We start from the raw sequence: 144,179 nt of genomic DNA, 5'->3' as shown, positions 1-144,179 counted from the left end.
GAGGATATTATTTTTTTCAAAAATTAAAAAAAACGATGGGCTATAACCCATCGTTTTTTTTCTTCATTTTTTCATTTTTTTCAAATCCTCAAAAATTATGAAAAACGGCGTGCTATATTATGCCGTACGATATGGGCTATAGCCCATGGTCCAAAATGATGAAATACGAGGATACTTTATTTTTTTCAAAATTCAAAAAACGATGGGCTATAACCCATCGTTTTTTTTCTTCATTTTTTCATTTTTTTCAAATCCTCAAAAATGATGAAAAACGGCGTGCTATAGTATGCCGTACGATATGGGCTATAGCCCATGGTCCAAAATGATGAAAAACGAGGATATTATTTTTTTCAAAAATTAAAAAAAACAATGGGTTATAACCCATCGTTTTTTTAATTTTTTAATTTTTTCCAAATCCTCAAAAATGATGAAAAACGGCGTGCTATAGTATGCCGTACGATATGGGCTATAGCCCATGGTCCAAAATGATGAAAAACGAGGATATTATTTTTTTCAAAAATTTAAAAAAACAATGGGTTATAACCCATCGTTTTTTTTTATTTTTTTATTTTTTCCAAATCCTCAAAAATGATGAAAAACGGCGTGCTACCGTATAGTATGCCGTACGATATGGGCTATAGCCCATATCCTCGCGGTGTATAGCGGTGTATGAGAATGGGTGTTGCGGAGGATGAGAGCATTCCTCTCATCCTCCGCAACACAATGCATTCTCTATGGCAATAGCACAAACTTTGGCATGCTACTAGTCCTACATACTTACACCTAGCAACCCCATTCTAGCCTACTTAGGTTCATCTTACGGTGGACATGTTTGCCTGAAAAGGAATCTTTGAAATGTTTCATAGTTTTAGAAATATAGTGCTTTCAAATTTGAGACATTTAACATGGGGCTCAATGGCAGCTCTATAGGCACGTCAAAAGTCACTTTCACCTAGAAACTCCATTCACACTTTTTATTATTCAGCTTACTGTGGAGACACATGCTGGAACTTTTTTTTATTTTTATGTTTTGTAGTTTATGAGTTATTCAACTTAAACGCCCAATGCATTCTCTATGGCAATAGCACAAAATTTGGCATGCTACTATTCCTACATACTTACACCTAGCAACCCCATTCTAGCCTACTTAGGTTCATCTTACGGTGGACATGTTTGCCTGAAAAGGAATCTTTGAAATGTTTCATAGTTTTAGAAATATAGTGCTTTCAAATTTGAGACATTTAACATGGGGCTCAATGGCAGCTCTATAGGCACGTCAAAAGTCACTTTCACCTAGAAACTCCATTCACACTTTTTATTATTCAGCTTACTGTGGAGACACATGCTGGAACTTATTTTTATTTTTATGTTTTGTAGTTTATGAGTTATTTAACTTAAACGCCCAATGCATTCTCTATGGCAATAGCACAAAATTTGGCATGCTACTATTCCTACATACTTACCCCTAGCAACCCCATTCTAGCCTACTTAGGTTCATCTTACGGTGGACATGTTTGCCTGAAAAGGAATCTTTGAAATGTTTCATAGTTTTAGAAATATAGAAAAACGAGGATTAAAAAAAAATTCAAAAATTCAAAAAACGATGGGCTATAACCCATTGTTTTTTTATTTTTTTTCAAATCCTCAAAAATGATGAAAAACGGCGTGCTATAGTATGCCGTACGATATGGGCTATAGCCCATGGTCCAAAATGATGAAAAACGAGGATAATTTTTTTTTTTCAAAATTCAAAAAACGATGGGCTATAACCCATCGTTTTTTTTCTTCATTTTTTCATTTTTTTCAAATCCTCAAAAATGATGAAAAACGGCGTGCTATAGTATGCCGTACGATATGGGCTATAGCCCATGGTCCAAAATGATGAAAAACGAGGATAATTTATTTTTTTCAAAATTCAAAAAACGATGGGCTATAACCCATCGTTTTTTTTCTTCATTTTTTTCATTTTTTTCAAATCCTCAAAAATGATGAAAAACGGCGTGCTATAGTATGCCGTACGATATGGGCTATAGCCCATGGTCCAAAATGATGAAAAACGAGGATATTATTTTTTTCAAAAATAAAAAAAAACGATGGGCTATAACCCATCGTTTTTTTTCTTCATTTTTTCATTTTTTCTAAATCCTCAAAAATGATGAAAAACGGCGTGCTATAGTATGCCGTACGATATGGGCTATAGCCCATGGTCCAAAATGATGAAAAACGAGGATATTATTTTTTTCAAAAATTAAAAAAAACAATGGGTTATAACCCATCGTTTTTTTAATTTTTTAATTTTTTCCAAATCCTCAAAAATGATGAAAAACGGCGTGCTATAGTATGCCGTACGATATGGGCTATAGCCCATGGTCCAAAATGATGAAAAACGAGGATATTATTTTTTTCAAAAATTTAAAAAAACAATGGGTTATAACCCATCGTTTTTTTAATTTTTTAATTTTTTCCAAATCCTCAAAAATGATGAAAAACGGCGTGCTACAGTATAGTATGCCGTACGATATGGGCTATAGCCCATATCCTCGCGGTGTATAGCGGTGTATGAGAATGGGTGTTGCGGAGGATGAGAGCATTCCTCTCATCCTCCGCAACACAATGCATTCTCTATGGCAATAGCACAAACTTTGGCATGCTACTAGTCCTACATACTTACACCTAGCAACCCCATTCTAGCCTACTTAGGTTCATCTTACGGTGGACATGTTTGCCTGAAAAGGAATCTTTGAAATGTTTCATAGTTTTAGAAATATAGTGCTTTCAAATTTGAGACATTTAACATGGGGCTCAATGGCAGCTCTATAGGCACGTCAAAAGTCACTTTCACCTAGAAACTCCATTCACACTTTTTATTATTCAGCTTACTGTGGAGACACATGCTGGAACTTTTTTTTATTTTTATGTTTTGTAGTTTATGAGTTATTTAACTTAAACGCCCAATGCATTCTCTATGGCAATAGCACAAAATTTGGCATGCTACTATTCCTGCATACTTACACCTAGCAACCCCATTCTAGCCTACTTAGGTTCATCTTACGGTGGACATGTTTGCCTGAAAAGGAATCTTTGAAATGTTTCATAGTTTTAGAAATATAGTGCTTTCAAATTTGAGACATTTAACATGGGGCTCAATGGCAGCTCTATAGGCACGTCAAAAGTCACTTTCACCTAGAAACTCCATTCACACTTTTTATTATTCAGCTTACTGTGGAGACACATGCTGGAACTTTTTTTTATTTTTATGTTTTGTAGTTTATGAGTTATTTAACTTAAACGCCCAATGCATTCTCTATGGCAATAGCACAAAATTTGGCATGCTATTATTCCTACATACTTACACCTAGCAACCCCATTCTAGCCTACTTAGGTTCATCTTACGGTGGACATGTTTGCCTGAAAAGGAATCTTTGAAATGTTTCATAGTTTTAGAAATATAGTGCTTTCAAATTTGAGACATTTAACATGGGGCTCAATGGCAGCTCTATAGGCACGTCAAAAGTCACTTTCACCTAGAAACTCCATTCACACTTTTTATTATTCAGCTTACTGTGGAGACACATGCTGGAACTTTTTTTTATTTTTATGTTTTGTAGTTTATGAGTTATTCAACTTAAACGCCCAATGCATTCTCTATGGCAATAGCACAAAATTTGGCATGCTACTATTCCTACATACTTACACCTAGCAACCCCATTCTAGCCTACTTAGGTTCATCTTACGGTGGACATGTTTGCCTGAAAAGGAATCTTTGAAATGTTTCATAGTTTTAGAAATATAGTGCTTTCAAATTTGAGACATTTAACATGGGGCTCAATGGCAGCTCTATAGGCACGTCAAAAGTCACTTTCACCTAGAAACTCCATTCACACTTTTTATTATTCAGCTTACTGTGGAGACACATGCTGGAACTTTTTTTTATTTTTATGTTTTGTAGTTTATGAGTTATTTAACTTAAACGCCCAATGCATTCTCTATGGCAATAGCACAAAATTTGGCATGCTACTAGTCCTACATACTAACACCTAGCAACCCCATTCTAGCCTACTTAGGTTAATCTTACGGTGGACATGTTTGCCTGAAAAGGAATCTTTGAAATGTTTCATAGTTTTAGAAATATAGAAAAACGAGGATAAAAACGAGGATTAAAAAAGAAATCAAAAATTCAAAAAACTATGGGATATAACCCATTGTTTTTTTAATTTTTTTCAAATCCTCAAAAATGATGAAAAACGGCGTGCTATAGTATGCCGTACGATATGGGCTATAGCCCATGGTCCAAAATGATGAAAAACGAGGATTATCTTTTTTTTTCAAAATTCAAAAAACGATGGGCTATAACCCATCGTTTTTTTTCTTCATTTTTTAATTTTTTTCAAATCCTCAAAAATGATGAAAAACGGCGTGCTATATTATGCCGTACGATATGGGCTATAGCCCATGGTCCAAAATGATGAAATACGAGGATAATTTATTTTTTTCAAAATTCAAAAAACGATGGGCTATAACCCATCGTTTTTTTTCTTCATTTTTTCATTTTTTTCAAATCCTCAAAAATGATGAAAAACGGCGTGCTATAGTATGCCGTACGATATGGGCTATAGCCCATGGTCCAAAATGATGAAAAACGAGGATATTATTTTTTTCAAAAATTCAAAAAACGATGGGCTATAACCCATCGTTTTTTTTTCTTCATTTTTTCATTTTTTTCAAATCCTCAAAAATGATGAAAAACGGCGTGCTATAGTATGCCGTACGATATGGGCTATAGCCCATGGTCCAAAATGATGAAAAACGAGGATAATTTTTTTTTTTTCAAAATTCAAAAAACGATGGGCTATAACCCATCGTTTTTTTTCTTCATTTTTTCATTTTTTTCAAATCCTCAAAAATGATGAAAAACGGCGTGCTATAGTATGCCCTACGATATGGGCTATAGCCCATGGTCCAAAATGATGAAAAACGAGGATAATTAATTTTTTTTCTGATGTCATTTTTTTCATTTTTTTCAAATCCTCAAAAATGATGAAAAACGGCGTGCTATAGTATGCCGTACGATATGGGCTATAGCCCATGGTCCAAAATGATGAAAAACGAGGATATTATTTTTTTCAAAAATTAAAAAAAACGATGGGCTATAACCCATCGTTTTTTTTCTTCATTTTTTCATTTTTTCTAAATCCTCAAAAATGATGAAAAACGGCGTGCTATAGTATGCCGTACGATATGGGCTATAGCCCATGGTCCAAAATGATGAAAAACGAGGATATTATTTTTTTCAAAAATTAAAAAAAACAATGGGTTATAACCCATCGTTTTTTTAATTTTTTAATTTTTTCCAAATCCTCAAAAATGATGAAAAACGGCGTGCTATAGTATGCCGTACGATATGGGCTATAGCCCATGGTCCAAAATGATGAAAAACGAGGATATTATTTTTTTCAAAAATTTAAAAAAACAATGGGTTATAACCCATCGTTTTTTTAATTTTTTAATTTTTTCCAAATCCTCAAAAATGATGAAAAACGGCGTGCTACAGTATAGTATGCCGTACGATATGGGCTATAGCCCATATCCTCGCGGTGTATAGCGGTGTATGAGAATGGGTGTTGCGGAGGATGAGAGCATTCCTCTCATCCTCCGCAACACAATGCATTCTCTATGGCAATAGCACAAACTTTGGCATGCTACTAGTCCTACATACTTACACCTAGCAACCCCATTCTAGCCTACTTAGGTTCATCTTACGGTGGACATGTTTGCCTGAAAAGGAATCTTTGAAATGTTTCATAGTTTTAGAAATATAGTGCTTTCAAATTTGAGACATTTAACATGGGGCTCAATGGCAGCTCTATAGGCACGTCAAAAGTCACTTTCACCTAGAAACTCCATTCACACTTTTTATTATTCAGCTTACTGTGGAGACACATGCTGGAACTTTTTTTTATTTTTATGTTTTGTAGTTTATGAGTTATTTAACTTAAACGCCCAATGCATTCTCTATGGCAATAGCACAAAATTTGGCATGCTACTAGTCCTACATACTTACACCTAGCAACCCCATTCTAGCCTACTTAGGTTCATCTTACGGTGGACATGTTTGCCTGAAAAGGAATCTTTGAAATGTTTCATAGTTTTAGAAATATAGAAAAACGAGGATTAAAAAAAAATTCAAAAATTCAAAAAACGATGGGCTATAACCCATTGTTTTTTTATTTTTTTTCAAATCCTCAAAAATGATGAAAAACGGCGTGCTATAGTATGCCGTACGATATGGGCTATAGCCCATGGTCCAAAATGATGAAAAACGAGGATAATTGTTTTTTTTTCAAAATTCAAAAAACGATGGGCTATAACCCATCGTTTTTTTTCTTCATTTTTTCATTTTTTTCAAATCCTCAAAAATGATGAAAAACGGCGTGCTATAGTATGCCGTACGATATGGGCTATAGCCCATGGTCCAAAATGATGAAAAACGAGGATAATTTATTTTTTTCAAAATTCAAAAAACGATGGGCTATAACCCATCGTTTTTTTTCTTCATTTTTTTCATTTTTTTCAAATCCTCAAAAATGATGAAAAACGGCGTGCTATAGTATGCCGTACGATATGGGCTATAGCCCATGGTCCAAAATGATGAAAAACGAGGATATTATTTTTTTCAAAAATTAAAAAAAACGATGGGCTATAACCCATCGTTTTTTTTCTTCATTTTTTCATTTTTTCTAAATCCTCAAAAATGATGAAAAACGGCGTGCTATAGTATGCCGTACGATATGGGCTATAGCCCATGGTCCAAAATGATGAAAAACGAGGATATTATTTTTTTCAAAAATTAAAAAAAACAATGGGTTATAACCCATCGTTTTTTTAATTTTTTAATTTTTTCCAAATCCTCAAAAATGATGAAAAACGGCGTGCTATAGTATGCCGTACGATATGGGCTATAGCCCATGGTCCAAAATGATGAAAAACGAGGATATTATTTTTTTCAAAAATTTAAAAAAACAATGGGTTATAACCCATCGTTTTTTTAATTTTTAATTTTTTTCCAAATCCTCAAAAATGATGAAAAACGGCGTGCTATAGTATGCCGTACGATATGGGCTATAGCCCATGGTCCAAAATGATGAAAAACGAGGATATTATTTTTTTTCAAAAATTTAAAAAAACAATGGGTTATAACCCATCGTTTTTTAAAATTTTAAATTTTTTCCAAATCCTCAAAAATGATGAAAAACGGCGTGCTACAGTATAGTATGCCGTACGATATGGGCTATAGCCCATATCCTCGCGGTGTATAGCGGTGTATGAGAATGGGTGTTGCGGAGGATGAGAGCATTCCTCTCATCCTCCGCAACACAATGCATTCTCTATGGCAATAGCACAAACTTTGGCATGCTACTAGTCCTACATACTTACACCTAGCAACCCCATTCTAGCCTACTTAGGTTCATCTTACGGTGGACATGTTTGCCTGAAAAGGAATCTTTGAAATGTTTCATAGTTTTAGAAATATAGTGCTTTCAAATTTGAGACATTTAACATGGGGCTCAATGGCAGCTCTATAGGCACGTCAAAAGTCACTTTCACCTAGAAACTCCATTCACACTTTTTATTATTCAGCTTACTGTGGAGACACATGCTGGAACTTTTTTTTATTTTTATGTTTTGTAGTTTATGAGTTATTTAACTTAAACGCCCAATGCATTCTCTATGGCAATAGCACAAAATTTGGCATGCTACTATTCCTACATACTTACACCTAGCAACCCCATTCTAGCCTACTTAGGTTCATCTTACGGTCGACATGTTTGCCTGAAAAGGAATCTTTGAAATGTTTCATAGTTTTAGAAATATAGTGCTTTCAAATTTGAGACATTTAACATGGGGCTCAATGGCAGCTCTATAGGCACGTCAAAAGTCACTTTCACCTAGAAACTCCATTCACACTTTTTATTATTCAGCTTACTGTGGAGACACATGCTGGAACTTTTTTTTATTTTTATGTTTTGTAGTTTATGAGTTATTTAACTTAAACGCCCAATGCATTCTCTATGGCAATAGCACAAAATTTGGCATGCTACTATTCCTGCATACTTACACCTAGCAACCCCATTCTAGCCTACTTAGGTTCATCTTACGGTGGACATGTTTGCCTGAAAAGGAATCTTTGAAATGTTTCATAGTTTTAGAAATATAGTGCTTTCAAATTTGAGACATTTAACATGGGGCTCAATGGCAGCTCTATAGGCACGTCAAAAGTCACTTTCACCTAGAAACTCCATTCACACTTTTTATTATTCAGCTTACTGTGGAGACACATGCTGGAACTTTTTTTTATTTTTATGTTTTGTAGTTTATGAGTTATTTAACTTAAACGCCCAATGCATTCTCTATGGCAATAGCACAAAATTTGGCATGCTATTATTCCTACATACTTACACCTAGCAACCCCATTCTAGCCTACTTAGGTTCATCTTACGGTGGACATGTTTGCCTGAAAAGGAATCTTTGAAATGTTTCATAGTTTTAGAAATATAGTGCTTTCAAATTTGAGACATTTAACATGGGGCTCAATGGCAGCTCTATAGGCACGTCAAAAGTCACTTTCACCTAGAAACTCCATTCACACTTTTTATTATTCAGCTTACTGTGGAGACACATGCTGGAACTTTTTTTTATTTTTATGTTTTGTAGTTTATGAGTTATTCAACTTAAACGCCCAATGCATTCTCTATGGCAATAGCACAAAATTTGGCATGCTACTATTCCTACATACTTACACCTAGCAACCCCATTCTAGCCTACTTAGGTTCATCTTACGGTGGACATGTTTGCCTGAAAAGGAATCTTTGAAATGTTTCATAGTTTTAGAAATATAGTGCTTTCAAATTTGAGACATTTAACATGGGGCTCAATGGCAGCTCTATAGGCACGTCAAAAGTCACTTTCACCTAGAAACTCCATTCACACTTTTTATTATTCAGCTTACTGTGGAGACACATGCTGGAACTTTTTTTTATTTTTATGTTTTGTAGTTTATGAGTTATTTAACTTAAACGCCCAATGCATTCTCTATGGCAATAGCACAAAATTTGGCATGCTACTAGTCCTACATACTTACACCTAGCAACCCCATTCTAGCCTACTTAGGTTAATCTTACGGTGGACATGTTTGCCTGAAAAGGAATCTTTGAAATGTTTCATAGTTTTAGAAATATAGAAAAACGAGGATAAAAACGAGGATTAAAAAAGAAATCAAAAATTCAAAAAACGATGGGATATAACCCATTGTTTTTTTAATTTTTTTCAAATCCTCAAAAATGATGAAAAACGGCGTGCTATAGTATGCCGTACGATATGGGCTATAGCCCATGGTCCAAAATGATGAAAAACGAGGATTATCTTTTTTTTTCAAAATTCAAAAAACGATGGGCTATAACCCATCGTTTTTTTTCTTCATTTTTTCATTTTTTTCAAATCCTCAAAAATGATGAAAAACGGCGTGCTATATTATGCCGTACGATATGGGCTATAGCCCATGGTCCAAAATGATGAAATACGAGGATAATTTATTTTTTTCAAAATTCAAAAAACGATGGGCTATAACCCATCGTTTTTTTTCTTCATTTTTTCATTTTTTTCAAATCCTCAAAAATGATGAAAAACGGCGTGCTATAGTATGCCGTACGATATGGGCTATAGCCCATGGTCCAAAATGATGAAAAACGAGGATATTATTTTTTTCAAAAATTAAAAAAAACGATGGGCTATAACCCATCGTTTTTTTTCTTCATTTTTTCATTTTTTTCAAATCCTCAAAAATTATGAAAAACGGCGTGCTATATTATGCCGTACGATATGGGCTATAGCCCATGGTCCAAAATGATGAAATACGAGGATACTTTATTTTTTTCAAAATTCAAAAAACGATGGGCTATAACCCATCGTTTTTTTTCTTCATTTTTTCATTTTTTTCAAATCCTCAAAAATGATGAAAAACGGCGTGCTATAGTATGCCGTACGATATGGGCTATAGCCCATGGTCCAAAATGATGAAAAACGAGGATATTATTTTTTTCAAAAATTAAAAAAAACGATGGGCTATAACCCATCGTTTTTTTTCTTCATTTTTTCATTTTTTTCAAATCCTCAAAAATTATGAAAAACGGCGTGCTATATTATGCCGTACGATATGGGCTATAGCCCATGGTCCAAAATGATGAAATACGAGGATACTTAATTTTTTTCAAAATTCAAAAAACGATGGGCTATAACCCATCGTTTTTTTTCTTCATTTTTTCATTTTTTTCAAATCCTCAAAAATGATGAAAAACGGCGTGCTATAGTATGCCGTACGATATGGGCTATAGCCCATGGTCCAAAATGATGAAAAACGAGGATATTATTTTTTTCAAAAATTAAAAAAAACAATGGGTTATAACCCATCGTTTTTTTAATTTTTTATTTTTTTCCAAATCCTCAAAAATGATGAAAAACGGCGTGCTATAGTATGCCGTACGATATGGGCTATAGCCCATGGTCCAAAATGATGAAAAACGAGGATATTATTTTTTTCAAAAATTTAAAAAAACAATGGGTTATAACCCATCGTTTTTTTTTATTTTTTTATTTTTTCCAAATCCTCAAAAATGATGAAAAACGGCGTGCTACCGTATAGTATGCCGTACGATATGGGCTATAGCCCATATCCTCGCGGTGTATAGCGGTGTATGAGAATGGGTGTTGCGGAGGATGAGAGCATTCCTCTCATCCTCCGCAACACAATGCATTCTCTATGGCAATAGCACAAACTTTGGCATGCTACTAGTCCTACATACTTACACCTAGCAACCCCATTCTAGCCTACTTAGGTTCATCTTACGGTGGACATGTTTGCCTGAAAAGGAATCTTTGAAATGTTTCATAGTTTTAGAAATATAGTGCTTTCAAATTTGAGACATTTAACATGGGGCTCAATGGCAGCTCTATAGGCACGTCAAAAGTCACTTTCACCTAGAAACTCCATTCACACTTTTTATTATTCAGCTTACTGTGGAGACACATGCTGGAACTTTTTTTTATTTTTATGTTTTGTAGTTTATGAGTTATTCAACTTAAACGCCCAATGCATTCTCTATGGCAATAGCACAAAATTTGGCATGCTACTATTCCTACATACTTACACCTAGCAACCCCATTCTAGCCTACTTAGGTTCATCTTACGGTGGACATGTTTGCCTGAAAAGGAATCTTTGAAATGTTTCATAGTTTTAGAAATATAGTGCTTTCAAATTTGAGACATTTAACATGGGGCTCAATGGCAGCTCTATAGGCACGTCAAAAGTCACTTTCACCTAGAAACTCCATTCACACTTTTTATTATTCAGCTTACTGTGGAGACACATGCTGGAACTTTTTTTTATTTTTATGTTTTGTAGTTTATGAGTTATTTAACTTAAACGCCCAATGCATTCTCTATGGCAATAGCACAAAATTTGGCATGCTACTATTCCTACATACTTACCCCTAGCAACCCCATTCTAGCCTACTTAGGTTCATCTTACGGTGGACATGTTTGCCTGAAAAGGAATCTTTGAAATGTTTCATAGTTTTAGAAATATAGAAAAACGAGGATTAAAAAAAATTTAAAAAATTCAAAAAACGATGGGCTATAACCCATTGTTTTTTTATTTTTTTTCAAATCCTCAAAAATGATGAAAAACGGCGTGCTATAGTATGCCGTACGATATGGGCTATAGCCCATGGTCCAAAATGATGAAAAACGAGGATAATTTTTTTTTTTTCAAAATTCAAAAAACGATGGGCTATAACCCATCGTTTTTTTTCTTCATTTTTTCATTTTTTTCAAATCCTCAAAAATGATGAAAAACGGCGTGCTATAGTATGCCCTACGATATGGGCTATAGCCCATGGTCCAAAATGATGAAAAACGAGGATAATTTATTTTTTTCAAAATTCAAAAAACGATGGGCTATAACCCATCGTTTTTTTTCTTCATTTTTTTCATTTTTTTCAAATCCTCAAAAATGATGAAAAACGGCGTGCTATAGTATGCCGTACGATATGGGCTATAGCCCATGGTCCAAAATGATGAAAAACGAGGATATTATTTTTTTCAAAAATTAAAAAAAACGATGGGCTATAACCCATCGTTTTTTTTCTTCATTTTTTCATTTTTTCTAAATCCTCAAAAATGATGAAAAACGGCGTGCTATAGTATGCCGTACGATATGGGCTATAGCCCATGGTCCAAAATGATGAAAAACGAGGATATTATTTTTTTCAAAAATTAAAAAAAACAATGGGTTATAACCCATCGTTTTTTTAATTTTTTAATTTTTTCCAAATCCTCAAAAATGATGAAAAACGGCGTGCTATAGTATGCCGTACGATATGGGCTATAGCCCATGGTCCAAAATGATGAAAAACGAGGATATTATTTTTTTCAAAAATTTAAAAAAACAATGGGTTATAACCCATCGTTTTTTTAATTTTTTAATTTTTTCCAAATCCTCAAAAATGATGAAAAACGGCGTGCTACAGTATAGTATGCCGTACGATATGGGCTATAGCCCATATCCTCGCGGTGTATAGCGGTGTATGAGAATGGGTGTTGCGGAGGATGAGAGCATTCCTCTCATCCTCCGCAACACAATGCATTCTCTATGGCAATAGCACAAACTTTGGCATGCTACTAGTCCTACATACTTACACCTAGCAACCCCATTCTAGCCTACTTAGGTTCATCTTACGGTGGACATGTTTGCCTGAAAAGGAATCTTTGAAATGTTTCATAGTTTTAGAAATATAGTGCTTTCAAATTTGAGACATTTAACATGGGGCTCAATGGCAGCTCTATAGGCACGTCAAAAGTCACTTTCACCTAGAAACTCCATTCACACTTTTTATTATTCAGCTTACTGTGGAGACACATGCTGGAACTTTTTTTTATTTTTATGTTTTGTAGTTTATGAGTTATTTAACTTAAACGCCCAATGCATTCTCTATGGCAATAGCACAAAATTTGGCATGCTACTAGTCCTACATACTTACACCTAGCAACCCCATTCTAGCCTACTTAGGTTCATCTTACGGTGGACATGTTTGCCTGAAAAGGAATCTTTGAAATGTTTCATAGTTTTAGAAATATAGAAAAACGAGGATAAAAACGAGGATTAAAAAAGAAATCAAAAATTCAAAAAACGATGGGATATAACCCATTGTTTTTTTAATTTTTTTCAAATCCTCAAAAATGATGAAAAACGGCGTGCTATAGTATGCCGTACGATATGGGCTATAGCCCATGGTCCAAAATGATGAAAAACGAGGATTATCTTTTTTTTTCAAAATTCAAAAAACGATGGGCTATAACCCATCGTTTTTTTTCTTCATTTTTTCATTTTTTTCAAATCCTCAAAAATGATGAAAAACGGCGTGCTATATTATGCCGTACGATATGGGCTATAGCCCATGGTCCAAAATGATGAAATACGAGGATAATTTATTTTTTTCAAAATTCAAAAAACGATGGGCTATAACCCATCGTTTTTTTTCTTCATTTTTTCATTTTTTTCAAATCCTCAAAAATGATGAAAAACGGCGTGCTATAGTATGCCGTACGATATGGGCTATAGCCCATGGTCCAAAATGATGAAAAACGAGGATATTATTTTTTTCAAAAATTAAAAAAAACGATGGGCTATAACCCATCGTTTTTTTTCTTCATTTTTTCATTTTTTTCAAATCCTCAAAAATTATGAAAAACGGCGTGCTATATTATGCCGTACGATATGGGCTATAGCCCATGGTCCAAAATGATGAAATACGAGGATACTTTATTTTTTTCAAAATTCAAAAAACGATGGGCTATAACCCATCGTTTTTTTCTTCATTTTTTCATTTTTTTCAAATCCTCAAAAATGATGAAAAACGGCGTGCTATAGTATGCCGTACGATATGGGCTATAGCCCATGGTCCAAAATGATGAAAAACGAGGATATTATTTTTTTCAAAAATTAAAAAAAACGATGGGCTATAACCCATCGTTTTTTTTCTTCATTTTTTCATTTTTTTCAAATCCTCAAAAATTATGAAAAACGGCGTGCTATATTATGCCGTACGATATGGGCTATAGCCCATGGTCCAAAATGATGAAATACGAGGATACTTTATTTTTTTCAAAATTCAAAAAACGATGGGCTATAACCCATCGTTTTTTTTCTTCATTTTTTCATTTTTTTCAAATCCTCAAAAATGATGAAAAACGGCGTGCTATAGTATGCCGTACGATATGGGCTATAGCCCATGGTCCAAAATGATGAAAAACGAGGATATTATTTTTTTCAAAAATTAAAAAAAACAATGGGTTATAACCCATCGTTTTTTTAATTTTTTAATTTTTTCCAAATCCTCAAAAATGATGAAAAACGGCGTGCTATAGTATGCCGTACGATATGGGCTATAGCCCATGGTCCAAAATGATGAAAAACGAGGATATTATTTTTTTCAAAAATTTAAAAAAACAATGGGTTATAACCCATCGTTTTTTTGTTTGTTTTTTTTTTTTCCAAATCCTCAAAAATGATGAAAAACGGCGTGCTACCGTATAGTATGCCGTACGATATGGGCTATAGCCCATATCCTCGCGGTGTATAGCGGTGTATGAGAATGGGTGTTGCGGAGGATGAGAGCATTCCTCTCATCCTCCGCAACACAATGCATTCTCTATGGCAATAGCACAAACTTTGGCATGCTACTAGTCCTACATACTTACACCTAGCAACCCCATTCTAGCCTACTTAGGTTCATCTTACGGTGGACATGTTTGCCTGAAAAGGAATCTTTGAAATGTTTCATAGTTTTAGAAATATAGTGCTTTCAAATTTGAGACATTTAACATGGGGCTCAATGGCAGCTCTATAGGCACGTCAAAAGTCACTTTCACCTAGAAACTCCATTCACACTTTTTATTATTCAGCTTACTGTGGAGACACATGCTGGAACTTTTTTTTATTTTTATGTTTTGTAGTTTATGAGTTATTCAACTTAAACGCCCAATGCATTCTCTATGGCAATAGCACAAAATTTGGCATGCTACTATTCCTACATACTTACACCTAGCAACCCCATTCTAGCCTACTTAGGTTCATCTTACGGTGGACATGTTTGCCTGAAAAGGAATCTTTGAAATGTTTCATAGTTTTAGAAATATAGTGCTTTCAAATTTGAGACATTTAACATGGGGCTCAATGGCAGCTCTATAGGCACGTCAAAAGTCACTTTCACCTAGAAACTCCATTCACACTTTTTATTATTCAGCTTACTGTGGAGACACATGCTGGAACTTTTTTTTATTTTTATGTTTTGTAGTTTATGAGTTATTTAACTTAAACGCCCAATGCATTCTCTATGGCAATAGCACAAAATTTGGCATGCTACTATTCCTACATACTTACCCCTAGCAACCCCATTCTAGCCTACTTAGGTTCATCTTACGGTGGACATGTTTGCCTGAAAAGGAATCTTTGAAATGTTTCATAGTTTTAGAAATATAGAAAAACGAGGATTAAAAAAAAATTCAAAAATTCAAAAAACGATGGGCTATAACCCATTGTTTTTTTATTTTTTTTCAAATCCTCAAAAATGATGAAAAACGGCGTGCTATAGTATGCCGTACGATATGGGCTATAGCCCATGGTCCAAAATGATGAAAAACGAGGATAATTTTTTTTTTTCAAAATTCAAAAAACGATGGGCTATAACCCATCGTTTTTTTTCTTCATTTTTTCATTTTTTTCAAATCCTCAAAAATGATGAAAAACGGCGTGCTATAGTATGCCCTACGATATGGGCTATAGCCCATGGTCCAAAATGATGAAAAACGAGGATAATTTATTTTTTTCAAAATTCAAAAAACGATGGGCTATAACCTATCGTTTTTTTTCTTCATTTTTTTCATTTTTTTCAAATCCTCAAAAATGATGAAAAACGGCGTGCTATAGTATGCCGTACGATATGGGCTATAGCCCATGGTCCAAAATGATGAAAAACGAGGATATTATTTTTTTCAAAAATTAAAAAAAACGATGGGCTATAACCCATCGTTTTTTTTCTTCATTTTTTCATTTTTTCTAAATCCTCAAAAATGATGAAAAACGGCGTGCTATAGTATGCCGTACGATATGGGCTATAGCCCATGGTCCAAAATGATGAAAAACGAGGATATTATTTTTTTCAAAAATTAAAAAAAACAATGGGTTATAACCCATCGTTTTTTTAATTTTTTAATTTTTTCCAAATCCTCAAAAATGATGAAAAACGGCGTGCTATAGTATGCCGTACGATATGGGCTATAGCCCATGGTCCAAAATGATGAAAAACGAGGATATTATTTTTTTCAAAAATTTAAAAAAACAATGGGTTATAACCCATCGTTTTTTTAATTTTTTAATTTTTTCCAAATCCTCAAAAATGATGAAAAACGGCGTGCTACAGTATAGTATGCCGTACGATATGGGCTATAGCCCATATCCTCGCGGTGTATAGCGGTGTATGAGAATGGGTGTTGCGGAGGATGAGAGCATTCCTCTCATCCTCCGCAACACAATGCATTCTCTATGGCAATAGCACAAACTTTGGCATGCTACTAGTCCTACATACTTACACCTAGCAACCCCATTCTAGCCTACTTAGGTTCATCTTACGGTGGACATGTTTGCCTGAAAAGGAATCTTTGAAATGTTTCATAGTTTTAGAAATATAGTGCTTTCAAATTTGAGACATTTAACATGGGGCTCAATGGCAGCTCTATAGGCACGTCAAAAGTCACTTTCACCTAGAAACTCCATTCACACTTTTTATTATTCAGCTTACTGTGGAGACACATGCTGGAACTTTTTTTTATTTTTATGTTTTGTAGTTTATGAGTTATTTAACTTAAACGCCCAATGCATTCTCTATGGCAATAGCACAAAATTTGGCATGCTACTAGTCCTACATACTTACACCTAGCAACCCCATTCTAGCCTACTTAGGTTCATCTTACGGTGGACATGTTTGCCTGAAAAGGAATCTTTGAAATGTTTCATAGTTTTAGAAATATAGAAAAACGAGGATTAAAAAAAAATTCAAAAATTCAAAAAACGATGGGCTATAACCCATTGTTTTTTTATTTTTTTTCAAATCCTCAAAAATGATGAAAAACGGCGTGCTATAGTATGCCGTACGATATGGGCTATAGCCCATGGTCCAAAATGATGAAAAACGAGGATAATTGTTTTTTTTTCAAAATTCAAAAAACGATGTGCTATAACCCATCGTTTTTTTTCTTCATTTTTTCATTTTTTTCAAATCCTCAAAAATGATGAAAAACGGCGTGCTATAGTATGCCGTACGATATGGGCTATAGCCCATGGTCCAAAATGATGAAAAACGAGGATAATTTATTTTTTTCAAAATTCAAAAAACGATGGGCTATAACCCATCGTTTTTTTTCTTCATTTTTTTCATTTTTTTCAAATCCTCAAAAATGATGAAAAACGGCGTGCTATAGTATGCCGTACGATATGGGCTATAGCCCATGGTCCAAAATGATGAAAAACGAGGATATTATTTTTTTCAAAAATTAAAAAAAACGATGGGCTATAACCCATCGTTTTTTTTCTTCATTTTTTCATTTTTTCTAAATCCTCAAAAATGATGAAAAACGGCGTGCTATAGTATGCCGTACGATATGGGCTATAGCCCATGGTCCAAAATGATGAAAAACGAGGATATTATTTTTTTCAAAAATTAAAAAAAACAATGGGTTATAACCCATCGTTTTTTTAATTTTTTAATTTTTTCCAAATCCTCAAAAATGATGAAAAACGGCGTGCTATAGTATGCCGTACGATATGGGCTATAGCCCATGGTCCAAAATGATGAAAAACGAGGATATTATTTTTTTCAAAAATTTAAAAAAACAATGGGTTATAACCCATCGTTTTTTTAATTTTTTAATTTTTTCCAAATCCTCAAAAATGATGAAAAACGGCGTGCTACAGTATAGTATGCCGTACGATATGGGCTATAGCCCATATCCTCGCGGTGTATAGCGGTGTATGAGAATGGGTGTTGCGGAGGATGAGAGCATTCCTCTCATCCTCCGCAACACAATGCATTCTCTATGGCAATAGCACAAACTTTGGCATGCTACTAGTCCTACATACTTACACCTAGCAACCCCATTCTAGCCTACTTAGGTTCATCTTACGGTGGACATGTTTGCCTGAAAAGGAATCTTTGAAATGTTTCATAGTTTTAGAAATATAGTGCTTTCAAATTTGAGACATTTAACATGGGGCTCAATGGCAGCTCTATAGGCACGTCAAAAGTCACTTTCACCTAGAAACTCCATTCACACTTTTTATTATTCAGCTTACTGTGGAGACACATGCTGGAACTTTTTTTTATTTTTATGTTTTGTAGTTTATGAGTTATTTAACTTAAACGCCCAATGCATTCTCTATGGCAATAGCACAAAATTTGGCATGCTACTATTCCTACATACTTACACCTAGCAACCCCATTCTAGCCTACTTAGGTTCATCTTACGGTGGACATGTTTGCCTGAAAAGGAATCTTTGAAATGTTTCATAGTTTTAGAAATATAGTGCTTTCAAATTTGAGACATTTAACATGGGGCTCAATGGCAGCTCTATAGGCACGTCAAAAGTCACTTTCACCTAGAAACTCCATTCACACTTTTTATTATTCAGCTTACTGTGGAGACACATGCTGGAACTTTTTTTTATTTTTATGTTTTGTAGTTTATGAGTTATTTAACTTAAACGCCCAATGCATTCTCTATGGCAATAGCACAAAATTTGGCATGCTACTATTCCTGCATACTTACACCTAGCAACCCCATTCTAGCCTACTTAGGTTCATCTTACGGTGGACATGTTTGCCTGAAAAGGAATCTTTGAAATGTTTCATAGTTTTAGAAATATAGTGCTTTCAAATTTGAGACATTTAACATGGGGCTCAATGGCAGCTCTATAGGCACGTCAAAAGTCACTTTCACCTAGAAACTCCATTCACACTTTTTATTATTCAGCTTACTGTGGAGACACATGCTGGAACTTTTTTTTATTTTTATGTTTTGTAGTTTATGAGTTATTTAACTTAAACGCCCAATGCATTCTCTATGGCAATAGCACAAAATTTGGCATGCTATTATTCCTACATACTTACACCTAGCAACCCCATTCTAGCCTACTTAGGTTCATCTTACGGTGGACATGTTTGCCTGAAAAGGAATCTTTGAAATGTTTCATAGTTTTAGAAATATAGTGCTTTCAAATTTGAGACATTTAACATGGGGCTCAATGGCAGCTTTATAGGCACGTCAAAAGTCACTTTCACCTAGAAACTCCATTCACACTTTTTATTATTCAGCTTACTGTGGAGACACATGCTGGAACTTTTTTTTATTTTTATGTTTTGCAGTTTATGAGTTATTTAACTTAAACGCCCAATGCATTCTCTATGGCAATAGCACAAAATTTGGCATGCTACTAGTCCTACATACTTACACCTAGCAACCCCATTCTAGCCTACTTAGGTTCATCTTACGGTGGACATGTTTGCCTGAAAAGGAATCTTTGAAATGTTTCATAGTTTTAGAAATATAGAAAAACGAGGATAAAAACGAGGATTAAAAAAAAAATCAAAAATTAAAAAAACGATGGGCTATAACCCATTGTTTTTTTAAATTTTTTCAAATCCTCAAAAATGATGAAAAACGGCGTGCTATAGTATGCCGTACGATATGGGCTATAGCCCATGGTCCAAAATGATGAAAAACGAGGATAATTTTTTTTTTTCAAAATTCAAAAAACGATGGGCTATAACTCATCGTTTTTTTTCTTCATTTTTTCATTTTTTTCAAATCCTCAAAAATGATGAAGAACGGCGTGCTATAGTATGCCGTACGATATGGGCTATAGCCCATGGTCCAAAATGATGAAAAACGAGGATATTATTTTTTTCAAAAATAAAAAAAAACAATGGGTTATAACCCATCGTTTTTTTAATTTTTAATTTTTTTCCAAATCCTCAAAAATGATGAAAAACGGCGTGCTATAGTATGCCGTACGATATGGGCTATAGCCCATGGTCCAAAATGATGAAAAACGAGGATATTATTTTTTTTCAAAAATTTAAAAAAACAATGGGTTATAACCCATCGTTTTTTAAAATTTTAAATTTTTTCCAAATCCTCAAAAATGATGAAAAACGGCGTGCTACAGTATAGTATGCCGTACGATATGGGCTATAGCCCATATCCTCGCGGTGTATAGCGGTGTATGAGAATGGGTGTTGCGGAGGATGAGAGCATTCCTCTCATCCTCCGCAACACAATGCATTCTCTATGGCAATAGCACAAACTTTGGCATGCTACTAGTCCTACATACTTACACCTAGCAACCCCATTCTAGCCTACTTAGGTTCATCTTACGGTGGACATGTTTGCCTGAAAAGGAATCTTTGAAATGTTTCATAGTTTTAGAAATATAGTGCTTTCAAATTTGAGACATTTAACATGGGGCTCAATGGCAGCTCTATAGGCACGTCAAAAGTCACTTTCACCTAGAAACTCCATTCACACTTTTTATTATTCAGCTTACTGTGGAGACACATGCTGGAACTTTTTTTTATTTTTATGTTTTGTAGTTTATGAGTTATTTAACTTAAACGCCCAATGCATTCTCTATGGCAATAGCACAAAATTTGGCATGCTATTATTCCTACATACTTACACCTAGCAACCCCATTCTAGCCTACTTAGGTTCATCTTACGGTGGACATGTTTGCCTGAAAAGGAATCTTTGAAATGTTTCATAGTTTTAGAAATATAGTGCTTTCAAATTTGAGACATTTAACATGGGGCTCAATGGCAGCTTTATAGGCACGTCAAAAGTCACTTTCACCTAGAAACTCCATTCACACTTTTTATTATTCAGCTTACTGTGGAGACACATGCTGGAACTTTTTTTTATTTTTATGTTTTGCAGTTTATGAGTTATTTAACTTAAACGCCCAATGCATTCTCTATGGCAATATCACAAAATTTGGCATGCTACTAGTCCTACATACTTACACCTAGCAACCCCATTCTAGCCTACTTAGGTTCATCTTACGGTGGACATGTTTGCCTGAAAAGGAATCTTTGAAATGTTTCATAGTTTTAGAAATATAGAAAAACGAGGATAAAAACGAGGATTAAAAAAAAAATCAAAAATTAAAAAAACGATGGGCTATAACCCATTGTTTTTTTAATTTTTTTCAAATCCTCAAAAATGATGAAAAACGGCGTGCTATAGTATGCCGTACGATATGGGCTATAGCCCATGGTCCAAAATGATGAAAAACGAGGATAATTTTTTTTTTTCAAAATTCAAAAAACGATGGGCTATAACTCATCGTTTTTTTTCTTCATTTTTTCATTTTTTTCAAATCCTCAAAAATGATGAAGAACGGCGTGCTATAGTATGCCGTACGATATGGGCTATAGCCCATGGTCCAAAATGATGAAAAACGAGGATATTATTTTTTTCAAAAATAAAAAAAAACAATGGGTTATAACCCATCGTTTTTTTAATTTTTAATTTTTTTCCAAATCCTCAAAAATGATGAAAAACGGCGTGCTATAGTATGCCGTACGATATGGGCTATAGCCCATGGTCCAAAATGATGAAAAACGAGGATATTATTTTTTTTCAAAAATTTAAAAAAACAATGGGTTATAACCCATCGTTTTTTAAAATTTTAAATTTTTTCCAAATCCTCAAAAATGATGAAAAACGGCGTGCTACAGTATAGTATGCCGTACGATATGGGCTATAGCCCATATCCTCGCGGTGTATAGCGGTGTATGAGAATGGGTGTTGCGGAGGATGAGAGCATTCCTCTCATCCTCCGCAACACAATGCATTCTCTATGGCAATAGCACAAACTTTGGCATGCTACTAGTCCTACATACTTACACCTAGCAACCCCATTCTAGCCTACTTAGGTTCATCTTACGGTGGACATGTTTGCCTGAAAAGGAATCTTTGAAATGTTTCATAGTTTTAGAAATATAGTGCTTTCAAATTTGAGACATTTAACATGGGGCTCAATGGCAGCTCTATAGGCACGTCAAAAGTCACTTTCACCTAGAAACTCCATTCACACTTTTTATTATTCAGCTTACTGTGGAGACACATGCTGGAACTTTTTTTTATTTTTATGTTTTGTAGTTTATGAGTTATTTAACTTAAACGCCCAATGCATTCTCTATGGCAATAGCACAAAATTTGGCATGCTACTTGTCCTACATACTTACACCTAGCAACCCCATTCTAGCCTACTTAGGTTCATCTTACGGTGGACATGTTTGCCTGAAAAGGAATCTTTGAAATGTTTCATAGTTTTAGAAATATAGTGCTTTCAAATTTGAGACATTTAACATGGGGCTCAATGGCAGCTTTATAGGCACGTCAAAAGTCACTTTCACCTAGAAACTCCATTCACACTTTTTATTATTCAGCTTACTGTGGAGACACATGCTGGAACTTTTTTTTATTTTTATGTTTTGTAGTTTATGAGTTATTTAACTTAAACGCCCAATGCATTCTCTATGGCAATAGCACAAAATTTGGCATGCTACTTGTCCTACATACTTACACCTAGCAACCCCATTCTAGCCTACTTAGGTTCATCTTACGGTGGACATGTTTGCCTGAAAAGGAATCTTTGAAATGTTTCATAGTTTTAGAAATATAGAAAAACGAGGATAAAAACGAGGATTAAAAAAAAAATCAAAAATTCAAAAAACGATGGGCTATAACCCATTGTTTTTTTTAATTTTTTTCAAATCCTCAAAAATGATGAAAAACGGCGTGCTATAGTATGCCGTACGATATGGGCTATAGCCCATGGTCCAAAATGATGAAAAACGAGGATATTTTTTTTTTTTCAAAATTCTAAAAACGATGGGCTATAACCCATCGTTTTTTTTCTTCATTTTTTCATTTTTTTTAAAATCCTCAAAAATGATGAAAAACGGCGTGCTATAGTATGCCGTACGATATGGGCTATAGCCCATGGTCCAAAATGATGAAAAACGAGGATATTATTTTTTTCAAAAATTAAAAAAAACGATGGGCTATAACCCATCGTTTTTTTTCTTCATTTTTTCCAAATCCTCAAAAATGATGAAAAACGGCGTGCTATAGTATGCCGTACGATATGGGCTATAGCCCATGGTCCAAAATGATGAAAAACGAGGATATTATTTTTTTCAAAAATTAAAAAAAACAATGGGTTATAACCCATCGTTTTTTTAATTTTTTAATTTTTTCCAAATCCTCAAAAATGATGAAAAACGGCGTGCTATAGTATGCCGTACGATATGGGCTATAGCCCATGGTCCAAAATGATGAAAAACGAGGATATTATTTTTTTCAAAAATTAAAAAAAACAATGGGTTATAACCCATCGTTTTTTTTAATTTTTTAATTTTTTCCAAATCCTCAAAAATGATGAAAAACGGCGTGCTACCGTATAGTATGCCGTACGATATGGGCTATAGCCCATATCCTCGCGGTGTATAGCGGTGTATGAGAATGGGTGTTGCGGAGGATGAGAGCATTCCTCTCATCCTCCGCAACACAATGCATTCTCTATGGCAATAGCACAAACTTTGGCATGCTACTAGTCCTACATACTTACACCTAGCAACCCCATTCTAGCCTACTTAGGTTCATCTTACGGTGGACATGTTTGCCTGAAAAGGAATCTTTGAAATGTTTCATAGTTTTAGAAATATAGTGCTTTCAAATTTGAGACATTTAACATGGGGCTCAATGGCAGCTCTATAGGCACGTCAAAAGTCACTTTCACCTAGAAACTCCATTCACACTTTTTATTATTCAGCTTACTGTGGAGACACATGCTGGAACTTTTTTTTATTTTTATGTTTTGTAGTTTATGAGTTATTCAACTTAAACGCCCAATGCATTCTCTATGGCAATAGCACAAAATTTGGCATGCTACTATTCCTACATACTTACACCTAGCAACCCCATTCTAGCCTACTTAGGTTCATCTTACGGTGGACATGTTTGCCTGAAAAGGAATCTTTGAAATGTTTCATAGTTTTAGAAATATAGTGCTTTCAAATTTGAGACATTTAACATGGGGCTCAATGGCAGCTCTATAGGCACGTCAAAAGTCACTTTCACCTAGAAACTCCATTCACACTTTTTATTATTCAGCTTACTGTGGAGACACATGCTGGAACTTTTTTTAATTTTTATGTTTTGTAGTTTATGAGTTATTTAACTTAAACGCCCAATGCATTCTCTATGGCAATAGCACAAAATTTGGCATGCTACTAGTCCTACATACTTACACCTAGCAACCCCATTCTAGCCTACTTAGGTTCATCTTACGGTGGACATGTTTGCCTGAAAAGGAATCTTTGAAATGTTTCATAGTTTTAGAAATATAGAAAAACGAGGATTAAAAATTCAAAAATTCAAAAAACGATGGGCTATAACCCATTGTTTTTTTTTTTTTTTTCAAATCCTCAAAAATGATGAAAAACGGCGTGCTATAGTATGCCGTACGATATGGGCTATAGCCCATGGTCCAAAATGATGAAAAACGAGGATAATTTTTTTTTTTCAAAATTCAAAAAACGATGGGCTATAACCCATCGTTTTTTTTCTTCATTTTTTCATTTTTTTCAAATCCTCAAAAATTATGAAAAACGGCGTGCTATAGTATGCCGTACGATATGGGCTATAGCCCATGGTCCAAAATGATGAAAAACGAGGATAATTTATTTTTTTCAAAATTCAAAAAACGATGGGCTATAACCCATCGTTTTTTTTCTTCATTTTTTTCATTTTTTTCAAATCCTCAAAAATGATGAAAAACGGCGTGCTATAGTATGCCGTACGATATGGGCTATAGCCCATGGTCCAAAATGATGAAAAACGAGGATATTATTTTTTTCAAAAATTAAAAAAAAACGATGGGCTATAACCCATCGTTTTTTTTCTTCATTTTTTCATTTTTTCTAAATCCTCAAAAATGATGAAAAACGGCGTGCTATAGTATGCCGTACGATATGGGCTATAGCCCATGGTCCAAAATGATGAAAAACGAGGATATTATTTTTTTCAAAAATTAAAAAAAACAATGGGTTATAACCCATCGTTTTTTTAATTTTTTAATTTTTTCCAAATCCTCAAAAATGATGAAAAACGGCGTGCTATAGTATGCCGTACGATATGGGCTATAGCCCATGGTCCAAAATGATGAAAAACGAGGATATTATTTTTTTCAAAAATTTAAAAAAACAATGGGTTATAACCCATCGTTTTTTCCTCTCATCCTCCGCAACACAATGCATTCTCTATGGCAATAGCACAAACTTTGGCATGCTACTAGTCCTACATACTTACACCTAGCAACCCCATTCTAGCCTACTTAGGTTCATCTTACGGTGGACATGTTTGCCTGAAAAGGAATCTTTGAAATGTTTCATAGTTTTAGAAATATAGTGCTTTCAAATTTGAGACATTTAACATGGGGCTCAATGGCAGCTCTATAGGCACGTCAAAAGTCACTTTCACCTAGAAACTCCATTCACACTTTTTATTATTCAGCTTACTGTGGAGACACATGCTGGATTTTATTTTTATTTTTATGTTTTGTAGTTTATGAGTTATTTGACTTAAACGCCCAATGCATTCTCTATGGCAATAGCACAAAATTTGGCATGCTACTATTCCTACATACTTACACCTAGCAACCCCATTCTAGCCTACTTAGGTTCATCTTACGGTGGACATGTTTGCCTGAAAAGGAATCTTTGAAATGTTTCATAGTTTTAGAAATATAGTGCTTTCAAATTTGAGACATTTAACATGGGGCTCAATGGCAGCTCTATAGGCACGTCAAAAGTCACTTTCACCTAGAAACTCCATTCACACTTTTTATTATTCAGCTTACTGTGGAGACACATGCTGGAACTTTTTTTTATTTTTATGTTTTGTAGTTTATGAGTTATTTAACTTAAACGCCCAATGCATTCTCTATGGCAATAGCACAAAATTTGGCATGCTACTATTCCTGCATACTTACACCTAGCAACCCCATTCTAGCCTACTTAGGTTCATCTTACGGTGGACATGTTTGCCTGAAAAGGAATCTTTGAAATGTTTCATAGTTTTAGAAATATAGTGCTTTCAAATTTGAGACATTTAACATGGGGCTCAATGGCAGCTCTATAGGCACGTCAAAAGTCACTTTCACCTAGAAACTCCATTCACACTTTTTATTATTCAGCTTACTGTGGAGACACATGCTGGAACTTTTTTTTATTTTTATGTTTTGTAGTTTATGAGTTATTTAACTTAAACGCCCAATGCATTCTCTATGGCAATAGCACAAAATTTGGCATGCTACTTGTCCTACATACTTACACCTAGCAACCCCATTCTAGCCTACTTAGGTTCATCTTACGGTGGACATGTTTGCCTGAAAAGGAATCTTTGAAATGTTTCATAGTTTTAGAAATATAGTGCTTTCAAATTTGAGACATTTAACATGGGGCTCAATGGCAGCTTTATAGGCACGTCAAAAGTCACTTTCACCTAGAAACTCCATTCACACTTTTTATTATTCAGCTTACTGTGGAGACACATGCTGGAACTTTTTTTTATTTTTATGTTTTGTAGTTTATGAGTTATTTAACTTAAACGCCCAATGCATTCTCTATGGCAATAGCACAAAATTTGGCATGCTACTATTCCTGCATACTTACACCTAGCAACCCCATTCTAGCCTACTTAGGTTCATCTTACGGTGGACATGTTTGCCTGAAAAGGAATCTTTGAAATGTTTCATAGTTTTAGAAATATAGTGCTTTCAAATTTGAGACATTTAACATGGGGCTCAATGGCAGCTCTATAGGCACGTCAAAAGTCACTTTCACCTAGAAACTCCATTCACACTTTTTATTATTCAGCTTACTGTGGAGACACATGCTGGAACTTTTTTTTATTTTTATGTTTTGTAGTTTATGAGTTATTTAACTTAAACGCCCAATGCATTCTCTATGGCAATAGCACAAAATTTGGCATGCTACTTGTCCTACATACTTACACCTAGCAACCCCATTCTAGCCTACTTAGGTTCATCTTACGGTGGACATGTTTGCCTGAAAAGGAATCTTTGAAATGTTTCATAGTTTTAGAAATATAGTGCTTTCAAATTTGAGACATTTAACATGGGGCTCAATGGCAGCTTTATAGGCACGTCAAAAGTCACTTTCACCTAGAAACTCCATTCACACTTTTTATTATTCAGCTTACTGTGGAGACACATGCTGGAACTTTTTTTTATTTTTATGTTTTGTAGTTTATGAGTTATTTAACTTAAACGCCCAATGCATTCTCTATGGCAATAGCACAAAATTTGGCATGCTACTTGTCCTACATACTTACACCTAGCAACCCCATTCTAGCCTACTTAGGTTCATCTTACGGTGGACATGTTTGCCTGAAAAGGAATCTTTGAAATGTTTCATAGTTTTAGAAATATAGAAAAACGAGGATAAAAACGAGGATTAAAAAAAAAATCAAAAATTCAAAAAACGATGGGCTATAACCCATTGTTTTTTTTAATTTTTTTCAAATCCTCAAAAATGATGAAAAACGGCGTGCTATAGTATGCCGTACGATATGGGCTATAGCCCATGGTCCAAAATGATGAAAAACGAGGATAATTTTTTTTTTTCAAAATTCAAAAAACGATGGGCTATAACCCATCGTTTTTTTTCTTCATTTTTTCATTTTTTTTAAAATCCTCAAAAATGATGAAAAACGGCGTGCTATAGTATGCCGTACGATATGGGCTATAGCCCATGGTCCAAAATGATGAAAAACGAGGATATTATTTTTTTCAAAAATTAAAAAAAACGATGGGCTATAACCCATCGTTTTTTTTCTTCATTTTTTCCAAATCCTCAAAAATGATGAAAAACGGCGTGCTATAGTATGCCGTACGATATGGGCTATAGCCCATGGTCCAAAATGATGAAAAACGAGGATATTATTTTTTTCAAAAATTAAAAAAAACAATGGGTTATAACCCATCGTTTTTTTAATTTTTTAATTTTTTCCAAATCCTCAAAAATGATGAAAAACGGCGTGCTATAGTATGCCGTACGATATGGGCTATAGCCCATGGTCCAAAATGATGAAAAACGAGGATATTATTTTTTTCAAAAATTAAAAAAAACAATGGGTTATAACCCATCGTTTTTTTAATTTTTTAATTTTTTCCAAATCCTCAAAAATGATGAAAAACGGCGTGCTACAGTATAGTATGCCGTACGATATGGGCTATAGCCCATATCCTCGCGGTGTATAGCGGTGTATGAGAATGGGTGTTGCGGAGGATGAGAGCATTCCTCTCATCCTCCGCAACACAATGCATTCTCTATGGCAATAGCACAAACTTTGGCATGCTACTAGTCCTACATACTTACACCTAGCAACCCCATTCTAGCCTACTTAGGTTCATCTTACGGTGGACATGTTTGCCTGAAAAGGAATCTTTGAAATGTTTCATAGTTTTAGAAATATAGTGCTTTCAAATTTGAGACATTTAACATGGGGCTCAATGGCAGCTCTATAGGCACGTCAAAAGTCACTTTCACCTAGAAACTCCATTCACACTTTTTATTATTCAGCTTACTGTGGAGACACATGCTGGAACTTTTTTTTATTTTTATGTTTTGTAGTTTATGAGTTATTTAACTTAAACGCCCAATGCATTCTCTATGGCAATAGCACAAAATTTGGCATGCTACTATTCCTACATACTTACACCTAGCAACCCCATTCTAGCCTACTTAGGTTCATCTTACGGTGGACATGTTTGCCTGAAAAGGAATCTTTGAAATGTTTCATAGTTTTAGAAATATAGTGCTTTCAAATTTGAGACATTTAACATGGGGCTCAATGGCAGCTTTATAGGCACGTCAAAAGTCACTTTCACCTAGAAACTCCATTCACACTTTTTATTATTCAGCTTACTGTGGAGACACATGCTGGAACTTTTTTTTATTTTTATGTTTTGCAGTTTATGAGTTATTTAACTTAAACGCCCAATGCATTCTCTATGGCAATAGCACAAAATTTGGCATGCTACTAGTCCTACATACTTACACCTAGCAACCCCATTCTAGCCTACATAGGTTCATCTTACGGTGGACATGTTTGCCTGAAAAGGAATCTTTGAAATGTTTCATAGTTTTAGAAATATAGAAAAACGAGGATAAAAACGAGGATTAAAAAAAAAATCAAAAATTAAAAAAACGATGGGCTATAACCCATTGTTTTTTTATTTTTTTTCAAATCCTCAAAAATGATGAAAAACGGCGTGCTATAGTATGCCGTACGATATGGGCTATAGCCCATGGTCCAAAATGATGAAAAACGAGGATAATTTTTTTTTTTCAAAATTCAAAAAACGATGGGCTATAACTCATCGTTTTTTTTCTTCATTTTTTCATTTTTTTCAAATCCTCAAAAATGATGAAGAACGGCGTGCTATAGTATGCCGTACGATATGGGCTATAGCCCATGGTCCAAAATGATGAAAAACGAGGATATTATTTTTTTCAAAAATAAAAAAAAACAATGGGTTATAACCCATCGTTTTTTTAATTTTTAATTTTTTTCCAAATCCTCAAAAATGATGAAAAACGGCGTGCTATAGTATGCCGTACGATATGGGCTATAGCCCATGGTCCAAAATGATGAAAAACTAGGATATTATTTTTTTTCAAAAATTTAAAAAAACAATGGGTTATAACCCATCGTTTTTTTAATTTTTTAATTTTTTCCAAATCCTCAAAAATGATGAAAAACGGCGTGCTACAGTATAGTATGCCGTACGATATGGGCTATAGCCCATATCCTCGCGGTGTATAGCGGTGTATGAGAATGGGTGTTGCGGAGGATGAGAGCATTCCTCTCATCCTCCGCAACACAATGCATTCTCTATGGCAATAGCACAAACTTTGGCATGCTACTAGTCCTACATACTTACACCTAGCAACCCCATTCTAGCCTACTTAGGTTCATCTTACGGTGGACATGTTTGCCTGAAAAGGAATCATTGAAATGTTTCATAGTTTTAGAAATATAGTGCTTTCAAATTTGAGACATTTAACATGGGGCTCAATGGCAGCTCTATAGGCACGTCAAAAGTCACTTTCACCTAGAAACTCCATTCACACTTTTTATTATTCAGCTTACTGTGGAGACACATGCTGGAACTTTTTTTTATTTTTATGTTTTGTAGTTTATGAGTTATTTAACTTAAACGCCCAATGCATTCTCTATGGCAATAGCACAAAATTTGGCATGCTACTTGTCCTACATACTTACACCTAGCAACCCCATTCTAGCCTACTTAGGTTCATCTTACGGTGGACATGTTTGCCTGAAAAGGAATCTTTGAAATGTTTCATAGTTTTAGAAATATAGTGCTTTCAAATTTGAGACATTTAACATGGGGCTCAATGGCAGCTTTATAGGCACGTCAAAAGTCACTTTCACCTAGAAACTCCATTCACACTTTTTATTATTCAGCTTACTGTGGAGACACATGCTGGAACTTTTTTTTATTTTTATGTTTTGTAGTTTATGAGTTATTTAACTTAAACGCCCAATGCATTCTCTATGGCAATAGCACAAAATTTGGCATGCTACTTGTCCTACATACTTACACCTAGCAACCCCATTCTAGCCTACTTAGGTTCATCTTACGGTGGACATGTTTGCCTGAAAAGGAATCTTTGAAATGTTTCATAGTTTTAGAAATATAGAAAAACGAGGATAAAAACGAGGATTAAAAAAAAAATCAAAAATTCAAAAAACGATGGGCTATAACCCATTGTTTTTTTTTATTTTTTTCAAATCCTCAAAAATGATGAAAAACGGCGTGCTATAGTATGCCGTACGATATGGGCTATAGCCCATGGTCCAAAATGATGAAAAACGAGGATAATTTTTTTTTTTCAAAATTCAAAAAACGATGGGCTATAACCCATCGTTTTTTTTCTTCATTTTTTCATTTTTTTTAAAATCCTCAAAAATGATGAAAAACGGCGTGCTATAGTATGCCGTACGATATGGGCTATAGCCCATGGTCCAAAATGATGAAAAACGAGGATATTATTTTTTTCAAAAATTAAAAAAAACGATGGGCTATAACCCATCGTTTTTTTTCTTCATTTTTTCCAAATCCTCAAAAATGATGAAAAACGGCGTGCTATAGTATGCCGTACGATATGGGCTATAGCCCATGGTCCAAAATGATGAAAAACGAGGATATTATTTTTTTCAAAAATTAAAAAAAACAATGGGTTATAACCCATCGTTTTTTTAATTTTTTAATTTTTTCCAAATCCTCAAAAATGATGAAAAACGGCGTGCTATAGTATGCCGTACGATATGGGCTATAGCCCATGGTCCAAAATGATGAAAAACGAGGATATTATTTTTTTCAAAAATTTAAAAAAACAATGGGTTATAACCCATCGTTTTTTTAATTTTTTAATTTTTTCCAAATCCTCAAAAATGATGAAAAACGGCGTGCTACAGTATAGTATGCCGTACGATATGGGCTATAGCCCATATCCTCGCGGTGTATAGCGGTGTATGAGAATGGGTGTTGCGGAGGATGAGAGCATTCCTCTCATCCTCCGCAACACAATGCATTCTCTATGGCAATAGCACAAACTTTGGCATGCTACTAGTCCTACATACTTACACCTAGCAACCCCATTCTAGCCTACTTAGGTTCATCTTACGGTGGACATGTTTGCCTGAAAAGGAATCTTTGAAATGTTTCATAGTTTTAGAAATATAGTGCTTTCAAATTTGAGACATTTAACATGGGGCTCAATGGCAGCTCTATAGGCACGTCAAAAGTCACTTTCACCTAGAAACTCCATTCACACTTTTTATTATTCAGCTTACTGTGGAGACACATGCTGGAACTTTTTTTTATTTTTATGTTTTGTAGTTTATGAGTTATTTAACTTAAACGCCCAATGCATTCTCTATGGCAATAGCACAAAATTTGGCATGCTACTATTCCTACATACTTACACCTAGCAACCCCATTCTAGCCTACTTAGGTTCATCTTACGGTGGACATGTTTGCCTGAAAAGGAATCTTTGAAATGTTTCATAGTTTTAGAAATATAGTGCTTTCAAATTTGAGACATTTAACATGGGGCTCAATGGCAGCTCTATAGGCACGTCAAAAGTCACTTTCACCTAGAAACTCCATTCACACTTTTTATTATTCAGCTTACTGTGGAGACACATGCTGGAACTTTATTTTATTTTTATGTTTTGCAGTTTATGAGTTATTTAACTTAAACGCCCAATGCATTCTCTATGGCAATAGCACAAAATTTGGCATGCTACTAGTCCTACATACTTACACCTAGCAACCCCATTCTAGCCTACTTAGGTTCATCTTACGGTGGACATGTTTGCCTGAAAAGGAATCTTTGAAATGTTTCATAGTTTTAGAAATATAGAAAAAAGAGGATAAAAACGAGGATTAAAAAAAAAAATCAAAAATTCAAAAAACGATGGGCTATAACCCATTGTTTTTTTTATTTTTTTTCAAATCCTCAAAAATGATAAAAAACGGCGTGCTATAGTATGCCGTACGATATGGGCTATAGCCCATGGTCCAAAATGATGAAAAACGAGGATATTTTTTTTTTTTGAAAATTCACAAAACGATGGGCTATAACCCATCGTTTTTTTTCTTCATTTTTTCATTTTTTTCAAATCCTCAAAAATGATGAAAAACGGCGTGCTATAGTATGCCGTACGATATGGGCTATAGCCCATGGTCCAAAATGATGAAAAACGAGGATATTATTTTTTTCAAAAATTAAAAAAAACAATGGGTTATAACCCATCGTTTTTTTAATTTTTTAATTTTTTCCAAATCCTCAAAAATGATGAAAAACGGCGTGCTACAGTATAGTATGCCGTACGATATGGGCTATAGCCCATATCCTCGCGGTGTATAGCGGTGTATGAGAATGGGTGTTGCGGAGGATGAGAGCATTCCTCTCATCCTCCGCAACACAATGCATTCTCTATGGCAATAGCACAAACTTTGGCATGCTACTAGTCCTACATACTTACACCTAGCAACCCCATTCTAGCCTACTTAGGTTCATCTTACGGTGGACATGTTTGCCTGAAAAGGAATCTTTGAAATGTTTCATAGTTTTAGAAATATAGTGCTTTCAAATTTGAGACATTTAACATGGGGCTCAATGGCAGCTCTATAGGCACGTCAAAAGTCACTTTCACCTAGAAACTCCATTCACACTTTTTATTATTCAGCTTACTGTGGAGACACATGCTGGAACTTTTTTTTATTTTTATGTTTTGTAGTTTATGAGTTATTTAACTTAAACGCCCAATGCATTCTCTATGGCAATAGCACAAAATTTGGCATGCTACTATTCCTACATACTTACACCTAGCAACCCCATTCTAGCCTACTTAGGTTCATCTTACGGTGGACATGTTTGCCTGAAAAGGAATCTTTGAAATGTTTCATATTTTTAGAAATATAGTGCTTTCAAATTTGAGACATTTAACATGGGGCTCAATGGCAGCTCTATAGGCACGTCAAAAGTCACTTTCACCTAGAAACTCCATTCACACTTTTTATTATTCAGCTTACTGTGGAGACACATGCTGGAACTTTTTTTTATTTTTATGTTTTGTAGTTTATGAGTTATTTAACTTAAACGCCCAATGCATTCTCTATGGCAATAGCACAAAATTTGGCATGCTACTATTCCTACATACTTACACCTAGCAACCCTATTCTAGCCTACTTAGGTTCATCTTACGGTGGACATGTTTGCCTGAAAAGGAATCTTTGAAATGTTTCATAGTTTTAGAAATATAGTGCTTTCAAATTTGAGACATTTAACATGGGGCTCAATGGCAGCTTTATAGGCACGTCAAAAGTCACTTTCACCTAGAAACTCCATTCACACTTTTTATTATTCAGCTTACTGTGGAGACACATGCTGGAACTTTTTTTTATTTTTATGTTTTGCAGTTTATGAGTTATTTAACTTAAACGCCCAATGCATTCTCTATGGCAATAGCACAAAATTTGGCATGCTACTAGTCCTACATACTTACACCTAGCAACCCCATTCTAGCCTACTTAGGTTCATCTTACGGTGGACATGTTTGCCTGAAAAGGAATCTTTGAAATGTTTCATAGTTTTAGAAATATAGAAAAACGAGGATAAAAACGAGGATTAAAAAAAAAATCAAAAATTCAAAAAACGATGGGCTATAACCCATTGTTTTTTTATTTATTTTTCAAATCCTCAAAAATGATGAAAAACGGCGTGCTATAGTATGCCGTACGATATGGGCTATAGCCCATGGTCCAAAATGATGAAAAACGAGGATAATATTTTTTTTGAAAATTCAAAAAACGATGGGCTATAACCCATCGTTTTTTTTCTTCATTTTTTCATTTTTTTCAAATCCTCAAAAATGATGAAAAACGGCGTGCTATAGTATGCCGTACGATATGGGCTATAGCCCATGGTCCAAAATGATGAAAAACGAGGATATTATTTTTTTCAAAAATTAAAAAAAACAATGGGTTATAACCCATCGTTTTTTTAATTTTTAAATTTTTTCCAAATCCTCAAAAATGATGAAAAACGGCGTGCTACAGTATAGTATGCCGTACGATATGGGCTATAGCCCATATCCTCGCGGTGTATAGCGGTGTATGAGAATGGGTGTTGCGGAGGATGAGAGCATTCCTCTCATCCTCCGCAACACAATGCATTCTCTATGGCAATAGCACAAACTTTGGCATGCTACTAGTCCTACATACTTACACCTAGCAACCCCATTCTAGCCTACTTAGGTTCATCTTACGGTGGACATGTTTGCCTGAAAAGGAATCTTTGAAATGTTTCATAGTTTTAGAAATATAGTGCTTTCAAATTTGAGACATTTAACATGGGGCTCAATGGCAGCTCTATAGGCACGTCAAAAGTCACTTTCACCTAGAAACTCCATTCACACTTTTTATTATTCAGCTTACTGTGGAGACACATGCTGGAACTTTTTTTTATTTTTATGTTTTGTAGTTTATGAGTTATTTAACTTAAACGCCCAATGCATTCTCTATGGCAATAGCACAAAATTTGGCATGCTACTATTCCTACATACTTACACCTAGCAACCCCATTCTAGCCTACTTAGGTTCATCTTACGGTGGACATGTTTGCCTGAAAAGGAATCTTTGAAATGTTTCATAGTTTTAGAAATATAGTGCTTTCAAATTTGAGACATTTAACATGGGGCTCAATGGCAGCTCTATAGGCACGTCAAAAGTCACTTTCACCTAGAAACTCCATTCACACTTTTTATTATTCAGCTTACTGTGGAGACACATGCTGGAACTTTATTTTATTTTTATGTTTTGCAGTTTATGAGTTATTTAACTTAAACGCCCAATGCATTCTCTATGGCAATAGCACAAAATTTGGCATGCTACTAGTCCTACATACTTACACCTAGCAACCCCATTCTAGCCTACTTAGGTTCATCTTACGGTGGACATGTTTGCCTGAAAAGGAATCTTTGAAATGTTTCATAGTTTTAGAAATATAGTGCTTTCAAATTTGAGACATTTAACATGGGGCTCAATGGCAGCTCTATAGGCACGTCAAAAGTCACTTTCACCTAGAAACTCCATTCACACTTTTTATGATTCAGCTTACTGTGTAGACACATGCTGGAACTTTTTTTTATTTTTATGTTTTGTAGTTTATGAGTTATTTAACTTAAACGCCCAATGCATTCTCTATGGCAATAGCACAAACTTTGGCATGCTACTAGTCCTACATACTTACACCTAGCAACCCCATTCTAGCCTACTTAGGTTCATCTTACGGTGGACATGTTTGCCTGAAAAGGAATCTTTGAAATGTTTCATAGTTTTAGAAATATAGTTTTTTCAAATTTACAATGGGGCTCAACGGCAGACATTGGCACGTCAAAAATCACTTTCACCTTTTTTTTTTTATTTAACCTTTATTTAACCAGTAAAAACCACATTGAGACTGAAGTCTCTTTTACAAGAAACTCACACTTTTTATTATTCAGCTTACTATGGAGACACATGCTGGAACTTTTAACTTTGAAATGTTTTATAGTTTCTGAGTAATTTAACTTAAACGCCCAATGCAGTCTCTATGGCAATAGCACAAACTTTGGCACGCTACTAGTCCTACATACAAAATTATGAAAAACGAGGATTCTTTTTTTTCAAAAATTCAAAAAACGATGGGCTACAACCCATCGTTTTGTTTCTCATTTTTTCCAAATTTCAAAACAAACTTTGGCATGCTACTAGTCCTACATACTTAAACGTCTATATATAGACGGTCTATATAGACGTCTAATCAACAGCTAATCAACGTCTAATATCCCATTTTTAGACGGCCCTTTAGATATATTTGACAAGTATAAATGACCTTGACCAGTATACAAGACCTTCACCCGACCTTGACCAGTATAAATGACCTTGATGAAGAATGATGAAGAATCACGCACTATAGCGCGCCACTCAATGACCTCTGAGACCATGGACCAATGAACCATGTAAATACCACACATTGAGCAGGGCACTGCAGGGAGTTGAACCCCGTTCCGGTAAACCAGAAGTACGACACCAGTGCCTTAGTTTTTGTGTTGTCCTTTACAGGTCCTTTCTTTGAAATGTAAATTTTACATTTCAACAGTATAGTAATATATAAAGAAGAGAAACACAAAAGCACAAAAATAACATTTTCGAATTACCGGTATTTGCTTTCTCTTGCCGACCTCCCACATTTCATTCGATGATTAACAAAAAACTGTGTTGAATCTGTAAGGATCCATTTGGTTACACGTGCGTGCGTGTGTGTGTGTGCACGGCTGCACGCTTCGATAACCAGTGTTGGACCTGTAAGGGTCCATTTGGTTACATGTGTTACACTCTCAGACATGGACCAAATGGTTACACTAGACCTGTACGTGCCCGTCGGCCACCATATATACTCTCAGAGTCACAGACCTGTAAGGATCCATTTGGTTACATGTGTTACGCTCTCAGAGTTACAGACCTGTAAGTGTCCATTTGGTTACATGTGTTACACTCAGAGTTACAGACATGTAATGGATGGTCAATTTGGTTACATGTGTTACACTCTCAGAGTTACATTTGGTTAGCGTGTGCATGCGCATGTGCGCCTGTGCGTGTGTGTGTGCACGCTTCAATGACCACTGTTGGACCCCATGGGGATCAGGGACCTCAGGGAGCCACCCATAATCAAAACGGTCACAGCAAACTCTGTTGCATCACAACTGGTGCTCAAGCTGGAGCCGATCACGTCACACCAAATTGGTCGACACAGCCCTAAATGACACCTCACACCTGTCGTATCATCACGGGATGTGTCAAGACAACACCTGTCCTGTGCCTTTATGCGCTAGCCGACACCTCCCCCAGGACATCAGACGACTGTGTATCGCTCAAGATGAATGGAGAACACAGGAGATAGACAGTGAAGTTGGGGATGAACGAAGGAAAGTCTGGAATGAAATGATAGAGAACATCTCACACACACATAGTTTCCTTTCGTGGCTGTTTACATTCAAGGGTCGCCGGTCCTCTCGAACGCAACAGTTTAACGTCATGCCCAGTGTCATGAACTGGCTCACATCATGACAAAAAGGGAGACGACACACAGGATTAAACTTAACATTATTTTATTTATAACTAAATAAAGCTTAAAAGGTGCAAAATGTATGAGGTGTGAGTGGTCAGTGACATCAGTAGTGTGAACATGGACTGTATGTGCGAGTGCAGAAAGCAACTGAACTGAAACTAGTTCAAACAAACATAACCAAACAAGCAGTGTGACCTGTGCAAGGGAGAGAGGCAGAATGGCCTCAGCCAGCCTGCTTTTATACCCAAGGGGATAATTGGGACCAGGTGTGTCAATCCCCAAGACACACCTCAGCAGGCTGGCACTCTCCTCCTACACAGGGACAGAGAACCACAATTAGTATCAAACCAAACCAACCCCACAGGATGGGTCATCACACCAGGACGAAAAGATATAGAGAACACCAACATGACAAATAACAGCAGGAAGGCATGGGCCACAATCCATCGTCTTGGAAAAGACTACACCACCCATAATTCACAACGGTCACAGCAAACTCTGTTGCATCACAACTAGTGTTCAACAGTGATAACCAACACCGCCGCCGACCCACAGGAGAATACCATCGCACAGTGGTATCAGACCAACCACAATCAGCCAGCCCTCAAACCAAACCCTTCGACCTAGAACAACTCAAAGCTGCAATGGGAAACCCGGAAAAGCAGCAGGGATTGATGACATACTGGCAGAAATGATACAGCACCTGGGACCTAACGCAAAGACCTGGCTTGTGGGGATGCTGAACACATGCATGGCAGAGAAAACCATCCCTTCTGTCTGGAAAATGGTGGTTGCAATCCCTAAACCTGGCAAAGACCCATTATCCCCAAATAGCTACCGACCCATTTCCCTCCTCTGCATCACCTACTACAAGCTCTATGAGCGGCTGCTACTCCAACGCCTCGTTGCCACTCATAGACACCAAGCTGACTAAAGACCAAGCTGGTTTCCGTCCCGGCCGCTCCTGTGCTGGACATAGCTCAACCTCACCCAACACATTGAGGATGGGTTTGAGGGAAAACAAATAACTGGAGCAGCATTCAGAGATCTCTCTGCTGATTACAACACTGTCCAACACCGCACAATGGTCAGGAAAAGCCTCCTCAACAACAGGCGCTTCTATGTCCAGTTAAATGACCAGAGGAGTAAATGGAAAGCCCAAAAGAACGGCCTCCCAAAAGGTAGTGTGCTCGCCCCCCTCCTTTTCAATATCTACACAAACGACCAGCCACTACCCACAGAATGCCAGCTGCAATGGCTGACTGCAAGGGCTGATGTGCGCTGGCTTGGCAGCCTGACTATCTACACTGGCCGGCTGACTGGCGGAGCTGGCTGGCTGCGTTGGCTGACTGGGCGGGCTTGCTGGCTAGCTGTCTACCTTGATCTCCGTCTTCAGAAAGAAAGACAGAAAAAGAAACGCACAAATTTAGAACGACTTAAACGCTCTATATTTAATAAAACAATTTTGGACAGGAATCCTGTATTGCAGGGGAGCCCAAAAGGGTCACCACCATTGTGAGTCTATAAATGTAAAATGGTGGTCCGTGTTAAAACGTGTGAAGATACTTGTTATAATGTTTATATATGTTAATACTAAAAAAGAAACGCCACTCCACACACCGTGGTCACCCGCAGTCAGAGCCACAGAGACAGACGGTAATAAATATATCTGACTGTATACTCTCCCCTGCTCAGCTAACAGCCTTAAGTAAAGGACTTTCTTTTGTACCTACGAATAAGGTTAATGCATTTAAGCTAAAGGTGGACTGCTACAAGTTTTTTCAGATTTTTGCACCTGAGAAATCACTTCAGAAATGTTGACCAAACTGTACCGACTAATCCTGTGAATAAATGTAAGAAAGCATCTACATTTTGTCCTACCAGAACATTGAATCCGACTTTGGTTACCTTTAGTAAATTGGTTGAGCAGGATATCCAGACTTTGGTTACCTTTAGTAAATTGGTTGAGCAGAATGGAGAGATATCCAGAAACTTGTCACTTCATCAGATAAAGTAACTAAACGCCAAAATATCACAGCATTGGAGCGTAAAGCTCTAGAAGAACTTAATAAAAATGAAAAATCATTATTAAGTCTGCTGATAAGGGCGGGTCCATTGTTGTTCAAAATACCAAAGATTATATTGCTGAAGCTATGCGACAGCTTGGTAACACATCTTTTTATAAACGGCTCCCCCAAAACCCTATCGAACAACTGATGAATGACAGGGATGAGATTCTGGATACTGCCCTCAGGGAGAATAGTATAACACAAAAACAATATGAGTTTCTCAAGGTTAATTTTCCAGTTACGCCTGTGTTTTATCTATTACCCAAAATTCATAACCCGCCAGGTAGACCCATCGTCTCAGGGCCATTAAGCCAATTCATTGATTTCGTCATCAAAGACACGGTCAAAGCACTGCCTTCATATGTAGCGGACACCAGAGATGTAATTAAATCATTAGACATAACTATCCCACATGGGGCCTACCTGGTAACTCTCGATGTTGAAAGCCTATATACGAATATACCCCATGATGACGGCCTGGCGGCAATGTCTTATTTTTTAGGTACACGAGAAGACATTTCTTCTGACTGTTTAATTTAGCAAACTTTGTTTTGAAATTGAATTACTTTATGTTTGATAATAAGTTATTTATACAAACCCAGGGTACTGCTATGGGATCTGCATTTGCTCCCAATTATGCTAATCTGTTTATGGGTCATTGGGAATATCGCTTTATTCACAACAAGGCAGCTTCTCTACTCTTAAATAAAGTCATATATTGGAAAAGGTTTATAGATGACATCCTAATGATATTTACTGGTGAAGAAAATGAGTTATTGGTGTTCAAGGACTATATTAACAGTACACACCCTACTTTAAAATTTACAATGGAACACAGATCGACTTCTTAGACCGGAACAGTATTTTACATGCACATAGCCATCATCCCAGGGGCCTAGTGGAAAACATTCCATATGGACAGTTTTTGCGCCTCAAACAGATTTGATTCTGCTGACTTCAAAATAAAGGCAAATGAAATGCATAACAGGTTCAGAGAGAGGGGTTACAAGACATCGACCATACATACGGCAGAAAATAAAATTAAAGATGTACAAAGAGAAACCCTCCTGCAACCTGTCAACAAAGATAATTCAGACAATAAAGTCACATTTGTTTCGGAATTTAGTACCTCATCGCATGCAATTAAAAATATTATGCACAAACATTGCAACATATTGAGATGCGATCCCAACTTAAAAAACATTTCAACAGTACCACCCAGGTTTTGTTTTAAGAGAGGCAGAAATATAAAGGATTTTGTTGTCACTAGCATGTACAAATCATATACTATATACATAATCAGTAAAATAAACTAGCAAATTGTGCCTGATCTGCTGGGACCAGAGTACTGTACGTGGTGTGTATATGTATGACTAGCTCTAAATGATGACGTAAGAAATATGGTCATTTATGTGATCTGGTCCCAGCAAAGCAGGCATAGATTTGCTGTTTTATTGGCATACGCATAAAATGGCGGGTGGCTGTCGTGGTTTTGGGCGCAAAGTAACCACAGTATACCGCTAATCAACTTACAACTACATACTCTATATAGTATATGTATACGTATGTCTTACGTCATCATTTAGAGCTAGTCATACGTATACTATATACATAATCAGTAAAATAAACTAGCAAATTGTGCCTGATCTGCTGGGACCAGAGTACGTGGTGTGTATATGTATGACTAGCTCTCAATGATGACGTAAGACATATGGTCATTTATGTGATCTGGTCCCAGCAAACCAGGCACAAATCTGCTGTTTTATTGGCATACGCATAAAATGGCGGGTGGCTGTCGCAGTTTTTGGCACAAAGTAACCACAGTATACCGCTAATCAACTTACAACTACATACTAGTAGTAGTATAGTAGTATACTACTACTACATCATTTTTCGACAATGCCACACCAGCATTGTGCATGAAGGACCATTCCCGGTCCTCCATTGCCATCCCCAGTTCTGTTTATTTCACTTTTTTACTTTCAAACAAATCAGAGCTAACAAACTGTGTGTGTGTGTGTGTGTGTGTGTGTGTGTGTGTGTGTGTGTGTGTGTGTGTGTGTGTGTGTGTGTGTGTGTTATAGGGGGAGGGCCTGACAATTGAAGGACTCAAATAGCCCCAGCCTTTCATTAATTAATTTCAATTATTTCATTTTAACACCTACTCAGGCTTATGTGAACACCCCAACCCAGACCTGGCCTTTGACGTGTGTCAGCAATGGAAATACGTCAGCACCTCAGGTTGAAAAAGTGCAGCATCTTGTTGACTTGTTTTGGAAGAGCTGGGTGAGGAGTACCTGTCTCCGCTTGGAGAGCCACTAAAGTGGACTCAGATTATTAAGAAGAACCTGGCAACAGGAGACGTTATGATTAGGACTCAGATTATTAAGAAGAACCTGGCAACAGGAGACGTTATGATTAGGACTCAGATTATTAAGAAGAACCTGGCAACAGGAGACGTTATGATTAGGACTCAGATTATTAAGAAGAACCTGGCAACAGGAGACGTTATGATTAGGACTCAGATTATTAAGAAGAACCTGGCAACAGGAGACGTTATGATTATGGACGAATGAGTCATGCAGATGATACCTGATGCAAAGGGGCTTGTCAGATGTGGTACATCTTCGTGTGATAAAAAAAGAAAAGAAAAAGAAAATGGTCTGCCCGGGAAGGCTCATCCTATCAAAATATGTTACATCTTTTCATGTTTTATGATATAGTACAGCATATAGCATTTCTTCCTGAATTTAACCCCTTTTGGTGTTAGCATTATGTTATGCTTTAGCTATTGAAAAATAGCAGATCTACAAGCTACGAGCTTGTAGGTCTGCTATTGTTTGAAAAATCGAAGAACGACTGACATAGAAACATAGCTTCTTCAGAAAACTGTCAGGATGTAGAAGACATTTTTAGAATCTGATCTCGGGTCAAAATGGGTTAAACATCTGAACATAATGTTTTACATAGACCTCTACCCACACACATCATCGTTAAGGCACCTCATAAGGACACTTCCTCGTACCGATTTAGGCCACTCCCTCCCAGGGCTCTTTGTATAGCCATGGCTAAATAGATACATTACCTATTGAGATGCACTGTGGCTTCAGCCATGCCTGGCCGAGCATGGATTCATGCTAACCTTGTTAGTATTGCATCACAGCAGGCAGAGACCTTTTGTGTCTACGTACGTGTGTGTGTGTGTGTGTGTGTGTGTGTGTGTGTGTGTGTGTGTGTGCGCGCGCGCGCGCACACGCCTGTGCACAGTACTGTATGTATGCATAATGACATGTGTGTGCACATCTATGCACGCATGCATGCGTGTAGATCTTTGCGTGCGTCGTGTGCAGCATTATGCGTCGTGTGCATGTGCATTAAGCAGCTATTTTCTCAAGGATGACAGGACGAGGCTGAATTGTGTTAATGTGGTGACTTGTTAAAACATATATTCCTGTGTGTACTGTATGGGGGGGGGGGGGGGGTCGTCCTCCTGGAGGCTTGTTTCATTAACCTTATTGGTAGGACGGCTCGGTAAATGTAGGTTACTGCTCAGGCAGACGTAATTCCCCAAAGGCAGAGAGAGACATTAGCATCCGGTTATCTCGCTGCGTTCCCCGGAGCTGCAGCGACTTCAGAGAGATGCTCAACCGTCTCGTTTGAATTCTGCTGGACAGACACACGCACAGACGCGCACACACACGCACGTATTATGCAGTACATAATGTCCTCGTGGCGACCTCAAAAGCATTTCTTTGTAAACTCTTACCCGCCTAACCCATTACCTCTAAACCCAACCCCTAACCCGTAATGTGTATCCTAACCCTGACCCCATCCTGAAGCTTTTACTAATTGTAACCTCAGCAGTACAAATGTTTCTTAGCCACGAAAATGACCCTTTCCCCCATGGGGACCTCACAACATGTCCCCATGAGGTCAAGTTTGTCTGCTTTTACAATGCTTTTACAAACGCACACGCACACAGATTACAGTACAGCAGGCTACTTACTTACCACTAGTAGCACTATATTAGTCCTGGGAGAAGCAAGGTGAGAGAGAATCTTACATATATGTTTTACACCATCAAGTGAGCTTGATTTTTGTTTAACTGGAAGTTGGGAAGAAGTAGGATTCTGAATGGGACAGGTCAGTGACCTAACAGATGTAAGTGTTCAGTATACTGTAGCTGTTAGCGACAGTATGGAACTAGAACTGCACTCTGTCGAGTGCATACTTGCTTGTTGCACACTAGTACTAGGCCATAAATGGCCAACTAGTGCGCAAGCAGAGCGGGCAAGTACTTTCGACCGCTGTAAACTGTGAAATTTCAGTATCTCTGTGAAGGAATGTTTGAAATGTCTAATTATTAGGTGTAACTATTTGCTACCTACCTACTTTATGCATGTAAACACCTAGGGCTGTATTTTGCGTGTCTTAAGTACCAGGTCTTATTCCCTAACTTGAGTAAACTAAAGACCTGGAGGCGTGGGCAAAGGCCATTTGGCTATTCTGAGTGGCCAAAGAGCATTGACCACGCCTCCAGGTCTTTAGTTTACTCAAGTTAGGGAATAAGACCTGGTACTTAAGACACGCAAAATACAGCCCCTAGTATTATTAAGTATGGTTCAAGTTTCTATCTATATAAGAAATACAGTTTTATCAATTTAGAAATATTCTGGATCCCTTTTTAGTTTTTCAAAGAAAAGTAAATAATTGATATGTGATGAAAAAAAGGTATATAAACTGAATTAAAATATGTTATACAGTATAATTATTCTATTTATTCTAAATTGTCAATTGTTTTAAATGTATTTCATCTTGGACTATAGTGATATTAATACTAGGTGTTGTATATATCAATCAGTGCCTCCCAACACTAAAACATATCGTCATTACGTCACCATCGAAAACCAATTACATTACACAATACACATTTCTTACGTCATCATTGAGAGCTAGTTATACATATACTATATATATATATATAATTTGTAAGTTGATTAGCGGTATACTGTGGTTACTTTGCGCCAAAAACCGTCCCAGCCAACCCGCCACTTTTGATGCGTATGCAAATAAAACAGCAAATTGTGCCTGATTTGCTGGGACCAGGTTACATACATGACCATATTTCTTACGTCATCATTGAGAGCTAGTCATACATATACTATATATGTAATTTGTAAGTTGATTAGCGGTATACTGTGGTTGCTTTGCGCAAAAAAACGTCCCAGCCAACCCGCCACTTTTGATGCGTATGCAAATAAAACAGCAAATTGTGCCTGATTTGCTGGGACCAGATTACATACATGACCATATTTCTTACGTCATCCTTGAGAGCTAGTCATACATATACTATATATATGTAATTTGTAAGTTGATTAGCGGTATACTGTGGTTACTTTGCGCTAAAAACCGTCCCAGCCAACCCGACACTTTTGATGCGTATGCAAATAAAACAGCAAATTTGTGCCTGATTTGCTGGGACCAGATTACATTCATGACCATATTTCTTACGTCATCCTTGAGAGCTAGTCATACATATACTATATATATAATCTGTAAAATAAAATAGCAAATTGTGCCTGATTTGCTGGGACCAGAGTACATGGTGTGTATATGTATGACTAGCTCTCAATGATGACGTAAGAAATATGGTCATCTGGTCCCAGCAAATCAGGCACAAATTTGCTGTTTTATTTGCATACGCATCAAAAGTGTCGGGTTGGCGCAAAGTAACCACAGTATACCGCTAATCAACTTACAAATGATATATATAGTATATGTATGACTAGCTCTCAATGATGACTTAAGAAATATGGTCATGTATGTAATCTGGTCCCAGCAAATCAGGCACAAATTTGCTGTTTTATTTGCATACGCATCAAAAGTGCCGGGTTGGCTGGGACGGTGCATACGGACCGGGCGAAAATATTACTTGCGCGCTCTGCTTGCGCAAGTAATGAGACTCACAGGTATAGAAGGAGAGTGAGGAGAGGAGAGTCTGTTCCCCTCACTCACTCACAGGACAGGACAGGACAGGACAGGAGAGAGGAAGGGAGCGTAGGGGAGAGGAGAGGAGAGGAGAGAGGAAGGGGGCTAGGGGAGAGGAGAGAGGAAGGGGGCAGTGTAAGGGAGAGGAGATAAGTGGAGCAGATGGCACGAGTCCCTCTGGGCGAACGGCGCCTACCCTGCAGAACACTGGGCGCTCCTGACCATCTGGAGCGCGAGGCAGCGATCCGCATCCCTCAGTGGATTCCCCATCGAGGAGACACGGGGAAACGGGAGGCGGTGTCACTCGGAGCGATGTCACTAACATCCTGCTCGGCATGTCCCATCAGTCCCGTCACCGTGCCCAAGTATATATACTCTGTCCCACATAGGGTTATGTCATCGGATCGCTCCCCGGCGGCGTCGGTCACTCACCCTGTAATGGGAAATGGGAGCTGTAACGGCACGCCAAAGACAATTCATCAACCACGTTTCACCAGCCACTTTACTGTCCTTTCATTATTATTTATGTGTGTACAATTGTAGAGAGCTTTTAGGAGATTTGTGAGGGCCCGGCCTCCAATACAATGGCCTTTGGAGATTATGTCATATGGCAGCCAAGTCTATGGACTTTAATGTTTGTTTAGGGCACTACATGACGACGTAAGACGTCATGTGGCGGCCCCATCTTGTAACTAATTTAGTTTCAAGCCAGGATGGATAAAAGGAAACGACTGTAACTAATGTGGAAAAAAGCTTCACATGAAACATGACCGGAGGATTCATAGAAATGAAGAAAGAAAGGAGCCAGAATGGAAAGCAAAAAAAGGCACCCTTCACTTCACACACAAGTAGTGTGATTGATTCTTTCTTTTTTTAATTAGTTGCTGAACAGCTGGCACAACACTGCCGTACTGCTGCACCACAACTGTCCAAGAGGATTTGTGTTAGACGCTGAAGAGGACATGGATCAAAGCAGGGACTTCAGTACGTCCCAGTCTTTGAGCCACCCCTTCATATGCTGCCAGCACTGATGGTGCACATGCATGAACTACACTTTAACCCATTTTGGTGTTAGCATTATGTTATGCTTTAGCTATTGAAAAATAGCAGATCTACAAGCTCATAGCGCGCCACCGAGTGGCGTGCTACGAGCTTGTAGGTCTGCTATTTTTGAAAGGTCGTGAAAATGTGCCTCAAATACTTGAATATTCTTTCAGAGTTTCAGTTTTTAACTCAAATCTTTGCTTCTGGAGTGGTCCCCTGGAATAACATATTTTCAGATGGGGGGTCGGCGGCATATTACATATAATTTTTGGGGTCCTTGACATGAAATATTGAGAACCACTGATATAGAAACATGAGGTTTTTCAGAAAAATAAATACATTTTTAAAATCTCGACGTCAGGCCTAAAAGGGTTAACATGCTGCCATAGTGATAATGCACTCTATGAGCATCTCTCAGTATGCTGATAATGCACAATATGAGCCTGGCAGTCACTCTATGACCTGTGGATCTTTGCTTACAGCTGGAAGGAAACGCCTCAAATTCACACACAGGCCCGTTAGGTCTTTCAGTGAGGGATGATGCACAAGCTTGTCACTTGTCAGGCTTGTCAGCAGCTCACCGTCCATTTCCCCCGTAACCATAATGACTCACACGTGACTAGTCCAATGCCATCAGCGTTTATCTGAATCCCAAGCAGGGCCTTATAGAGAGAAGGCACGTAGTCGTAGTGATGTACCTGGCTGTGCCTGCTTATCCTCCTGAGGTGTCTCCTTCCCTGCTCCATTTAGAAGCCACAGCCTGGCGCAGATCGATGCCTCTCTCTCTCTCCAGCCACCCGTCATCAATTATTCACCCCATCGGTCCTGCTGCTCATTAGATGACTAATCCAGGACGGTGAGGAGAGACGGGACGCTTTGAAACCCGAGACCGAGAGGCAGAAGGGCAGGGCAGGGACAAAATCAAATCTCAAGACCTGAGAAAGAGAAAGGGAGAGGGGTGGGGGAGGGAGGGAGGGAGGGGGGGGAGAGAGAGAGAGAGAGAGAGAGAGAGAGAGAGAGAGAGAGAGAGGATGATGGAGCGGGAGTCCATAGATGTGGGATTAGCGATTTGTACGTCTAAGCGGGCAGTATTATAAATCTTTGATGGAACATAGAATCACTTTGATGAACGTGCGTAACCTTGCGTGTGCTCGGTGTAGCTTCACGGATATCAGTGAATTGAGATGAATTGGCAAAGGGCACGTATGCATGAACAAGGTTGGAGAAAAAGCAATGCGAGTTTTCTGGCCGGCTGTAGCCAGAGAGAGCAACGGTGTTCACTCAGGTTTCATCCCCGCCAGAACATCTGTGGTCAGTGAAGGTCAGGTTATGACACCCACCTATAACTCTCAGCGAATGTCCGCCTGCTGACGTTTGCCTTTGTTAGTCCAAGACTTCCTGTGTGCCGTTTTAGAGGTCTTATTTCCACCGTGCCAGCTCCCTCATATCAGGCGCGCAACGACAGTCGAGAGGGGACTTACACAAACGTTGCACGCACCGTGCAGGGCTGGACCACAACTCAATGCATGCACACATTAGAGTCAAAACAAAAACAAACAAAAAAAACAAGGTAGACTGACAGACAATAGAGTAACCTATTACACCATCTTAAAACCCTCTAGACTTGGTAAGCTGGACCTGAGTTGGCTCTGTACTTGGACCTATTTTTCCTCCCACGTCTACACCAAACCCCTTGCTAAAAATATATGTCGCAAGCTTGGGAATATTTTTGGCTAATGCTATTTTTTTGGCTAATGCCTCCCCCCATCCCCGGGGCATGTTGGGGTCACCCATGATAGCCATGACTCCTTCCACCCTTTTGACACATATAGAGCACAGAGATCCAAACCCACCTGAGCCCACATTCTGGTACTGAGAGGTGTGTTCAAGGATGATAGAGATGGAGAAAAGACAAGAGTGCACCTACCTACCTACAGCATCTACTGTAGACACACGCTCGCTCGCACGCACGCACCTCCCTCCCAGTTCTACTTCATTCCCGCTGATCATGTACAAGCGAGGGGGGGGTTCTCGGTGGTGGGGCTTTGATCTCCCCCGCCCCCTGAGAGCCACGCCGCCTCGCCTGTAGAGGTGGGGGTGCGGTGTGACGGCTGTGGTACACATTTGCTCTGATTAAAGGGAAATATGCATCAGCGTTATAGAACTTTCCTTTTTATCTGCGTTCGCGATGCACCCAAGATGGCAAGGCTGGATTGGGTCCGATGTTACATTGATGTCGTGCAAGGTTTTACCTGTGTCCCGTGGAGGCTGTGAGCTACGTGAGGAGTCGAGTCATTCTCGCTTGACACCTTTACGAATCCTTTCATGAGGAGGACTGTATAGGTTGAAATAGTTTTGAGTTTTGTGCAGCGCTGGTTGACATTTTGTGCTGAGGACTAGTCGTTCATTCGCTAGGAGATATGTTGACCAAAACACCTGAAATCATACTAGAAGTGCCCTTTGACACATGGGGGCAACCACCTCCAAAAAAAATTAGAGTTGAGATGCTGATTAAAGCCAAATTCCAATACCCAAAATCTCGATTACGGTGAAATTGATGACTTACTGAAATGCCACAATCGTGTAGAGTCTACTGTAGACAATCACATGTCAGTGTCCGAACGTAAATCAGTTTGTTTATTAGTTCAACCTAGACCCCATGTAAATGGTATGAAGTCCACAAGATGGTCACATATTTCGGCAGGTCACCAATCTCACCGTAACACCGCCATGCTGGAGTGACCGAGTGTGAGTGAGCAAGTGGCCGAGAATTTGGGGTATTGGAATTTGGCCTTAGGATGACTATGGTGCCGACAATGGATGACTATTAATTTGCGTCACATCCTCATCGGGCCAGTCCAATGGCGGCTCGGGGGGAGACGAATAATGACAAAGCCCTGAACCGGAAGTTTACGAGTCTATGAGCATTTGTTACTATTTTGAGTTGCATGAACAACATTACCGACGCCGTTTCTGCGTCCTCATTGACGCAACTCTACACAATAGAAGGCTCTGGTACCGAGTGCCATCTTCCCTCCAAATATTCTATCAACAAATTCAAAATTGAATAGACTAGGTGCTATATCTTATTTTTTCTATTTTTAAAAACATTTAAAAATTGTAAAAAACAATTAGCCGATCAGCTCACATCATGTCGATGTAGATCGGCTGGTTGAACTAATTTAAAATGTTTTTCCAATATTGTAAAATATGGCAAAGAAGTTTAGGCATAAAGGGTAAGGCGCACCCAAGATGGGGCCATATACTGTGTAGGCCCTCAAAAAGAATAAAGTATGAAGTAACTCACCGTTTCCTGTTCTGGTTAATTTTCCAATAGCTTAATTTGTTTGGTTCTGCAGCTGATTTGACCGGGAAACACACATGACGGTGTCATGTCATCTAAGAGAGAGAGATATGATCAAATACAATTCAGTGGACAAGACAATAACAAAAACAACATGGCGATATGGAACCTGCTACAACTCAACTAATGAAATGTGTATAATTAGGTCCAACTGCTCTTTATGGAGGGACTTGAAGTTAACACTAGAGCTCTGTTAACTTTGACCTAAAGCAATCAAAGAGGGTTCATTCAAATGCACCAGAACGTGAGGTTAAATCACAAGCCTCATATTTGGAAAATTGCTCAATCAAGGCCACACAATGTCTCGAAGCACTTTGCAGGCAAGTGGAAGAGAAAGGTAGTGGTTGGTGGTGCTATGTGGGGGAGTGGATGTGTGTGATAAATTATATGGTTTTAATAATAATAATAAAACTTTATTTGTATAGCACCTTTCATGAAATGAGAAATGCAGTCCAAAGTGCTTTACAAAGTGCTGTTCAGTTTTATCCATTAACTTCCTATGGCAGTCATACAAATAGTTTCTTATTCTTCACCATGATTCTAATTGTACAAGGTTTTATAATTCCTATAAGAAATACAATTAACTTTTTAATCAATGTAGTGGATGGTAAACACGCATAACCGCCATAATTTCAGGACAGACAGGACTGACTTCATGGGATCACTGTTGAAGACCCAGGTGGCATGATGATGGAAAAGCAAAAAAGGAAGGTAGAGCTTTGTAAAGGTGGACAGAGTGTGGCCAAGCTACAGTAGTAAACAAGGCATTGTGATGCAATTAGAATTCCTTGTCAAGGTTGTGGATACTTCTTCTAAGGCCTCACTCATACCATCGCATCTAGCATGCAACATTGTTGGATGCTAGATGTAAACAAAAGGGTAAGTGTCCCCCCTCCCCCTCATACAACACAAATGTTGTGTCAAACCATGTGACTCCCATTGGAAATGCATTGCGAGCTTGCATCAGTAAACAAGTCTCATGCATCAGCTATACAACAATCTGTTGTGACCGTGTGAGTGAAGCCTAACTAGACAGATGGGTGGGGCGTCAGAGGGGAGGGGTGCAGAGGTAAGACCTAATTATGCAGGTTCATCCTTCAAACTGGGTTAGCCTTCAGCTAACCCAGTTTTGGTGGATCCATATGTACATCACACATGTGCACACACCTTTACACAGTCCAAACCCAATTAATCTCATTCTCCTGATGGGTGGATGGATGGATGGACGCACACACACACACCCACCCATGCACGCACGCGCACGCACACACGCATGTGTATGCCAGTGTCTACTGTATGTGCTAGAATAGATGAACCATTCACATACCTTATGTTTATAAGGATACTCACAGCTAGAAGGTCCCACGTTTGATTCCAGCCGGGGACGCTGATGGATGGGAAAGGAACTGGTTGGAACATGTTCCTTCCACGCGCTACGTCCAACTGCTGCTCACTCCTCATGCATTGAAGGAAGCATGAGCTCAGTTCGGGGCTCTCCCCAGGTTAGCAGAGGGAGAGTAGCGCCCTGGATTACAGTTTAGGCAATTGGCACCGGGTGAAAAATGGGTTACAAAATCGTGGGATAGAGTTTTATTGAATAAATAAGACTAGTATCACTCCAGCTATTCAGAATTGGTAAACTTGCCATAGCGTGCAGTTACAGGGATGAAAATTGGCTATGTATGCCTATTAAAAAACAAAGACGAATCACCAACAAGTCAACCTGTCCATGACAATGCATAATTATCTTTATTCTCAGAAACATTAGGGTTTTCAGGTAGGCTACACAAACGGGTCACAAAGCACAAACACTTTCAGTCTTATTTTCTTTTTACAAAAGCACAGTCACCTTATTTTTGTGTGTGAACCCAACATATCATTGAAGCTAACATGAATTTGTGCTGACAACATTGTGTACTTTTTTCATCTCGCTGAGGATATAAGAGCCGGATCCTTAAATCTGTCACTTCCTGGTTTGTGTCTAAGACTATAAGAGGAGGCGGGGCCAGGCAGGGGTCGTGTACCACTGGGAGAAAAGTTTGCGTTGCTGTGTGCCAGTCAAGTGCTTATATTCACCGCATACATTTAAGTTTGAAGGAGAGTGATTACACACATCACATTAAAGCACCTCATCACTAAAAAGATGAAAAGTAGCCATTAGCATTCATATAGAAACATTTAGATCAAATCGTGAGGCCTATGAAGATTCGCACCTCTCCTGCAGAGGTATGGGCCTTCTCAAATTGCCTTAGATTTTTTTTGTTGATTTTTGCTCAGTATCAATACAAGCGGCCAAAATGAGTTTTCTGCGACGAGTGGCTAGCATCTCCCTTAGAGATAGGGTGAGAAGTTCAGTCACACGGGAGAGACTCTGCTGCTGCTCCTTCGCCTGGAAAGGAGCCAGCTTAGGTGGTTCGGGCATCTGGTTAGGATGCCTCTCGAGCGTCTCCCTAGGGAGGTCCTCTATGCACGTTCCACTGGGAGGAGACCCCGGGGTAGACCAAGGCGCAGATGGAGGGATTACATCAACTCACTGGCCTTGGAACGTCTCGGGATCCCCCAGGAGGAAGTCACTAATGTTGCTCTGGAGAGGGAAGTCTGGAGCTCTCTGGTGGAGCTGTTGCCCCCACGACCTGAGTATGGATAAACGGTTGCATGGTTGGATGGATGGATCATTTTCATGTGTACACACTATACACATTATTATTTCTTGTGCCATTGATATCTACACAGTAGATTGTGAAAAGCAGTCTTCCGTGAGAATGTTTAGGTTCCATCCCAGCTTCCTCTTATAATCCTAGGTTTTTATTTCATTATCTAGGGCTAGGAATCAAGGACATGTCACTGACAATGAGTAAATACTACAGTATATTCAGACATGACGCTCCACTCCACTGATATATGAGTACGGTACTATAATATAATTTTGTAATTGTGTCAGACATACATTGTTTGTAATACATGTCCTTCAATTAGTAGTCCTAGGTTTTGTGTCAGACACATAATAAGGACATCTGTAGTTTCTTTCCTTCACTGTGTGACAGAACAAAGCAGCCTAGTTATTCTATGCAAATATATATATATATATTGTCCCCCCCCCCTCAATATATATCTATAATACTATCTCTATATAAGTATATATATATCCATGTATAATTTGGTAGGGTTTTTCTTTTAAAACATTCAAGGTACATTCACTTGACCCTGTAATCTTTTCCCTCTTCTGTACGAAAGGTAGGCCTATACACAGTCAGACAAAACTACTCCCCACCCAAACCAAAACAACATTAACGACCCATTTCCGCATTAGAAGCAGACCAAAAAAAATGCTGGTTCTTCAAACGACCAACTACAAGCATAATATTTCCTAAAGAAACCATCGTTATTAAGCTAGACCAGTGGTTCCCATCCTTGTTCTCTGCAGAGCCTTTAAAACCTTTTTGTGGAAATCAACGTCCTACTTGATCACGCTACAGCGTCACACAAAAGTAGAAGATTTGCAAGATTGAGCTTGTAGATTTGATACTTTGGCTAGTTTTTCATTTGAATCCTGAAAAGTAAGTTTTGGACGGGGTGCATACTTAGTTTAGACTAGTCATTGGTTAGACATGGGTTAAGGTTAGGTTTAGGTGTGCTGCCCCGTGGGAGGTTAGGTTTAGGGTGAGGGTTTGAGATAGGTTGTAGTTGTAGGACTAATGACTGGTCTAACCAATGACTAGTCTAAACTAAGTACTGCACTCGTTTTGGACATAATTAGGTTTCCACGTGACAAGGTCTAAATGGGGTTTGGTAAATATACTGTATATATATTCACTGTATAGTATATTATAGGGATGTCTCGATACACTTTTTTCGTTTACCGATACAGTATTGGGACATCTCAAATAGTACAGTATACTCTTACTCACCTACATGTTTCAGATGAAAGTACAGCAGAGTACTAGAGGTCACTGCAGAGGAGGAAGGATGAGAACCGATGGTCTGAAGTATAAAATAGCATATTCTTCTGGACAATACAGTTTAACAGTTTAGCTAGCTCTCTTATCACAGAGTTCCACGGGTGTGTGCTGATTAGCTGGCAACAACACGTAGGCAGTTTTGACAGTTTCTTTACCATGTCTTTTGTAAAAAAGAATCCACAGATTGCAATTCTGTCAGTGGTTAAAAGGGCCATTTTGTGAGTTTTTAACCTGAATCATATTGTTCCATTGTGTGGGACAGAATGCCTTGGTGAGGTTCATGTCACATTGTCACGTCATCCTCACAATGGAACTAGGATAGGACTCGGATAATAGAATCTTCAAAATAGCCCTTCAAAAGCTCAGACACAAATTAATTCACGTATACAATCACTAGTGTGAATAGACCCTTGGCATATTAAACACAGAATACACATTTAGGCATTTATTAACAAGTACCTGGCCTAAAAAGGACCATATTGAATATGAGCCAGATGACGCGTGAACACTGAACATGATATTTGCTTTGTTAATTTTTTTTATTTTAGAAGGCCACATGGATGTCATTTGGGTGCTTTATTGGAAAGAAGAGCTTTACTTCCTGGGTCAAAGTTAGGAGATAACCACTTTCAACTTGGCATCCCTATTTTGGGCTTCTCTTTCTAGCTGAAGTTTTCCCCAAAACTAGCCAATGTAAAGGGCTTGTAGATCGGCTAGTTTTTGAAATAATTTTATATATTTTTTAGCTTAAGTGGTTAATACAGCCCTCTACCTAATTCTTGGCAACAATTTCAAGATGTACTGTAACTGAAAAGTTACAGGAATAATGACGCGCAGAAGTGTTGCGTTGTCATTTTTACATGTATAATCAAAGGCCAATAAATTAAATCGTCTGCCATTGTGACAGTCAGTATGCCCTTGGTGTCGGCTTCACTGTGCCTTCTACAGGTTATAAATATTAAACAAAGTTAAAATAACTCATCTCCAACAGGATATGAAACATGGAAATACTCAAAATAAATGCAAAAATAAACTCCAAAACGGAGACAGGGCAGTGCAATCAACATAAGAACATGACAAAAATAACAGTATAGTAACGCCAGGGCTCCACTGGGCGCGTCTGCGTCTCCGTCAACGTCGGGAATGTGCCCTTTTAATCAATGGAGGGTGGCTCCACTGCCCGCGTAGCGTCGCGTCTCCGTCACCATAAAATTGAACCGGTTAGTTTTTTGACGCATGCACGCGTGACGCAACGCGCCCAGTGGAGCCCTGGCGTAAGTCAATGAAGTTGGATTCGCTGATGTGTGCAGAGAGAGGGCACCAAATAAGTCGTAGCACCAATGTCACATTTCAGCACTGATTTGACACACGTTTGGGATCGAATCGGGTCAAAATGTTTCTTTTTCCTTTTCCAGGACCCAATCAGGTCAAAATGCCTCAATGATGAAAGATGAAAGCAGTGCTAAAACCCATGCGAGCAACTCTCCATCCCTGTGCTACTGACTATCATCAGGACTGTGTGTGTGTGTGTGTGTGTGTGTGTGTGTGTGTGTGTGAGAGAGGAACAGCCACCTTTCAGGGCTCAGTGCCCGTCCTATCCACACTTTTCCTGGGCTGTGTGTGCTCCAGTTCCTGTCGATTTGATCCAATGAAAGCCAATGAAACTGGTCAGATGACCAATGATATCAAATCGACAGGAACTGGAGCACACACAGCCCAGGAAAAGTGTGGATAGGCCGACTAGTGTGGGCTGGGCGCGGGCGTGTCCATATCCTCCTCGGCCTCGGCCTCTCCCTGAGGCCCAGAGTAGGAGCTCAGGGCGTCCCAGAGCACGCCGGTCTGCTCACAGTGATGCCGACTCCTCCAGTGCTCCAGCACCCCCTCCCTGCTGTCCAGCACCTGGCTACACAGCACGCAGTTAAAGGCCGAACCCGCAGCCACCAGGACGCCACCGCCCCGCCGCGACGCCGGGGGAGGAGCCACGTCGGTGTCCTCGTCCTCGCCGTACCCGCCGCCGCCTCCGCAGTGCTGGGACAGGATGTGCCTCTTGAGCTTGGAGAACGAGAGGAAGGCCTCGTCGCAGCTGCCGCACTTGACCAGCAGGTGGCGCTGGTTGTCGCCGAGCTGCCGCCAGTAGGCCCCGCCGCTGTCGTCGTCCTCCTCGCCGTCGTACCCTCCTCCACGGTGCTGCGACAGGATATTCCTGGTCTCTCGCTTCTCGTTGAGCTGCCGCCAGTAGTGGGCGGCGTGCTTGACCAGCTCGTCCTCCGCCTCGCGGCCGCCGTCGCGCGGCGTCCTCCCCCCCTGGGCCTCCTCGCCGTGCACGTAGAGGAGGTGGAGCTTCATGTCGGCGAAGGTGGGCGCGATGGCCTGACAGCGGCCGCACTTGATCTGTAGCTCCACGGGGTCCTCGCGCTCCTCCTCCTGGCCCTGCTCGTCGGACGTCTCTGGAGACGTGGCTCTGGAGGAGGAACAACATCACAGACAATGGGTTCTATCGCACAGACAATGGGTTCTATCGCACAGCCAATGGGTTCTATTGCACAGACAATGGGTTCTATTGCACAGACAATGGGATCTATCACACAGACAATGGGATCTATTGCACACAGACAATGGGTTCTATTGCACAGACAATGGGTTCTATCGCACAGACAATGGGTTCTATTGCACAGACAATGGGTTCTATTGCACAGACAATGGGTTCTATTGCAGACAATGGGTTCTATTGCACAGACAATGGGTTCTATTGCACAGACAATGGGTTCTATTGCACAGACAATGGGTTCTATTGCACAGACAATGGGTTCTATTACACAGACAATGGGTTCTATTGCACAGACAATGGGTTCTATTGCACACAGAATAACTCTTCCTACTTCCTTCACAGGTGTTACCGATGATACTAACTAATTAAGGCTCTGTTCTGTTTAGTGTGCAGTGGTTCGCAAACCTATTTGATTTCAAGGACCCCCATAACTCTGGGAGTGTACAAATGGAACGAAATGGACACTTATGGGCACCATTTGGTTCCATTTCTGTGCACTCTCAGAGTTACACACACCCGTACGGGGCAATTTGGAACAGAGTCAAGGACACTTTGAGACCCACTGGTGTAGCAGAGTGTTTCCAGTTATGACTACTATATGCACGATCTACAAGCTCACAATCCATCGCGATGTGACACATTGTGAGCTTGTAGATCTGCTATTTTCAAAAGATTTTGAAAACATGAAATGGGACAGGCTTAACGAGTACCTTCTACTTTTGATACTTTTAAGTACATTTTGATGCCAATACTTTTACACTTTCACTCAAGTACATTTTGAATTTCCAGACTTACGGAGTACTTCTACATTGCAGTATTGGTACTTTTACTTAACCCATTTTGACCTGAGATCAGATTAAAAAAATGTCTTCTACATCCCAACAGTTTTCTGAAAAAGCTATGTTTCTATGTCAATCGTTTTTTCAAAAATAGCAGACCTACAAGCTCGTAGCGCGCCACCACGAGCTTGTAGGTCTGCTATTTTTGCGCTAGTACTACTTTTTCCACCACTGGCTCTCACCCCTCCACGGGTACGTCGTCCTCGTGCTGGCTGATGGAGGGCTCCACGGTCAGCACCACCTTGTGCACCTCCCTGAGGTGCGTGAAGTACACGCCCACGTAGCCGAAGGCCTTCTCGCAGAACTCGCAGCGCAGCGTCCGGCGGGCGCTCCGCCCGTCGGCGTGGTGCAGCTTCATGTGCGTGCTGAGGCTGCCCGAGTGGGCGTAGGCCTTGCGGCACACGGGGCAGACGTACGGCCGGCTGTTGGTGTGGCTGTTCATGTGGCCCTGGAGGTGGTGCTTGAACTGGAAGCAGCGGCCGCACGTGGGGCAGCGGTGGAGCGGGCGGCTGCCCAGGAACGCCCGCAGGTGGGACGACTGGGAGGAGGCGCCTCGCAGGTGGAGGGTGGTCACCCCCGGGGCGGGCTGCTGCTGCTGGCGAGGGCATCGGTCCAGGGCGTCGGTCGCCATGGTGGCGGTGGAGAGCCGGTGGTGCCCCAGGAGGAGCTCCTGTTCCTGGCCGTCCGGAGACATGGCATGAGGCAGACTGATCAGCTGAGGGACCGTCTCCATTACCAGCATGGGTTTGGGTCGGATGCTGCGGTACTTCTTGGAAATGTCCTCGACTTCCTTCTGTCTGGAGCCGGGAGCGATGGCCGGCGGTTTCTCCGGGACTCTCCTGCGGAAGAAAGACAAGGACCTCTTCTTTCGCGCCTCGAAAGCGAGGATGTCTTCCATTGTCTTTCTCTTCCTTCCTCTCTTTTTGCCAGGTGATTTCTGAAGGGCGCCCGGCACAGGCAGCAGTGCGGTCTGGGCCTGAGACTGCAGAAGGGGCTTTGGCACCTGGTCGTGACTCAAGGCCTCAGCGGTCTCCGGGGTCTTGGCTGAGGGATCTGAGGACTTGGTGAGACCGGGCTGCCCAGAGACACCTCTCTTTTCCAGGGACACAGCGGTGATCTTGGCAGCGGGGACGAGGGTGCCTTTCATCTTGGAGTAGGGCAGGATGGGCAGCTTGCCCTTAGGTGGGGAGGGGATAATCTGGACAGCTTTGCTAAAGATGGACGGGGAGAGAACAGTGATGCTGCCCGGAGGCTGGGCTGCAGCAGGCTTGGCTTGGCACGGCCTCCGCCTGGCCTTGCCCCCTTCCTCCGGGGCCTTGCATGGGGAGCTTTTGGCAGTGGCGGGCGAGTACTGGAGGTTCTTCTGCAGGAGGCCGGTTGTAGCAGGCCGGTCGGATCCAGCTGGCGCTCGCTCCAGCTGAGAGCCCGGATAGAGAACAGCGTTGTCGGGGAGGAAAGATGTAAGGGCGATCTCGGAGGAGGCGGGGTCAATCATGATGACCTGCTCTGAAGGCTCCACCTTGGCTTCCTTTGTCTCCGTGCTCTCCGTTAGCCATTTCTTCGCCATCGGAGACGTCGCCACCGACCTGGCCGAAGGCGTCGCGGCCACCTTAGTGGGCGTTTTCACCACCGTCTGGGACGTAACTGCCGACCTGGCTGGTGACGTCACAGCGACCTTGGTGGGCATTTTCACCCGGGCGGTTGGCGGCGCCGATTTGACCTTTTCCACGGTCCCTTTGCTCCTCATTGGCTGATATCTCGGAATGGGCAACTTGAGGTTATTTTGGATGGGCTGGGTTTGCTGCGGCTGTTGCTGCTGCTGCGGCGTCTGAGAGGAGACGGAGGAGGGCAGCGCCACCAGGGAGAACGTGCCCTCCTGGCCCGCGATCTGCATCAGAGCGTAGTTCTGGGCGGGCACCATGATGGACTTGGGGCTGGAGGCGGTGGTGGCGCACTCGGGGAGGGCAGAGGGAGGCTGGCAGGACAGGACCGCGGGGGAGGGAGAGGGCGCCAAGGACAGGACCCCCGCGGGGGAGGGGGAGGGAGAGGGCGCCAAGGCCGGAGCCTTGGGGGCAATGCTTCGAAACTGCAGGCTCTTCATCTGGAACGAAGGTCTGGACTCACCGGCTGCCCTTTAGAAAAACACACAAGAAATGATGTTTTAGCAACTGCTCTACTTGGCTAAACTATAATAACCTAAAAGTATTCTTTATCCAGACATCAACCTTTCCACAACAACAAGGACTTCCAACATTGCAACACATTGCGATTGTGGTCCAAAAATTCCCCCCCGACTCCCCGACTCCCAGAGTGAACTAACATAATTTTTTATGACAAGCTCCGACTGCTCCGTGACCTCCCGGTGTAATTGTGAAAGTTATTACAGTTAATACAGTCAGTACAGCAGTGTGTCCCAGCAGGAGGCCTTGGCCCCGTGTTCCTCTATGGTGTCATTTAAACTCAGTCCAAGCTGGAAACAAGGCGTCACATACTGTCACTAACAAGAGCATGTCCAAGCGTGTGACAAGCTGCCTTATTATCCATATTTCCTTACACACACACACACACACACACACACACAGGACAGAGTGTCCCCTTTGATTGGCGCTCAGTGTGCGGCCCATGGTGCATGCTGGGGGCTCTGTGGGGTGCTCCTTGTACCCCCCTCGCTTCCTGGAAGGATCAGTCACTGGAGCGTGAAAGCTGCCCAAGGGCAGGAGGCTTTACGAGGCGAAGAGGGGCTACCTGGGCTCTCATCTCCCCCTGACCGACAAGCACCGCAGCCTGGCTAGAGGGGGGCTCTCATCTCCCTTCACCCCCCTGACCGACAAGCACCGCAGCCTGGCCAGAGGGGGGCTGAGAAAAGCCCCCCCAACAAAGCCCTGGATTCAATCTAATGCCCCGTGTCCACGTGTTTAAAAAGGTGCCCAGTGGGGATGATGACTTAAAAATACTAAAAAGAAACACACGCTCGCACACACACACACACACACACACACACACACACACACACACACACACACACACACACACACACACACACACACACACACACACACACACACACACACACACACACACACACACACACACACACACACACACACACACACACACACACACACACACACACACACACACACACACACACACACACACACACACACAATTGAAAGAAAATGTCAAGTGGACTTGGAAGAAACTCAGAACTGAGATGATCATATAAGAAGGTTTAAGGACTTTATCCTCTCAATCTCCTTTGTGGTTTCCAACCATCGATCAAAAAGCTACAGGTATGGCTTTAAACCAACAACAGCAGAATGCCTTCCATCTACATTAATACTGCATCTTCATTCCAACAGTGAGAGAAGAGAGAAGGACATTACCGTGGAATGCTTCACATGGAGCCTAATAGTAAACACATTTTGTGGTTTGAATTTCACATTTTTTGATCCGCGTCGCAATAGCAGCCTTTGATACGGGCGTGGTTCCAGATCTGCTCCCCGATACTGATCGGCAAAGAACCGCAAAAGTCTGGACGTGTCACAAGAGGCAAGCGTTTGACGGCGTGATTTCTCTTGACACACACACACACACACACACACACACACACACACAGTCACACACACACACACCCCCCCCTCAACCTTTGTATCCATTTCAAATGGATTTTGGGGCAAAAGCTTTTCAACATTTCAAAAGACGGAGAAAGAGAAATAAACGTGGAAAGGCACACTATTTAACACCTGGAAGTATTTGTGCGAGGACAGATTATTTATACAGTATCCCCCCCCCCCCCACCACCACCACCACATTACGACTCTGTAAAGCTGGAGCGTTTCTCTCTCTCTCTCTCTCTCTGTGTGGGTAGTTGATTCCAGTTTGACTGTGAATTTGGCTCAACACAACGGGGCAGAAAAGAACGGTGGGATACGAATCCACCCCTCCCGGGATTTGATGTGTGGGTAGGGTATAGCAGGAAGGAGGGGACAGAGGGGGGGGGGGGGGATTTTCATCCCAACAGGCAACGCCTGGTTCTTTTGTTCCACATCACGTGAGAGTACAGCTGCCACGGCTCGGTTCGAATTGGCGGAGACACCTTTATCCAAAACTACAAGCGAGTCGTCTCACGCCCCTCTCTCTCTCTCTCTCTCTGGACAAATAAGAACATGATGTGTAATATCAGGCCGGGCTGGTGTGAGAGAGGGAGAGACTGGCCCACGGGGCTACGAAGCCTTTTGAAACTCAAACACATCTGACAGTAGACTGCAGGCCTTCTTCAGCGCATTCCTTCCTCCTCATGCTTTTGAAGAGATGCTCATCGTAGTGGCAAGAAGGGGCACCGGTGACTTTTACAATCATATGCGACTTCTTCTAACAACCCAATTATCTTTGGACGGGGCCAAAAGAGAGAAAAAAAAGCAACAACAAGATGTTTGGCGGAGTTGCGTGCAATAATTTCAACACAGAATGCGATTTAGCACATTTTTGCCAAAGATTACATATTTTTTGATTAAATTCAATTCAACTCTTGGTACATGTGTGCACTATGAGGTCACATAGGAAAGGCAAAGAGGTCAGATCAGGGAACAAGAGAAGCAGCTAAAGATAAACGGCAAGGTGTCTCTGGAATTGACATCAGATTAGAATTAAGAGAGATTTGACTTGTGGTAAAAGTGGATATTACTTTCTTCTTTACTTCTTGGGAGAAGTTGTCCGCAATGATAATAATAAGGTTTCCATTTTAACACAAAATATAATTAATTTCGATAACACGTTTTGCTAAAGATGACGTGTTTGCCGTTTTGCACACCGAAGAGAATGTGTGAGATCTGGCGAGGACGAGGCAACAGAGCGGATAGCACTGCAGTTTAGTGGTGGTTACATACTGTACATACTGTAGGCTAGAGGAGACTCTCTGAATGCCACAGCTTGCCTGTGCAACAGTTGTTAACACCATTCATTCAATGTGTCATGCATTCTCTCTGAATGCTTAACTCTCATTGGATATTTGTTAGGCATATGTGGCAGATATACAGTATGTCCCTGACCAATTCGCACTACTATAAATCTATCCAGATCTATGCAGATTCAAATAGTAAAAAAATCACACTCATGTGAAGTGAGGGGCGCTCTTATCATCATTCACCGACCACCACATTCCGTGCCAATCGAATCATCACAAATGTTTGATACACATTCCGTGCTCATAGCCAATCAAATCATCACTATGTGGTACACACAAACACACAAAGCTGGGCATAGGAGGGGCTAGCGCTTGTTGTGAGCCCAACGGTCCTGAATGGAGTCAATGGACCCAACGGTCCTGAATGGACCCAACGGTCCTGAATGGATCCGGCCATCCCTTCACATCCCACACCACAAGACTGTATGCCAAACAATCTGTCCCCATGTTCACAAATCTGTTGAGTCAGCGCTGATGCACACCTGATGCTCTGAATCAGGCTGTGTAGCAAAATCAGGTTTGATAGTGATCAATATGTATTGCTATAAATACAACATGCCTTATTGTAATATATAACGCAGGAGAGAGACTATGTTTTGCACCGTGTCCATCCGTGATGAGCTAATCTCCAGCACCGCTGGCTTGAACACAGCGAAACGGTGCTGCACACAGACTCCCTGGATGGCGCCACCAGGAGGCCGACTTATGTAAAACTATTTACTTACTTTCAGATTTGATCAAACTTTCACGCAAATCGGTACACACATGACTCTCTATAGGCATGTGACGATGTGATTAAGACGGCTCCGTTAGATTTTTCATATTCCATCCTGATTGCTACAAAATTGCAGGAAAGAAATAAACAACTTTTCAATGATGGACTACATTTAGTCGATTTGTTGATAATATAAAAAAAACTCCTTGATTATTCAATGAATGGGAAAGGTAATAATCAGTAATAAAATAATGCATAGTTACTCCCCGTCAGTCACAAGTGACCTGACTCCCTGTCACCAAGTACACATTATCCCCCAGCCCCTCCTCCTAAATTGGTTGCTTTCACATGTTTGGATGTCAAGGCCAGAAAGTACTTTTTTGACACTCCGTAGGCGTTCCCGGCTTCCCGCATAACCTCCGGGTATGATGATGATGTCACGCGCATAGCCTCTATACCCACGTGCAACCTGGGGTCCCCATTTTGAGCATTATATGCAAAGATATTTCCATGTGACGCCATTGTATGAGGAATATAAAATAGGGCTCAAGTGGTTAACACCTTGAGGGCCCGGGGCCTATTTAATCCATTAAAGTCCTGACATCCCCAATGTGGGTTTGAAGTCTTCTAGTGTGATGGGGAGGTCACATGGGAAGGGCAACGAGATCAGGGAAGCAAGAGGAGGAAAGAGAGAAAGAAAGCCGTGAGGTGGAATTATATAAGAATAGAATTAGAGGAGATTTGGCTCGTGGCAAAATGATGGGATTTGATGGCGTACTACAGCTGGTACCTCAGCAAAGGTCTCTGGAGAGCCACCGGTGTGTTACAGATAACACACACACACACACACACACACACACACACACACACACACACACACACACACACACACACACACACACACACACACACACACACACACACACACACACACACACACACACACACACACACACACACACACACACACACACACACACACACACACACACACACACACACACACACACACACACACACACACACAGCCTGTGGTACTGTAACTGCACTGTTGTGGCAGGTGTGTGATGATGATAATGATGATAATTTGACAGCTGCTGAACGTGCTGAACAAACAGGCTAGTGAGAATGACACTCAATAAAGACAGATCTATTCTTACAATATATATATTCAAAATAATAATTACTCTACGGTTTCATCTCTACGTGAGTCTCTCTCTCCCTCCAGCTGTTCTTCCATCACTTCCTTGCCCTCCTTATCGGTGCCTTTAACCCTTTCTTCTATCCCTCTCTTCTCGCGGCCCACTCGTTGTGGGACATTCCCCTCTCAGCGTGCACCGCCATCTGCATAATGAGCATGTTGACGCACTCCTGCCTCCTACTCAGGACCTGCTGGGAGGATGAACGGCAGGAGAGACAGGGGGAGAATGAAGGATGGAGGGAGAGAAGGGGAGAATGAAGGATGGAGGGAGGGAGGGAGGGAGAGAAGGGGAGAGTCTAGCTTGATGTCAGGTCTCCTTGTCCTATCCTGCTGCTTCTGGCAACTGTTGGAGTCTCTTGGATGTTGGGAGGGGGAAAACCAGGTTGGAAAGAAAGAGCTGCAAGAAGCACTTAAGGTGCTGGACTAGGGATGCAGCACAATGTGAGAAGATAGTCACTTCAGGAAATCTGGACTTTGATTGTATTGTTATGGCCAATATTTAAAAGTGAATGGGCCAGATTCACGAAGGAAATGCACACACAGGTCTAAATAAAGTGCATAAATGATGAGTGTGTATATTCCGTACGCTCAATCTCACGTGTCACCAAAGGTGGCGTAATGGCTTCAATTAGCCCTTCACTAAATCCCACCCCAAAAAGCGATTGTCCAATGCCAATCCCAATAGTTTAGCAACGGTTGCTATGCAGGTAAAGCTTTCTTCGCTGCCAACGTGCCTATATTGGACAAGGATGGGTTGGGGAGGGACTTAGTGATGGGCTAATTGTGCGTATCGCGGCTGTAGCTCATGTTTGCCTCACAGTCAAGGGGACTGACTCGCTATTTCCCAGACGTTTCGCACGGTTTCACCATGTGTAGTAACAGAAATAGTAACCGGAAACTAACGTGATGTTTCTGGTCGCTCCGAAGTGGACAGATCTTCAAGCTAACGGTCGGTACCGTAGAGAGATATATATAAGCGAACCGGTCTGTACCAGGTTGGGAAGCACCGCATAGCAGCATATTGCTGAACGTTAATAATTGAAGTAAATAGTTACTCTCACGTATAATGAGAAATTAATTATACAGTTCAACATCACGGCCAAATGTTATTAAAACTCTGCAAGGACATTATAAAAAGCGGCAAGCCCTTTCTACTGATGAATTGCGCACTGCACCTTTGCAGAGGTAAAAAATAAAATCAGATAATTTTCATCAGAGCTGTATTGATTACTGTGGTGATTGATTCCCTCCACTGTCCGACTACATCGGATTTGGAAATAAAAATGGAATGGACACAGATTTCATCCATAGTGGACTAGGACATATTGCTTACTGAGGGTTAATCCATCTTTTGGACTAAGTTCTAGATGTCGGAAAAAGCTAGATTTCATCAGCTGTTTCCTCATCAAATGGTAAGACTTATTACTAGGCTATTCTGTGTGTGGCGTTCATGTGATCAATATACAGTAGCCTACAATAATATTAATACCACGACACAATGGAGTAGGATTTGTACCCAGCAACATATAGTTGTTTAATCATTACGTGAAACTTTGGCTGAGTCCACAAACCAGTGGAAATAAGTGAGGAAAAATAGCTCTATCCTCTGATGAATAGACATTCCATATAAAATAGGGAAAAAAAGATCGATGAAAAAAATTTAATTAAACGAAAGCTTTTACATCTTTTCACTGGTTCAAGTGGTCGACTGTAACAAAAGGGAAGTCAGTGTGGTATGACGTATATAAATCACATGCTTTCACTTCACCTTCAAGTTCAAGCCTATCTAGGCTCAGAGGCTCGATCACATAAAGGCATAGTCTGGGCGAGGAGGCCGTGTCCGTGATGATAAAATACCTAAACCATGTGCTGTATTGTTAACCAGGCGTTGGCTCTATTCTCCGACCGTCCTTGGGTTCTGTGGAACATCACCTAGTGGGGTTTTCAGAGAAAGGCATGCAGAGGTCACAGACGCCATTCAATCTGCCTCTGGCTTTGAAACGCCAGCCACTCTAATCTGACGGGGGTCAAAGGTCAGGGCTGGGCCGAAGGGTGCCCAGTTCGTGGCTGTGGCGGTGAGATAGAGCGAGAGAGGTAGAGAGAGAGAGAGAGAGAGAGAGGGAGAGAGAGATGGGATTTCTGTTGTTGTCTCTGTGTGCGCAATGTTGACTTTTGTTTTGTTGTATGTATGCTTTGGCAATGTAGAACATATTTATCATGAGAGAGAGAGAGAGAGAGAGAGAGAGAGAGAGAGAGAGGACATGTGAGACAGAAGGTGGTGAGGAAGAGAGAGAGAGAGAGAGAGAGAGAGAGAAGAGAGAAGAGAGAGAGAGGACATGTGAGACAGAAGGTGGTGAGGAAGAGAGAGAGAGAGAGAGAGAGAGAGAGAGAGAGAGAGAGAGAGAGAGAGAGAGAGAGAGAAGAGAGAAGAGAGAGAGAGAGAGAGAGAGAGAGAGAGGACATGTGAGACAGAAGGTGGTGAGGGAGAGAGAGAGAGAGAGAGAGAGAGAGAGAGAGAGAGAGAGAGAGAGAGAGAGAGAGAGAGAGAGAGAGAGAGAGAGAGAGAGAGAGAGACATGTCAGCACAGAGAGAGATAAAGAGTAGGAGTGTGACAGAGAGAGTAGCAGACACCGGGGGTCCATGTCTCCACACAGAGACATGATTATCAGGTAAGGCCAGAGAGGTGAAAGGTGAGGTTCTGCTGTTTACGTTGGAAGCAGGTCAGGGTTGAGCTAGAGGCCAGCAGAGGGACTGACCCACTACACATCCACCTAGAGGCCAGCAGAGGGACTGACCCACTACACATCCACCTGGAGGCCAGCAGAGGGACTGACCCACTACACATCCACCTAGAGGCCAGCAGAGGGACTGACCCACTACACATCCACCTAGAGGCCAGCAGAGGGACTGACCCACTACACATCCACCTGGAGGCCAGCAGAGGGACTGACCCACTACACATCCACCTAGAGGCCAGCAGAGGGACTGACCCACTACACATCCACCTAGAGGCCAGCAGAGGGACTGACCCACTACACATCCACCTAGAGGCCAGCAGAGAGACTGACCCACTACACATCCACCTAGAGGCCAGAGGGACTGACCCACTACACATCCACCTAGAGGCCAGCAGAGACTGACCCACTACACATCCACCTAGAGGCCATCAGAGGGACTGACCCACTACACATCCACCTAGAGGCCAGCAGAGGGACTGACCCACTACACATCCACCTAGAGGCCATCAGAGGGACTGACCCACTACACATCCACCTAGAGGCCAGCAGAGGGACTGACCCACTACACATCCACCTGGAGGCCAGCAGAGGGACTGACCCACTACACATCCACCTAGAGGCCATCAGAGGGACTGACCCACTACACATCCACCTAGAGGCCAGCAGAGGGACTGACCCACTACACATCCACCTAGAGGCCAGCAGAGAGACTGACCCACTACACATCCACCTAGAGGCCAGCAGAGGGACTGACCCACTACACATCCACCTAGAGGCCAGCAGAGACTGACCCACTACACATCCACCTAGAGGCCAGCAGAGGGACTGACCCACTACACATCCACCTAGAGGCCAGCAGAGGGACTGACCCACTACACATCCACCTAGAGGCCAGCAGAGAGACTGACCCACTACACATCCACCTAGAGGCCAGCAGAGGGACTGACCCACTACACATCCACCTAGAGGCCAGCAGAGGGACTGACCCACTACACATCCACCTAGAGGCCAGCAGAGGGACTGACCCACTACACATCCACCTAGAGGCCAGCAGAGAGACTGACCCACTACACATCCACCTAGAGGCCAGCAGAGGGACTGACCCACTACACATCCACCTAGAGGCCAGCAGAGACTGACCCACTACACATCCACCTAGAGGCCAGCAGAGGGACTGACCCACTACACATCCACCTAGAGGCCAGCAGAGGGACTGACCCACTACACATCCACCTAGAGGCCAGCAGAGGGACTGACCCACTACACATCCACCTAGAGGCCAGCAGAGGGACTGACCCACTACACATCCACCTAGAGGCCAGCAGAGGGACTGACCCACTACACATCCACCTAGAGGCCAGCAGAGAGACTGACCCACTACGCATCCACCTGGAATGGAACGGAACGGAATGAGCTTGTAGATCTGCTATTTTAACATAATGCTAACACCAAACGGGGTTCCCGCCCAAAATGGGTTAAACACTGCACTTCCATGTTATGTGTCATTTCATTGACTTGAATAACACAAATTAAATTGAAAGCAATGGAGAGGTTGGGAATTGTACAGTGTAAAATCCTGTATAGAAGGATGAAATATGATAAAATATGTATTTATTTTGTTCATATTGGGAGAATTGCGCCTACTAGCAGTCATAGAATGCACTGAAGCAGCAGCATACACACACACACACACACACACACACACACACACACACACACACACACACACACACACACACACACACACACACACACACACACACACACACACACACACACACACACACACGGGTCGTGCGCATACATCCTTGTTTGCCCTGTTTATTACTTTTATTATCATTATTGTTTCTTGATGCACCTTGCTTTTCCTTCTGCCTTGTTTCTTTCTGTATACTACAGTACTTTTTATCCTGTAACCTTAACTGCTTTGCTGCCTCTGGGCGACTGACTTTCCCCCCCGTGGGATAATAAAGGTATCTATCTATCCATCCATCCATCTAAGGAATACCAGACGACTCGCCCCTTTACCAACTCGCCCCCGCGAAATGTGTGAATGAAGTTACAGTTAATTTAGTATTTCCCTCCCTCTCTGAAATCTGAAATTATCTTGTATATGGATTTATTTGATTGTATAGTAGTAGTAGTAGTCTCTATACCCTGTAAAATTTAGAAAGAACAACATGAGACAGAGACGGTGACTGCATAATTAAGTTAATTTCGTTTTATTGAACACATTTCTTCCATGTAGCCCATGTTTTGTACTGGCATCATCATGCTATTATACCCGTGGATATACAGAGTGAACTTAACAATGATACATTAATGAGAATACCGTTTATATAAACACCAACTTGAATTATGTTTGTTATTTACAGCTAGATAGAGTAGTGGGGCGAGATGGAAAAGGGGCGACCGTACCTGTTACTTAACCCATTTTGGGCGGGAACCCCTTTTGGTGTTAGCATTATGTTATGCTTTAGCTATTGAAAAATAGCAGATCTACAAGCTCATAGCGCGCCACCGAGTGGCGGACAGAGAAACATAGCTTTTTCAGAAAACTGTCAGGATGCAGAAGACATTTTCTAAGAATCTAAAATGTGTTAAGGACAGGCCAAAAGGAACAGCCAGGAGCAAGCCAACGCACCATGTGAGAGCCTATTGTTACCGAGGAGGACTTTGTGATTTTGCAGTGACAGACAAACATGGACATTGATGTGTTCTGATAGCGTCCCTAACCCTGGGGCCAAGGCACTCCACCTCCAGCTACCGGCTGAATCCAGTCCGAAAATACTGCTAATAATGCGCAACACTGTCAATAGTCAGTGTGAATTCAACACAATGCCATGCCAGATTTATATACCTGGTTGCACAATGAAAATCCGATCTACAAGCTCTCAACGCGGAGATGGCCTATTTTCAGGGCACAGCTAAGTACTGTATAAATCACCCTTAACAATGGACCCACGTGGATCTGTAATGGACCCGTAGGAGTCCATTAGACTCACTTGAGTTACATGAACGCTGAGGTTTTTACTGTGGCAGACGCCCAATGACAAGACAACCTGGTCTGCATCACCAGGATTTAAAAGACTCTGAGAAAACTTCCCACGTGAAAATCTCATCTACTGTCTGGACAGGGCTGTGTTTATAGAAGAAAATATGGAAGAAAGAAACATTTAAAAGGGCAAAGGGAAGCAGTTGAAATATTGTATTTCGTGTAGTATAAAATAATTGAAATAAATCACGGCGCCCCAAGGCATCGGTAAAGATGTGGGGAGGAGAAGGAGCCAGAGAGCGAAGAGAAGAGAAGCCAAGCCGTAAGAGGTCTGTTATCTCCACCGTAGGTGAGCGCAGCGCTCATCTGGGACTTAAAGATAGAGCCTAGAGATGGAGGAGGGGGGTCTGGAATGAACAGAGGTGTGTGGTTATAGAAGAGGGGGGTGGGCTGAAGACCCCAGCATGCAGAGGCCAAGCTCCCCCCTCCCTCCCTCCCTCCCTCCCTCCCCTACCCTACCCCTCGGTTCTGAGCCCAGATGAAAGGCCAGGATCCCGGGGCAGATAACAGGGCTATAGTTGCAGGGGGTCGGGGCCAGCCAGCCGGCTGTGAGGAGCCATGTCCAGCGGCCATGTTCTCCTCCTCACCCCATTGCTCTCACACACGTGTCGTGCACGCACGCAGTCACACGCGAGCGTACAGTCACACAAACACACATGCACGCGCGCACAGTCACACACACACACGCGAGCGTACAGTCACACAAACACACATACACGCACGCACGCCTCTGGGATAATTGTGCGTGTGTGTTATGAGTGTAAAAGGGAGAAAGAAAGGAAGAAAGAGACGTATCTCTCGGCTCTCCTAGAACTGTCAGAAACTGTAAAAGTGAACAGGGGGAAAAAAGGACACAAATTGGTGGATTTGATGGATCTGACGGACCGAGATGAAATCACTCCTCCTTTTTCCCCTTTTTTTTCTTCCCCCTGAGTGAGCGTCAGCGTTATCTGTGCTCGATTGCTTCTTCCTGTATGTATGCATGCTAACCAACCGCTCATCTTTCATCTGTAGGGGTAGACATTTTTCCAGTCTGAGGGTTACTTACATGTGTGTGTGCGTGCGCACGCACGTGTGTGTGTGTGTGTGTGTGTGTCAGGGCAGTGTTAGGAGCGAGGGGGTCTCTCTCAGGAGCGAGGGCGGTCAGGGGGAAAATGAAATCAGTGTTTGCAGAAGTCCTCGTTTCATCCAAGACCGCCACTTGGTGCGAGGGCAGAGAGGGAGAGCACACACACACACACAGCGCTACACATGCACACACACACACACACACACACACACAATCACACACAATATGGTCACCTGTACATTATGCCCCGATTTATAAGACGGCAAATAGAGTGATAGGCGTTTCAAAAGGAGATCCACCCATACAGTATTCATGACACACACACACTCGCCTTCACAACACACACACACACACACACACACACACACACACACACACACACACACACACACACACACAGCTGTATGTCATCCACTGTCACCTGAACAAATCAATGTGGGGGGGGGGGTGAAATCCATTCCAATTAGGAGCATGTCGCTCTGCCCTGCATGGGAATGTAGCTTAATCGATAGAGAAATCCCAGCGCTAAGAACAGAAAAACCTAGCGCTCAACGTATGGAATACGTATTACCGCGTCTTGACAGCAGCAGCACAGTCAGTGAACGTAAAAAATATAGCGCCATAATAGTTTATGGTTTGGTGGGATCAAACCTCTATCGGGTATCAATGTGCCGGGGTATTGGGTAATGCCTAATTTATGTTCCGTCGTACGGTGGTGCACCGTGGCCCCAAAAAGAAGCTGATTTACAAGCTATTTTCGGCTCGCGACACTGTCCTCAGGTCAATGTATGAATCAGAATTAAGGCAGGATAACTAGGGCTGTCACGGTCATGAAATATTAGCTGACAATAATGAATTGTCATGTAAATAATTTCCGAACGAGAATGAATTCTGTATTTGGCTTTGAACACTGGAATTTTTTTTGCACAAGGCAGATATGACAAATAACTTATAATATACACAGAAGTAACTGATATGACCAGTAGTACCAACAATCAAAATACGTAAGTATTATGGCCATGAATTTGATAATATTGTACTTAAAAAAAATAGCAAGAAGCTATGTGGGCTGTGGTCACCATTTTCAACAGATTCATTCATACAGGTGAATGGAAATGCAAAATAATTGAGATTATCTCAAATAATGGCGATGAGGTGATTACGTAATAACTCAGACAGGCCTATATGGACAACGAGGACAAACGCAGAGCAGAGGATTCTGCAACGAGCTGCTCTCCCAGCAGGACGCTGCCAATGACCTTTGACCCCGGACGTCCAACGAGGGCGCATGTCATTCCCCGTAAAGTTGGCAGCGTCTTTAATCATCTGCGATCACACGCGCAATGCAGAGGAGCGTGTACGCACGCACACACACACAACACAACACATACAGTACAGTGACACACAAACACATGATGGACTGTCCAGGTCAGGGCTGAGCTGCGTGGAAGTGACGTATGTGCGCTCGCGTGTGTGTGAGTGTGTGTGTGTGTGACCCCTCAGGCCTGAGCCTAAACTGTTCTGTGTTATTCATGTAGACGACTGTGTACTAAACCTTCCCCTGACCTTTGCGGCCTCCTCTAGCCCATTCTGACCTGAGATCAGATTCTAAAAATGTCTTCTACATCCTGACAGTTTTCTGAAAAAGCTGTGTTTCTATGTCAGTTCGTTCTTCTTCGATTTTTCAAAAATAGCAGACCCTACAAGCTTATAGCCTATGAGCTTGTAGATCTGCTATTTGTCAATAACTAAAGCATAACATAATGCTAACACCAAAAGGACAGCTTCACACAGCACCAAGGAACAGTTAAGAGATGGGGAAAAAGTTGTCATGGACACATGAAACAGCTCAGTAGAAGAGAGACTTTACGGTCACATGAGTTGCAACAAGGTAGGTACAGTACAGTACAGTACAGTACAGTAGGCAAACTATTTAATCTGACCAGGTACAGAACCGCAGCCCGCTCCGCCTCTCTGTTTGAATAGGGCCGATTCATACTCCTATTTTAGAGCTGAATAAAAGTCGGGTTCGGCTCTGTAGAGCCTACAATGTGACGTCATTTGAGGTTCGGGGGGGGGGGGGTGGGGGGGGGGGGGGGGGGGGAGTAGCTCTTCGGTGCTACTGAAAATTTCTGACGAGCCGAAATCATTTCGGCACTACAGCGACGAAACAGCTGTAAAATAGAAGTATGAATCGGCCCTTAGTCATGTCACAGAAAGAAAGAGGGAGAGAGAGAGAGAGAGAGAGAGGGTGGAGAGGAGAAAACCGAAACGAGAATTGCTAAAAAACAGAAAGAAATGTATATATGTGGGCAATCGTGCTGGCTTTATTCTTATAGCGTAAACAAAGAACATGGAATGTTGTATCCTTCACACACAGCCCCTTGGGGGGGGAGGGGGGGGATTCAATTCCAGCTTCAGCCAGCTGACGGCTCCTCAGGTGGTTGTGGTTATGACGACGAGCACTCGGGGTGGAGCTGTTGGGGGTTAATCGTCCTGCTCGGGACACACTTCAAACGGGGTTAGGAGGCCAATCGCTGACCCCCTGATTACCAGGCGGCCTCTCTCTTACCCGCTAAGCTACGGCAGCCGCTAGTAGTATTATATAGTTTGTAACATTAAAATAAGCCTCTGGGTCTATTAACCCATTCTGAACGGGCACCCATTTTGGTGTTATCATGTTATGCTTTAGCTATTTAAAAATAGCAGATCTACAAGCTCATATCGCGCCACCGAGTGGCGCGATACGAGCTTGTAGGTCTGCTATTTTTGAAAAAAATCGAAGAACGACTGACATTTTTAGAATCTGATCTCAGGTCAGAATGGGTTCATCAGACCAGTGTGTGTCCAGTGGAAACCTCGTATGAATCTGATCTCAGGTCAGAATGGGTTAACATGTCTACCGGCTCATCTGTTTCAGATTTGTCTCCCTTTTTGCTAATACATCGTCTCGAGCGAGTGCTCCGTCTGTTTGGGCTGTGGACGGACCCGGACGCGTAGCTCTACCCGTTCAACACCGCTGGGTGTCAGAAGGACCTACCGTACCACCGAGGGGTCGCCGATGGTGCGTTCACACGGGCAGATGCAAAGATGCATACAGTCTACCATTCATTGTCAATGGAAGCCAGCGACGTGAAGCTATACGATGCAAATCCGACGTTTGTATAGCCGCTGCAAAAGATACAAATTACGAAGGTGAGCTGGGTTCAACTTCCAGATGCAAAGCTTCAAAGCAACTGTAGCTGCAATGTTTTTTCTAATGATTCCCCTTCCCCGCTTTTCACCCTGCTCTGGCCGACAAAAACTCGCTGCGTCATCTTCTAGTCTGCTTCCATTGTTTCCGCTGCGTATAAATAACGCCTATAAGGTCCAAAAGGGCTCGCAATTTAGACTCCATGCTGGATCGTTTCTTCTCAATTCACCCCCGCCGACTGCGACATTTGCATCTTTGCATCTGCCTGGTGTGAACGTGGCCCGGTGCATGTCTGGTTTGGTAGTGGAGAGGGTGCATGTCTGGTTTGGTAGTGGAGAGGGTGCAGGTCCGTTTGGTAGTGGAGAGGGTGCAGGGTCCGTTTGGTAGTGGAGAGTGTGCAGGTCCGTTTGGTAGTGGAGAGGTGCAGGTCTGTTGGTAGTGGAGAGGGTGCATGTCCGTTTGGTAGTGGAGAGGGTGCAGGTCCGTTTGGTAGTGGAGAGGGTGCAGGTCCGTTTGGTAGTGGAGAGGGTGCATGTCTGGTTTGGTAGTGGAGAGGGTGCATGTCTGGTTTGGTAGTGGAGAGGGTGCAGGTCCGTTTGGTAGTGGAGAGGGTGCAGGTCCGTTTGGTAGTGGAGAGGGTGCATGTCCGTTTGGTAGTGGAGAGGGTGCAGGTCCGTTTGGTAGTGGAGAGGGTGCATGTCCGTTTGGTAGTGGAGAGGGTGCAGGTCCGTTTGGTAGTGGAGAGGGTGCATGTCCGTTTGGTAGTGGAGAGGGTGCAGGTCCGTTTGGTAGTGGAGAGGGTGCATGTCCGTTTGGTAGTGGAGAGGGTGCATGTCCGTTTGGTAGTGGAGAGGGTGCATGTCCGTTTGGTAGTGGAGAGGGTGCATGTCCGTTTGGTAGTGGAGAGGGTGCAGGTCCGTTTGGTAGTGGAGAGGGTGCAGGTCCGTTTGGTAGTGGAGAGGGTGCAGGTCCGTTTGGTAGTGGAGAGGGTGCATGTCCGTTTGGTAGTGGAGAGGGTGCAGGTCCTTTTGGTAGTGGAGAGGGTGCAGGTCCTTTTGGTAGTGGAGAGGGTGCAGGTCCATTTGGTAGTGGAGAGGGTGCAGGTCCTTTTGGTAGTGGAGAGGGTGCAGGTCCATTTGGTAGTGGAGAGGGTGCAGGTCCGTTTGGTAGTGGAGAGGGTGCATGTCCGTTTGGTAGTGGAGAGGGTGCATGTCCGTTTGGTAGTGGAGAGGGTGCAGGTCCTTTTGGTAGTGGAGAGGGTGCAGGTCCGTTTGGTAGTGGAGAGGGTGCATGTCCGTTTGGTAGTGGAGAGGGTGCAGGTCCTTTTGGTAGTGGAGAGGGTGCAGGTCCTTTTGGTAGTGGAGAGGGTGCATGTCCGTTTGGTAGTGGAGAGGGTGCAGGTCCTTTTGGTAGTGGAGAGGGTGCAGGTCCGTTTGGTAGTGGAGAGGGTGCAGGTCCGTTTGGTAGTGGAGAGGGTGCATGTCCGTTTGGTAGTGGAGAGGGTGCATGTCCGTTTGGTAGTGGAGAGGGTGCAGGTCCTTTTGGTAGTGGAGAGGGTGCAGGTCCATTTGGTAGTGGAGAGGGTGCAGGTCCTTTTGGTAGTGGAGAGGGTGCAGGTCCATTTGGTAGTGGAGAGGGTGCAGGTCCGTTTGGTAGTGGAGAGGGTGCATGTCCGTTTGGTAGTGGAGAGGGTGCCACAGGATCCTGTAGCAGCCATGCTTTTATTTAGCATAAATAAGGCGTATATTGTTTCTACGTCCGAGCATAGACATGGTAACGCCCCGCCTGCCTCTGATTGGCCTACCATAGACATGGTAACTCCCCGCCTGCCTCTGATTGGCCTACCGACACTGCCGCTCTTGCCTGTCCTCCGAGATGCAAGGCTACTCCGTGGTGGGACATAATACAATACAAGTACAAGAGAATGGCAACACGCGACAGCAATTTGTAACTTTATTTTTTGTAGAAGAGGCAAACTAATATCGTTTGTGCCGTTTGCTTTGATTGAATAATTGATTGAACAACTATGATTTGATTTGGCTGTGTTCTAAATTAAAGTGTTAGTGTTGATTATCGTGTATTCATTCTAAACTAACACTAAACTAATACTATTATACTAATAAAGATCACGGGAAAAGAGACTTTTGTTTTTACAGTACAATAATGTTTAAAGTTTACACATGTATACAAATAAACAGGCCAACGGCATAAAACAATATTAGTTTACCTCTTCTACAAAAATAAAAGTTGCTGTCGCGCGTGCCAAGCTGTCATTCTCTTGTAGCTATTACATATCGTACTTGACTTGTATTATTTATTTATTTCCCACCACGGAGTAACCGTCCAGCATGTATCTTCCACCTCGGAGACACTGGATGTGTCGGTAGGCCAATCAGAGGCAGCCGGGGCGTTACCAAAGGAAAGGAAAGGTACTATGTTTACCCAGGGTAACTTGTTTACAGCCAGGCCCTGCTCATAGAACACTTCATGGTAGAGGTTCAATGCCTTGTCCAAGGGCACTTCAGCGGTGGTAATTTTAACGTGCCGGTCCGGGGAATGGGGATGCAAACTAACGACCTTCCGATATCAAGACCATTCGGCCACCGCTGCCCCATACCATGTCTATGCTCGGACGTAGAAAGAATATAAGCCTTTCCAAGGTGGATAACTGCTGGCTGCCAGGCTAGGTGAAGGGTCAGCGGGAACGTTACATACATACTTGCATTAAGTGGAGAGGCAAAGTCTGGGGCGAGTGGAGGGGGGGGATGCACTCAAACCTTTTATCAAGTTAAAACCTGACACTGTCACTGTAAATTCAGGCAGCTGTGGCTACTTTCATGATAGCAAAGAAGTTGCTGTGGTTAAAAGAAGCTGGAGGTGTGCGTGACATACACTTTGGTTTAGTGTGTTCATGAGAGTAGAGGTCAACTCCTCCCAGGCACTGTCTCTGAACAGTCCAGAAATAGACCAGCTGTGGTCCATTTGGTTTTCAAACTTTTCCGTTTTGTGCCCAAGGCACAGCAATGGGCACAAAGCGCACCTGTATTCATAGTGAGAATAGCAAAACTCACAAAGCATCACTTCGCAACATGTTGTGAGCTTGTGGATCAAATGGGTTAACATCAAGAATTAATAATTAATAAAATAGCTTGACCGTGTACAACTGACCAGCAAAAGAGAAGTCAGAATATAAAAAAGGCTAAATTCAGGGCAGAACAGTATCCAAATTCCAAACTAGGATGCACTCAGTAATTGGCTAGTGTATAGATCCCATACACCGGATGGACAGCTTGTGCCAGATTGTCTAGTTCCGCTCTATAGCTTCACAGAATGTGTATCCTGTAGCCTGGAGGGACAGTGGTGTCATTGTACTTATAAGTGTAACAACAGGTACACTGTAGTCAGTGGACCCAAAACACAACCATCTAAGGAAGCGTGCAAGAAGCAAGGAGAGAACGCACAAGAGAAGATAATAAGCAGGGACTCATCCCGCAAGGAAGTAAAATAAGATACCTTTTCTCAACCCTAAATTCAATTGTTGGAATCACACTAATCACACATTGTTTGAAGTCACACTAAGAAAAGGCCAAAGACGAATAGCTACAGAAATATTACAATAAATCATAGTCATAGTTGCGTCTACCAGCGCAGTGGCCTTGAGGTTAGAGTGTCCGCCCTGAGACTGGGAGGTCGGGGTTCGATCCCCGGCCGGGTCATACCAAAGACTCTAAAAATGGGACCCAGTGCCTCCCTTCTTGACACTCAGCATCAAGGGTTGGATTGGGGGGTAAGTCCCTGCGACATACTAGCGTCATGTCCAGGGGGTGTACTTGTACATCAAGCTGCCTCACGCTACAGAAACAGGAGATAGGCTCCTGTCCTATGGGCCTCATGTCTCGGCAAGGCTACTTACTTACAAATAGTTGCGTCTTAACGGTCTGAGATTAATATTTCACAAAAATGACATGCGGTTGACCCATTTCAGTCTTTCACGCTGGCATTGAGATCACAGAGTTCCGTGCTGTGACGTTACTCCCCTGTAAAAGACGACAGCTTTAATGACTCCAATAATGGTGTTTTATTAAACACTCTCTCTCTGTAGCAGGTCAACTCGTCTCAAATACATCTCTGCGTCCCTACAACACCTGGTGAATTATGAGACATATAATATATGAGACATTCGCGGCTGCAGCTCCCAGGCTCTGGAAGAGCTTGCGCCTTTATATTCGATCTGCCCCGTGTCTATTATTGTTTTTAAGTCGCACCTTAAGACTTAAAACGTGCTTCATAAATAAAGTTACACAGACAGGACTAAAAGTGACTAAGAAAAAGAACAACAGCAAACCACACCAACAAGAACAAAAACTAAAGTTAACAGCAATACTAGCGACCTCTAGCACAGTCGGGAGAGTGCTTACAAGGTTCTGGGTTCGACAACGGTCACAGCAAACCCGGCATTAAAACCCATTCTGGGCGGGAACCCCTTTTGGTGTTAGCATTATGCTATGCTTTAGCTTGGGTAGCTAGCCTTGCACACACAGTCTGCGAACGCTGCGCATCAAAACAGCCGCTCCATTATTTTCAATTAACCTATCCCACACCGGCTCCGTCCGACGCGCTTTCACGCCTCGCCTGACGCGCCTCCAGGCGTTGCCGCGCGGCAACGCCTGTGCCGCGTCGCTGCGCACCCGGTGTGTGTTGGGCTTTAGACATGCGGTAAGTAGCGGGACAGGTGGTGTGGTGCCTCACCTCAGCGATCCATCTCCCTGGTCTAGCGCCTCTTTTTTGCTCTGCTGATACCGACAATAAACTACATCGACCCATAGATATTTTAAAAATAGATGCCGTATTGGTCGCTTCGGTTCGTTGGAGCGTTGCGTGTGCAAAAGGGGCGGAGGAAGTGTGCAGGAAGTGCTGAAGGCACTCTGCGTCGCTGCCCGAGTGACGTCACTCATGCGACTCCTCCATGTCTCTCTCGCGGCCACTCAAGTGACTATACTGGCCAATCACAGCGCGTCTTTTCCCGGGTCTTCAGTTACGCACGCGGAAGCTTGGCTCATGCTTCCGCTATGCTTCACAAGGAATCTCTGGAAATGTGGCCCCCTTCTCGAGAACACACGCCCCAGAGCCTGAAGAGGCGTCCACCTTTATGTTTCGACCTACTTACTTACTGGATGAAAACAGATCGGTATGACATGAAGTACGGGGACGTGTGTTGGCATACAGTACAGTACAGTACACTCAAGCTCTGCAACTTTAATCACCTGGCCCAGGGAGCATTTTCAAATGTTCTCTGGCTGCATCCACGCCGTCACCTCTCTCTATGCAATACAGTGCACAGTACAGTAACTATAACAATATACATGTGTGGTTGCAACGCTCATTGCACACAGGTGTGCGTTTTCATATTCCTGACAAGGCATGTGCGTAGAATTCACACAGTTATAGACACTCGTACGTTCAGCTAACTCACACATAAACACAACACAACCCTTCAGTGGCAATAGATCAGGAAGTACGTATGATAATCAGTGGAAGCGTCAGTGGGGGGGGGGGGGGGGGGGGGGAGTGTGATTCCAGCGACTAACCTTGAGTGGGACGCCGTGAAAACACCTGTGTTCCCAGTACTATGGTACCTTCACTCATCATGATGGGAGAACTCATTAAATGAGGCCCCGACAAGAAGGGAAAAGGAAACTGTCGGCGTTCTAATTTTAGGTGCTCCGTCGTGTCTCAGATGAAAAATGCAGAGAGAGAAGAGAGAGACATGGAGGAGAGAGAGAGGGAGAGAGAGGAGGGAAAGTTCTCCCTCTTTTGCACTTGACTTTCTGCATCATGTCTTAACTACCTCGCTGCATCGTTCTCTCTCTCTCTCTCTCTCTCCCCCCAAACTCTTTGATTATCTCTGAATCACTTCTCCCGCTCTGCCTCTTTGAGAACGTCTTTATTTCTCTCTCTCTCTCTCTCCATCCTTCCTTCTCTCACTGAAAATTAATAAGATGATCAAACCCGCCAACCACCACCACCACGCGTCTCTCGTCTTTCTTCCCGTTTCCTCTATTCTGCTCCACTTTGTTGGCTCCCTTTATCCAGCCCCCCCCCCCCCCCCCCCCCCCTCTGCCGGTATATACCTGGATAAATAAACAGTTGATGTGATGCTAATTAGAGCAGGTTCAGGGACATGACGGGCTCAGAGACACATAAACAGAGAGGTGGAGGGGAGAGGGGAGGAGAAGAGGTGGTGGGTGGTGGGCGGTAGAGAGAGAGCAAAACCCACCCCAAGGGCAACACATCACACAATAGACGCACAAACACACAGAGCGGTGTGAAGGACGGAGCGCTTTTGGCTTTCAAGCCGTCGACCAAGGGTTCGCTTTGAAGCGAAGGACAGTGTGCATGGCGGAGCGGGGCAGGGGCAGGTGGGGGGCACTTTGAAGAGGATTGTGTGTTTGAGATGGGGGGGGGGGGGGGTGTTGGGGGTGGGGGGGGGAGGGGGGCAGAGCAATCAGCCCTGCCCGCCGCCGCGTGAGGGATTGTCGTGCGCGCTTCCTTAATGACGGCTGCTCCTGCTCTTTGAGACCTGATGAGAGATCAAAAGATTATGCAGATGATCCCACCAGGTCTCCTCCTGGTGAGGTGAGCCCGGGTTTATGAAAGCAGGTCGACGCCAAGCAGCTACGCTTTTACTTAGCATAAATAAAGTGGCCTTTCCAGGGTGTGTGTGTGTGTGTGTGTACTACATACATTTTGGTTTAAACCATTTTGACCTGGGAACGATTCTGCAAATGTCTTCTAAATCTAAAGACTGTTTTTCTTGAAAAAGCTATGTTTTTCTGTGTCAGTCGTTCTCAAAACACTTTCATGTCACTTTTCACGATTCTTCGAAAATAGCAGACCTATACAAGCTCGTAGCTGAGATGAGATTGTAGATCTGCTAATTTTTCAATAGCTAAAGCATTACATAATGCTAACACCAAAAGGGGTTCCCGCCCCAAAATGGGTTAAAAGCAGGATCTGCCCTTACAGGAACCCAGTTCATAGCAACTCGCACCCACACACGACTGGCCACAGTACAACTCTCATCCTTGCAAATGACAGTAGAGGTCAACTCCCATGAGGCACAATGTGGGTCTTGGTCCAGCCAAGGCAGCGTAGAGTCCAGTAGTCCAGTAATGGACATGCTGTGAGACCAGTGGCTCAGCAATGGGCAACTAAACATCTCAAAGCGCACCTGTATTCATAGCTCACAAACTCACAAAGCGTCACATTGGATTTGGGAAGAGTACGAATATTAGGATGAATGTGCACAAAGTAAAACAAATTAAACTAACTAAAATATGTGGTCGTCATTAAATCCTCAGTACAGCGTTTGACAATCACTGACTGTGCTGGAGTGTCTTTGATGGCCGTTTGAGTCACCAGGAAACATTGTCTTATCTTGGCAGGATCAAAGAGAGTCCTTCACTGGTGTTGCTGTTAAAATAACCAGACACCATCCCTGCTCCCTCTAATGGAGAGCAGAGGACCTGACTGGTGGAAGCCAGGGACATTAACGATGCGCTGAAGTCGTTAAGGAGGTGAGAAGAATCCCCGAGGATAGAAGAAAGGCAGGTATCGCTGCCAACAACAACCTGCCTCGTTTCTGACTGTCTGCAACAGATTAAAGTCAAGAGACGACGTACTTTAAAACACATTTAGTTGACCGGGGGTCCTACAGGGGTCTACTCTATACTAGGGTATGCCAGGGTTTGACACCAAGGTCTCAGAGGCACTTGCCCCGACGGGCGAGGCATACAACCGCCTCATGTGCCTCCTGCGTGTGTGTGTTAGTTTGGCTGTTCTTAAATAACTAAAGTTAATGTGTTTTGTGTAAAGGAGATGTGGTGCGACGGTGCCAGTACTGTTAAACTAGATGGAAGCAGTCGAGTGGCAAAGTGATGACTTCATCGTCCTCCGATTCATATGAAATGGAAGAAATTAAATAAAATCTTAATGCCCATGACCCATCATAGTTACTGCATTCGGTCACAAACCTCATGGTAAAGTGGGAACAACCCTGGAACTGGGGAAGAATGGAGAATGAACCAACCACTCCGCTCTTCTCTTTCCTGTATGCCTCACTACACGTGTTCTACTTGCCCAAAGGACACGCCCACTTGCCCCGACGGCGAGTACAGGTCATGTTCTACTTGCCCCAAAGGACACGCCCACTTGCCCCGAAAAGTAAATAGTCTATTACTAGAGGTTCCGTTTTTTTTCTAAAGGTGTAAGCCGGTGTTTCTAAATGCCTTTTCCGTGTTCTCGTTCATCTCTGGCCTCGGTTGTCTTCATAGAGCGGATGTATTTGATTCTATGCTTTTTATTTTCCAATAGCTCTGTTCTGGCCTTAGCCCTTTCCTCTACCGTCTGAACCATTCTGTCTGCTTACTTGAACCTGAGAATTTCAGGAGAGAGATTAAATGCTACGTAAAATTTGAATGAATGTTCAATTTAACACTTTTTTTTTTACACTTTCTGGGACTATGCGATAAAAGAAAATGCCATACCTTCTATGCCAAATACCTACATAGCTATATGGCTATTGGTTCACAGTTGTTATAACAGAATTTTACATTCCACAGACCAGAAGACATAGCAGCTCTGGCCTCGCTCAGGTATTTAGACAGATAAATTAGTAATTAGTTAGTAAATAAGTTTATCTGTTGGTTGGGCAACCTGAAAGCAAACTCCACCTGCAAGAACGTTTTATTTACCTGCCAGGGGGCAGGTGGGTGGACAACCTTTAGTGTCAACGCCCCCTCCATATATCCCTCTACGGCGAATATCTTTGTTGAAAAAGCCGACCGATCAGCCATTTTCACCCCAGAATAAGGATGCTAGGGTTTGTGTGTTTAACAGATCAGATGGCTCCAGACTAGAGCTCCTGATTAAACGATGACATCTTACAATCCCAGATTAGGACTTGATTAGTAACGACAGGTGCACGGGAAAACCTTACAGTTACAAAGGCTTACATAAGCTTATAATCTCACACGAAGACCAGTGCAAACACTGATAAAAGAGAAAAGAGAGAGAGAGAGAGAGAGAGAGAGAGAGAGAGAGAGAGGAGAGAGAGAGAGAGAGAGAGAGAGAGGAGAGAGTGATGAGTTGAAGAAGGAGCAGAGTACAGGAGAATACAGGGAAAATGTGATGGCTGGATAGATGAGCTATTTTTATAATGAGGTCAATGCGAGCTGTGGGATTTCGTTCTCATGGGAGAGAGAGACACACACAGAGGAACTGTATGGCTGCTGCCGATGAGGGCTAGCCTACCGCTGTCAACAGGAGAGGGAAGAGAAGAGCGGAGTGGTGGGTTCATTCTCCATTCTCCCCCAGTTCCAGGGTTGTTCCCACTTTACCATGAGGTTTGTGACCAAATGCAGTAACTATAGATGGGCATTAAGATTTTATTTTATTTCTTCCATTTCATATGAACCGGAGGACGATGAGAGCGAGAAATGAAGTCATCACTTTGCCACTCGGCTACTTCCATCTAGTTTAACAGTACTGGCACGCACTACATCTCCTTTTGCACAAGACACATTAACTTTAGTTATTTAAGAACAGCCAAACTAACACACACGCAGGAGGCGGTTGTACGTATGCCTTACAGTACTCTCTACTGTACTGTACTCTTATCTGTCCCCAGCCCTCTCTCACCTCTCTACTGTACTGTACTGTACTCTATCTGTCCCCACCCCTCTCTCAGTACCTCCAGAATGTGGGAGTGGAGAGGATGCTGTGAGTCCAGACCTCAACCCAATTGATCACTTGTGGGATCTGCTTGAGCGTGCTGTACGTGCTAAGAGTGACCAACAGAACCACGTTGGATGACTTGCAACAACACCTGGTTGAGAAATGGGATGCCATCACACAGCAAAATGTGTCTAGACAACGCCGGGACAACGCTCCACACACGTCCCAAACTCTTCTCCCTTCTGGCTCCAAAACTGTGGAATGCACTTCCCATTGCAGTCAGAACTGCAGCATCACTCCCAATCTTCCGCCGTAGTCCGAAAACCCACCTTTTCAGACTCCATCATGGCCCATAGCACTTACCCTACGCCCTTAGATAGCATTTCTGTAGACTTAGATAGCATTTGATACAGACTTCTAGCACGTTATGTAGACAGCACTATAATTGCATCGTATGTAGTCATAGCACGTCATAGTACATATGTATAGCATAGTATAGTATATATGTATAGTTTGTATATAGTTTCATTATAAAGATATTCCACTGTTATGTTCTTAGCTTACGCATGTTTCATGATGCTTTTTATGTGATGTATTCCCATGCTTTTTGTTCTTGCTTAATGTAAATCGCTCTGGATTAAGAGCGTCTGCTAAATGCCTAAATTGTAAATTGTAGGTTGGTGACCAGCATGAGGAGGAGGTGCCAAGATGTTGCGGCTGCTTTTGGATCTTCCACCCGCTACTGAGTTCCATAACACTGAGTGTAAGATTTATAAAGTGTAAAAATATGTCAATATGTGTTGTTTTGTCCTTCTTACTGTGGGAGAGTGCAATCATCCAATCCACTAAGCAACTCAAAGCAAGGTTTGAAAACCAACCATTTGCCACTTTAGCAAATGTTTTGGGGGCGCTACACACAAACGTTTAGCTGTGTTGCTCCTTCCAGGAATGCCCGAACCTTACAATCTATACCTCGCTGTAAAGGTGACTAATGAACGATTAAAATTATATAAAATACAATAACCAATTGGTATTATTAAAGTGGAGAAATAATGGACTAAAATTAAGTTTCCAAACTTGTGTTGCCCAGTTTATTTACACATCGATTTCAGTTTGGACTTTTAGTATATGGTAGATAATCTGCTTTAACCCATTTTGGGCGGGAACCCCTTTTGGTGTTTAAACATTACGTTATAATTTAGCTATTGAAAAATAGCAGATCTACAAGCTCATAGCGAGCCACCGAGTGGCGCACTACGAGCTTGTAGGTCTGCTATTTTTGAAAAATCGTAAAAATGTGGCACAAATCTTTGAATATATATTCTTTCAGAAGACTTTTTTTCTCAGATCTCTCAGATCAGAGAAGGTTTTTGAGCTCTTGCTGTAAAGTGCATGGCCCTGCGATAACAAATTAAAATGAGTATTTATATTGTACACAAAAATGATTACCGATTGGATGGTTCCTTTGCACTTTAGCTCCTCCCTTGTGGGTGGCTCCTCCTCTTTTGGGGCGGTGCCGGGGGTGGGGACCTGTCCCGCCCTCTCCGCTCTCCCCTGCGGAACACGAGAAACACAAAGATGTATTCAGTCAGAAACGGCACCGCACGAAGACAAGTTTATTTGAGTTAGACATTCGTCGTTCGTGTAGCTGCTCTTATCCCGGGCTGTTTACATTGAATGCAACAGTAGTTCTTACATGCATTAACCCATTTCGACCGAGACCGATTCTACAAAATGTCTTCTAAATCATGACAATTTTGAATTTTCTGAAAAAAAAACATGTTTCTATGTGAGTGGTGCTCAATCTTTTTCATGTCAAGGACCCCCAAAATTATCTCTATTGGGCCACGGACCCCCATCTCAAAATATGTAGTTCCAGGGACCCCCCCAGAAGCCAATATTTTAGTTAATAATGTTCGCTCTGAAATATATATTCAAAGATTTGCACCACACTACAAGCTCGTAGCGCGCCACTCGGTGGCGCGCTATGAGCTTGTAGATCTGCTATTTTTCAATAGCAAAAGGTGCTCCCGCCCAAAATGGGTTAAATGTCTTGCCCCGCATGCCTCCGTGCAGCTGGTAAAACACGGCACAGTGACAAAGCACGCTAGACTCCTTACATGTATCACACACTAGTGACAGCTATGCATGACCCGTTTCACGAGCACGTGCACACATGTGCACACACACACACACACACACACAGACACACACAGAGACACTTTCTCTCCCCCTTCTTCTAAATGCCTGTCACTTTGGCCCTTCCATTAAAAAGGGAGCAGGGAGCAGGGGCTCGTTTAGCTAACGACATCTGGGCGTTTGGGGGGGGGGGGGGGGGGGGGCAGGCTGCCCACTCAGTCATATCCCACTGTATTAAATAAATAAATAAGGAGCGCTCTTCTGTGTAAATTATTCATTTAACCCATGTTGGGCGGGAACCCCTTCTGGCAGTATGTCATACTTTAGCCGTTGAAAAATAGCAGATCTACAAGCTCATAGCACTACGAGCTTGTAGGTCTGCTATTTTTTGAAATCTTTCAATATATTACACAGTGAACGTTTTTAACTCAAATCTTTGCTTCTGGGGGGGGGGGCACTGGAAAAACATATTTTCAGATGGGGGTCGGAAGCCAATTACATCTATTTTTGGGTTTCGTTGACATGAAAATGTCTGAGAACGACTGACATAGAAACATGTCGGTTTTTCAGAAAACTGTCATGATTTAGAAGACATTTGTAGAACCAAACTCGGGTCTAAATGGGTTAACACGCCTTATCCTCTTCCAGCAACCTTGTTAGAGCACCTCAGGAGTGGGATGGGGAAGGTGTGGGGATGCAGGGATGGGATATGGGATGAGGAGGGGGGGGGGGGTGACGGGGACAAAGGAGGGAGAGTGTAACAGAGGAAAAAAGCAGACACTATGCTTCATATGCGAGTCAGCACAACCAGCGGCGCATCCCTAAGCTCTCTGGATGCTCAGTCAGGTAGGGGGGCTAATTCACTCTGACACCTCCTTTGTTTCAGGTAGGGGGGAAAAGAGCTGTGCGTGTGCACTGTGCACGCACACACACACACAGTCACACACCTAATCTCACATGTGCACACAATCTCACATGTGCACACTCGCAGACTCCCACTCTCACATGCACGAATGCACACAGATACACACCTACCTACCTACCTACCTACAGTACATGACCACATGCATGCATACTTGCCTATGCACATACAGTAGGAGCAAACTATTACACAGATAAAGACAAAGAAAGCAAGGGATTGAGCAATAAAAGACAAGAGAGAGGCCCGGAGCATATATTCATAGAATAATAATCATTCTCGTTGTCTGGATAAATTATTTAGAAACAAAAAGAACATACACGCGATTCTGGAATGCGTTCGTTGGTCTGTGGGCTTTTTTTTCTTTCTTTCCTTCTGCCGTCTCGTCTACAGAGCTCCACATTTCCACAACACAGTGAATCATCCACTCCACAACAACCTGGCTCTAATCAACCAGGAGAGGAACACGTAGAAAAATGCTTATCCTCAACAAAAATACACTTCTAGATATTAACCCATTTTGACCTGAGATCAGATTCTGCGTGAGTGTGTGCGGCTGTATGAGTTGAGGATTAGAGGTATAGGTATTTTTATTACGCTGTAATATTTGACTCACTGCTGTCGTTTAGCATCAGTGCAATTTGAAATGTATCTTTGAAATGCAATGTACTATTTTGTAATGTAATATAATGTATTTTGTAATGTTTTAATTTATTTCTGGACTCTTGGAAGATTAGCCGAAAGGCTAAAAGAGATCCAAATAAAAATCTATAATAAAAATAAAAGTCTTCTAAATCCTGACCGTTTTCTTGAAAAAGCTATGTTTTTTCTATGTCACTCGTTCTCAAACACTTTCACGTCACTTTTCACGATTCTTCAAAAATAGCAGATCTACAAGCTCGTAGCGCGCCACCGAGTGGCACGCTACGAGCTTGTAGATCTGCTATTTTTCAATAGCTAAAGCATAGCATAATGCTAACACCAAAAGGGGTTCCCGCACAAAATGAGTTAACCTCAAGGCCAATGGCACAACTCTGCTGATCAGCAAACCTTTTTTCATGCAGCCGTTCCTGGCAGGATATAAAGCTGACATTCATCCAACGCGACACTGAAGATAATAGCCTAACGTACATTTATACAGTAACAACGGTTGCTTCTGGGCAATATACCAAGTTGCAGCATATTTCTTTATCTTATTACTATATAGCCTATACACAATTTATGAAAATTGTATATGAAAATATGGATGTATTTCAAGAATGTATGGGTTGGATACAATTGAATTTCAGTGAAGACAAACATAATATTGTGAATGTATGAAGGTATTACTTTTTAAAGTTTTTTTTATAATAAAAAATAAATGCGTGCTCCTTGGAGCGCAGGTCTCCACCAGGCTTGCCTATCTAGGCCAGTGAAATTTGGAAGGAAGGCAGTCATAGCCAATTTCAATGCAGTTTTGGACAAAACGTTTGGACAAAAAGAGTAGAAAAAGAAGTTCTAGGTTCAATCTTTATAGGCCAAAACGTGTCATGGGCTGTTGTAGCGCCACCATGAGGCCAATTTGAAACATTGGGTTGTAGTCCTGTGACAAATGGGCAATAAGTGCTTTAGTTTTTGAGATACCCCTACCGGAGGTAGAACCAAACAACATAGTTTGTCCTCATCTCTAAGGCCTCCCATACATGAAATGGATTCTTGTGTAAAAATATTTTACTGCAAAAGTGGTGAAATTGACATGTAAAGTTATACACCCCAAACTAAAAATAAAGCCTGTCCATCCGTCTGGGGGTTGAGGCACTTAAAGTCATGAAGATTCACAATGGAAGCTCTGAGAGGTTCAAAACGTGGCATACTTGAAGCCAGGACATACCTCTACATTCTAGAAGAGACTGAATGTCAATATCTCAATGTCAATATGAGATATAGTCATTTGAACACATTGGGGCAGAGGTTCTTCCTTCACACACTGGGAGTGTCCATGTTTCACTCCCATCTGTCCAGCGGTGCAGGAGATTAGCTACTCACAGTCTAACTCACATGCTCACATAGACGGACTGACAGGGGCCAATTAACAGACATTTTGAAAATAGAAGATCTAATAACTCCCAACTGCTTTAATGTAGATCCGGCTATTTTCACTATTTATCACACGACAAAGTGCCGGATGGCTTAAGGGGCTAATGAATATCCAAGAAACTAAACAATAACAAGACTCCAAAGTGAGTGAGTAACTTAGCCTACATCTTTCAGTCTTTGGGCTTGAAATCTGCAATATATATCAGTCTTTCCTTAAAGAAAATAGACTGATAAACAGTATCGCTAGATTTTGGGCTCGCATCCATTTACTGGCAAATGGCAATCATACTAATGTGTATATTTATTGGTTGAAGATATCGATTCAAATTTCTTTGAATATGCACCCTAGTTTGTTTGCAGCCAAATGGATGCTAGTGACCTCAATGGCATAAAATATAGGACTGCATCCATACAAGCAGCCAGAGAGAGGAGGGGGGGGGGGGGGGGGGAACTAAACAAAGTAGACAGACAGTCAACAGAAAGTCCTTGGATCACCCCGAGGGCTGACCTGAGCACTGTTCTGTTCTGTTTCCCTTACTCTCACAGTGGGGGGTCTGTGTCAGTTGTGATGCTGCTTGTTACCCTTCCACAGTTTGAATTGAATTTAACAGGCTCTGGCCATGGCCCGCTAGATCAGACTAATACAATGAAACCTGTGTGTGTCAGTGTGTGTGTGTGTGTTCTCACGCGCTTGCGTCGATCACAAAACACTCTTTCATTCCCAAATAACACCCTGAGGTGCTAGTGCTGCTGTACAGGGGCGGGCGGTATTACAAAATGTGAGTCGTCTCAAGCTCATTCTCACACCACTGATCTGTGGCTAGAGGGCTAGAGGAGGAACAGCCTTCTCAAGTTCACACCGGCTACAAGTTTACAACTGTGACATTATGAAACACGGTACCCGCAACACAGGGTTTGTTTAAACTATACTGGGTCTCAAAGTTCTCCTTAAACACAATCAGTGCCGGGAGTTCTTCAAAATAGGAGCTCTGGGGTGCCGGAGTTGTCTGAGCGCTTTTACTCTGAAAGCCATGAACCGGAAACAATTTCCTAAAAAAGTTGACTTTACAAAGTTGACCTTACATTGCGATCATTTTAATTTATACGATATATGATCCAAAAAAGATTTCATATTTTGCGGGAGAGACGGATGAGAAGCAGAAATGAAGCGCCAGCATATCGATCCATTCATAACCACGGAGAGCGCCCTGGATTAGGAGATACGAGTCATTCTTTCCGCCGCGCTAACATGTAAGTCAACGGCAAGCTAATAATTGCCTAGAGCGTAGCATACGGCAGCCGAAAGGCGAACGGGACAAAAAATAATAATAATAATATTCTTATCTCGCCCCGTATCATTGAGGATGCGCTAGGACGTCCTCACACGTTCTTTGTACATCTCGGTTCGAATCCTTAAAGGACAACTTTTTTCAACCAAGGTTCATGTTTTAGGTTGTTATTAGAGAAACTAAAAGGTGAGTGTTAATTTTCTTTCATTTGCTGCTTTCTTTTGTTTTGGGTATTTTAGCAGTTTTTGACGGGGGCGGGGGCATTCGAGCATGGGGCTAAGTATGTATTGTTTTACAAAATATTATGGCGATTTATTTTTTATTATTTACTATAGTCCTAATAAACCCCAATAAATTACATCTGACCACATTAGATAACAGGATCTATTGAATGTGACAAACTGACATATTGAGCCTATACACACAGTATAAGCCTTCCCCCAGTAGGTAGATCACATTCAGTAGATCCTGTGATCTTCTGTGGCCAGATGTAATTTCCTGGGGTATATTAGGACTATAGTAAATAATACAAATAATAAATCGCCATAATATTTTGTAAAAAAATACATATTTTGCCCCATGCTCGAATGCCCCCGCCCCCCTGTCAAAAACTGCTAAAATCCCCAAAACGAAAGAAAGCAGCAAATGAAAGAAAATTAACACTCACCTTTTAGTTTCTCTAATAACAACCTAAAACATGAAACTTGGTTGAAAAAAACTAAAGTTGTCCTTTAAGACGTACAGGTCTGTCCTACGTACAAAATGTGTTAAAGGGGAATACCACTCATTTTCAACATTGAAAATGCCATTAATATAGCTCAGAGTTTATCCTAGAACAGTATTAAAACTGGAGGTGTAGAACTTGGGGTCCTGTGATCAATGACATCACCTCGGTGTACTCGGAGTCTGCCAGGCCAAAGAGCACACAGACGTGAGGGACAACTTTAAGGTATATTAAGAGTCCCCAGCAAAATGCAGAAGATTTAAAACACGTATGCTACATTTTATTTCTCAGCTTTTCGAAAATTGCCGATCTGAAAGCTCACAAGGTGTCATGAATGACGTGACGTGTTGTGAGCTGGTAGATCGACTATTGACACATGTTGACATACAGTAGCTTCCCTTTTGGGGGTCTGTGGCACAAAATCTTATCTAATAGGGGATCTGTGGCCAAATACAGTTTTTTTAGCCTTACATGAAAATGCTTGAGAGCCACTTGTTTAAACAGCAACAGCAAAGCTAGGAATAAAATAAATCACACCCGTGTGGAGTTGTGAACTGAGTGGTGCAACTCCCCCCCACCTCTCGCTCTCTCTCTCATTAGCAGGCAACAGTGCAGCACTATCCCTCTCTCCGTTTCTGGCACAACAGCGCCCCTACTGGTACTCAGTCATACTGGTGCTCATTAACGTCACACGGACACATAGGTGAACACGGACATTGCTGTTCCTTGGAGTGGTTGCACCACTCAAAAACAACACATGCCAGTAGTAATAGCCAAATTAATGTCATCGTTCAGTCCATTGCTAGGCTATATCAGGCTGATCTCTCCAGACCTTCAACATTTCCATGGTCAGAAAGCCGCTGGCCGCCACAGTCTCGTCTCTATCGGGGCCCTCCAGTAACCAGCCGGCAATGTAAATGATTACACTTGTGATTAAAGCTTTCCACTTCAAACAGACCTGCTGTTTATACAGGCCTCGATATGGCAGATGGGATAAAGAACAGGCAGGTAGTTTGCTATGCTACGTTTGCACGTATCTGTGCATGCACGTGTGCACACGCCGCATGCCGCACGTGTGTGTGTGTGTGTGTGTGTGTGTGTGTGTGTGTGTGTGTGTGTGTGTGTGTGTGTGTGTGTGTGTGTGTGTGTGTGTGTGTGTGTGCAGTCGTTTGCCTGGGTGGATGATGAATGTCATTATGCCCTGCCTCACTGGACATACATTCCTAATGACGCACCGAATGGGCATTCTGCATACTACAGTACAGCCCAGCACAGCCTCTCCCTCCACCCACCTACTGTACCCAGGCCTGGCCTACAGTATATAAACTCTACTGCCTCCCCTCCCATCCATCCATCCATCCATCCATCCATCCCCGTAGGCTGGAAATGACATGTGTGGTTTTACATTCACAATGATTACATTTCCTTGGCGGAGAGGAGAGGTGTCGGGGAGAAGAATGGGTTCCTTTCTTCTTCCCTTCTCCCCTCTTGCTTTTAGATATTTGTTGGTTGTTTTATATAAGCAGCAGCAGTTGGAGGAACAAGGAGGATATCACCGGAGCCGTTTTTTTTTCTTTTTTTTATATATATATATATTTTATCCCACGATTTTGTAACCCATTTTTCACCCCTGTGTCAATCATCTAATGTGATCCATGGGCTCTACACACCCTCCACCAACCTAGTCCCCATATATGGGGGACATGGGGAGAGCAACGGATTTGAACTCATGCTTCCTTCATGCCTGAGTGTCCAAGCTGGCCAGGGGGAGTCAGTTTAGTGACCAGGATTACTGCATGTTTTTTGTGAGGGTACCTACCCTAGTGGACACGGGGAGAACATGCAAACTCCACACAGAAAGGCCCTTTCGCCAACCCCGCCTTCGGGTATGGGCACTGATGACGCGGAGGAGGAAACACACCGCCAGCACCCACAGCGTCCCGAGCGGGAATCAAACCCAGGACCTTCTAGCTGTGAGGCGACAGCACTGAGCCGTTCTATTTTAATAAAAAAAGGTATTACAGAGGTTTTTAAAGATGATTTTTTTAGGCATTTCTTCTTGAAGCACATGGAACCGGTATTTTCATACCTGCTTCTATTTGATATTTGATTTTTATACCTGATGCTCAGTACAACTTTGAGGTATTTGTACTTTACTTGAGTATTTCCAATTTTATTACTTCTACTCCACTATACATCTCAGAGCCAGATCACTTCACTACAATTATTTGATAACTTTAGTTACTAGTTACTTACATTTTGATTAGAAAACATACATTAACCACTTCAACTCTATACATTGCGGCCATTTGAAAAGACATAGCTGATCTACAAGCTCACAATGCGTCGCAACACAGTCGAAGAACATTTTTCGTCTTAGTTTTGATCTACAAAATCAACACTACACAACAATACAGTTGATGTAAACCTGAGCAAGACTCACGTAGCCTTTGACTTAACGAAGAAGCTTCATTTCACAGGTTCCTTCTTTTAATCTTAGGGCAGAATGAGAAGGACAAAAGTGCAAGGTGTCCCGCAAGCTACACACGCGTCTATCCCAAATTAGACCAGACCACATGAAAAGCTGTCGTCTCTATTCCGGGGCAGGGGCGGCGGGGGGGGGGGAAATTACAGCCCTCCACTCTCTAGCCTACCATTAAACCGCAATTAGTGCTGCGCTACGCTAGTGATGTCATCAACAGGGGACTTGAGAGGAGCTGAAAATAAGGGTGCTTTATTTGCCTTGCCGTAAGTTACGCACCCATCAGGTCCAAACTTCATGCAAACATTTCAATGTTTATCTCTGTCAACTTTGCTGAGTGAACTGAAAACACATCAGAAAACGCTGGGTTCTCAATTCCACCCAGCCAGGGAAAAACTAAAATCAGCATTATTATGTTTTAATTCCATACAAAAAGAAAATAAAATATTTTTTTTATAGGCAAACATTTTCTAAAGAATTTTACATAAAAAAAAGGAAAACTCTGAAATCTACAAGCTGATCTACAAACTCACAACTTGTGTGAGCTATTTTTTAATTAGGGTTAAAGTGGTTAACCTGGTTTGACTGAATTGACCCAGGAATTTTAATTCCAAGTCGTGACTGGCACAGTCCCTAGAGAGAAAGGTCAGTGTGTGTGCGTGTGCATGTGTGCGAGCGCGTGTGTGTGTGTGTGTGTGTGTGTGTGTGCATGCGTGCGTGTGGTGTTAACCTGCTGACCTGCGAGGTGACAAATCATCTTTGACTCACGGTCACCTCTCTTTCATCAGCTCTTATATGACACCACAATCCCCATGTAACAGAAAACCAGAGCAGCGTTTCTCAAAGTGGGTGCCAAGTCCAGGGGTGCCGTGGAATAGTTTCATATATATTTGGAATCCATCACTTGTCACTTCAGTTTAACCACTTTAGACTCCCTAAACTTTGGGAAACGGGCCTGAGTTGAACTGTACTTGGTGCAATCCAATTCTGTGGTGCCAAGGATGGCACGAAAGGGACATTTACAGAGGTGCCCTGGGCAAAAAAAGGGTAGAGAACCACTGAACTAGAAACATCCAGGGGGCCCAACCAGTCCTTAATTCACCCTCCGACCCCCTGGTGGGAAGTAACTAGAGATGTCCCGATACTGAATCCTATCAGAACACTGCCCGATATGCCCTTATTTGGTCATAGTCTAACCATGTGGGGCATGTGGAGTTTGCTTTTGTGATGCCCCAAACTGTAAGTGCACGTTTGAGTGAGGAGTACTCTGCTATAAACACAACATGAGATATATAGCTAGATAGCTATTGTTGCATGTTCCACGCGGTTCCACATGTGAAGAATGCAAACGCAGCTGCTGAAAAGCCACTGTCGTTGGGATTCTCAAGCTACTTTCAATTCTAGGGAAATCATTCCTGATGGAGGGTTGAGAGTTTTGTGTTATTGCTGAAGGGTCAGTATCTGATGTGATAGAAGTAAAAGTAAGCTAAAGTACAGCAGAGCAGCAGCACATGCTCGTCTACAAAGCATTGATGAGGCTTGCCTGGAAAGGCTTAATTCTATCTGGCTAAAAGGCAAACATACAAACAGAGGTTCACCTCCTGGAAGAAGACCTGAGGAGCATTTTACAGCTTCCAACATGATGTCATCAGGCGTCACTCACAGTCAGAGCTTTTTTAATTCTTCATTTCAAGTCAAGACCTTACGATTTCCTCCCACTGTTGAAATTTGAGTGGTTTATTGAACTTTGTTTCACTTTTACTGTTTTTGGAATCTGGTCAAAGTGACTGTCATTTCGACCGAAATTAATATAGGTAAGACTATATCCAGTTAGTAGATGTCTCTCACAAGCACCTTTTCCACTGGAACACCAATATATTGCTGGCTAAATAATTAACGTAAATCGTCTGCATAGGCTCAGACAGTACGAAATATACCAGCCATCTAAATCGGCACCTGTTCCCACAGGACACCAACATGAATTATGCCAGTAGATTATAGGCATTTCATGCGAACGGGGAACGGGGAACTGCAGATGAGAGTTATTATGGTTCTGAAATATTCATCCGTTTTTGTGAGTTTTATGAGTGTCTGTGAGTAGATTCAGTTTTAGGAATGGACTAGTTTTAGTTTAGGCGTTATTCAGTCTTGGACCTTGCAGTCTTAGTTTTTTTTTTCAGGTATTATGAAGAAAGCATTGACTTATATATATATATATATATATATATAGTATGAAATAATAGATCAGATATGATAGTGGAAAAACTATCTACATGAAATTGAATCAAAGGCATTTTCATTTTTAGTTAGTTTTAGTTAGTTCCAGTTTACATTATTTATTTTCCTTTTCAATTAAAGTTTTTAGTTCATTAAAATATCCATGCTCCAGACACTACACTACACTCCGACTAACTACAGGAAATATTTTCTGGGAGGGCAGCATTCACGTTCCATCGTGGGTTACTGTAGTTGGATGTGGTCATTCACACGTTGCATTGTGGGTTACTGTAGTTGGATGTGGTCATTCACACGTTCCATTGTGGGTCACTGTAGTTGGATGTCTAGTCAACTCCCTCCTGCTGTCGGGTCAGGTTCTCTTCATGTCATACAAAAGACACTTTTTCTTCTCTTCTCTTCTCTTCACTTTTTTTAACAAAGCTCAGCATGGGAACCCTCACAGGCAGCAGCATACCTCCCTTCCTCCTCCTCCTCCTCCTCCTCCTCCTCCTCCTCCTCCTCCTCCTCACTGCAGCGAGGGGAGTAGCGGCCGGCCGACGACCCACACCACGTGAATTATGCATCGTGGCTCCAAGCAAAACTTCTCGACGGTTGTTCGAGGCTGGCTGGCAAAATGTCCTTTTCAGCAACAAGCACACCTCCACCTGAAGAGATGTATTACTCTTTACATCTTCAAAGGGAAGGAAGAACTCACTCCCTCACCCTGTGGACTATAGAACCACCCAATGGGTTTACACTGAGGAAGGGACACATTTTTTCTTCTCTTTTTAATAGAGCCAAGCTCCGACAAAAACTTAAAGCAGCGATGGGGGGGGGGGAGATCAAACGCCGGTGTGTTCCTGGTGGTGAGCAGACCCAATCAGCCGAGGGGGCCGAGCAGAGTAGGAGAGACAAGCGCTTCCCTTATAAATTGATCCCACTGAGACCCTGAAGGTTTCCCAACTTTCCTCCTTTCTCACAGGACTGACTCGCAAGAAGGGGAGCGATAGAAATCTGGCAGATCTGACGAGCTGCTGAGAAGGAAGGGGGGGGGGGCATTTTGAGACAGATCAGATCAAGGGAGACGACGGAGGAGGAGGAGGAGGAGGGTGGTCTTCGTTCTCTGAGGCGGCACCAGGCCGTCCGTCCCCGTTCGGGAAAAACGAAAGAAGAGCCATCTATCTGGGCTATCGACTTATCAAAAACCCCACAGCGCCATCCATGTCTGATGGCGTGTTCTTCAACCACTGGCGTATCTTTATTGGGCCTGGGATCTGGCAGCTGGAGCTTTGGCTCATTAGGAGGCTGGCCCGAGATCACACCCTGGACTAGACCGACCGCTCGGCTGGGTACGTTCACAAGGCCCTCAAAGAGAACTGCTGCTATCAGAGAAACCCAGAGACCAACACAGCCTGCCAGACACTCCACAGACCTGCCCACTGGCCAGCAGCAGTAGAGAACGCACACATGCACTCACACTCACACTCACACTCTCACACACACACACACACACACACCTCTTCCCATCTTTATTATCCAGCTTCCATCGCACAGTACAAACTCCTCAAAAGTTATTTTTTTTTAATCATCAGTCACTATTATACCAGTCGACACATGACATTTTATTACCATTCATAGGAGGCGCTCGGGAGGTCAAAGGCCATGTTCTGACTCCCATCACAGAGGGGACGGGGGACGGGGGTCACTGATAGCGAGGTTGTAACACGGCCCTAAGCGGTAAAAACACAAGCTAGCCTCTCCAGCGGTCAGTCTTGTGATGTTGGATATCGTTACACGGAGGTGACTGGCCAGGAGAGAGGGAGGAGGTGTGAGTGGGAGGAGGCATGAGGGAGGGGGGGGGGGGGTTGAAGGTGAGGTCTGGGGAGAGGGGGGGGTGGGGGGGGGGGCTACAAGAAAAACAACATCACCCATGGCTACAGCAAGGCATGCATTCCTGCACACCTCAGATAGGATCCTGCAGGTCAGCTGCAGGGTGGCTGGACTGGAGGAGGGAGGGCTAAAATAAACATGCCATTAGCGTTGCCGCGGCGGCGTGTAAAAAGGAGACGGTGAAAGAAGAGAGGCGAGTCAAAAGGTAGCAGAGAGGCTGCTCAACGTAACGCGCTTTAATCCCAAAGCATGGCCGCGTGAATGCGAAGGACCTCATCGGAGGACTCTGGTGACAAAGATTAGGTTCATTGTTGCACCTGGTCAGCCAAAAGCAGTGGTTCTCAAAGTGGGGACCTTGAGGGGGTCCCCACCTTGAGGGGGTCCCCAGCAAAATAAGCAACATTTTGACCATCAGGCACTATGTCAAAAACAGCGAAAAGCTTTGTGGTACAGGACTTTTTTTTTTTTTTTTTCATGCTCGAAATAGGATGCCAGGCTTAAAGTGGCAAAGCCAAATTCCAATATAATTTCACCAGTTACGGTAATACAATCAATTATACTGTATGAGAATGATTACAGTATATGATTATTCATAGGTTTCACTCTCGACACCTACAGTATAGAGCGTCGCAGTCCCGTCCCCTCGAGAGACCCGGAAAATAAATGCCCGTTCATTTTCCTCATAGACTTTTCAGAAAGTATTTATTTAAAGACGTTTACGCCGTGGACAAAGCCAACTCTTGTCGTGACAAATCAATGAAATCATGACAACAAACACAATTTTTCGGGACAAACTAAGAATTAGAAAGTAGAACATTTTGTTATTTTTCTTCTTTGTAATCATTTGTTTGATCCAAAATATTGTGTGTGTTGTCATGATTTGTCACGACAAGAGTTGGCTTCGTACGACGCTTAAAAGGTCTTTAAATAAATACGTTTTGAAATGCCTATGGGAAAAATGCATTGGGATTCATTTCCTGGGCCACTGCGACGCTCTATATACAGTAGACAGTTGTAGAACAACAACTAAGACCTTGAGTGTTATGGGGGTCCCTCCCTGGCCTCCATCGAATCTTGCCAAATGGGGTCCGCGGCTTTATACGCATCAATTTGGGGGTCCCTGACATGAAGCTATTCGAGAACCCCTGCCTGCGCTACAGGTTAATGAAGTCCGGAGTGAAGAGTTGATTTTCCGGTTATTAGCTACCTGGCTGTCACAGGTTGGACATTAAAACCACTTTACCCAGCTGTGATGGTGGACAGCTGCCGCTGCTGCTGAGCATGAATAACTTACGGGCCTCATAAATAAACAGATCTCTACTAATATCATCAAAGCACCCCCGTGAGGCACGCCCACTTATTCCTATGCACCGCTTTCCAACCGCCCACACGCCCCTCCATAGAACAAATGCCCCTGAAATCGCGTAACTATTTAACATCAATATTTTGACATTTCATTCAGCTGACTCTTCAAACGAGGCCATTTAATATAATTAGCTGAATAGAAATTGGCAGGCGAGGCGGGCGTAGTCGAGACCTGCGTGGTCGGAACTCCGTTGCCACAGGTAACCTTTTTGGAGGGACTTAGCGTGGCAAATTGATTGCCGAGAGCACACGGACTCATCAGGAGAGCCAATTTTCGCAAGCAGAACCTGTGGGTGTGTGTGGGGGGGAGGGGTGCTTGGGTTAGAGGGTCTATTTATAACGGAGGGAAACAGGAGAGCGGGATTAGCTTGTCACTAGAATAAAGAGCGGAGAAGAAGAATCAATTTCAGGGTTTTAAAAAGCTGACAAACAGTTCTTTACTCTCCCGTTTCTCTCTCGCGCTTCTGGCTCTGACAGAGCTGACATCTAGACAACACGGAACATCACGAGGATGTTACGTTGGGCTTTGAGGAGGTAAATTCGGGCTACAGACTTCTTTCAGACGATTCATTCAAGCCTTGACCTAATTGTGCCGCATAGTTTTAACACTAACGTGAGTAGATTCCTTGTAGTATAAGACTGGGTGTAGACTAATTGGTTTAATTTACTCCTAGATTAGTGCTAGAGTAATCCCACTAATCACTGCTGGGCTACGGTGTACAGCTATATGTCGCAAGTGACCTATTAGGCGACAGCCGATTTATTTAAGTGTTTAAGTCTTCCCACATCACTTTCGTCATCGCTCACCTGGTTTAGCCTAGTGTGTGTGTGTGTGTGTGTGTGTGTGTGTGTGCGCGCGCGAGGAGAGAAGAGAGAGAGAAAAAAAGAGAGAGATGGAAAAAGACCTCAGGAAAAGTCCTTTTTTCCAGCATGCCCGCCTGTGAGAGTCAAGTCAGGAAGGAAGCCCCTTTCCTGCTGCAGAGCATCATTCAGTCAGTCAGTCTACCTCTCACTGTCCTGCCTGACTCCTCCTCTCTCTCCTCTCACCGTAGAGCCCCCAGCCTCTCACTGTCCTGCCTGACTCCTCCCTTCTCCTCTCACCGTAGAGCCCCCAGCCTCTCACTGTCCTGCCTGACTCCTCCCTTCTCCTCTCACCGTAGAGCCCCCAGCCTCTCACTGTCCTGCCTGGCTCCTCCTCCTCTCTCTCCTCTCACCGTAGAGCCCCCAGCCTCTCACTGTCCTGCCTGGCTCCTCCTCCTCTCTCTCCTCTCACCGTAGAGCCCACAGCCTCTCACTGTCCTGCCTGGCTCCTCCTCCTCTCTCTCCTCTCACCGTAGAGCCCACCGCCTCTCACTGTCCTGTCTGGCTCCTCCTCTCTCTCCTCTCACCGTAGAGCCCCCAGCCTCTCACTGTCCTGTCTGGCTCCTCCTCTCTCTCCTCTCACCGTAGAGCCCACAGCCTCTCACTGTCCTGCCTGGCTCCTCCTCCTCTCTCTCCTCTCACCGTAGAGCCCACCGCCTCTCACTGTCCTGTCTGGCTCCTCCTCTCTCTCCTCTCACCGTAGAGCCCCCAGCCTCTCACTGTCCTGTCTGGCTCCTCCTCTCTCTCCTCTCACCGTAGAGCCCCCAGCCTCTCACTGTCCTGCCTGGCTCCTCCTCTCTCTCCTCTCACCGTAGAGCCCCCTGCAGCCTCTGACCCCCAGCTATCATGTGCCCCCTGCTTCACCGGGGCAAGCCTGAGGACAGGAACCACACAGGAAACAGTCTAACCCTACGCGCACACACACATGCACACACACACACACACACACACACACACACACACCAAGCAAACAGACAAAAATATATGCAAACACACACACACACAGACATACAGTATACCTCCCCGCATATGGAAATGTGAATGCATACAGACTTTCATGCTAGCAAATTCAAAAGCATACACAATTAAATTACACATAGAAAAGCCGTTGGCAGGACGGGGGGCACTCAAGCAGCTATTGTCCAAGTTGTCCTCAAGTTACATTGTCAAACTAGGCTACCTGGAGTGCAGGACAGTGTAGGCTAGCTACAGTGCATGACAAATGTTCAGTAGGCTAGCTAGTAGTACAGGACTGTGTATGTAGGCTAGCTACAAAGCAGGACAGTGTATGCAGTGCAAGACAGTGGACTGGAGTGTATAATTTATATTAGATACAGTGAATGACAATGTGGTGGAAAAAGTACTTTTTACTTAAGTATAAGTATTATACTGCCATGTAGAATACTCTGTTACAATTAAAAGTCTGGAATTCAAAATAAAAGCAGAAAGGGGGCCAAAATGTATCTAACAAAGTAACTTGTAACTACAGTTTTAAAATAAAACTAGGGTTAGAGTAAAAAGTGCAATAATTGCCTTTGAGATGTAGTGGAGTAGAAGTAAAAGTAGGCCTACTGAAAATTAGAAATACTCCAGTAAAGTAAAAAATACCTCAACATTGTACACATTGGCTATTCACACCAGTCAGCTGCCAACTACGAGATCTCATATTTGATCTCTTTATATCGAAGATATACCATTTCCAGTGGCAGATTGTGGCTAAATTGTTTACATTGCTGATTCTGCAGTATGAAAACCGTGCCAACATGATAACATATCTACAATAGACTGGCGGCGGTGGCTCAGGGGTAGAGTGGCTGGATGTTAACCGCAAGGTTGCCAGTTCGAACCCTGTGGGCTCCCCCAGAGTTAGTGTTGAGGTGTTCTTGAGCAAGACACTGAACCCCTAATTGCTCCTGATGTGCTGGTTAGGGTGCCTTGCATGGTTTCCGCCGCAAATCGGGTGTATGAATGTGTGTGTGAATGTAATGCACAATCTATGACAAGCGCCTTGGCGCTATATAAATGCACCATTTACTGACTGTAATACTAAACCCAAGCCGGTTATAGGCCAGAGAGCATACTGTGCTAATTCGCCTTGTCTTGTCTGCGTGGATGTCGACATATATCTTTAACATGAGGTTAGTGGGGGCTCGGCCTTCCCCTTCTTCCAGTCGTCTCTGAGCCTCAGAGCCTGGAAATGATTAGGCCTGGGAGGGCAATTAGACCGAGCATCACTGGACTAAATATAGCCCGGCTTGGCCCGGCTCTGCTCCTGGGTCACATCCACACCGCAAGCCTCTCCGCGATGCAGGCCAGTGCAGCGCTCAATCTGGATCAGGTTTGTTTTATGACTGATGTGAAAACTCCATTGGCTTAGACAAGATAACAACATAACAAGGCCGTCCATCAGGTGCCTCGTGAGAGAGAGCGGGGCGGGGCGGGGTGGGGTGGGGTTCTCTGCGTGGGAAAGAAGCGTGGGGCAACGGAGACGTATTCACGGGAACGTGGGAATGAGATGGACAGGAAACACAGACTAGGGTAAATAAAGACGAGCACGATTCAGTACATATTTCACAACAAAAGTATTACTTTCTAACCCTTCTGAGATTGACTGATTCAAGTTCACCTCACATCTACTGTATTTCATTAGGTCACTGTAATAATTCAGCCCATTGTTTACTTGCACTTGACTTAACCCATTTTGACCTGAGATCAGATTCTGAAAATGTCTTCTACATCCTGACAGTTTTCTGAAAAAGCTATGTTTCTATGTCAGTCGTTCTTCGATTTAAAAAAAATAGCTAAAGCATAACATAATGCTAACACCAAAAGGGGTTCCCGCAGAAAAAGGGTTAAAATCAAAACTTGAATCAACCCCCAGTCCCCACTACTCTCCCCCCAGTTTCACAAGAAAGGCAATTGCAAACAAAACATGGGTTGAGAAAAAAATGCATGCTTTCCCATAGACCCTTTGCACTAAGGAATGCAATGGGAAAAAGTGAATGCCCCCGCTACAAACAACACACACACACACACACACACACACACACACACACACACACACACACACACACACACACCTCAGTCTCCCAGCTCATATGATAAGAATGAGAAAAAGAAGGGAAAAACTGAGATTTTATCCTTAAAAAACAGGAGGCTCGCCCACCAGTTCACCTGGGACGGCTCTCGGACGTTGCAGAGCAAGCCAGAAGGTTATAGGAGCCTGGGAATGTTAAACATCAAGAAGGCAATCAGAACGTAGCCAGAGCCCTGGGAATAGGACAGGAAACATGGAGAGTAACCCCTTCCTGCCCGAGAGGAAGCGATTTGGAGGTAATGTGACTTATTTCTACATCGGTGCAAAGGTTTATAGGTAAACTACACTAGAGCAGAAATGAAATAATATATGAACAGCAGTCGTCCTCAATAGACGTGGTCCACGACCGGACCGCGGACCACGACCGGACCGCGGACCACCTCTCTGTGGACCCTGGGCAAAAAAAAACAAAAACACAATACCTCTCATTTGCTGTGAATTTTTGGAGGGGAATATTTGTGAAACATTTTATTTCCATACTCTGCAGTCTGCACCCCAGTATTGGTTGGTTGGGAGGGGAGCCGATTTGTATATAAGCTTGCCTTGGTGTGACTGTATTAAAAAATATAGAGCCCCGCTCTCCGCTGGCCGCTGCGTGGCCCGCGCCGCGCTCATGGGACCGGACGGAAATGTATTAGTGGACCTTCAGCATTTCTAGTTGAGGACCCCTGGTGTACCAGCTCAGTGGCCTTGTGGTTAGAGTGTCCGCCCTGAGACTGGGAGGTCGGGGTTCGATCCCCGGCCAGGTCATACCAAAGACTCTAAACATGGAACCTACATCAGAGTTCGCAGCAAATGACTGCAACATGACATTAAAGCCATGTGACTCAAATGGAAAGTTATCCTATATAAGGTAGGCAAATAAAGGCAGACTGCTGGGCGAGCGCTGGCGCTTTGGAATGGGGTCAGATCAACATACGGAATGAATTCTGTACTGGCCATATATGGAGCGTGGAGGGGATTGAGGAGGAATACGATTAAGGAATAGGGAAATGAAAGGTGGCCTGTAATTCATCATGAACCACGGTATGACGTCCCATGTCCGTCTTCACCCAGCATGCTTTTCTGCAAGTACAGTACGGCCTCGGAAACATGGAGAGAAAATGTCCTGGCGCTGCGCTGCGCTGAGCTCGACACAAATTGCACAAGACAGCTCAGGAAACAGAGGTTTGCTTTGGAGCGAACACTTATCACCATGAGTCCCCAATACTGCGAGGACCCCGTTCCTCCTACCGCTGTCTCGTGACGAAGCTGGGCACAAGTGTCACACACACACACACACACACACACACACACACACACACACACACACAGTCACCACACACAAAGACCATGACGAATGCTCTTTGAGCTTGATGATTTCAACAGAGTCTGCAAAACAAAGACAAATGAACTGGCAGATGGAGTGTCTATTCTGAGGACTCCACAACCACTGACCAAGATGTTTACATGACCCAGGAGAGAGAACAAATGTACAACCTGACCCGGCCAAGTAAGACCAAATAACCGACTACACAACGTAGTTCAGGAAAGGGACGGACCACTGACAAAGTCAACATCACGGACAACAGCGCAAAACCACAACCTGGCAACCACCAGCCGGAATAAGACAGCGGGATTGGACACAGGTGCACATTACAATTCTCTATATGTTGTCTAGATACCCAACAATATGAAAGTCCCCTGATGAGAACCAGTGTTATGTTATGCCTGTAATATTGAGCCAGCAGCACAGGAGTAGGAACAGAAAAACACATCCATCATGGAGGAGAGGTTATTTTGGCAGTGGCGTAGTGGTGATAAAACTACGGACACGCTCAATGGACTGTTTATAAAATATTTGTTAATCTATCATTCGCCACATGAGGGATGAGATAACAATATGGTTCGGCTTACGGTTGAATCGAATCGCCATGTCCTTGGGGTGACATTATTTATTGAAATAAACTTGCCCCGGAGATGAAATATGTACAGTATAGCGAATGCATTATGAACCGTCTCCGGTGATGGAAGCGGCGAAGGGCCTTCGACTGGGCTGTAACATTGTCATGCTCTTTTCAACAGATGTCCCTTGTGTGACACGCGGCCTAGGATAATGGGAAGGAAAGGCTTTGAACGATTTAATTCACCCTCCTCCTTTCATGAAAGGAAGGGATTTTGCTTTTGAAGTCTGATTGGAATATATAGAACAATTTAGAAATCCGTCTTCCGAGTCGAGATTCCCATCTTAATTACTTTGTTAATTAGCTGTTATTCGGCAGGGAGGCCGGCTCGTCCTCCACCCGAGTCCCTTTCCGCGTTGCTGAGGAGGCCCTGAGAAGCTTTCACACACACTCCCCTCCCTCTTTAGAGGAAAAACACCAAGCCTGCACAGGCTGCACTTGTGACACTGATTTGCAAGTCTGCCTTTGCTGAAGGTGGGCTTTTTTTTCCTCAAATGTCAGCAAACTGTACAGAGCCATAGCTCTCTAATTCCACTACCTAGGGAAAGCAGACCTGATCAGCCTTATACTGCCCCTCCTCCACCCCCCAACACAGACACATAGACACACACGCACAGAGGCACGCACGCACGCACGCAGACTTACATTACGGGGACACATTCCACAGATTTATGTTTATCGTTTTCCGATGAAAGTGGGACAGGGCCGTAGGAGAGGCAACATCCTGCGTGCCGCTCTCTCTCCGAACATGTGATAAATATGGCCGGCCCGGCTCGCGGCCGCTTCAACTGGGCGGATCGATGGAGCATTTAGCTAATCAAAGAAGAAAGTAACTGAAGAATAAAACAGATTGTCATGAAGCCCGACGACACGCATGGGAGCGGCAGGCGCTCTCTGAGCGGACGCTGAGTTCATCCGTCAGTGAACAAACATCCGAGAACGCCTTGCAGTCTCATCCGTTTAATTCACTGGCAAAAACCTTTAATACAGCGTGAATCATAAAAGATAGATGCTCTATTTTCCTGCTAATGGGGGACTGCCGAGACCACTGTGTCACAGGCATCATCAGTTAAGAGACATAAAGGCGAGTGATGTCATCAATCTGAACATCGTATATACCGCCATATTATATGTGATGTGCATCAATGCATGCAAGGAATGTGACCCGCTGCTTATAAGGTAAACGAGAACAGTTCACGTAGGATTAACAATAACATACACACACATGGACATAATAATTGCAACATTACAAAACATACATTCGGGACAACTAGACTCTCTAGAGTCTCGAGTACGATTGCACAGTTACTGACATTGAGGTATAAGACAAGTGTTGGCCTAGATATGTACATTTGTGCAACAACTTAACAAGGTGCCGGACGTGTGCGCCCGAGTGGATGCATGTACTTAGATAGATTCAGCTCATAAAGCAGCAGGTAGCACATGACATGGCCAAAATAAGCTTTACACTGTATAGTAATACTGCGTAGAGGAATGTGCTGGACTTGGAACGACATGAGGTGTGTGTGTGTGTGCGGGGGGGTATTTCGCTTGAGAGAACAGCAAAAACAGACGAAAAAAGAAGGTAGGGTCCGGCCGAAAAGCGCAGCTGTTTGCCATTACAACACTCCACTCACTCCCCCGGCAGGAAATGAGCAATCATTTAGTACTGACAGGTACATGCTGAACCTCGCTATCGCTAGCTCTGAAAACCGACCAAATAATGGATTACAGCAGCCAGGACAGCTTTAACCCATTTAGGCCTGGAAAAGAAATCTTCTAAATCCTGACAGTTTTCTGAAATACCTGATGTATCTATACCTATAACACTCAATATTTCATGTCAAGGACCCCAAAAATTATATGTAATTGGCCTCCGACCCCCATCTAAAAATATGTTGTTCCAGGGACAACGTTTGTTCTGAATAAATATATTCCAAATTTGAGGCACATTTTCACGATTTTTCAAAAATAGCAGACCTACAAGCTCGTAGGGCACCACTTGGTGGCACGCTATGAGCTTGTAGATCTGCTATTTTTAAATAGCTAAAGCATAACGTAATGCTAACACCAAAACGGGGTTCCCACCCAGAATGGGTTAAACCTAAAGCCTCGTCAAGTATCTATGCCAAGGTTAGTCGTCAGAGTCGGATTCATACCTTCCCCCAAAGTGTGAGGGTATACTTTCCTCGGAGCAAAGATTCATTAATGGTGCTGTGGTGTGGATGCGTAGCGTGTACTTATTTCATCCTATACGGAGAAAAACGTACATACCACACACGCACGCACACACACACACTCTACCAACTGACCTTGTAGTGAGTGTTTGTTTAACGCCAAGCTCTGAGACAAGGGAAAACCAATTCATAACGATAAAAGACTAAATCCTCCCTCAACGACATCTGAGGTGCTTTTCTGGTTGTGAAAAGCAGTTACTCAGACGTCTCTGGTGGGCTGTTTCTGGGCTTAGCGTGTCAAAGTCTTAAATGGGATGTTTTGCTGCAGACTGGCCTTAAGGCGCTGCCAGGTCACCCTTCCTCTGGGTTGAAGGAAGACATGAGCAAGAAGACAGGAAGAGACAGCAACACAGGAGGCTAAGTACCGCATGTGACCGAGTGCAGGAACTAGTAGGATCATCGAAATATAGATCATTTAAGTGGAGGGTCCCCTCACAACTACAAAATGATTGATCAAAAAGGTCTCGGAAGTACAGATTATTGAATTGTGTTTCTGAAACCTCACATTCTGAGAAGTAAAGGGTTTTCACACTTCTTAACTTCTCCAAATATACTTTGCATTGATATAGTAGTTTAGATTTAGCAGTGCTTTGTTCTCAATAATCTCAAAACCAGAAATCTATCCTATAATCTCAATCCAGACATCTATCGCATTTTATATAGCGCCTGTATCCAAGGCACTTTGCAGAGATTGTGCATTACATTCACATTCATACACCGATGGTAGAGGAAACCATGCAAGGCACCAACCCGCTCATCGGGAGCAATTAGGGGTTCAGCGTCTTGCCCTGAAGGACACTTCCGACACCAACTCTGGGGGAGCCCGGGATCGAACTGGGAACCTTCCGGTTGCCAAGCGGCCCCTCTACCCCTGCCACTTCCACCCCATCGCATTTTGAATACCTGAGCACAAGGTATTCAAGCTATTAAGGCATCTCCCACCTGCCATGTTTTCTCGTGGGAATCTGCCAAAGCCAGGAGGGAGGTCGTTCTCTGTCGCTGCACTGGCGTCTTGACTCCTACTTTGAGTGAAGTGGAAAAATAATGATCTGGGAATGAATAGAGCCAGGTCAACTCTCCAGACACCACGGCCATCCCACCCAGAGCTCAGTCTTTCATCAATCATGTACACAGAAGACGGTAACCATAAGTCTGAACTACGATGGAAAAAACAAAAGGCCCTCGAGGGTATTGTGTAGTCACCTTTTTGTTTTCACAGCACTGTACACAAAACATGAGCAATCGCACAGTCACCCAGGCTGGCCCTGACAGATGAGACCCTCTTGTCCACAGTTTCCACACCATTTAAAATGGTTTCGTAGTCGTCTTTTTCTTTCAGGAATTGCATCGATAGATATATCGGCCGTACATCAGCAATGTATCTTGTCGACTATAGCCTCGGAAACCCAGACGTTTTTATTTCCAGGGAGGAAAAAAAAAGTCTGGGTCCGAGTCCACTTCAAGACAGCTCCCGGCAGCTCCCCGCTATGCTAGAAAGCATAGGCGAGTTCCAGGCTACTTGTCGACTGGCACTGACAACTACACTAACCGATGTTTTTAGGTAGATGTTGTGACCGAAGGTCGCAGTTTTAGGTAGATGTTGTGACCGAAGGTCGCAGTTGTTGCGACCAAAGGTCGCAGTAAACTATGGAATTGTGCGTTTTTGAGGGGCACCACTGCCAGCCCCTCCTATACACAGGTTTAATGTTTGTCTTTAGTTCAATGTTTGTTTTGTACACGCATTGACAATGAAGGGAAAATGTATGTCATAATGTGTCATTTAGGTCATATTGTCTCGTTATTGTTAACATTTGATGCCCAGATCGTGTCCACACGTCTTCATAATTACACGCTCAGAAGGCCCAGGACGTGTGGACACGTCTTTAGGTCCTTTTTAATGATATAAAACATCTGCGTGCCGGTTGTGGTGGGCCGTATTTTTGACGTAGTCCAGCCGTGTCGGTGACTATACTCTGCACTACTTGAGTCAAAAGAGTGACATAGTCTTGGCCAAGAGATCGATAGGTTCCTACATATAAGATGTAAATCTTATTAAACAAAACTTAGCATATCTTGAGTAAGTATGTTCTCTTGCACTGTCCAAGGAACAGTGATTCATTTAAACTAGAAGAAAATACAAATAAATGTCAGCAGATGTATTGGCATAATCCACACAGGAAGAAAAGCACTCCTCATTCCAGGCATAAGATGTAAAATAAAATAAAATAAATGCAGACCAGGCATGTTAGTAAATATTCGTCAATCCAACATCAAAATTAGCATCGGTTCTGTTTCAAACATTGAATACTGGACAGACTCTGCTTCTCTGAGCCACAGTGACGTAGCGTTTAATCAAATGGGATATGATGCTCTTGGGGGTAAGATATGTGGGACATGGAAAAGATTTGGAGCAGGCTTTCTTTTCAGGGAAAAAAAGCTCTATCTAGCCTTAATAATATTGTCCTAAATTCTCCAAACGTAATCAGCGTCGCCATGAAATAAATCTAATGAAACATTAGAGTTGCAAATGGAAGAGTGCCAGAGGGTGAATAAACAAGCCGTCAGCCCAGTTGTTTCAGTCTGTTTTGTCTGTCTATGACAGGCCTAAAGACCCTCAGGCTCGTGAAACGGTTCTTCCTCGACAGACGACTCCGCTTCCACCCGGCCCCAGATGTCTCATTACTGTAAAACAACTGGAGAGGATGAGTGTCGTACCGTACACAAGCTACTGGAACCACGTGGCTGCTTCCCTTTCAATTACAGTAAGATCAGACCGGGGCCTGTTTATGTTTACTAAACGACCGTGTGCCGCGATACCGTACTGCATAATAACACAACGTATAGGATGACCATATCATGGATAAATAAATAACACGAGAGCTTAAAGCGTGGCGATAAGCAGAAAAGGGGTTGTTACTTAACGGGAGCAGATGAAAAGGCTTTATAGGAGTGGATCGAGGCAGAGAGATGCAACCGCCATAAAACTTTACACACTATGAGAAAAGACACACACACACACACACACACAGCACTCCATCGCTCTCCATCTCGTTAGCATCCATACTGTATATTAGACCTCTACAGGAGGATCCCACCATTCTTCAGCAGATTTAAGAGTTTCACTCAGCCTCCATTAATCAAGCGATAAAGCCCTGCCGCCGGTGAAATTCCTGCTGCGTCAAGCTTTGGCCCGGCCCACTAGACCACTACACACACTGTCCCGGGACACTGTTCAAGTGTACAGTACACTACAGTACAGCGGGGGAAGCCATCCCTAACCCATTCTGGGCGGGAACCTCCTTTTGGTGTTAGCATTATGCTATGCTTTAGCTATTGAAAAATAGCAGATCTACAAGCTCATAGCGCGCCACCGAGTGGCATGCTACGAGCTTGTAGGTCTGCTATTTTTTTAAAGTCGTGAAAATGTGGCGCAAATATTTGAATATATATTTCAGAGGGAACATTTTTAACTAAAATATTGGCTTCTGGGGGGGGTCCCTGGAAGTACATATTTTGAGGTGGGGGTCCGTGGCCCAATAGAGATAATTCTGGGGGTCCTTGACATGAAAAAGGTTGAGCACCACTGACATAGAAACATGGGTTTTTCAGAATTTTTTTTAAGCCTTTTCTTTTTTTTAATCGACCTCAGCCTAAAATGGGTTAACAGGGTGGCTGCTGGGCCCTCTTCTGCTGCCTGCATCACTCACTTTTATGGGAATAGGGTGGCGCTGAGGTTTAACAAGACGTTTTACTCGTCAGGGGAGCCGACATTACATAACCATAAAACGATGAGGGCCACAAATCACCGGCTGATTTGTGACGCATGCGAGGGGGCCGCCCCGGGCCCGTGGTGCGGTCCACGGCCGCATGTGAGGGGGCCGCACCGGGCCCGTGGCGCGGTCCACGGCCGCATGCGAGGGGGCCGCACCGGGCCCGTGGCGCGGTCCACGGCCGCATGTGAGGGGGCCGCCGCGGGCCGGCGGTGCGGTCCACGGCCGCATGCGAGGGGGCCGCCCCGGGCCGGCGGTGCGGTCCACAGCCAAATGTGCCAACAAACCCAGCCTTGCCGAGCCATATTTACTGGGTGACTTGCCTAGTATCAACCCGGGCATGATGTACACAAACACACACAAAGCAAAACAATGTTCTATAAACGACAAGCTGTAGAGATTAAAGATGCGTTTGGTTTTCCACTTACACTTGTAGGCTGGAGATGGATAGGCCTATAGAGCGGCCTATAGAGCGACCGTCGCAGTCCCTCCCCCTTTCAGAACAACGAGTGGCCCAGGAAATAAATCCCAATGCATTCTTCCCATAGGCATTTCTTAAAGTATTTATTTAAAGACGGTTACGCCGCGGACAAAGCCAACTCGGATCGTGACAAATCATGACAATGAACACAATGTTTTGGGCAGATCAAATAATTTATAAGAAGAAAAACAAAACAAAGTGTCGTCTCCTGCCTTCTTTCTAATGATTTGATCGGCCCAATATATTGTGTTCATTGTCATGATTTGTCACGATCCGAGTTGGCTTTGTCCGCGGCGTAACCCGTCTTTAAATAAATATTTTAAGAAATGCCTATGAGGAAAATGAACGGCGATTTATTTTCCGGGTCTCTCGAGGGGGGGCGGGACTGCGACGCTCTATACTAGGACAGGTCTGCCTCCAGCTCAGTTAATTTGACTCTGAGTGGAGTTACGGGTCCATTTGTAGTACACACTCTCTCCAGTTAACCCATTTCGACCAAGACCAGATTTTTACAAATGTCTTCTAAATCATGACAGTTTCCTGAAAAACCCCATGTTTCTATGTCAGTCGTGATCAAACATTTTCATGTCAGGGACCCACCAAAAATATATGTAATTGGCCACCGACCCCCCATCTGAATATATGTTGTTCCAGGGAGTCAGGACCCACCAGAAGCAAAGTTATGAGTTTAAAACGTTCGCTCTGAAAGAATATATATATATTCAAAGATTTAGGCCACATTTTCACGATTTTTCGAAAATAGCAGACCTACAAGCTCTTAGCGCGCCACTCGGTGGCGTGCTATGAGCTTGTAGATCTGCTATTTTACAACATCTAAAGCATAACATAATGCTTAAAACACCAAAAAGAGGTTCCCGCCCCAAAATGGGTTAATCAACACAGCGACGCGGCCCACTCCGGAGCACAGCTGCAAGGCTCCAGCCACGGCCAGGTTGCCAGGTTGGCCAGGCTGCCCACTGTTCACTGGACTGCGTTATGTCCAGGGAGGAGGCTGTGTGTGCCATGGCCGGACCGGAGCTCCTCCACAGACCAGGGGCGTCTGTCTGTGGTTGAACTGCACCAGTCAACACAGGCCAGGGGAGGCACTGCACTGCAAGCAGGCAGGCAGGGCAAGGCAGTCAGGCTCCACTATGCCTTACACAGAGCACCCTGGAGTTGAGTAATGGCAGGGTAACCTAATCCAAGGGTTGTGGGAGTTTGTGAGAGCAACCCTGACGCCTAAATCATAGCCTGTGGGATGCGTGAAGGATTCAGCCCAGGGAGACACTTGCACGCAAAACGTGCTCGACGTCAGGGAGAAGTAACACAGACTGATGGGAGAGGCATCAGCACACAAAGGTGGGGTTGGGTAGGAGGGAGGTGTGTGTGTGTGTGTGTGTGTGTGTGTGTGTGTGTGTGTGTGTGTTCACATTTAACCCCCTTCTAAAAATGTCTTCTACATCCTGACAGTTTTCTGAAAAAGCTATGTTTCTATGTCAGTCGTTCTTCAATTTTTCAAAAATAGCACACCTACGAGCTCGTAGCGCTATGAGCTTGTAGATCTGCTATTTTGCAACAGCTAAAGCATAACATAATGCTAACACCAAAAGTGGTTTCCCACCCAGAATGGTTTAAAGGGCCAAATGACAGAGGGTGAAAGTGAGTGTCTCTCTGCCGTCTCTCTCTCTCTCTCATTGCATGCACGTGCCGCACCCACTGCTGTGGTGGGCGTCGCCGCAGAGGAATGACAAGGCGTGGGCGTGGCCGGGTTCAGATTCACAACATCAGCTCATCTCCGGCTGGCAGCGGCAGAAACAAGCACATGGATGGCAAGCTCCATTTTTCCAAATATTTAGAGATATAACCCGAGGTCATTGGCTTAATCACTTAACCAATTCTGACCCGAGATCAGATTAAAAAAATGTCTGTTTGAAAATGACAATTTTCTGAAAAAGCTATGTTTCTATGTCAGTCATATATATATATATATATATATATATATATATATATATATATATATATATATATATATATATATATATATATATATATATATATATATATATATATGTGTGTGTGTGGAGCATGTCACGAACACGAGGCATGATGGACTGACGACCATATATGGTGGCGAGACGTGTCACGAGGCCTGACAGCCATATATGGTGGCGTGACGGAGTCACAGGTTTTGCAGGTTTTCATAGTAACAAAACAAATTAAAACGAGTGATCGAGAGAGAGAAAAACTGATCACATAGTACATACATACACGGTACACGCAAGCACACACACGCACACACACACGTCACACACACATAACAGCATCCACGCCAAGCTTTGTGGACACGGTTACCATCCCGATCACCACACTACTTCTCCATAACAGAACTCTACTTCCTTCCCGTATGAGCTATATTGGGCACCGTTACCAAGGCAGCCCCGACTGGACTTTTGAGAATAAAAATTTTGAATAGGAGAGATGTGTATAATTACAGCTGTGTTATGCAGTTTACTAAGCCTGTTACTAGGGCTGGGGGGTGATATGGACAAAATCAAATATCACAATGTTTTTTGACCAAATGCCTCGACATCGTCGAGACTAATACTTTGGGCCATGTCTCTTGGTGCTTTCACAAAATAGTTACACAATGATATTTAAAGGACCACTTCACCACTTTTCAACATCTCTTCATATAATTGGTCCTCACTAATGTTTATGATAAAACACCACCATTTTTTCCTACTCAGTCTGTGTCTCATAGGAGGGCTTTGGGCAGTTTTTTAAAACAAGATTAGTTTTAAAATATATTTAGATTGTTATTATCGTGAGAACGATGGCTTCAACTTTTGCATTGCAACTTTTCAGGAAAAGAAAACCTCTTCTATTAGCTTGGATTCACCATTGATGATGTCACTGGTGGACGGGTTTCTGAACTGCCCACAGCCTTTCTATGAGACACAGACTGAGTAGGAAAGAATGGTGGAATTGTATCATGAACATTAGTTAGGACCAATTATAGGAAGAGAAGTTGAAAAGTGGTCATTTAATTTAAAGCTACTATAGTATAATAACTAAGTGGGTAAAGGCAAATGATAGAACAGCTAGAGTATGTTCATAGGTTCTGTATTTGGCCCGGTGCGCCGTCCGGAGAAAGAGAAAAACATGGGACAAGAATAAGACAAAGAAGACTACACTACTAATACAACAAGAACTCAGCCACAACTCAGTCAACAACAGTTGTGTATCTGCTCACTGCATCTGTTCTCATCAACACATTAAAGACCAAAAGGATGTTACTAATACTACACAGTGACACATTTGTACCCATTTGCTAGAAATTAAATATCGCCAAGAACTATAATAATAATGTCTGTACCAGTCTATTATAATAATACCTTAGCTTCCACAGGACTACAGATTCCCCTAAAAGTTAGTCATTAGACGCTGTATGTAATTTGCATCACTTTTTTCTTGGAAACAAGATGTCTAGCCAGACCAACAATTTAGCAGGGAAATGTTCAGCGCCGCAGCGACTATTACACAACCACATCCCTATTCCATCCACAATATGGTCTGCATTCATTATTCAGACTTCAGATGCACTTTCCTTGTTCTTCTCCTTTTTTCTACTCTCTTCTGCAGCACTAAATATCTACCCATTCTACTGCAAGTCGTCTGGAACTAAGGCTTACTTTTTTCTAGAAATTACAATGTCAAGTCAAAAGTGTCAATCTTGACAATGTTCATCAACTGAGTAAAAGTAAATAAATAACAAAACTGTATACACTATATATATTTAACACATTTTGGACGGGAACCTCTTTTGGTAATAGCAGATCTACAAGCTCATAGCTTGTATAGGTCTGCTATTTTTGAAAAATCGAAGAACGACTGACATAGAAACATAGCTTTTTCAGAAAGCTGTCAGGATGTAGAAGACATTTATAGAATCTGATCTCAGTTCAAAATGGGTTAAAGTAACAACATAGTCAGTATATGGTCCAATTCCTAATAAGATTGCCATTATGCCATCCCAAGACAAAAATGAGCACTATGCCACCTCATGCATCACTGAAGTGAGCCCAGATATACTGGAGTGGTGAATTGCATTCTGATCTTGTTGTGTAATAATGCTCGCATGGCCTATATTAGGTCTAAGTAGGCTACACCTTGGAGCAATGTTTCACTTAGAGAATTTAATTGGTATCCTACATATAGTGCATATCATAATCATTATGCTCTGTCGCATCGTCTCCACCATGCAAAGTAACCAGTTCATGCAAAAACCACACAGTTAACGATAACATTATAAACTCCTGTAAGAATGTGAACTAGAGCTTGTCTGACCCCCATGTCTTCTTTCTTTGCAATTATCAATAGCTTAGGCTAGTGTTTCCCGAACATAGGACCAGTTTTTAATATGGATGGCAAGTACAGTCAGTAACTAGAAAGCAGTTCCCTGCAGAAACTGCGTGGGCTCGCCAAAAGACGCAATGTAAATAATGTACAGTAGAAAATGTATTAAAGCTGAAGGAAAAGTAAAAAAAAAAGAATGTATAAAAATTCGTAAAAAGAAGAAGCATAAATAACTGCATAAAGCGGAATAAAGTATGTGGAAGTAGTGTGATGCCCAAAAAGTGGCAGAATAAAGTAAGTAAAGTATTACTGTCTACTAAAGATTTGTAATGTATGAATAATGCTTTACAATGTATTCTTGATTAATTAAGAAAAGGTAAAAAAGAAAGATAAAAAAGAGTCAATCCAATGGAGTATACATATAAAAGCATTCATGAGATTAACAGAAATTGTATTGAATAGCATACTTTTACATGTAAAAAGAAGGTTCAAATAGCATATAGGCCTATCTTTAAAAGCATAAACACAATGATTATCGATAATGGTCTAAGATTTCTTTAAATGTAAAAAAATAAATAATATTAAGTTCTTTATTAAAAGTTTTTTCTTTTTAAGTTAAAAAAAAAGTTAGTTTTTAATGTTTCTTTAAGGTTTTTTTTTTTTTTTTTTTTTTTAGTAATGTTTTCATTTATTTTAAATTTGTTTAATTTGTTAATTTGTTAATTTGTAATTTTTCCAATTTTCTTTATTTTTTTCAATTTTTTCACTTCATTCTTTTCAATTTCTTTCAAATTCTTTCAAATTTTTTCAAATTTTTTCAAATTTTTTCAATTTTCATATGTATTTTACATTTTTTCAATTTTTTCAAATTTGTATTTATTTTTATTTATTTTTTTTAAATCAATTTTTTTCAATTTATATATATATATTTTTTTTTTATTATTATTAAAAAAAAATTGTGTGCGACTGTGCGTGCGTGCGTGCGTTTGCGAGAGCTGTGTAAAGGCCAGCCAATAGGAAGACAGGGTGTGTGCGTGCGTGCGTGCTTGCGTGCGTCTAGCCTAATTGCACAAACAGCAGACCTACAAGCTCACAAGGTATCGCAGAGCAACTCATTGAGATCTTGTAACTTTAATGTCAGCCCTGTAATTAAGCCCTCATATGTCTCAGCTGTGGAAGAGTAAAAGAGAAGCACAATGCAAGCACTATGACTGGGAGATTTCAATGGTCCTGAATGGGGGAAAACTATGCCTGAACAAATTGCTCTATCGCAAAAAGTAAAAGTCGAATGCAAATATTTTTTTCGCTGTGAGTGGCCTGAGATATTGAGGTACACCATGTGCGATTGTGGTGTTGGTACGATCGAAAATGTGGTTATAAGATAAGAATTGTCATCGCGATAATTTCCTCGTAAGAATTATACAATGGAGGTCAATGAGCAGCTTGACTGTATTTGTGTCACTTAAAAGGCCGTAGTTCACATTCTGTATGTCTCTGTGCTTTGGTGGTCACATTGTGTGAAAGAGGACATGTGTGGCTACAAAATGACCAAAGAACATGCGTGTAAAATGAATATTTTGGCCGGGGACGACAATTTGTTTGGTAAATTCTCAAGGAAAGAATTTCAGTTTCCACACTCTACTCAAAGAGGCCCCGCACTCTAAGTTGGCACTAATTAGGCGAAACGGCCTGCGATTGAACTGCGATTTCGGAAAAACCGTTTAACGTATTCGAATACGGTTTGAACCACGAAAGAGTCCAGAGTCGTGTGAGCTTTCTAAAGTTTAAATCACGTTTCTACGACAAAGTATGCCAGAGTAATGAGGATGCAAAAGTGAGGTTGATTTAGAGATAAAATCCCATTCATTGTCTATGGGAGGAAGTTAAAAAAGTTAAAAAGTTAAAAAGTATAAAAAGTATAAAACTTTGTAAAAATACAAATACAAGCATAAATACGTAACTGCAAAGAGCTGAACAGTTTGAAGTTTGAACTAAATTTCTAGCATAAAGTATGTGGAACTAGTTAGAAACCGAAGTTTGAAATCTGTGGATAACAATAGTGTGCTCGCTGAGGCGAGCCCACAACTAGTATAGTGATTAATTCTGCATACATACTGTGTTTTTCCTCAGTCCCAGCCAAATTTCCTCTTCTGGGTCTCGAGCTGAAAACGTCTAGGGAGGACCCCCTGGTTTAGCCCATTTTGGGCGGGAACCCCTTTTGGTATTGAAAAATAGCAGAGGCGCGCTACGAGCTTGTAGGTCTGCTATTTTTGAAAAATCGAAGAACGACTGACATAGAAACATACTGTAGCTTTTTCAGAAAACTGTCAAGATGTAGAAGACATTTTTAGAATCTGATCTCAGGTAAAAAGGGGTTAGGCTATCATTTCCCAAAGCAAAATGCAAAAGAATATGGGATTGGGACTGTCACCGGAGTAGAGCAACGTGTGCGGCGTCTATACATATAAGAATGTGTGGCGTGTGTGACGGGGGATATGATCTTGACAGGGCGATACGATCTTGGGCCATGATTGAGCGGAAATGTTAAGCAAGCATCCAAGCTTCCTCTGCCCCCTTCCGCCCTCCTCGATACAGCCACATGTGAAACCACATCGGAGTTGCTTTCTGGCCAATGTAAACTCCCCGCGAGTCTTACAAATGGCATGTGTTTACATTAAATGCATGGTTTACGTCTCCGAGTTCTTCTTATTAAGCTTCCAATGTTAAATACACTCGTGAAACCAAACGCTAAGGTTAATAATCAATGCACGTGATGTTTCCATGAGATTGATCAAAAGTAACCGACACATTTTCACAAGTGTGTGCACCACAGAGCTCTCGTGCTCCATCAGAGACAAATCTAATCTTCTAAAGTGGAGTCAAGATATTGACTCTCTGGGTCTAATGATGTGTTCACACTAGTGGCAAAAGATCGGGCGTATCAAAGATATTTTCAATGGAAGCTAGACAACATGAATCATGAGATTTTAACTCTGTAGTACTAGTGTTCAGGGTTAAATTAAAACTGAGATTTTACTGTGTGTACAGGAGTGAAACCATTCGTCAAAATGGGTATTCATTCAATTGACATCATTTTTTTGTGAACAATAATGAGGTTTGTGTAGTATTATGTAAACATTTCTAACGTGCTAATACAACTTGCCTTTACATTATAAGTTATATTGGTCACTGCTGTTTTGCAGAAAGCTTGTATTTTCATATTTGTATCTTTTTGTTCCCCATAACTTAATGCTTCATCAACACAACAGTGTGTCACACAAAAGTATTCAAAAATAGCCAATGTTCATGTTCCCAAGGCGTCGAATTACAACGGATTAATGAGAGCGTGTAGATATTCTAATTTCGAAAGATTGTTACATAAATAGTTAACAAGAGCTTGTGACTAAATAACTACATTTGATCCACTGGAACACAGATCTTCTTTTTATATTTCTGAAAAATAACTATTTTTAACTCACGGCGACTATATGCAAGTAAGTCAGAAAGAATGCAACACTAGCCAGCATCTGTTTGCTATTGAGCAAAAATGAATTATACTGACAAATCTACTTACCTTGATCAAATTAGTCTTAATTAAAATATTCATGACAAATGAAACTAAAACTCATATAACCAGCTTTCAATTAAACTTTCATAAAACAAGCATGTTTCATAAAAATAAATAGTCCTTCACGTCAGCATTTTTAGTACAGTGGAAAATCTTTATGATATACCTTCCAGATATGCTGCGAGCCTACACAATGGCCAGTTGGAATTAAACTAACAGGCAAAAAGTTCAGAGGAACAGCGCTTTGAGACTGCAAGCAAAATACTCACTGGAAGCTGAACTCTGGCTGAGAAATATTGATTAAGTGCCATTTCAGCTGCATCAACAGCCCTAGAACTCAGCAACTTAATAGACCTCCACACAAACCGTTTAACCCATTTCGACCAAGACCGATTCTACAAATGTCTTCTAAATCCTGACAGTTTTCTGAAAAACCCCAAGTTTCTATGCCAGGGACCCCCCTAGGAGCAACGATTTGAGTTAAAAACTTTCGCTCTGAAAGAATATATTCAAAGATTTGCACCACATTTTCACGACTTTTCAAAAAATAGCAGACCTACAAGCTCGTAGTGCGACACTCGGTGGCGCGCTATGAGCTTGTAGATCTGCTATTTTTCAATAGCTAAAGTACAACAGAATGCTTAAAACACCAAAAGGGGTTCCCGCCCAAAATGGGTTAAGCCAACACTCTGCAGCATCACCACCAACCATCATAGAACATTATAGTACATGGTACATTATACAGTAGCTTTTCCTCAAACTCTTTACATGTCACAACTTTTGTCCAATTATTAGTCAAACTAATGTATTCCTTTCTTTTTGCCCTTTAGTACTTCTCAAAAGTGACAAAAACTGGGCTGCTCCAGATCAGCAACAGCAATAAATTAAATGCTGGGGTCTGGGAAGGGGAAACCAAGCACACTCCGCAACCACAGAAAGACTTTCTCAGATTCTCCAAGATGGCTCAGGCTACAGGGGAATTTTCTTCCTCACTTTCCGACTGCACCTATCTGAACTTTAGACAATCACATTTATCCATTGCCAAGCCCTTACACAATAAGTTATGATTACATTGGCCAAGTGCATTTGTGCATAAAAGGAATTCAGTTTGGCGAGTTGAGCACAAGGACACATTAACATACAACGAAAGAATTTTAGAAAGCAGAAGGGAAGCATTTAAAAAAAAATAGAGGTGACAGCTCTGTACAGGCTGTAACGCTGTTAGACATGGCTCTCATGTATAATATTAAAGGCTGGAAAATGTTCCCCCTGGCTAAGTTCATTTCATATTTATCACATTGATCAGTCCAGTAGGAGCACTGATCAAAAGGCACTTTACAAATTATAATTTGACCATCCTTTTATTTTAATCTCCAAAGAAATGAAAAACACCTACAATCTATGTCAGAAAAAAATAATTTTGCTGATAAAATAATTCTAGGGAAAAAAAAACAGACATTTACTTGTGACCCTTAAAAACAGGTTGACGACGCAAAAAGGGTCACGACTCACGACCCAATGTTTGGGAAACACTGTTCAATTACTTTCTCATCATGGGTGAAGGACACTGTTGTGATTGGTCAGAGCACTAATCTTTAAAAGCCAAGGAACAGAACTGATCTCACACACCTTTCAACTATTGGTCAATATTGAAAAAATTACTCATATACTGGTGCATACTGTCCTCTTCTGCAGATTCACAAAAGTAGTACTGCTCTCAATTGGTGAATGAAAATCAGTATCACAACAAATAGGGCTGCAGTACAAAACAATCAAAATTGCAGTAGTTCATAGTTCTTCTGAGGTAGCCTGGTTAATAAACCAGACTAATATCGCACGGATCCGCGGGATATTAGTCTGGGGAGGCTCAGCTTGGATTTCATTTCCAGGGAAACATTTTCTCTTTGACGCAATTGGTCAGAGCTACTGTCAGTCAAAGGTCTCAAGCATTGAACGTCACTGTACCAAACCCCGCCCATATTGCATACCGTGTCCCTATTGGGCGCACACATTTTCGTGTGTAGAAAATGGGCGTACAATTGAGCCTCTCCAGACCGAAATCCGCCGGTAGGCAATTTTTTTTTGCCAACGGCTGATTCGGTCTGGTTTATTAACCAGGCTACTTCTGAGGTGGCATGTCACTGTCCAATCAGATTAAAGGGACACTTCACCCTTTTTGCTAAAGAAATATATGTTAATGACATTTAGGAGCTTTAGAACACTTTCCTGGGGGTCTTTATGCGTGTAATATATGTGGTTTTAGATATTTTAGATTGTATCAGTGAGCCCAGTGTCTCTGATGTCATGGACACTGGGATCACTTACTTCCTGGACTACATGTGTACTCAGTAAGACAGACCTCCCCTATCCACAAGGAGGAGCAGTGCACCAAAGTATTTTGGGAATTGTAGTCCAGGAAGGAAGTGAGCCCAGTGTCCATGACATCAGAGACACTGGGCTCACTGCTACAATCTAAAATATCTAAAACCACATATTACACACATAAATGATTGATCCTGGACTGCACCAACACAGAGTAAATAAGGTGGTTGAATGGAGTGATAACAACGCTCTCATCATTAACACAAAGAAGACAGAAGAGATTGTTTTTGGTACACCACCAGAGATACACAGATCCCCCATTACTATTCATGGTGAACCGATCAACCAGGTATGTTCGTACAAATACCTAGGAGTAGTAATAGACCATCTTTTGTCATGGAAAGATCAGATTGATTCAGTGTGTAATAAAACAAAGCAAAGAATCTACTTCCTTCGCTGTCTAAGATCCTTCGGTGCTAGTAGACGGATTCTTCTTTTGTTTTTCACTTCTGTTATTATGAGTGTTCTTCAGTACTGTAGTACCACCTGGCATGGATGTTTGTCTGCAGCCCTAAAGTCACAACTGCTGCAACAACTGAACATTTGTTCAAAGATTGTTGGACAACAACTTCAGAAACTTTATACATCCAAATATGATAACAGCATCCTAAGGTTAGCAAGGAATATCACCTCTAATACTAAGCATGTGTTGTATGGAGAATATAGGTTGCTACCTTCAGGAAGGTGATATGGTGTACCAGCATACAATAAGGTCAGACTAAAGAGGTCCTTTAATGTCTACCAGTCGACCTTGAGGCTTAATCAGGAGATGTAGTAGCCACAGGATAATCTAAGCGGTGGATATTGCTCATGTCTTTATGTATGTAAATTGTCTTGTTATTTGTGTTTTGTATATGTGTTTCTGCATACTTGGCTGCTGTGTCGCAAGACAAATTTCAGTGTGAACTGACAATAAAGTACTATATCATATCATACTATATCATATCAAAGACCCCCGGGAAAGTGTTCTAAAGCTTCTAAACGTCATTAACATATATTTTTTTGCAAAAAGGGTGAAGTGTCCCTTTAAGGCAAAGCACACAAATGTGTTGGGAAGAGTTCCAAATCGCTGGCCAATCGGAGGGGAGAATAGAGAGTTATTGCACGATTTTAAAGGTTTTTAAATGATTTAAGTGCTGGAGTGCAATAAAAATAGTCTGCTTGGCTATAGGCAAGCACACTAATAATTGTATATGAGAGAGAGAGAGACAGAGGGGGAGAGAATAGTAGATCCATAATATAGCGAGAGAGAGTGTCACACTCAGGCGGCAGTGAGATGAATGCGCCGGTGAAACTTTGTTAGTCCTATTTTATCCCCTTTATTCTGATTATTATGTATTACCTTTATGGTGAGAAGCCTACTTGTTGTATTTCACACAACAGTATAGGCTACTCAAGTAGGCTTAATAAGTTTGAACTGAAAGAGCTTGATGCAGATCTAATATGTAGGGCTTGTAGGCCATCACAATCACAATGGCGCCGGTAGGCGTGACAGCCCACCGTGACGTCAGCCTTGCAAGGCCTATTTCCGAAAAATGTATTACCAAATTAAAAACTTTGAATGAATGAACAACAATAGTCTATAAAGTATTTGTAATTAGACCACAAGGATAAACACTGACTAGCATTTTCCTGATTCTCTACCGACCCTATACCAGCACAGTCTGAACAGCATCTCCATGACAACAGTGACATCATGAGCAGGGATGTGAAGTGAAGCGTTAAAGCACAAGTACATATTTAGTACGAGAGGTAGGAGAAAGTGGTCTCGCCATGCTCATGATCATTGAACCAATAGTGCCATCTGATTTGGTGAAAGCTCACATACTGTGTAAGTGTGTAGCAATCAAGGAGGCATTGTATCCGAGAATAAAAGGCTCAGCCATAGTAAGTTAAACATTCAGAAATTGCACTACTTTTACAGTAAGAATAAAGCCTTTGCGTTATTAAAGCACAATGTTAGAAAGATATGGCTCACAGTAAAGCCTCATATAAGTAAGCATTCTAAAGCTAAATCATATCACATCCATGAGAATACTGCTGATATCTACATTGTGGTCATGTACATAAACTGACCGTAGAAATGACTGACTATACAATGTATCAAATAAGACAAATGTTAGATGACCAGTGTTTCCATGTCTGCTTATTACAAGTGACTTTGGGCTTGTTTTTCTGCAAAATATTGAAAATAGCAGAAGTGCAAGCTCACAATGCGTCACGTTGTGGTTCGAGTGGTAACTGATTTTGGGCTTTTTTCTTCTATCGACGTATAGCTAGCTATACTACCACAGATCATGTCCAAAACAAATTAAAATGCCATCTATTTTTAGAACAAAGTGAAAAAAGTGAACGAAAGTGCTCAATGCATGAACTGTTTGTACTTTTTGCACGTAAAATTAAAGCATCAAATGTAACAATAGTAAAATACTAAATACAATACTAACTATACTTTTAGTCTTGTACAGAATTAAAGTCACTTCACGGCGGGGAATCCTAGTGTGATGACGTATTTCAAGCATCGCATGAATATTGAATGCATATAGCTGCAGGGGTGTTTACTTGCATGCATTGATTCATAGCGCGATACACGCGTTGACACGCACTAATCTGCTGTTTATCACGCTTGTATGGTCCATACAACCAAAGTGCACGTAGTTCACGTTGGTTGTATGGACTATAATAGGCGCAGCGGTGTTCTTTTTGCGCTGAGTGGCGGTGCTCATACAGTAAATACAGGCCGAGGAGCCTACAGACAGTGATTAACACAGAGTGACAACACTGCAAAAGAGACCCGTTTTGTCTTGTATTCTCAGTACGGACGAATGCAGCATAACGACGGACTGTGTGCGGTTCTCACCTGGTCGCCCGGTAGCTTGGAGAGCTCGTCTTTAGGTCGCACACAGGCTCATTTCTTTGCAAATATCGTGCTAATCGGTCGATCTTCATAACTGTTTCTCTCCAGCCATGTTTTTGAGCCGGTACCACCAACTTGCGGCCGCGGGGGAGACACACGAGCCTACTTTTCACGGATCGCCATTGTCCTGGGATGCCAGGATGCATGCGGGAGAACGTATTGACAAACAAAACAATCCGACCAGGTTTTCACTTTATATTATAAATTGTTGTTTCGAATTTACTGTCAAATAAACATTTCCAAGTGACCACCTTTCCATGAACCCCCGTTCTAGCCAAAGTGGTACGGCTCGTGACGTAGCAGTTCATCTCCGCAAATGTAGCCAATGAGCGTGTGAGAAATGTAACTTTGTCATAACAGGGATAAATATCTTCTGTCACACTGTCACAGTCATCCACATTACATGATAGTACATACAATGTAAAAAGTATTACATATGAATGGATTGATATAACAGTTCCAGTGTGGTAGAAAAAAGTTATTAACATATAGACCAGGATTTTCAGCATGCCTGGCAGTGGAAGACACTTGACAGTTTTTTTGTTAGGGGGACTATATATATATATATATTTTTTTTTTTACTCTTTATTTTGGTTTACACCAGAGTAAACTAGTAAATGAGTAATGACACTCCCGTTGACTCTCATTGTAACAATGGAATGCGGAAGTGCTCATTCTATCTCAATGGGATAGTTCCAGCCATAAGAGCAATGTTTGGAACTATCGCCCATAGGCACCCATACAGTGAAGTACTTTTAGTGCTGCTCAAATAACTTAATTTTAAAGGACATAACATAAAATTCAACTTTTTCAATTTATTTTGTGTTTTTGGGGCTCCCATATGTGTTTTCTATCCCCACAAATAACCAATTTTGAACAATCAGGCTTTCATATCATATAGGTGTTTTAATGGAAATTGCTCTCAGGAACAGCTCAACTGATTTTGGCCTCATCGTGATGTCATCAATGTCACCCTACTTTGTATAATTCCTCCTCTTCTTCAGTCTTTAGTTCCAAATTTGTATTTCCACTTTGTTTACAATGTCCACCATTGTTGATTTTCCAAGCTGGCATGGAATGGAAACGAGCCTGGTTTTATCTAGCGTCAGTATTATAATGACTCAAATATTAAATAATGTGCATATCAGCACCCCCACCATCTCAGGACATTGTGGTACTGCAGCCAAAACTGCTTTCAAAGTCCAGAAAGAAATGACAAGGCCTGGTTATATCAGAGTGGTGATTGAGGCTCAAACCATTAGAAATAACTTTGAGGGACATAGACAATATGATATTAAATATTAAAAGCATTTTTAAAATGCATGTTATTTGCGCTTTAAGGAGCGGTTGAGAATCGAGTTTCAGTATGACTTCCATGTATTACGTACGCACACATGCGTGCACAAACACCACACACACACACACACACTCTTGTAAACGTCTTAACCATACCTACCTTTTACACCGGGGTCTTGGTGCAGTGAAGCATGGTGTTAGTTTTGCAATTTCAGTCACCTGAGGCAACATGTCCTGTTTTATATACCACTGTCAGATATAGGCCACAGTCTATACAGGCCCTGGCAGGTGGCCTTGCTCCCTGCAGTCGTGTGTGTGTGTGTGTGTGTGTGTGTGTGTGTGTGTGTGTGTGTGTGTGTGTGTGTGTGTGTGTGTGTGTGTGTGTGTGTGTGTGTGTGTGTGTGTGTGTGTGTGTGTGTGTGTGTGTGTGTGTGTGTGTGTGTGTGTGTGTGTGTGTGTGAGAGAGAGAGAGAGAGAGAGAGAGAGAGAGATGGAAAGTGAAGGAGAAAAGAAAGAGTCACAGAAAGAAACAGACTTCATTCACTTAGGGAATTTTCTCTCATTAGGTTAATTCTCTCAGTGAGAAACAGCAACACGACAGATCATTTGAAAACAAATGCAATCAGGAACTTGGCTACAGGTGTTACTGACAACTGCTCTGCCGAAAGCTTCACGCTGATATGACTTCACACAAGAAATATCAATATTTCTCATCTCTAAAAACAGGATATGAAAGAGAGACGACTGTTTCTGTGCACGCCTTGATGAAACACTCAGTGAAACACTCAGTGATAAATATTTCTTGTTTATGACTGAAACACCTGATGAAAGTCATACTCCAATGCCTTTTCAGAACCCGAGGGTATATAATCGATCATTTCTGGCTCATGACCGATTCATCTCACGAAATGCTCAGGTAGCACTCTATAAATAATCTATTGTGGATTAGCATGTACAGTATATAGCCTACATGACTGACTGTATAGATACAGTATACAGTCCCACTGAGGCAATGCAACAAAGAAATTGTCACAGGCCTAATGGTGTATTTTATTTTATGGTATTTTATTTTATGTTGTATATTATGTAATCTGCCATGTAAGGATCTGGAGTGTATTAGTCAGTTTGGTATTCACTTGATCATTGTTTGCAAACCGTCATGTCGGTTTATTGTAATTGTTTATGTAAACCGTAAAAAGTGTCCTGGCTGTAAATCCATATGGGCTGAGCTTCTTCAGAAGCATGACACTTAAATAAAGAGTCTGGGTGGGTCCAAATCCTTTATTTTTTATTTTTTTCCCCACTATGAAAAAGGTAGTTGTGGCATTTCTACTTCAAATCAATACAAGGATCTTCAGCTCAGGGCTAAATAGAATTAAGAATTGCTTCAAGCTAATGACAGTATTGATCGGTGCTCTGCTCACTAAACCATCTCAACTGGTGGCAGGTAAATTCTCATCTGTGAATGTATACACAGAGGGAGACTGCATGGAGCAGATTGGACTCTCAGAGCAATCCTCATAGCATCTCGCTTGCAATGGAACTTCAAAATCCCTTGCTTTCTTTGTTAGTGAAGATATGTTTACTGCAATACAAGTTATGACTTATATGGCATTATTATATGACATAATGGCTTATGGTTGGAAACTGGAAAATACGCTCTCTCTGTGTCGCTTTTAGTCTCAAGATAATGTGAATGTCAGACATTGCTGCTGTGCAGCCCACCCACTCTTATAAAACCGGCAATCAGGTGCTCACAGAAAGGTTATGGACCAATTTATTCTCTCCTATGGTACAGTATATGTACCTGCATTTCTGCTGAGCCGAATCTTCTCAGTCAGCTCAGGAATGACATGTCATGAGTTACAGGTCAGTATGAATAAGAGCTGGACCTGGCCTTGCCACCCTGGACAAAGTTAGTATAAATCAGGCTTACTACACTATCTGAACAATAAAAGTAGGAGAACACATCCAAATATTGTTTAAAGCAAGTGCTGGACCAAGAGAAGACAAGAAAGAAGGTCCATATACAACACTATAGCTCCCTAAGTGCAATTATGATTCGCACTTGAAGTGCTTGGAAGTGTCAATAAATAACCCTACAAATACAACATAAGAGGAAGAAACCAAAGGAAATGTGGTCTTTCAGTGTATTATCTCTCAATTCGTCTAATCTCTCTAAATGTCAAAACAATTTCAAAGATAGCGATTGTCACTTCTAGTGTGAAGATTTCCTATTATGAATTCGCTCCATAAATATAATAAATTTACTTTGCTCATTATAGGAGACAGTGAGGTGTCTTGATGATTGGAGATGACGTGCTTTGATCTTAAATATTCATATCTTTGTTAGCTTCATTATGTATGTGTCCACTGTCAAGTTGAACACTCCTGCTTCTGTGAGGCATGTTCCAAGCGTACCTTTTTGCCATTGGCGTTGAATACATTACCTCCCTATTACAGGCATGGACTACATTCATATGCAACCATATGGAAATATGGAATGAATAGAATGTACACCTCATTGGATACACTGCATAACCATGAACCTCTCTTCGGCATCGTTTCCCTAACTTAACGTGAAGGACTCTTTTGATTGTTTTTAAAGGTTAATTCTTTGTTTGTGCTTTTATTATCAGAAAGCACAGAAAGAGAGTTGTTTAATTCACTCTGACAATGCAAAGGGCACCTTTAGGTCAATTTTATATGCAATCCTTGAGGGGACCGTGTCTATACACCGCCCGAGTTTAACAACAAGGCAAGCTAGGTTTTGCTGTGAAGGAGGGGGTTGGAGAAAGGAGCTGACATGCAATTCGGGTCAAGAGGTGGATTTGTTTTGAACGTTGCCAAATGCGGTCGGTCGTATTAAACGGTTGTCACTTTTGCCTCATTTTGTGGGGCCTAAGTTAAGATTGTATAGCCTTTGTACAAATAGACTCTGCACAGTGAGTTCATCTGTGGTTTTACATTTAATTGTAAGCCCTTTTATTGAGACATTGAGATATTACGAGTTGTTATTATGAGCCATGAACAGATGGTCGGTATGTCAAGGTGTAATTTGCCTGGCATTATGAAAGTCACAGCCCTCTGTGTGTGGCCTTGTAGTAATGATGGTATCCAGCACATTAAGTACAGGATATTTCCAAAAGGGGCTGTGTTGCACAACTGATCCAGAAGCAAGAGGAGAAGGGAAAAGATGGGGGGTTGGAGGGAGGGAGAGAGAGAAACAGAGAGAGACATCTGGAACCTGAAGGGACAAACAAATGAGATGTAGCCTTTCATTTCTTACTGGATTATCTGGAGGATGTGTTTGGTGTGTGCATGCAACCGTGTGTGTGTGTGTGTGTGTGTGTGTGTGTGTGTGTGTGTGTGTGTGTGTGTGTGTGTGTGTGTGTGTGTGCATGCAACCGCGCGTGCGTGTGTGTGTGTGTGTGTCAGACATTTCTTACACGCCTAATCTCCCTCTGGCTTTGTTGTTCTCTGGATTCTTTCTCCTGTACGAGAAAGTCTCTGAGCCAAGACACCCTCACCCTCTCCAGAGTTGTAAAACCCCCAAAAATGAAACACTTGGCTATCTCATTGGAGTTCCATCCAGATGTGTATGTAACACTGGGCTTTGACGAGGGACAGTCTGCATGTGTTTGCTGGAGCTCGGGACCTTTGGCGTTCTGCTAGGCTTCACACCTCAGATCTGAGTTGAAACACTCAGGAGGTCAGCTAGCACAGTTTTACAGTTAGACCTACGGAACACATGTGGAGAAACATGCACATCCACAACATGCATGCATAATGTGAACACCTATGTGAATACACAGACACATGCCTGATAGGTTAACCAGTTTAACCCTATATACTTTATTGACTGGAGTTCCACAGGATACATAAACATTGCAGAATTACAAGTTCACAATGTGTCACAGTACAGTGCTCTGTGAGCTTGTAGATGTATTTTCGTCGATTCACCTATACTAGTCTAGTCAATAAAGATCGTTGCATAGGACTTCGATCATTATGTATATGCCTCTCCTTGATGAGGAGTGACAGAGGGATCAGAACTTGCATTCACATTTTATGTTATTCACCCCTTGAAACAACATTCTCATTTATTTCAACCCCAGTGTATATTGCATGGGTTTAAATCTCTATAATAAAGTCAAATTCAAATGTATTAAAAAAATAAAAAGAATAATGATAATCATAATAATCATAATAATATAAGGGTCAACATGGGAAAAAACATGGTTCCAATGTGGATATCAGACTTCATGTTACCGGCCGGTGACATTATGACTCCAACTTTGGGAAAGGTTTCAGCCTGATCTGAGCCCCACTGACTGAAATGGGAAAAACATGCATACTGTACTTCTGTGGCCTACTGGCAGTGCATGTGTACAAGACATTGGCCAGATTTGCAGCTGATCGGTCCAGCAGTGTAAAAACAATAGAGACATGCAGACAGACCTATCTATAGAGTTTAGAATAGGGTTTGTGTGTCTGTAAGGGTTCATACAAATGAAATCTTGGGCCACCCCTTACCCCTTATCCCTAAACTTATTTGCCATTTCTTACTGTTTTAAAACATTTCAAAATTGTTCAACTAGCCAATCTACATCGACACGTTGTTAGCTTGTAGATCGGGCTATTTGTACTATTTTAAAATGTTTTAAAATAGTAAAAAATAAGTTTAGGGATGAGGTGTAAGGGGTGGCAAGGGGTGGCAAGATATAGGGCTCTGTGTTAAATGAACACTATGGATTTTACAGCTCAGTAAAGTGGCCTTGTGGGTAGTGTAGTCCGGCCTGAGCTTGGGATGTCGGGGTTCAATTCCCCGGGCCGAGTCGTACCAAAGGACAATCCCTGGTCCAATCCCTCCCTGCTGGCACTCAGCATCAAGAGATGGATTGGGGGTAAGTCCCTGCAACAGACTAGCGTCATGTCCATGGGGTGTAGGGCCACGTTGTACGTCAAGCTGAATCACGCTACAGAAACAGCACTATGAGCCCTATAGGGCCACATGGCTCGGCAAGGCTTATGGATTTTACAGTGTAGATTGGGGTCCCAGAGATAACCCATTGTGTATACTCTGAGTTAGGGCGACCAGTGTTCTATAGCTCGCCCTCTGAGAAGCAAAATAATAATAAAAAGAAACGTCCACATGGGGTTACTTAATGTATCCACTGCAGAGCATGTTTCCCCTTCCTGACCCCCTCGTTCTGAACACTTAAGGAGGACTATCTCCCCGCATGTTTATTTCCAAAGCCTAACAGAGTGTTATGTTATTATTGCAGTCATTTCCTGTGCTGGAATTTAATTTCGGAGCTCCCGTTCCCCTCCTAAAGCTGAGCAACAGCCCATCACCCTTTCAGCACCTCTCCCGCTGGGTCTTGCAAAGGTGCGGGTGGTCAAGGTTGGACCCTGAAGTGAGCTGCGTTGGACTCTTGAGCTGTGAAATTGCATTAAATCCGCCATGGCGGCGAGGCCCATGGCGATTCTGCCCTTAATGAAAACTGTTTGACAGGGCGGGCTGCTCGGAGCAGCAGATACAAGCTGTTTGACAACAACGGCTTAACCACTCGAGCTCTATTTTATACTTCATTGTACGACGGTGTCACACATGTGGAAAATAGCAGATCAAGCTAGTTGTGAGCATTGTGAGCATTACATGTAGATCTGCTATTTTCGCTATGTGTCACATGGCCGGCACGTTGAAAGAGGCTGATTAAAGGGAGGCCAAATTGATTGGCTGCATGGCTTCTACGATGTATACAATATGAAGACATGTTTCACTTACTGCATCCAAAGGAAAAGGTTCTGTGTTTGTGTGCGTGTGGGCGTATGGGAGCAGCAGGTTCTCATTCTGTATTAAGATTCACACTCATAGCAAACACACAGGCAGACAAGCACATAGTTAATTTGTAGTTGTTGCCAAAGTAAAGAATGGGGATTATAGGGTGCGAGCAGCGTAGGCCTATACCTTCTCAGTGATTGCATGGTTTCCGTCAAATAAAGGCAGTTTTATGCTAATAGTCATAGACTGTTCCAGGTCAGGATGACTGTAATATTAGATCTGTTAGTCACCATGTTAGTCATGTTTGATCCAACCCAATTTAACCAGTTAAACTCTATTTTATACTTTCATATTATGAGAAAAATAGCCAACATGCTCGCAAGCATTTAAAATAAAGTGTGCACATTTAGAAAATCTCACTTGTATGAAGGGAGGGGCGCCCACTGTGGTTGCCACATGACTTCACGAGTGGAGTCCTGAATATAGACAAACATTAAAAGTCCATAGACTTTGTTGCCATATGACGTCACGAGTGGGGTCCTGTTTAAAGACAAACATAAAAAGTCCATAGACTTAGCTGCCACATGACTTGACGTCATTCACTTATGAATGCCAGACGTTGGAGTGGCTATAGCCATTTTTAGTCAATCTTTTAAAACGTCTTCTTCACTTATTGCTCCTTTTCATGGAGCATAGGCCGTTGACTACAGTCTGCCAGAGAGTCCTCTATCCTGGGTTTTCTTTTCCAGCTGTTTCCTTGTCAGTCCACCACCTTGATGCCAGTCTCCAGGTCACTGCTTGATGCCAGTCTCCAGGTCACTGCTTGATGCCAGTCTCCAGGTCCCTGCGCCAGGCGTACTTTGGCCCTCCACGCTTTCTTGTGCCTTGCAGGTTCCATCTCAGGGCTTGTCTCGTGACGCTGGCATTGGGCTTCCGGAGAGCATGTGGCCGATCAATCCCCACCGTCTTCTCTTAATCGCCTCTTCCACTGGTGGTATAGACCTGCGCTCTCTGCCAGAGATCGTTATTGCAAATGATGTCTGCAAGTGCAGTAGCCAAGCAGATGCTCAGGATCCTCATCAGACCACTGTTGATGAATGTTTGTACCTTCATCGTTGTGGACTAGGGGCCCCAAGTTGAAATTGGTTACACTTGATGGGATTGTGGAAGAGAACAAGAGAGTGTTATCCATCACTGAACAGGATACACAAAAGGATTGATTTTCCTGGGAACGAGTGGCATCATATTCCACCAATTCTAACCGGACAAGCTGTGGGCACTACTGCCAGGTATTGAACCTCGGTCTCTGCCGTGGTGGGCAAATGTTTTATCTCTATGCCACACAGAATGCATGCACCCCTAAAAGTATAGGTTATATTTTACCAAATATGAAATTGTGTGACCAAGTTGACTCAAGTTTTTCTGGGGAAAAACCTTTCAGAATGATAGACCAACAGTTCCTGCCCACCACCGCGGATACCGCTGGGTTAAAACTTTCCACAGTGCATCCGACTTGGCCAGGCACTTTAAGGCGCACACACATGAACGACACTCTTCTCGTCTTCTCCTGTGCCCTCTGTGTGTCGCGCGGCTCGCAATTCATTCTCAATGAGAGTCACGTGGTTTGGACGAGACAAGCTTGCTCCATGACTGTCTTAATTCTGGCCCTCCTCCCCCCCATGGAGCAAGCAGGGAGGAAGCTTGTCTCGTCAAAACCATGTGACTCCCATTGTAAATGAATTGTGAGCTGCTCTGCCCCCCCCCCGCCCTCCCCCAGAGACACAGAGAAGACAGCTGTCTTTTATTATGTGACTGAGGCCCAACGAACACGGTGGAAAGCCTGTTGTGGTTTGATTGATTGATTGAAATATGTATTAACAGTCTGCAGAATTACAGTACATTTCAAGGACAAACTCAATACAAAGACTGTTAACTGTGAGTGGACGACGACGACAACTAAGCATTACACTTGTTTAAGCATTTTACCTTGTTCAATTCATCAAAACATTTAGAGATGTACAAATTAAGGTTGCTCTCTGCTGCTGCACTACAGTGACCCCTGCAGTGCCCGTTCATCATGGGATTGTATGACAAAGTGGGGCATTAACTAAAGATGTGAAGAGTTGTACTATGGAAGGTTTTTTACTATAATAATCCAACCTGCATCACCTGACCCCCCTCTTCTCACCACAGTACAGTAGGGCTACATCTCCATTCACAGTACAGGTATTATTTCATCGCAGAGCAATTTCGAATGCAGGGCGAGGGATGCCTCCAAAAATAACACCTTGATATACTGAGCCTGACGTCTTTGCAAAACGCATGGCGGCCCGTTCCCCACAGTCATGACAAATGAGCAGTAAAATGCAACCGGCTGTCCAACAAACACAGTATAAATTCAACCCCGGGGTTTCCAGGGGATGGCTTGTCTCCTTTTGACAATCACAAAACGGTGGGAAGGACCGGGGGCAAGGTTCTGGGTTACGGTTACACGCCACTGGGCCTATATGAATCTCTGAGTAGCCTGTGTGTGCGTGTGCGTGTGCGTGTGCGTGTGTGTGTGTGTGTGTGTGTGTGTGTGTGTGTGTGTGTGTGTGTGTGCATACGTGCGAGTGTGAGGATATAAGTTCATGTATGTCTACATTTAAACACAGGCTAGCCAAGATAAGTATGTGTCTTGGACTGCTGGTGAGGCAGGCGGCATTACGATCACCTTCAGGTCAGCACAGTCTTCACAGGCCTCTGGAAGAGCCTCCCGGTGGAATCATGGGAGAGACAGAGGAGCCTCTGTTTGTTTATTTTGGGGTGAGTGTCATGGGGAGGTGCTGCTGTGGCCTATCATCCTCCTGTCTCCCCATGGGACCTGCTATCTAATCTTGTACAGATTTTGTCCTAGCATGAATTTGAAGAGAGAGAGAGAGAGAGACAGAGAAAAAGGGGGCGATATAGAGAGAGACAGTATGAAGTAAAAAATGGGGGGGAAGGTATTTCAAACAAATCACTCATAAGCCACATATTCAAAATGTTTTCAAAAGGATTTTTGTACATATCACGTCACGTTGTGTACATCAGCTACTGTATTCTTGAAAATCTTGAAAATCTTTGCCTATGATGACATTCCCAATAAGGGACGCACGCCACTATAAGTCATTAAAACTAACCAAAATTGTGCAAATAAAATTAAGTCACTTCTGAAGATACTTCCATATCAATTAGTCAGTGTTTTGGGACCTGACCTCTTCAAGCACCCTCATGTTTGGGAGATGTTTGGGGTGTGGCTCACTCCAGTTTATCAGCTACTTCCTGTGTAAAAAAAAGAAAAAGAAAGAAAGAAAGGCCATTGAGGAAGAAGGAAGTGGGTTGAAAGTTCTCCTGCCTGGTGGAGAAAAACTGAGATTGACATCTAGCCCTAAAAACACTGCATTGTTGAGCATATAGGGGTCTTATATTGCATATTCAGCAAACTGTTCAATATACTCATGAACATTTGTGAGGAATTTTCGAATTTCCCCAGGGGTGACTTTGACCTCAGCAGACCGATGCAAAAACAACACAATAATTTGTTATTCGTTGTACATACACACTCGTTAAGAGCAACGCTAATAAAATGCCACTTTTCCTGGCATAACTTTTAGTGCACTCTGTGGCGGTGCATTTTGTTGTCTTAGGCTGGGGGAAAATCATGCTTTCTTCTCTTTGCAATATAATTTACAACGTAGGCCCCACCTGATCACTTTGACGCGCGCGTGTGCATGCGTGCGTGTGTGTGTGTGTGAGCATGAGCATGCGCACGCTAGCTCAATAACAGCCTTGACTGCAGCTGAGCGCTGTGCTGAGGGCCATGGTGGTGATAGTGTTGTGTGGGGGTTGGTGGTCTGTGGAAGGAAGGGAGGACCTCACATTTAGCTGCTGTCTCTTGGGAAAGATTAAGCCAGTTTAGTCTTTAGTCTGTCTCCCTCTATCACTGCCACTGCCCCCTCTCCTCTCCTCTCCTCTCCTCTCCTCTCCTCTCCTCTCCTCGGAAATGGGCAGGGTGTACCTTTTCTGTCACATTAGTTTTGTACTTTCTGTTCCTCAATTTTATTCTCATTTCCCCTGTTGCTTCACTCGCATTATCTTCCCTTTTGTCCAACCTACCTGCTTTTGCTCAATTCGCTGTAGATCCAGCATTCTCTCAAATTGTTTCTACACCATTTCTCTGCCGTCTCCATCTTTTCCTCTCTATCTCCCCCCCACGCAGCCACCCCCCCCCCCCACACACACACACCCAGAAACTCACAGCTGAGTCTCTCTTTTCAGCATAGAGTCCAGATGGCGTGGTGTTCGTGGGGGCCATGGATGCGTGGAGCACGACTAGCCCCCACTTTGAATGCGTGCAACCCCATACCAGGCCCCATACCATGCAGGCCCCCTCCACAGGCCACGTAGACCCCAAGGAAGGCAAGACAGGCTATATAGGCAGGCAGGGCAGGCTAGCTGGCCTGGCCCGGCCCCGCTGAGCTTATCCCTTAGTCCTGCACCGCGGAGCTCACCGCCGCTCACATTAATCTCCTAAACGATCCCAGCCCTAAGAGGATCAATACTCATTTTCAGGGAGCAGCAGGATCCCTTAATGTAGTGGAGGATGGCTTCTTATACCCCCACCCCCCTCCCCTTAGCATCACCACGCTCCTCAACTTCAGCCTCCCCGTAGGAAACGCAAGAGTCAGCCCTCCATTTAATTTCCAGGCCAGTTTTTTTTGCTTTAGTTAAGTCAAGACAATGTCTTTGTTTTATTGCTGATGTCTTTATTACACCATGTATATCCTCTCCTGTTAGGGGTATTAGAATTTTCACTGTCCTTATTAGCAGAAGTATCCATTATAGTGTGAGCTGGCCATTCGTATGAAATTAAATCAATGTCTTAATTAATTGACCTCTCTGAACACTCTCTACCTCGTACAGCACAACTATAGCTGATTTTGACTAAGGCCAGCATACGAATTTGCCCTTGTGCAAAACAGCACAGAGTTTGGCCAGAGAAAATAAATCGCACCGTTTTACTCCAGTTCCTCTGAAACACATCAAAAACGCTTTTGGGCCCCTCAAACCATGGTAGTGGTCGTATTGTTATTCTTTGTTTTCCACAGACGTTGAAAAATGACTTCATGCTAATACCGGCGTGATCCAAGGAAAATGGGAGATTGGACTTTCCATTGGATAACAAGCGTCCCATTTTCCAGGCTTGGCGCGTGTGTGAGCACGAGGAACGCTGCTACGACCACAGCTATAGCAGAAGGCCTCATCATTGATCTTTGCTGATGCTGCAGAGCATTTTTTTTTTGGGTCCTCTTTCATCACGGTAGTGGGATTGGACGGGGGTCAAGATGTCCTCTCTGATTTCAGCCCCAGCCAGTCCCACCCACTCAGACTGTGGCCGGTCGGTGCGACAGGCCACCTGGAGCAGGTTGAAAGGTATTGGCCGTGCTAACGCTATTACCCATCATCGGGGCAGTTAGCTCTGAGCCCGCGGAGCACTCTATCGCTACTGAATTATTCAGTCTGCCCTCCCTCCCTCCCTCCCTCCGCGGTACACAGTCTGCGCCTTGTGTACCTGGATGAAGTGGTGTCTCCGCAGCTTGTCTCTGTGTGTAAAGGAAAAGACAAAGAGATATCGTCATATCAAGGATATAAAGGAGGATAACACATGGTCAAGGTGGATGTTTATGAGCCAATGCACACTCCAACCCCAAACTAACTCGGACTTATAGGTTGCGCTTCTTATCCACATGTGGTTTGACAATAAGGTGACAGCGGGTCACCGGTGCCCACTTGTCGTAGGTCTTTTGTCACACCTAATCACAGCAAAAGGGCATGCCTCCCGAGCAAAGAGCATGTTTACAATGCAGGACACCCAACACGGTGTCACAGGGTTCCAGCTCACACAATAGACAGACCGATGACAACTTCTTACATACCACAGGTCGCAGGCACTAGAAACCTTAGAGTCATATGCTTCCAGAATAGCCACAGCCTCGCAGCAACTCAGCTACTCCTGTGACCTATAATTGCCTGTCATGGGACCCAGAAGCATCATTTCATTCTGCACTGAGATTATAAACTTCATCTTTCCGAGCAGGCAAGCACTACATATTTCCAAAAGTATTCACCTCAAAGCATGTGATCCCGACTTTTTCCATGTATCTAGACTGGAGGCTAGTGTGTGCGCGCGTGTGTGTGTGCGTGCGTGCGTGTGGAGGGTCAGGTCTGATTGGATACAGTAAGAAGCTACTGATTGTGTTGACATGTCTGTATGGTCTCCCCAGAAGCAGTGTGCTCTGCACAGGAGAACAGCAGAGCCTTTCTTTACATGGAGGATTGAATCAGCAATGACTGTCTCATGACCCTCACTCATAATGCACACCCACACGCACAACTGCACGCACGTGCCACACACACGCGTGCACACACCACGCACGCACATGCACACAAATGTGCACACACACAAACGCACACACACACGCATGCACGCTCACGCACACACACACACACACACATGCACACACACACATGCACGCTCACACACACACACACACACACACACGCATGCACGCTCACACACGCACGCACACACACACACACACACACACACACGCTCACACACGCACACACACAGAGAAACTCTACTATGCCTTATATACCTTTATACCGGTATGTCACAAACTTTTGGTTCAGATTGCTTCTTCATGCACCACTTTCACTGTGTTAACATGTAGCCTGCCTGCCTGCCTGCGTGTTTGTGCGCGTGCGCGCGCGTACACGTGCGAGTGCTGCTGTCACCGCATTGTCTGCCCCTGTGATATGACAGCGCAAAAGTAGCATAAGCCCCGCCCATTTTACCTCTAGCCTATTTAATTCTGGTTTTAATGTGTGGGGAGAAAAGACAAGAAAAATAAACATTTCTCGTGACAAAATGGAAAATATTCACTTGGACCTCATTGATCTCTGGGTAATACTAATACCTGAAATGGAGCCGCACGGGAGTGCTGAGGGGGATGTATATTTTCATATTGACGTGGGGGGTGGGGGGCGGGGGATCATGCTGGATGTGAAATGGTCCTGGGGCTTTGGCATGGTGGGGAGGTGTGGAAGGTGATGTCGTAAAGCTGTGTGTCGTAAACCAGGTGCGGGGAGGTGAAGGGGGAGGTGCGGGGAGGTGCGGGGTGAGAGAGAGAGAGAGAGAGAGAGAGCGAGAGAGCGAGAGAGCGAGGAGGTGACTCTCCAAAGCAGCGTTTAGACCAGACACAGCGAAAGGATCATGGCGGATGCCCCCAGGTGTAAGCGCAGAAAGCAGGCGAATCCGAGGAGGAATAGCGGTAAGTGGAAAAACAACTTGTTTTTGCGCACAGGGAACGGCCGAGGAGCGTTTCTAAACTGGATATAATTTCCCCGAAAACTTTGGCAGCTCCCAAGTGGTCTTTTTGGTGTGCCGGAGTGTGGCAAAGTATCCTGTGAGCGCAGTATTATAAGCCCCTATGTGGTGTGGACCGTTATACCTGGACCGCGTCTCTCTCTCCGCCTAGCGGTCCGCTGCGCACCGAGCGAGGACCGTTATGCGCACCTAGCCCCGTTATGTGAGCGGACCAGCTTTTGTGTGCACTTTATCTCCCCTCTATTTAATTCATTTCATCACTTTTCCAGTTGTTTTGAGAATAAGCGAAATGGGATTTACACGTTCTTTCGTGTTTTATGCTGTGAAACTGATCGGACCTTTGATCGAAATTTCGCGTGATCAAAAGAAACGTCCCTTATACCTGATTGTTACAATGCGGACCTCGAGAGGTGTTTGTTGTTGTTGTGACAGTTTGTGTTGAAGATTCTGATACGTTTCATTTGTTCAGTGGATGTGAATGAATGCGTCTCTTCTGGGAACAAGACAAATACAACTGTTGTGTGTGTGTGTGTGTGTGTGTGTGTGTGTGTGTGTGTGTGTGTGTGTGTGTTGGACGCTCGTAGCAGGTAGCGATAGACACTGTTGCTGACGATTGGAGAGAAAAGAAAAAGAGTATCGGATTCAACCGATTTCCCTTTAATAAAATCATGTTCATCATGTCAGAGAATTGAACATAGTTTAGCATATAGAAAACATGATAAACGCGCCGTTCGTTTACTCTCGTTTTGTTTTCAATTGGTCGTATATAACTTCTCAATATATGTAATCCTTTGTAGATGATTCGTTGTGCATATTATTGCCTATTTGAACCGACCCAGGACAGTTTCGCATCGCGGAGGAGATCGCGAAAGCCTTTTAAGACAGATCATGTATGGTGTAATGCGTGGAATGGAACGTATAACGGGACGAGCACACAGCCTATATAAGGACAGCGCTCTGGGAATCCTCATTTTATTTTCTTACACAAGGAAGGGACGAGGAGAGGACGTACGAATACGATGCGAACATTAAAGGAATCATTATTTAGCCTTTATATAGGCTTAGATTTTTGTTTCCATTGTTCATGCAGTCTATTTTCTTCTATTTCTTATTCCGTTTTATTTTTTTTTCTTTTAGTTTTAGTTTTTATTCGGGTCTGAAAAGTGTGTTAGAATAGTCATATGCATCATATCTCCCGTGTTGACTGTTGCTTCTCGGGTTTTGGTTTCAGTTTATGACAAATATTAAGTCCGTTTTTGGCATATAGACGGTGGGTTTCTCGTGGTCTTAAACCTTATATGTTTATGAAAACGTTTTGTGTAGTCTACAATGTTTACCTTTTTGAATGATACGTTTTATGATGTTTTTACTTCCTTCCTTTTTTTCATTCATTTTTTTTGTAGCGTTCCTGTCACTCAGATTAGTGTTGTGCCACCCAGTGTATATAGCTTACATGAACTGAGAACATATTTACCTGATGTGAATCACGGGGGTTTTAATAACCCAAATCTAAACCTTTCTAAAACAATATTCTCATTAAAATAATGGATCTGTGGTTGAAAATAAGGGTTATTTATGTATAGGCTAATCTGCAATTACTGCAGGTAGAAAAGGTAGGCTATAGGCTAATCCAAAGCCTCTATATGGTTTATGGTGTGACTGCATGTGTGTGTGTGTGTGTGTGTGTGTGTGTGTGTGTGTGTGTGTGTGTGTGTGTGTGTGTGTGTGTGTGTGTGTGTGTGTGTGTGACACCGTGTGTGTGTGTGTGTGTGTGTGTGTGACTATGTGTGTGTGTGTGTGTGTGTGTGTGCGTAATTTGTAGCCTATACATGTGACGTGAGTGCTCATACATTTGTCAGTGTGAGAGGCCAATGACAGTTTGTGCTTTGCAAGGTTGCAAGGTGTGGTCCCTGAGATAAGGTGTGCATCTCTCCAGCGTGAAATTAAGTTTAGTATTGCACATTTGTAACTTGACTATAGCCTAAATAGGCCTATATTCAAGGGAGTTTGCCTTAATTCGTCACTTCCCTCAATGTTTACTATAATGTCATCTGTTGTTTGCAACTGTCACACATTAAATGAGCGCATATTGCTCCTCATTTACATCTCGTCTCATTTGCATGTGCTTCCACTGAGCAAACAAGCCCCCTTTCTTCAAAGTCCCTCACTTCCTCTACCACCTTTTGGCAACGTGACAGGTGACCTGTCTGTCATGTAAATCAACGTCTCTGCTGCCTAAAACTCTTAAGGTGTTAGCATTATGTTATGCTTTAGCTATTGAAAAAATAGCAGATCTACAAGCTCATAGCGAGCTTGTAGGTCTGCTATTTCTTTTTAATTGAAGAACGACTGACATAGAAACATAGCTTTTTCAGAAAACTGTCAGGATGTAGTAGACATTTTTAGAATCTGATCTCAGGTCAAAATGGGTTAAGGCAGTGCAGGTTCTCAAACTCTTTTTCATGTCAAGGACCCTGGAACTTATGTGTTTGGCTGAGAGGACCATCGTTTGAAAGTTTGTATTTTGGACGAATGCTTTAGCTATTGAAAAATAGCAGATCTATAAGCTCATAGCGCGCCACTCGGTGGCGTGCTATGAGCTTGTAGATCTGCTATTTTTGAAAAATCAAAGAACGACTGACATGGAAACATAGCTTTTTCAGAAAACTGTCATTTTCAAACAGACATTTTTAGAATCTGATCTCAGGTCAAAATGGGTTAAGGTTGGCGAACATTGCTCCCGTGCTTGAAGTATGAGAGTCACCCTAGTATGAGAGTCACCCTAGTATGAGTCAACCTAGTATGAGAGTCACCCTGCTGTGTCTGTCTGTCTGTCCCTGGCTAGAGGAGTGTCTGTCTGTCTGTCCCTGGCTAGAGGAGTGTCTGTCTGTCTGTCCCTGGCTAGAGCAGAGCGGTGAAGTCAAGGTGAGCTCCCGCCACAGCTGTAAAACAGGGAGGTGTTAACAGCCCGGCAGGACGACAGGTGTTTGCAATTGGTGGGATCCTTGCAGCTTCCCTTTGTCGCTTCTCCCCACAGTCAGCTCTCCCCTCTCAGGAATAGCAGCCGTTCCCCCGGAATGGTAATTTAACACGGCAATTTGGGAATAGAGGAATGCGGACCGGTATTAACATTCTTAGCAAAAATAAACAGGGGGCACCGAGACAGCTTGGTATAGATGCGTTGTCGAGAGAGAGAGAGAGGGCAGGAGTAGTTGGAGCGTTTGTCTGAAGGAACTGTCTGAATGCGTGTAGGCAGCTTGGATTAGGCCTACTATTTATTTGACATAATCACTGGAATAATTTATCTCTCGTTCTATCACACACACACACACACACACACACACACACACACACACACACACACACACACACACACACACACACACACACACACACACACACACACACACACACCTTGATGAATCAAAAAAGGCATGTGATTCAGAAGGGGATCTTTATTGGCCTGGTAAAACTATAATTAGTGCCCTGGACTCATTTTCTCCCCCTCTAAAAAAAAATATTGAATGCAACCACATGCTGTAAAAGTTGTGGGGGGAACAATGAAAAAAAATAGCTATACAGTTTGTGAGTGGGAGCGAGCAGCGTGCTTTGGGCCACAGGGGAGGTGCAGTGGATGGGTTCCTGTGGTCCCACATGCCACTTCTGTTTTAAAAGACATCTGTTTACATTTAAAAGGTCCAACCCCTGCATGCTGTGTGAGGAGGTTAGCAGAAGAGGAAATATTTCATTTAATCTGGGTGCCTAAGATCAACTTCCTCTGCTTCAATTGAAAGTGTCAAGTGAAACGTGTGTATACTCTGTCGTACGGTGGTGACGTGCGTCGGGAAATAGCCAACCCACAACAAGCTCACATCACGTCACAGATGTGACGCACTGCTGTGCTTGTGGAGCTTGCACAGATTTTGCATAAATCGGGCATTAAGAAGAAGACAATCCCAGCTCTCTCTCTCTTTTAGCCCCCACCCACCCTTTCCCCTCTACTCCCCCATAGCCCCTCCCTCAGCGCCTCCCTCTTCAGCACGTCCTTTTATTTGGGAGGTTAAGACACAGTAGCCAGGGGAGCTGCTGATTGCCCCCCTGACCTAGGCACCCATGCGTGCTCAGAGTATGACTTCACTTTTCCCCCTCCCTGTGCCATTGTCAGAACCTTCCAGCATGTCCGATTGTGTTTGTGTTTAAGTCCGTTCAATGGCAGGGGGAAAAGGAGGAGGCTGAGGAGGGGATCTACTCTTCTCCCTCCTCCTCCTCTTCGTCCATCCCTCTGACCTCTCAACTCTGGGCTGTGTGTTCCCTGTGGAGTTGAGGAGAGGAGAGGGGGATGGGAGGCAACTGTGACTGTGGTATCCAGAGAGAAGAATGTTTTCCAGCAGGTGACAGTGAAGGACCCTTCGCTCATGGCAGCCATCTTGCCCCGATGCTTGTTTTTTTGTTTTGTTTTGTTTTGTTTATTAACTCATACTAAGTTTGCGTCAGTGACAGTTGTTGGATGGTATAGTTTTGTAGG

The 144,179-nt window shown here is 42.4% G+C and overlaps 2 protein-coding genes across 2 annotated transcripts in view; one reads left to right on the top strand and one right to left on the bottom strand.

Moving 5' to 3' along the window:
• Positions 1–56,113: 56,113 nt before the first annotated feature.
• Positions 56,114–125,207, bottom strand: znf438 (zinc finger protein 438). The gene is made up of 4 exons (XM_083778294.1): positions 125,103–125,207; positions 85,896–86,000; positions 57,957–59,906; positions 56,114–56,848 (listed from the first exon to the last, which is right to left on the bottom strand). Exons 3-4 carry the CDS (start codon positions 59,873–59,875, stop codon positions 56,128–56,130), a joined length of 2,640 nt encoding a protein of 879 aa, XP_083634420.1. The 5' UTR covers positions 59,876–59,906; positions 85,896–86,000; positions 125,103–125,207; the 3' UTR covers positions 56,114–56,127.
• A 14,256-nt stretch (positions 125,208–139,463) lies between these two features.
• Positions 139,464–144,179, top strand: part of zeb1b (zinc finger E-box binding homeobox 1b) — a gene marked incomplete at its 3' end in the record, with an annotated part of 79,159 nt that continues 74,443 nt past the window's right edge. The window contains exon 1 of the mRNA XM_083777657.1: positions 139,464–139,598. Within this exon, the coding sequence (XP_083633783.1) occupies positions 139,541–139,598 (58 nt within the window). The 5' untranslated portion in view covers positions 139,464–139,540. The remainder of the gene's footprint in view (positions 139,599–144,179) is intronic.

This window comes from Protomyctophum parallelum (assembly GCF_964188405.1).
Source record: "Protomyctophum parallelum genome assembly, chromosome: 12".
NCBI classification, from domain to species: domain Eukaryota; kingdom Metazoa; phylum Chordata; class Actinopteri; order Myctophiformes; family Myctophidae; genus Protomyctophum; species Protomyctophum parallelum.
This window is presented reverse-complemented; position numbering and strand designations above follow the sequence as displayed.

What these genes read in the sequence shown, in the direction of transcription:
- znf438 (XM_083778294.1), bottom strand. Translation starts at nt 59,875, where the DNA reads ATGAAGAGCCTGCAGTTTCGAAGCATTGCCCCCAAGGCTCCGGCCTTG. An exon ending in GACGACGTACCCGTGGAGGG is followed by an intron (nt 56,849 to 57,956) that starts GTGAGAGCCAGT and finishes TTCCTCCTCCAG; the next exon opens with AGCCACGTCTCCAGAGACGT.